The 144179-nt window shown below is 46.1% G+C and overlaps 1 long non-coding RNA gene and 1 pseudogene across 2 annotated transcripts; one reads left to right on the forward strand and one right to left on the reverse strand.

The window, feature by feature from the left end:
- Positions 1–535: 535 nt before the first annotated feature.
- Positions 536–106987, reverse strand: LOC101672239. 2 transcript variants are annotated; one of them, XR_006605293.1, is made up of 3 exons: positions 106828–106987; positions 105748–106033; positions 536–583 (listed from the first exon to the last, which is right to left on the reverse strand). It is a non-coding gene; the product is annotated as an uncharacterized LOC101672239 (long non-coding RNA). The 2 variants fall into 2 exon arrangements; XR_201151.2 differs by lacking the exon at positions 536–583 and adding an exon at positions 97971–98260.
- On the forward strand, positions 88260–88845 carry LOC101675823 (annotated as a pseudogene).
- Positions 106988–144179: the final 37192 nt, after the last annotated feature.

Here is a 144179-nt window from a genome sequence, read left to right on the forward strand (position 1 = left end):
GGTACAATCACCTTCTTGGTACAAACATGTCCAAGGTCACATAGCTAGTAAAGTAACTGAACCAGGAACTGAAACCAATTCTTTCTAACCCAGAGCCCCTGTTTTTGGCTGATTCACCACGGGTCACAGGTGAGGGTCGCTCTCTATAGCGGATCCTGGGAGAGTAAAGTTTACTGAACACAGAAACTGAGATAGAAACAAATCCCTTCACCGTGAAGGGCTTAAAAAATGAGAGAACTGAATCTGGTACATTATCTTCTGACCTTGCTTTCAGAATTGCTTGTAAGCCCTGGGAAATTCTCAGCTTCTGTCACTGGGTTTCCAGAATCTCTCTCGTTCCATTTCATTTCAAGGATTTCTTCTCCCCTTTCGGTTTTGCTATTGTAGAAGCAAAGTAAATGAAAATCTCAAGATAGTTTGCTTCTGGGACTATCCTTACCTTCCAAAAACAAGTCATTCTCTTTGGAAAAAAATAAAAGCATCCGGCAAAACCATGGTATTTTAAAGGAACAATGCAGAAGGGAAGAAAACATACCTTTTGCTTCGTGCTCAGCTCCAGGCCAACTCGGGAGTGACTTCTGGACTAGAGGGAAAATAAAAAAGAAATCTATGAAGAACACGGTATAACCAGAGGACTGATTCTGAAGTCATTTCTTCTAGCAGCCGGAAGTTTTAAGTTAAAATCTCTTCCTCATCTTTCCTTCACCGCCTGCACAGGGTAGACCCCGGTGCTGAATTCTACGTGCGGAGCAGAAGTCTGCGAAGGTCCCAGAGCGGAGACTGTACAGACGCACCCACACCTTGTCAGGGCCCTGCTCACACGTGCTGACTCAGCAGCTGTCTTAGAGGACACGGCAGAAATCACACTGCGGCGCAGGAGAAATGACCTCCCGTGAGAGTAAGACGGGGAAAACGGGGGGAAATGAATAAAAGAAAAGTCTGAAGGAAAGACGAGAAGGAGAAGGAAACAAACCCTCTGTGAAGTGGGAAAAGACGAAATAGAAGCAGAAGGAGGAAAAAGCGCATTTAGGGCAAGATTTCCCAGGGCATTTCTACAGGATTTAGTCTCTGCTCTTTCAGTACATCATTATTAGACTAAAACAAAGCTCTCAAAAACAGTAGTTTTTATAAAAGGCTTTTTGTTTTGCAGTTTGTTCATGATTAGCTGACCTTACTTGGAATTAGGAGAGGTAGGACAGGCATTACTCTACGCATGAACATCGTTTGGTATAGAATACCAATCTGAGTTTGCTCCCAATGAGAAAAAAGCAAAAGTCAAACCACGTTTAGCATTCAGAAAGTGAATATATTTGGCTCCAAGTGTACCATGAATCAAAGTTTAACTCTAAACCAATTACCACAATGTAGCTAGAAAGACGTCGAATTCGGTCGTCCTCAAACTATTGGACCTCAGGACCCTTTACACTGTTAAAAATGACTGGGGCTCCCAAAGAGCCTTGTTCAGTGGCCTATGTGCGCGGGTACCACTGCATTAGAGATTGGAAGTGAGAAACTTTTTAAAATACGTATTTATCAATTCATTTTAAAATAGCAAGGAGAGGGGCATCTGGGTGGCTCTGTCGGCTAAGCGTCTGCTGTCGGCTCAGGTCATGACCCCGGGGTCTTGGGATGGAGCCCCACATCGGGCTCCCTGCTCAGCAAGGAGCCTGCTTCCCCCTCTCCTGCTGCCTGCTGCTCCCCTGCCGATGCACTTACTCTCTCTCTCTGAACAATAAATAGAATCTTAAAATAAAATAGCAACGATAAACCCATTCCATGTTAATTAAAATATATTTGTGTATTTTATGTATATTCCTGAACACAGAATCAGAAAACGGCATGTTTTTCTATTTTTTGCAATCTCTAACGTTTAGTTTAAGTAGAAGATCTTCCTGTTTGCTTCTGCATTTAATCTACTTCCACATATTTTCTGTCGAAGTAAATAAAGGAAAATCAACGTCACTCAGATGAGGCTTGGAAAAGGAAAGAGCATTTGTAATAATCCTTTCAGATAATTGTGAATGTTTTTCTCCAACAATATGGCAAAACTTGACAATTAGAGCTTCTTAAAGTTTGGCTGCATGGAGAATCTGAAATCTTATAATAAACTGCTACATAAAAACGTGTTGGCTCGTCTCGCACTTTGAGGGGATCGTCCCCCACACCTGATTCTGCAGCATCATGCATTGGTCATTTGGAAAACGGTGGCTCCATGAATCACACGGGTTTCCCAAATACTGACGCATTTCATTACAGCTACAAAAAAAAATCACATCTGGTCATCACCAACCTCACTAGCAAAATCTTCAAATGCTGGTACGCTATCAAGCTCACAGTAAAAGATACAAGTTTTCCAAAATTCCAATTTTCACTTGAAAGCTTGAATTCTGTCATGGACAACAAACATTGTCAGTCGCTTTTCACGAAGTGACGGGCTCACTCCATTCCTCTTTGTGAACACGTCTGCCAGCTACGGGGTCTGAAGAAACGCAGTTCATGTATCACTGGTTCTTTGAAGTTAAAATGGTGTTTCATGGCGGGGGGGAGAGGGCTAGTTTGGCTCACAGTTCAATCCTATGAGTGCTTTTCTTCAAAACAGCCACCACCGAGTCCATGTGCACCAGAAGCACTTTTATGCATACGTTCCGTTTTGTCACCTATATTCCTAAAAAAAAGGGATGCTCAAAGGTTGAAATTGAGCAGGCCGAATCGTCTTTAGCACGTCCGCAAGGGCATTTTTAAGTGGGACTGGCATTTTCTCTCCTTCCGTGCAAGTCACACGGTGACTACCAGTGCTGCGGCCTTACTTCGTGCTGAGGAGCCACTGGCCTCAGCCACCGCTGCTACTGCATGATCAATGCAGATGTCGTCCAGTTAAAAAAAAAAAAAAAAAACACAAGAAAGGGCATCTCAGAATTACTTATGCAGAGACTTCTGGCTCCGTGTTTCTTTCGGAAACTACCATTCTTAGTCAGGAAAGCCGTTGACTCAGCAGTAGTTAGACTCTCCTGCAGTCGGGAGAAATGGAGCGTCTGCGAACAGAGCCAAGGAAACGCAAGTGTCGTTGTTCTCACCTTCTCCTGCCGCCCTAGAGGAGAGAGACAAAGGGACCACCGCGGAGGGAACCGGGTCGTAAGTCTGCAGTGCTCGTGCTGCACTTGCTATGGAAGGTTCTGAGACCCATCTAGACTGTTATGGGCTGAATTGCCTCCCCCAGACTCACATGTTGAAGTCCTAACTCTCAGTGTCTTGCAACGTGACTGTATCTGGAGACGGGCCTCTACAGTGGTACAGCGATGAGCCCCGACCCTGTATGACTGAGGTACTTATAGGAAGGAGAGATTAAGACACAGACAACACTTGTAAACGGAGCCAACCGTGTAAAGACAAGGAAGACCCCCACCTGCGGGCCGACGAGAGAGACCTCACCAGAAACCAGCCCTGCTAACAGCTTGCTCTCGAACTCGTAGCCTCCAGAACCGTGAGAAAATGCGTTCCTGTTCTTTAAGCCACCCCTTCCCCAGTGTGTTGGATGGCGTCCCGCACAAACTAACATTACAGTCGCTGACGAATCCACATCCAAGAACTCAAGAATCTAAAAAATGGAGGTCCAGCCAAACCAAATCCTGACTCAAAAGGAGACATTTACATCACATTCCTTGTCAACCACATACATCCTCAGGCAGAATGTCTGCATCGGTGGTTCTCAAATGCAGGCTTCATAACGACCATTCTGGGGACCGTTAACCATGCACTTTGCCAAACCCCAAACTCCAGAAATTCCAACTCAGAAAGTCTGGGTGGCCCCCAGGACTGTGCCTGTCCCAGGGAGCTCAAATGGGTACCCGGTACGTGAACCACATTTGAGGACTACTTGCCTGCCAAGGACGGCAGTAACTTGGGATGAGAAGTAAGAAAATTCAAGAATTGGCATGAACTCTCTCTCATTTTCTCTTTGAAGACTCCAAACACAGGAATCTCTTTTTCCTTTCCCTTTTAAATGCCTGGTGTTAACATTCTTGATTTGACGGAACCCGTGGGGGGGCAAGCATAATGGAAACAGGCTGAATGTGGGTAAATCGCTCCAACAGTCCCAAAGTAAGTCTGCAACAGTTCTTCAACCTCTCCAATTTAAGAACATGACCAAACAAATTCTGTGTTTGTTTATATTTTTAGAAATTTAGAAACTGGCTTTCGATATCGTACTGAAGACAATAAACATCCATGATGACAGCCTTTGTACTCAACTCAGTCATAAGCGTGAGTCTAAGCTAAAGGATGAGACTCCCACGTATAAAAGGGATTAAAAGTTGTGATGGTCAATCTCATGTGTCAGTTTGACAGGCCTAGGAGATGCCCAGAGAGCTGGTAAAGTATTATTTCTGGGTGTATCTGTGTGGGTGTTTGTAGAAGAAATCAGAATTTCATTCAGTTGACTGAGAAGAGACCCACCCTCATCACTGGCGGGGCATCTTCCGATCCTCTGGGCGCCCAAATAAAACAAAAAGGAGAAGGAAGCATAAGTTCTCTCTCCTGTGAGGTAGGGTATCCGTCTTCTCCTGTCCTCACAGACTGGAGCCAAGCTTCTCAGACGTTCCACCCGTGGTCCCCTAGCTCTTGGGCCATCAGACTCGAAATGAACTTTATCACCAGATATCCTGGTTCTCCTGCCTGCAGACAGCGGATCGTAGGAGGTTTTGGATTCCAAAACTGCACGAGCCAATTTCTTTAATAAATCAGTGTGTCTGTGTGTCTGTGTGTCTGTGTGTCTGTGTGTGTGTGTGTGTTTATATCCTATTGGTTCTGTTTCTCTGGAGAACCCTGACTAATTCAAAAGCCAGTCCAATTCCAGAGAAATAGCACTTCCATTTGACATTAAATGAGTTCTTCCATCTCCCCTAGTAAACATCTTATCTAGACAGAAGGTGGTTGGGCCCAGTAAAAGATCACCTCCATTACACATATTCTACTATACGTTTGGTCCTCCTTTTACAAACTTGTAACCTTCTAAAAGTCTCTTTCATTAGTTAGGTCTTAAGGACTTAGAACTTATTTTCCCCATAGAAATGATTTTATGGACTCCAACACAAAGGCCTATTTAATGTGGAATATAACTAAGATGCTAGACAATTTCAACACAAAATAATAGATCATCCCAATAGTAACAATTATACAAATAAGAAAAATAATAAAATCAATTAAGAAACCAATTTGCTTTTCCCACTAACAGTATCTTGAAAAATTTTAAATCAAAAGCAGATTTAATTTGAAGAGGATGGGGACTAAGGTAGAAACCCTGGAATTCTGAAGAAGCCTTGTTAGAAACGTTCCGATGCGGCATCACTGCTAGTACATCTGATGCTCTCATCCTCCCCACCCAAGCAGAGGTTTTCCCTTTTCTTGATTTAAGTGACTCTCCAGCATTCCTCTGACCTTCAGCAGCTACAAATAGGGCTCACTCAGGACTAGTAAGTGGTAAAGAGAAGTAGAAGAACAAAGCAGAGTTCGCTCAGGCCAGCCCTCACTGGGGACACTGCTTGTTGTGGCCTGTGCCCCAGCTTGAAAAACACAGAAATGGGGGGAGATCATCCAAAAGGGGGAAAAATCTGTTTTTTTCAAATACCTGAGTAAAAATTAGAAAAGAGAGAACAGAGCAAGAAAGAAAAATAAAGAAGAAACTAAAACAAAAATAATAACACTCGCAGCAACAAATCACATTTTTAAGCACCTACCATATGTCCCCACCATACTGTCCAGCTTACGTTTTACAAGACACTCATAACATGGCTAAGAAATAAGAATAATTACATTGTTCATCTCAATTTTATACATCAGAAGACTGAGGCATAGAAAGCAAAGTCGTGCTGCTGATAAGTGGTAGAATCGAGACCTGAACTTGTCTGATTCATGGTCTTAAACACGATCCCATTTATATGAGAAAATTGCCTGAGGAAGCATTAGCAGAGTTCAGAGCAATGAAGATCACAGGGTACGTAGGAACCGTGTAGCATGAGCCATTGCTTCGAGAGGAAGAAAGGATGCCATGGAAAGGGGGTGGTAGGTCAGAAATCTACCCAAGTCATACTTGAGCTGGCATTAGCAGCCGAGGACCCCAAGATCGTCCTTTGGAGCCAGCAGACGGCAAGAAGGGGCGAAGAGGCAAGGTGCTTGGGGTGAGGCAGGTTGGGGAACGGCTCTGCGCAATAGGCACTGCGCCTGAGAAACACATTCACAAATTAGGCGTGCCTAGCCTGGGGACCACCTGCACGGTATTTTATTATAAACTTTAACACATTTACATGAAAATAGTCTACCTGATAAGGCTAACCCTCCACCCCCGCAGACATCTCCACACTAAAAGGCGGCAACAGCAGGAAAAGACTTCATAAAAGAAATCTAAGATCTCCTTCTACAATCAAATTATACCGGCCTACCTGGAATTTTGACCTTAACTCCTGTAAGTCGGTGTTAATTAAAACCGTGTGTTCTAGAAAGTTACTGCAAAGTCGAAAACAGCGAGGGGTGGATGTGACTCTTCATGAAAATGGTGGTCTGGCATCTAAGTTTGCAGCCATGACTGAGGACGTTGCGTGCAGGACTTCAGTGGAAACCCCAAGGGAATTTAAGTGACGCTTCCTAGTAAATATGACCTATTTTCCCTGCCCACATTGGAAAGGGGGGCCCAGTATATGATTCTTCTGCTATTCCCAGCAGGATTAGGAAACGGTTCTGGGTGCTCTACCAACAGTAAGAATTCAGTTTAAAGGGAGCGCTCCTTTTTTTTTTAAATTTATTTATTTGACAGAGAGAGAGAGAGATCACAAGTAGGCAGAGAGGCAGGCAGAGAGAGAGGAGGAAGCAGGGTCCCCGCTGAGCAGAGAGCCTGATGCGGGACTCGATCCCAGGACCCTGAGACCATGACCTGAGCTGAAGGCAGAGGCTTTAACCCACGGAGCCACCCAGGTGCCCTAAAAGGAGCACTCTTAAATACCGACTCTGGTCTGAGCTCCCTTAGTTGGGGCTACAGGGTAACTTAACGGGGTGACTCTGTACCGGGGGGGGCTTAGCGGCCCGTACCTCACGGCAGCACCGCCCGCTCACAGCAGGCTGTACTCGGAAGCCTCACTCTGTCAGAGACTGCAACAAGGGACACCTCCAAGCTGACGGGACGTGAGGAGGGTCTACTTTACGTCCTTGTCTGAGGCTGATTTCCAGAACAACACAGGAAGAAGCGGCTGAAACGGACAGGTCGCAGGGGTCAGAACGTCCCCGCTCACGATCTGCCCAGCGATGCTGGCGCGGTGAGGACCGCACGGTGTTGAGAGAAGACAATCCCCGGACCGGGCTGTTTGTACTCCATCGTCTTCGGGAGAAATCGCAGAGATGGTTTAATTCAAAAGGCCTGAAACATGCTGAACTGCGACTCCTTCCTAGCGTAGGGCCACCACCTCCTAGACTGAAGGGGAGGGCGAGTGTCTGACTCTCCCGCGTAAATTTAAGGAGTCCTTCCTTTTTAGAGGAGAATCTGCATAAAACACCGGGACAAAATGCCCCTCTAGTCACCAAGGTGACTTCCATCCCTTAGGTCACGGGACAGCGGTGGGCTCGGCCGGCCCGTGGGGAGGTAACCGGAGGCTCCCACCGGGGACTGGCGCGCAGTCGGCATCGGCTGCCGGGGACATCTGCCCGTGCTGTTTGTTCTTCTTTCTGCTCATACTGCCGTACCCCCACGCCGTGTCCCCGGACGCCCCCGTATCAGTCAGGCTCAGGGAGGAAACAGGGAGCTGCCTGAAGAGGGCTTAATGGAGGGGTGCACGGAGGTGTAGACAGAGTTGAGGGAAACCCGTAAGGGACGGGGACTCACTGCAGACCAGCAGACGTGGGGAGCCACCCCAGGGCCCGGGGGAAGGTTCTGCACGATCTGTGGGGGCTGCAGACGTCAGAGACGGCCGCGCCGAAGCCAGCCCTGCCGGCCCGACTCACCCGGCCAGCAACGAGCCGCACGACTCGGCCCTGCGCCCCTCACCTGCTGTCACCGATCACGGCAAACCCCGGCGGGAACCAGGGCACAAGGGCGTGGGGGGTCTGTCGGGATCCGCCTCCTGGCGAGCAGCGCACGGAAGAGGTGGGAGCGGACGGGAGAAACCGCGGGGCCTCGCCGGCACCAGCGCTGCTGTCTTCCATCCGCAGACATCACCTCCCATCCCCCCTGTCACTAGTCAGTATTTTGCGGTGACACGACCTGCATCTCCGTTCTTCACAGTCACTGACTTTCGGTTTGTGTCCCTTGGAACTCATGGTCCCCTGATCTGACTCAGGAGGCATAACATGTCACTGTCGTTGTTCATTGTCCCCCGTGTGGCCAGCCGGAGCCCTTTACACGGATCCTGAGTCCTTCTGACCTGTGCGACCTTCCCCCTCCTCCCCGCTCCTCGCTCCAGGCTCAGCGTCCGGCCTCCCCAGCCCGCAATCACCCACCTCCCCGGGGTCCCGGCTTCCTCTCGGCCGGGCCGGCATGCGGACCCGGGCAGGCAGCGGTGCACACGTACACACCCCCCACGGCCCGCGCGCGCACGTTCACATCTGCGGCTCCATCTGTCTGTCTACGACGACTCACTGCGGACAAAGAGAGACGATCCAGTTCCAGCCCGTCTGACAGGATCGCTTTGGCTTTTCTCCTTTCCTTTCCGTAGCACGGTTCTCTCACGCCGCGAACACGGAAACCCTCGACACCACGCCTGGACTCGAACACCCTTCCCGAGCCCCGCGCCCCCCGGGGCGGGCCCCCCACCCTTCCCCGGCTGCGACGCCTCGTCCTTCGCGGCACCCTCCTCACCGCGTGCAGCCATTCTCCCCACTCGCCTGGTCTCCAGCGACCTGTGCTGAATGAACGTGCCTCACGCCGGCTGTGCCACGAGACACCGAGCAGCCCCTCTCCCTGGGCGCTCTGGTTGCCCTCCTGGGACTCCGATGCCCGGCAGAGACCACCCTCCTGCTGGAACGCGCTCCTGGCCCCCCATGGGCTTCGTCACGCCCATGGGGACTCCCTTCTCAACCCCACGGGGCTGGACCATCTGCTCTGGGCCACCACAGCTTCCCACCGCTGCCCCCAGCAAAGACCCCTAGCTTGCACAGTTCCACGTACTGGCTTTTTGGATGAAGGAGTTCAGGAAGAGAGAGAGGAAAAGAAGGGGGGCGGGGAGAAAGAGGAAGAAGGAGCGTTAAGTTGATAGACTATAAACCAAGGGCCTTAGCGGCTGTATGAATTGTCATGAAGACCAGCGTCATGAAGAATTGTCTAAGGGTGACACCAATACAGTGGAAAGCAGAGCTGGCTTGCCAAGAAACTGATTTCCAACATCCTTAGAACATCTGGGGCCAACCGTGCCTGAAGAGAGGTGTACGACTAGCTTTTCCTTTGCAAAGTGTTCAGGCTTACGTTCAAGTGAGGCTGAGTTGGAATTTCTGTCTCTGGCAATCGGGAAAGTTTCGTCCATAGAGTTACTCTAGTTGTTAATCTAGTTCTTACCTTGTGGCACTGTAATTCTAACAACTGACTGCGCATCTGCAATACGCCTCCGACCAAGTACCTCTCCTGTATCCCAACTCAAGTAGCTGGATTTTCACCTTAAACTTAACAGCACATGCCCCACACTGCGAGCGGGACCACGTTACTGCCCCTGGCTGCTTGCGTGTACTCCAGAAATACTTGCTGACGCTGGCCGGAGCTCGACCTTGCTCTTGACAGCCCCAGTACACACGGCACAGACACCACAAAGCAAGCCACCCGCTGCACACCCGAAGGGTTACATATTCTCCCAATAATCGTGGTGAAAACTTACACCGTGGTGTCTTCTGAGTGTTGTGGGCTCTGCTTATAGTATCTCATTTAATCCTCACAAGAAGCCAACAGTATAGGTACTAGAGCCATCACCTCCATATGAGAAAGAAAACCAAACCCCAAAGAGGTCACCTGATTTGCCAAAGACACCCACTGGTCAGTGTCTTGGCCAGGATTTGAACTCAGGCAACCTGTCTTCAAAAATGCCTTTCTTTTTTCTTTCAGATCATCTCTGATTTTTTTTTAAATTTTCAACTGCGGGAAAATACATGAAACATAAAATTGACCATATCACCCATTTTTAAGTGCACAGTTCAGTCATGTTAACTGCGGTCACGTTGTTACTCAACCAAATCTCCGGAACTCTTCATCTGGCAAATCTGAAACTCTGTATCCATTAAACAATCCCCCATTCCCCATTTCCCCCAGCGCCCGGCAACTATCACTCTATTCTGTCTCTGAATTCGACTTACCTAGGAACCTCATGGAAGTGCAGTCATGCAGTATTTGTCCTTCTGTGACTGCCTCATTTCCATTACGATAATCTCCTCAGGGTTCATCTACGCTGAGGCACATCCCTTCCTTTTTAAGGCTGAGCAATATTTGGGATGCCTCGGTGGCTCAGTCTTTAAGCGTCTGCCTTCTGCTCAGGTCATGATCCCAGGTCCCTGGGATCAAGCCCCGAGTGGGGCTCCCTGCTCGGCGGGAAGCTTGCTTCTCCCTTTCCCACTCCCCCTGCTTGTGTTCCCTCTCTCGCTGTCTCTCTCTCTCTCTTCTGTATAAATAAATAAATAATCTTTAAAAAAAAAAAAAGGCTGAGTAATATTCTGCTGTGTGTATACACTACGTTTTGCTTATCCATTCATCCATTGTTGGACACCTGGGTTGCTTTCCAAGCTGCCCCTCTTAATCATGACATGTAATCACCTCCCATATGCTCTGCTGTCTGCTTTCTGCATTTAGACCGTCTTCCAGGACTGCTCCGTGACCACCTGGGTGCTCTGGTCTGCGACCTGCCTCGTTCTTTTTTCCCACAGCCAGCCGGGGCCTGCACCCAGCCCCTTAGCGCCCGTCAGCCCCGGGGTGGGGGAGAAGGGCGCTGGCTGTGCATCGCAGTTTCCTCCTGCCTGCCCTGTTTGCCGTAGCTCCCTGCCCACGCCAACCCTCTCGTGAACCACGTCAGCCACAAAGAACAGGATTCCTAAGGAGCGGTACTCCCTGGCGTACAAATTACTCGGGAGATGAATCCTTCCTATCTCTTTTGAACATCCCTTTCAGGCATGCTGCTGGCGGACGCTGGGAAGCTCCGATTACTATTAATAACTCCACGGCACAGGGGGAAGAAGGAGCTGTGCTCAAAATAAAACAATGATGAACTCAGTGCACGAATGGGGACCAGACAAATGACGGTAATGTATTCTGGATTCGTGTGTCTCCAAAGCTAATTAACGTGTAGAAGCCTAATACCAAACATTCTTTGAAAACGCAAAGCCACAAGGAAAACACCAATAAAGACCAGATATTCTCACGTGATAAATTCCAATGCAAGGGTTGTGTCTTACAGGTCTCCACTGAGAGCTCTCTGAAAGCACACAGTAGGTACTGATTCGTTTTCAAGTTTCCAGTCTGAAATAGTCATAGGCTTCGTGTGGAGGATACAGGGGCGAAAGAGAAAAAGGCCAGCCTTCAGGAAGGAAGTCAGGCAAGCAAACAAGCTGTTATTGTAGTGCAATCCTCTATCTTGATCCCTGGAATCAAGCAGTTATAAAATTAACAAAACTCCAGAAGAAAGAACTCCTTTTTCAGTTTTTAACTCTCTATTAGCTACTTTGTAGCTGGAGAAAGTGACATGGTGCGAGAGAGACCATCATTTTATTTGTCACCACAAAAGAAGAGGAGGATTGCAAACACTTAAAGAACATTTAGAAATTCACCTTCTCTCCCCAACAACCCATTCCCCCTACGACATCCTTGAGAGAGCTGTGTTTTTCTCTCTGATTCCAGGCTCTCCTCCTCATCGGCACCTTTATCCCATGAACACAAAGAACAGCACAGCCCACAAGTGTCAGAAACGGTATCTGATGACCCTGTGGGGTCTTTTCATCTCTGCTCTCCAGGGTCCGGAGAGCCAAAGCATGAACAAGGGCACAGAGAAGTCTCCCAGCTTATCAGACCAAAGGGTCTACACATTCCCTCCAACATCCGTGCATCCCCACAGTCCATAAGGAGTTACTGGACCTACTATGTGCCAGATGCTGTTAGGGCCACCGCGCTGGACAGAAACCCTACAATTACTGTAGGCCTTTATGGGCTATGAAGTCACCATTAAGTCCTGCCTAACCCCCAAGCATTGTAAAGTATGCCCCCTCCAGAGTATGACAAATCCTGAACGTGTTTTCTTCATTCAGGACTATGGTTTGAGATTTATGCTTTTCCTTTGATATTTATCTTATCAGATGGTTTAGACTGATTTTTCTTCCAAATTGCTAACTAGTCATTTCAACAATATTTATAGAGGAAACAATCTGCCCTTTGTCACTGTTTTTATGTTATCTCTGGAATCGTACAGTTAAAAAAATTTTATGGGAAAGGGCCGTGGTTTGGTGAAATACGTCCCAATGTCTTTCTTTCAGGACAATCCAATTTCTTTTCTTGCTCTCCCTGGGAACAGGACAGGGAAATGCATTTTTAAGGCTTTTCCACCACTAGCTCCACGGAAAAATGACAGCAGGATGGGACTGTTTATAGGCATTTTTTACACACGCATTACATGAGACATACACACATACATAAAACCAACAAAAGAATACTGTATTTTTCAATCTGTGTATGAATACTAAATTATTTTAACTACGATAGATTTTTGTTCTTTAAAATCTGATGGAAATGGACTCTTAAATGGACTTCTACACAATCTCCTTTGCAAAATCTATTTATTCTTTCAGATAAACTCTTCTCTCTATCCCAATCAGACTTTAATTGCCAGTGTATTAAGTCTATAAATCACTGCAATTTGAGGAAATCTTTACAGGATCCAGTCTTCCCACCTGGGAGATATTTACTTTTAATGAACTCAGGCAATTAGGCTTCCAAAAGTCACTCTGCAATTCCAGAATCCATGACCGCAGCCAGCCTGCCCTGCCTCCACACGTAGCATCGTCACAAACAGACTCGGCGGATTCCAGTAGCAAAATCATAGAGTCTCAGTGAGTAAAGAAAATGTGATATATACATAGTAATATTATTCAGCCATTAACAACAAAAAAAAGGAAATCCTGCCATTTGTAACAACGTGGACTGACCTGGAGGGTCTTACGCTGAGTGGAATAAGCCAAACACAGAAAGACAAATACTGTGTGGTGTCACTGTTATAATGTGGAATCTGAACCAAAGGAAACCAACAAAAAATAAATAATACCCCAAGCCCACAGATACAGAGAACAGACTAATGGTTGCCAGAGTCAACGGCGGGGGGGGATGAGAGAAGGTGGTTAAGATGTACAAACTTCCAACTATACAATAAATAATTCATGGGATGTCACATACAGCATAATGACTAGAGTTAAGAATACTGTACTGCGTACTTGAAAGTTGCTAAGAGAATAGATTACGAAAGGTAGTAACACTGTATCGCATATTTGAAAGTTGCCAAAAGAGCAAACCTATAAAGGTTTCATCACAAGAAAAGAAATTGATATTATGTATGGTGATATATGTTAACCGGACATTGTAGTGATTATTTCACAATATATACAAATATCAAACCACTATATTGTACATCTGAAACAAATACAGTGTTGCTTGTCAATTATATCTCAATAAAAATAAATACAGCTCCTAGATATTGCTGGGTATTCAGAGAATAACTTAATATTGACCGATACTAGACAATCCTTCGCTGGAATCTATGTAGTAAAAGAAACATTTGAGTGAAATACTTAAAATATAAAATAAAAGCTACACCAGAAAAACTTACTGAGTTTCATAGAAAATATTTCCCCTAGTCCTCTCCATGATTGGCCAACATCTATTAAGGTGCTTCCCACAGGAGCTGAAGATACAGTTCCTACCCTCAAAACCCCTATACCTCAGTTGGGTGGGTGTGCAACATGCCCAGAATGATAAAACCATAGACAGGAGCATGTTTTATTGCCTAGCAAATATGCAGCACCTATAGGAAATGCTAACAGTACAGAGGGCTGAGACCGTGGGTCAGAAGAAGACACGAGTGTGAGTAAGACATTGGGAGCCTGAAGAATGGGGTCCTATTTAGATAGGTAAAGAGCCCAGTACAATATCAACACATAGTGGTCAGTAACTTCTAAATAAACAAAGAGGATTAGTGTGCCACGCAGGGACAAAGCCACCGATCAGGACAGAGCGGGAGCAGTCGATGCAGACCGTCTCTCTGGGCTATAGCAAGTCAACCAAATTCTCCATAAAGTTACAGAGAACAGACGGAAGTGGAGAGAGGATAACCTTACCTAAATTTTCTACTCGGGGCTAATGACTATCTGAACTTGTTGGTGCTGTTGCTCGATCCATAAGCATTTCCTGAGCACCTATACACTACAGGCATTGAGCACTCGGGATGTAAACATGGTAAGATGTCTCTGAACTCAAGGACCCCCGAGTGGAACGGTCACACACGCACATACATGCACTGAAGACTCTTCCATGGTAGGAGCGGCATGTTGGGAAAGAAAACTCTGGCAGGGTTAAAGCCATCTAGAGCGGTGTTAGGAGAGTTGGTAGGATTTTACTCTTGCTGGTTTTTTATTGCTGGCGTTCGCAGTAACGTAGGTTTCGCTCTATCGCCAGTTCTTTTCCCAGCTCCGGCATGAAACAGTGAGGCACCTTGGACAAGTCATTTCTCCTCTGGGACCCTCGGCTTCCTTGTTGCAAAATGGAGAAGCTAGACAACATGGTCTCTAAGCTCCAGACGGCAATAACTCTCAGGCCCTCCCACGGATCCTCAGAACAATGTTGCGTATGTTAAGAGTGAGAGAGGAATTCAGTCAAGACTCTTTACCTCGATTTCCATGGAAGGTAAACTAATTTAAATGAGTCACGCTATCAAATTTATCACAGATTTTCTATTTTTATCCAAGTCATAGGGAGGCTTAAAATTCCGAGAAAATCCTGTTTGTGTACTGCATGTGTTTGCATGGACTTTAAATTAAACTGCATTTATGAAAACCCTGTGAGCACTCTGGATTAAATACTATATTTCAGTCCTAAGAGTTACACCAGTTCACAGAGTACACCCAGAGGACCATTCACTCTCCAATTGCTTATGCAACTTCCCAGGCCTAGCTCAGCCCAGTTTTATTAAAATCTGTATTAGAGCAAATCAGTTATGATTAAATCCTCTTCCCACTTTCTCAAGGAGAAAAGAATGCAGCTCACTCCTGACAGCCTGTGCCAACTGTGAACGTGGATCACAGGGATAAATTAAATCCATAAATAATCCAGAACCTTCATTGACGCCAAGAGTTTCAATCTCTTTCAATAAACCTTTTCTGAGAGCTGCTGACAAAGTCTTCAAACTGACTTAACTGAGACTCCTTTGTGCAAGGTCAGCTCTGGAGAAGCTACTCTGTACCCTACAGCCCCCACGGCCTGTCCCACTCATAATGCCAAACTGTCTTCAGTGGCTCCCCACTGCCTATGAGGCAAAGTCCAGACTTCTCTGACTAATACCCAAAACCTTCCCTGTTTCTCCGTCCAACGGAGGCATCACTTGCCCCGCAAGCTCTGCCCTTCTTCAGACTCACGTGCACAAGCAGCCACAGACCCACGTCCTCACACTTTGCACTCTCTCTTCTTGGGGTTCCTAATCCATAAATGCCAAATCGCCGTCTTCATCTTACGTCCCCATCCTGCAGCTCCCGACAGTGCTAAGCACTCCTGCTCTCCTGAATCTCTTCCCTCGGCCTCTGTCTCTAATCTCCGCTTGTTCTTCCCTCACTTTGTCAATCATGCCTCCTGTCTGTGGCTTCCCAGTTCCTATTTCCGTGATAGCTGGTGCCTGTACCTGGTTGCGCACTGCCTGGTCTCCCTCTCCTTGGCTCCTCCTGAATGGATCTCTGTCCCTTATTGAAATAAAATTCTAAAAGGTGCATAAACAATGAATTTTGGAACACTGAAAAAAATAATTTTTTTTTTTAAAAAGGCCGCAGGAAAGTATAAAGATGCTGAAGACAAACTTTCTCAGTTTCATTATTTGCCTAGAGCTACATCTGTATGGAAGAAGATAAGAGCCAAGTATTCCCTCCCCTTTTCCCGAGGCCCATTACATAGCCCCTTCTGTGAACCCACAGAACCCCTAACTCAAGCTGCTAATCCTGGAGTCATGAATGAATTACATCATTGAAATAAGTAAGCTTTTATGGAGCTCCTGGAGAATCAACTATTATTTCCGACATTTCTGTGAGATAGTGATTTCTAAGATGATTCACTCGAGGATGTACTGATTACCCTCAATGTACAAGACACTGAGCAAGAAACTTGTTCTCTCTGTCTCTGTTCTCATGGAGTTTACCTACGGGAGGGGAAGAGAGAAATACATAAGTGAACACACAAATAAATTTTAAAAATTACAAATTTGTATTACCTGTTATAAATGAAACAAGCAAGAAACTGAGAAAGAGCACAATGAGAGAAACCTACGGGACGAGGCCCTCACAAAGCGGTGACATTTGCGCTAAGACCTACCGGATGGAAAGCAGAGAGCGTACAAGCACTGCGCGCGCAGAGACACAGCAGAGCCCTGAGTCCAAGAACACACAATGTGTTCAGCAAACTGGTCGGTGTCGGCTAAAACACTGAAACCCAGTGGTTGAAGAAGAAAGAAGTCCTACCATGCAAGACTTCGTGGCCCATTATAAGGACTTTGGATTTTGCTCCACGTACAATGGGCAGCGATGGATGAGTTATAACCAGCAGAAATGGTTTGACAGAAAATGGTTTGACAAGTATTTTTTTAAATCATCCCTGTCTCTGGGTGGGTAACGGATGACAGGAGACAAGCCGGAGAGAAGGGGACAGTTGGGAACTAATGCAGTAATTCAGTGAACGGAGCAATGTCTTGTACTAAGAAAAAGGCAGTATCTGTGGCTAAAGTGGATGGATTCAAGACATTCTGAAGTCAGTATGACTGACTTGTGTGCACGTGCCAACAGGGCTTGCTTGTGGAATGTGTGCAGGTGTGTCAGGAGCAGTTCACAGAGTTCCGGCAGGAACAGTTGGGTGAACAGGGCACCACTTGTGGAAATGGGGAAACTCAGGTGGAGGACAGGTTCAGAGAAGGAAATGCAGAGTCCGTCCGGGGCTTACACTTCTCAGAAGTCTATGCGGCATCTCAGAGGGGACGTCAAGCAGGCGGACTGTCTTCTGAACATAACGTTTGGTCAATCAATGACTACCTACTTCAATGCTATTTTTTAAACAATGAAAAATATTTCCACCTTTATCTTTCTTTCATTTTTCTTATCTTCTTTTGTGACACTTAGCGATGGGGGTTTGAACATGTAGGGGCCAATTCCATTTCTCATTCCATGGTCATATATTCTAATGCCCTAAATAGGTATGATGGAAGTAAAAATACTCAGCCGGGACCTGCTTTCTCCTCTCTCCGCCGGCCTCTCGGCCTACTTACGATCTGTCTGTCAAATAAATAAATAAAATTAAAAAAAAAAAGAAAGAAGGTCATGGATAGCCTCTGTATTACTTATAAATGAATAAAGCATAAGAAATACAAAGTTCCAAATACAACACAGAACTTGTCGATAGAGAACCCTATGCAGAAATTCCACACGTGTGGGTTATATATAAGTAGGGCACCATTCTTTTCCTACTCCACAGACTGTCAATACTGAATGTTGACTTGAAAGTATAAAAGCGTGTAATCGATCTATGACTATCTTAGCGGAGCCTTCCTATCCAAGGAGGGGATCCGTGTTGTAGGGCCACGGAGAGCTGACTTCCCATTCCTGCAGCAACAGGTTGTGGAATCGGCCACACAGAAACACCAAGATGAACAGGAGTGGTCCGCAACACCAGCCCACGTGTGCTTAAGAAGATATGTCTGTGGCCAGAATTTTTGGAAATCAAATCTGGCTTTCCTGTTGCCTCATATTTTGCCTTAAGATACGTGTATCTTCTTTTCTGACTCCTCTCCGACTGAAATGGCTCCTCGGTCTTCACATTGACAGTCTTTCTCCCTCGTCATTTTGAATGAATTAATGCCATATAACTGTGTGCTTAAATGCACAGGGAGTAACTCCATGTAAAAAAAAATTATACATGAATCTTTTCTTTAAATTACAGGACTCTTTTGAATATCCATATTGATCTTCTAATTATCTTGTTTAATTAGTTGGAGAATATAAAATGAGTACAAAATAATGAAACCTCTGTTTCCTTAAAATGACAGATGACATAAAATACTATGTTCCCACTACTACTAGAAGGTTTCCCCTTCTAACTCTCAAGATGACTGAAACACAGAGGAAGTGTAGACTCTCAAAGTATCTGGTAAAAATAACCTCATGTTCTTCACAAGAGGGTCTTTCCCTAAGTCAGAGTCATTCCCATATATTTCAGAAGAGCTCAGAGACATTTGAGGTAGAATAAATTCCTGATGGTGTGAAATATATCCCCTGCTCTGTTACTTACCCTTCTAAAACTTCAATTTGGGTTTCTTCTCCCATAAACCTCAGCATCAGAGACCTCCAGTCCCACCTCCCTGAAGATTTTTCGGACTGATAAGTGTCCACCACTTCCTACAAATTCTGCTTGTGGATCTATTCCAAAGGCCTAAAAGATGATTCTACTTTTCCTGGGTTAAAAATACTTTGACTTGGCTCTGGGGTCACAACCTTCCTTCATTCTTCCCCATGGAGACTTCATGTCTTTAAAGGACTCCCAGAGGAATTATAACCTCTGGATGGAAACTCCCAGTTATGTATTTAAGACCTCCCTTTCCCAGAAGCCCCTATCACACGACTGCAGACACGCTAGGAGTTTAGGGATCTCGACGACCATTCCAAACGACTGACATTCACTTTCAAGTCTGATAGAGGCTGCTCCACGATTACTTAGATGCTCAAATTGGGAATTTATTAAAATATCTTGCTGCATCAGAGAGACCTGTCTTCAAACCTGAGCACCACCATATTTCGGTTTATACGTCCTTGGCCATGCTACCTAAGCCTTCCAAGCCCAGCTTCTAAGTTCTCAGCCTTGATTTCTTCATCTGTAAAAGGAGAGTACTATTAATTGCCTCGTCCTAGGGTTGTTATAAGGGATAAATGAGAAAATGCCATAATCATTTCGCCCATTTCCTGGTATAGAGCAGGCAGACAAGAAGTGGTAGCTGTCAAGGGGGTGGTTGTGGTGGTGGTGGCGACTGACAGCCAGGACGTCCGCACCATATTTTTTCGGCCAACTCTTCTTTTTTTTTAATATTTTATTTATTTATTAGACAAGTAGGCAGAGAGACAGGCAGAGAAGGAGGGGGGAAGCAGGCTCCCCACCGAGCAGAGAGCCCGATGCAGGGCTCGATCCCAAGACCCCAAGATCATGACCTGAGCTGAAGGCAGAGGCTCAACCCACTGAGCCACCGAGGTGGCCCTCTTCGGCCGACTCTTAAACACACATGGTTCTCCAGCTAAATCTCAGCTAAGAGACTTTCCTCCAAGACCACATCACAATATAACAAGGCACTCTGATGTGGCTCAGACTGCTTCATGAGGGCTCCATCCTAAATGACAGAGATGCTGTCCGAAAGCCTCTGTCTCCTTTCTGTGATTCAGTGCCGCATTATGAAAATGTCTTACACACTCCTATGCCTTTCATTTGATCTCCCTTCCCTGTTGTAGGGGTGCTGACAACAGTGACTCCATCTTTCGTCCTGCATCTCGTTCATGTCCCTGCAATGCCCAGCCTCAGGGCTACGTGTCGCAGGATCCTTGGAGGTTAGTTGATGCCCTAACCAGAGGTCAGGAAGGCTTGCTCTGAGCGTCTCTCTAACACACACCTGGTGCCACTTCAGGTAACTGCCCTTTGCCCACACCATAATGCCCCTTGCTGTGTAGAAGCAACAGGTTCAGAACAGTCGTACAGCCCCTGGATCACCATCTGCTGGATCCCTCCTATCAGGAGCTACCCTGAATGAAATTCTGTATAAATGGCATGGAGAGGCTTGCTTTGATTTTTAGTCTCCAAGAGCCTTCTCAGCCTGGGGCTTCTGGGAAAGGGAGGTCTTAAAGGCTGAGAACTTAGAAGCTGGGCTTGGAAGGCTTAGGTAGCATGGCCAAGGACGTATAAACCGAAATATGGTGGTGCTCAGGTTTGAAGACAGGTCTCTCTGATGCAGCAAGATATTTTAATAAATTCCCAATTTGAGCATCTAAGTAATCGTGGAGCAGCCTCTATCAGACTTGAAAGTGAATGTCAGTCGTTTGGAATGGTCGTCGAGATCCCTAAACTCCTAGCGTGTCTGCAGTCGTGTGATAGGGGCTTCTGGGAAAGGGAGGTCTTAAATACATAACTGGGAGTTTCCATCCAGAGGTTATAATTCCAATCCCTCCTCCTAACAACTGCGGAGCCGGCCAGGAGACCGAAGCGAAACAAGCATGCATAAAGGGGCCATGTTAGGGGAAAGCCCACCATCCCTGGGAGAAATCTCACTGTCCATAGGATGAGGCCCATTGTCTGTAGACGAAATCCCCAGATGGCCACTACCTCTATGTGGGCAGACAGCCAGGTTTTCTTTTCTTTTTGTTTTCTTTTTTTTTTTTTTTTAAGATTTTATTCTTCATTTGAGAGAAAGAGAGAGGGAGAGAGAGCATGAGCGGGGGAGGGGTAGACAGAGAGGGACAAGCTGACTCTCTGTTGAGCAGAGAACATGACGTGGGGCTCAGGGCTTATCCCAGGACCCCAGGATCATGACCTGAGCTGAAGGCAGATGCTTACCCAACGGAGCCACCCAGGAACCCCGATGGCCAGATTTCTTGAGCATTTCAGACCACTGCGTGAGTAGGAGGACGCCCCCAAAATGCCTAAGAAATTATTAAATATCCTATCCAAAACTGCAGGGAAGCCAAAGTGCTGGAAAGATATAGCAACTTGGCTGTTACAACTGTAGGATGCCAAGGGATTGGAGCGGCTTCTTACAGTCAGCCCCCAGGGCATGCCCAGGACTTAAGTCGCTGTCCTCTTACCTGCGATGAATCAACCCTTTGCTACAGCAGCTGCTGTCATGGCTGACTTAAGAGAAAACCAAGAATCCATCAAAACGGAAATCAATTACAGTTATTTGCATAAGTTCAGGAAGAATCTCTCCTCCTTGTAACATGACACCATTAAAAACATTAGTTCTACTACCCAGGCTTTGACTGAAATGTTGCGCTTAGAGATGCGCGTGGACTCAGACACGACCAGACTTAAGCAGCTGAGATTTACTTCATGACCCAGCGAAGCCCCTTGGAAAAAGCTGTCCTGGTGTCTCACTTACAGGGTTCCCAGGAGCCGTACCAGGTGAGTGAAGATCCCTTCCTGGCAGGCTTGGGATCCCCAGGATACTTCAGGGACCTTGAGAAGAGAGGAAATAACCCAAATCTGCGGGTAGAGCGTCCCACAGCAGGTGTCAGGCTTCGCTCCTAACCTTGAAAGGCTGCTAAAGGCTCAATCTGAAATTCGCTCCGAAGTTCCAACAAAGCATATTCAAAGGAACCTACCCGGCCACTCACTATTCTTGCTGCACTTACATAAATAATTAGGCCACGTCTGTTGAAACCTGGACTTGTTCTACAAACAACATGATCTTAATTTGGCTCCTTTTCACAGAAATGAGGGAGCTCCAGAGAGGAAAGAAGCTGTTTCAGGGACACACCTTTATGGGGGTTAGATTCGAGATCCCATTAACTGTCCTTGGATGTTTATTGTTCACCTATAAGACCAGGCTGGATTCTTCTGGTTTCCCTGCGTATCTAATTTCTGCCTGATGGTTTTCACATCGTAGGCCTGACTCTGAATGCCATCCCGCAGGACCACCTCCTGAAATGAGACCCGTTAACCTGAACTGACCTACCTCGGCTCCCTGTGAAATGTGGAGCGAGCCGCTGTGTGTGACTGTACGTGAGAGTTCTGAAACACTGGCTGTAGGGCGCCTGGGTGGTTCAGTGGGCCAAGCGTCCAACTCTTGATTTCGACTCAGGTCATGATCTCAGGGTTGTGAGATCGCGCCCCACTCGTGGGGTGTTTGCTTGAGATTGTCTCTCTCCCTCTCCCCATGCACACGGTCTCTCTCAGATTAATAAATCTTCAAAAATAAAATAAAGGCTCTAGAAGGGCGGGGGCTCACGAGGTACTGGGGAACACCCACGGCCCCAGTCCTCAAGTCCTGACCGATGCCCCGTTTCAGCCAGAAGGAGCCAGAGCTGGCCCAGTCCTTCAAGAACCAGAAATAGTGACAGTCGGGGTAGAACAGGCTCCTGGGAACCAAACCACTGCCATGCTGGTGCTGAATGAAGATCTGCCGTAGTGATGGCCAAACGATGTTTGTCTAATCGCCCCTGGCCTCACCTGTGCGGCCGTCTCCGCTGCATCAGGAAACACCTCCCGTCACCACCCACCGCTCACCCCGACGTTCACAGTCACTCCGACGGCCGGGTCTGCTGAAAGGACCTCTCTACCGGGTCACCGAGGAGCCGCAGCTCTGAGTCTTTCGTCTTGTAGGTATGTTAACCTCACGTTGCTGTTCACGAGGACGCAAGTCCCCTCCTGCGATCGGCTCGGGTCACTGCGGAAGAACCGTGTGCACAGACCATGTGGCCGCGAGGAGGTCGGGGCGGGTGCGGGCGTGCGGACGACACTGACCCCATCTCCGGGGCTCCACCGCGTTCCTGCCCCTGCAATGACCCCCTCAGGGCCTTGGAGGCTGGTGCACGCACTAACTGGAACGCGGGGGTCTTGTTCTGAGCTCCCCCCTGGCCCACGGATGGCGCCACTTTAAGGTAACGACACTTTGACCCCACCACAACGCCCCTCACTCTAGAAAAGCTGCGGACTAGGGTCTAACTGTGCAGAGAAGCGTAGCCCTTGGGTCCTGGCCAGGCAGCCCCCGCCCCCCCCCCCGTCAGGGCCGCGAGCAAAACTGTGCAAACAGTACAAGCGGCCTGCTTCGTGTTTCCGTCTCAACGTGCTTCCTCGGTCTGGAGGACACTTTCCAAGGGCTCCTCCACCTCCTCCACCTCCCCAGCTGTCAATTCCATTTCCCAAATAATTGTCAACACAGACATGAAAATCCATACAGCCCCTCGGGGCACAGACCCACACAAGTGTTCTCCAGGATTCTGAAGTACTTGGTGGACAGAAGAACACAAAAGGCGAGGCGCCTGGGTGGCTCAGTCGTTAAGCCTCTGCCTTCAGCTCAGGTCATGATCCCAGGGTCCTGGGATCGAGCCTCCTGTCCGGCTCCCTGCTCAGTGGAAGCCTGCTTCTCCCTCTCTCACTCCCCCTGCTTGTGTTCTGTCTCGCTGTCTCTCTCTGTCAAATAAATAAATAAAATCTTAAAAAAAAAAAAAAAAAGAAGAAGAAGAAGAACACAAACAGGATTGGGACAGGAACATGTGACAGAGTCACAAAAGCAGCAGAAGTAGTCATGAGCGATTTTGTCTTAGGTGCAGGGTTCACTAGATAGACTAATTACTTCCAGTATGATAAAAAGGAAAACCAAGGTCTTAGACAATTATTTTGCAACATGTGCAATGCCTGACATATTTCAAAAACTCCTAAATTAGGGGCGCCTGGGTGGCTCAGTGCATTAAGCCACTGCCTTCGGCTCGGGTCATGATCTCAGGGTCCTGGGATCGAGTCTCTGCTCAGCAGGGAGCCTGCTTCCCTCTCTCTCTCTCTGCCTGCCTCTCCGTCTACTTGTGATTTCTCTCTGTCAAATAAATAAATAAAATCTTTAAAAAAAAAAAAAACTCCTAAATTAAATGAAAGTATAAGTAAGTATAAGTGAATTCTCGGGGAAAAATTGTTTTATTTTCTGCATAAGTATTCACTACTGGGACAGGTAGTTATGGCTTATTAAGTTGGTGTGCATTTGGAAGCTGTCTTCCTTTCACAGATTTTATAAGAATGACCTGTTTCCTTTTTTTAAATTTTTAATTTGCTTCAGACATAATTCTCTTGATACTACACATTTCACTGTGGGATGCGAAACTCTACCTGACAAGTGGCACTAAAATGTTGCAATAGCATTAGATAGACCTAGAGGAGTATCTTGGCCAAAAGTAGATCATTGTGTAGCCCTAATGTCTGGTATTGTACTCGTGGAAGGAGCCTTCTGATTACCACTCGTGACTTAGCAGGAATGTCTTCCTTTAATAAACTAATGCCTGCTTTCAGGGTTGATCCTCACAGCACCCAAGGCCCATTTTCACCCATCAGTTTGTGCTCTAAGGAGAAAAACTGGGCCCCAATACAAGAACCAAATCCTAACTGCTCAGGGAAATTCTTGACTGCTCTGTGCTTTTCTCAGAGCTCCTCAGATCACACTGTACAAGAGGCTGTGAGACTAGAAGAATCCCAGGTACCGTGGTTCCCAGACCCGCAGGGAAGTCAGACAATACCAAGAATACTGAACAAATCAGACAGAACACTTCAAAAATAGAGCGGCCTGAGATATAATGTCGGCCTCTGGAGGGGGGCTTGTGCTATTCTGGAGGAACAACTGCGTATTTATATCCCCACCGACCTCCCTTGAATCATTAATAGCACTAGAAATCCCAGAAGCAAACAAAGAAAAAAGTTAACGTGGCTGATAACCCCACCCGGTTCTGTGGGCTCTCCACATTTGGTATGGGATCTAGTCTCTGGGTTCAGTCTGGGCCTTATGGACTTCCGGCTGAGAAGCAGACTACAAACTCGGGTCATAAACCTTCTCTTAGTATTTCTGTCAAGGTGTTCAGATATGTGACCTCCAGAATCTGATGTGCTGCTGTGCATTCCATTCTAACAAACATTCTAACAAATGATCACTGAGCAAAAAGAATCAGAAAACTTGGTATTTACAGAGGTAAAAACCCAGAGACTTGATGTAAAATCGTGACACCTCAAACACGGGGAAGATCAGATGATCACACCCCCAGACCCCAGACATAATTGATCCATGCTTCAGTTCAGGCTGAAGATATCTATGGAAATAAGTGCATTCCGATTCAAGGGGAACACGAGGAGCCTCGGTTCTCTCCCTCCATACACAGCCTGGACACCAGAGCACTGCTTTGAAATTACCTACACACACACACAGCCATCTACACAAACATGACTACTATCCCAGCATTTTCACTAGCATTACTTTACTGTCCCAAGAGACACCTGCCTAGGCAGCAAATAACTAGATTGTTAATCGCAAAAAATTCCCAAAAGATCATCAACTCTTCAAGGAGCATCACCATTGTTGGGGTGCCTGCGTGGCTCCATCGGTTAAGCGTCCAACTCTTGATTTTGGCTCAGGTCGTGATCTCAGGGTCGGGAGAGCGAGCCCTGCACAGAGCCTGCTTAAGATCCTCTGTCACTCTCCTGCTGCCCCCCACCACCACATGCGCGTGCGTACTCTCTCTATATAAATAATTAAAAATAAAAAAGTATCAACATTCTTGGACCCCGTCAGGTTGCTGTTTTCACCCATCCTAAACTGTTATATCACTACCCTTACTCAATCCTAACCAAGTTCCTTCATTTCAAACAAAACTTCCAATTCCCGATGAAATCCAACCTTGCTTTTCCCCTCCAAGACACGGCCAAGGCTCTGTCAAGGCAGTGTTCTCCTTCGCCATGGTAACCAGTAAGTTCAGCTCTGTCTTGCCAATTGCTCGGGTTGGTGATACTTTACAGGCCAGCATCAAACCCTTAGAAAAAGACCCAAACTCAGAAGTCAGAAAACTTATTTGGATTCTTGTTTTACCATTCACAACTATGAAACTAATACTGAGTTTCCTTGTTTGTATTTTGATGATAAAGAAATAACTTCTTCATAAGAATGAAGATTTGACCATATAAGGGCACCTTAAGTATTAAAGCTGTGTACTAAGATTAGTTGTTAGTACTGTTAAGCAGGGTGTTCATTAAACCGGCTGTCCACCAGGCCAAGAGTAGCACACACCCCACGACCAGGTGTAGACTCCTGGCTAAGCTGGGGCTCCCTACTCCCTACAAAGAAGAGCTTGCTCTGGTCACAACATCATCGCAATACCAAACCATATGAATTCTTAAACATATGAATTCTTCATTATACTTTTTTCAATAATAAAAAAACTAAAATTAAAATCATTGTAACTGATAAAATCTAATACATTTCCAAAATATATCTTGTAGCAAGTGAATATAAAAATGGGAAACTGAATCTATTAGTTTCTATTTAAGGCACTGCACATCAGTGATTTTTAAAGAAAACTGTGAAATACTTAAGAAGTTAGAAATTTATTATACCATTGCTATGTATGATTCAAATAGACTTTGGAAAATACAACTGTACAATTAATCCTTATGAATCAGTTATCTGGAAATAACTACATTTCAAAATAAAAACATAACCATTAATTCATTTATCTGCCTGTCCACAAGGAGGACTATTTTCTCCAGACAATTCGGCTTTTTGACATATACACTAAAGGGCAATTTTCTTGTCTTTTTTGGAAACAGATACTTTCTTGACACCATTTCCAAATCTACCTGGCTTAACGATCGCTTTAAGACAAGAGCTCTTTCTTCTCAACTACAACAATTATTGGAGAATCACTTCCCACCATAAACGAACACAGGGACAGTGAAATAACAGAACACACAGCGAATGAGAATCCGAGATGAATCTGAGCTTCATGCAATCCGGGAAAAGAAAGACAAGATATTCTGTAATACCGGAAATGGAAGTTTAATGAAATTTTAAGTGAATAATAAAGCATGAACAGATGATGTTTGGGGCTGCTAAGACACTTCTATGGGATTTTTTTAAATCCCAGCTTCATTCTGAAGGCAAGCTGAGGGCACCGGGCGTGAGGCAACAGTTAGGAGCTCTGGCGCCGGAGTTAGACCCCAGTCCTTACTCCGCGCCCCAGAAGGCTCGACTTTAGGGACTGTATCAATGGGCCTTTTTGCCTTCTGGTTTTCCAGTGGGACTCCGCCAACGGAAGGCACCAGAAGGACATCCAAGAACAGGAGAGAGAGGCGGAGTATGGATTCCCCAGCGCCCCTTCTGCGGAGTCTTTGAGCCTGATAACACATCTCTCCCCAAATCTACAATCCGTTCAGTCAATCCGCTCCATACAGCCGTGGATCCAGGAGTGGTTCCACGGCCCCATCCCCTCAGTTCTAGGGGTGGAAATGGCTTCTGATGTGGCTACCTCCACACTGGTTTCTCTAAATCCTGCAATACTCTTGTAAAAAACCCTTTTAATAAACTCTCCTCCAGGTACCCAGTTTGAATGTGTTTCTTCCCAGGACCTTGACTGATACTCAGAAAAGCCATCAAACAGCTCTCTGCCTCAGTGTCTGCAGCTGTAGAGCCAGTCTAGTGACAGAATGTACCTCATAGGATGGTTCCCAGCGTCCTCGTCACAGGAAACACTCAGTCACTGTTAACTACAAGCAAGTTACATCTCTATCATTATTGAAATAGCATTAGTTCTTTTTTCAAGACAAAAAAAAAAAAAAATACACTTTACTTTACATAGTAACATTTTGGAGAATGCCCGTGGTCCTGAAAATGAGATTTTATTGTTATTCATCCCCCATAGTCTTGCTAACTTGGTAGTTCCTTAATGACCCTCTTCTATCTCCTGCTCTGACAATGAATAAGCTTCCAAATGTCGGCTCTCAGCAGAAATCAACACGAAATAAAACAAGGCTCAACATTAAATAATCGATCTCTTAAAGGGACCTCGGGGACAGGGAAGAGAGAAAACAGATTCAGCAATGCCTAAACATGCTTCCTAAGGGACACACGTCCACCCATTTGAAAGGTTTTATTGGCACTGGGAAAGTTTCATCCACGAAAAATAACGATCATTAGCCTTTCCATGACAACTGTGGTCCCCTACAATATCCATCACGCTCCTGGGGTTCATAGCTTTTTCACAGTTCTGATCCCTGGGCGCAAGACATTAGTGAGTACTGATGTGATTTTAATTGTTTCTCACATAAACTCCATGCCACTTGTCACCAAGTCCACATGCCCTAAAGATCATTATTGAACTTTGGGGAGTTCTGTATGTATGAAGCAATTCTGAACTTGCCCTGCAATTTTAACCAAGGTCATACCAGTGAAAGCCTTGGCTATTTGGTTTGATTAATAGGGTCAGTCAGAGGGAGACCTCAGATCAAAAAAGATTTTAAAAAGCAGCAAATCTGTACTAAAATATCTGGAAAAAAAAAAAAGCACAAGAGCATGAAGACACATCATAGAGTATGTATTTCATATGAATGACCACATAGTTTTTATCTGAATTAAAATTCTCTTTACTAACTAGAGAATCTTCATTGCACAAGTCAAAATTAGTATTACTTTTAAAGCCTGAAATAGCTTAAGCCTAGGAACATTATAGTGGGACTCTATTCCAATCATTCCCAATATTTCAAATAAGCTTAAGGGGCGCCTGGCTGGCTCACACCATACAGCATGCGACCCCTGATCTCAGGGTTGTGAGTGAGCCCCACATCGGACATGGAGCCTACTTTGAATGAATGAAGGAATGAATGAATGTGCTTAAAAATATCACTAGTGATCTCATTTTCTAGCTCTAGAGAACCCGAGAAAACACATTTGCTGCACATCCTGTAGAGTGCATGTGTAAACTCCCATGCAGAGTTTGGTCTTCAGCATCTAAGTGGGCATATAAATAAGTGTATGAATAAGTACATGCATGTGTTTATAAACCCATAATATACACATGTATACATAAATATGCAATGTGTTTCAGAAGTCCTAAAACGCACATTTTTAACACATTAACACCTCTGAAATTGGGATGCATATTATAATCTAATAACGTGGAATGCCTGAGTGGCTCAGTCAGTTAAGCGTCTACCATCATCCAGGGTCGTGATCTCAGTGTTCTGGGATCGAGCCCCACATCGGGCTCCTTGCTCAGCAGGGAGCCTGCTTCTCCCTCTGCCTGCTGCTCCCCCTGCTTCACTCTCTCTGTCTGACAAATAAATAAATAAAATTTAAAAAATAATAATAATCTGATAATGTGACATTATTATAACATAGTAATTATTATAGAGCCTTTTTTTTCTATTTTACCATCATATACCTCAGTGATAAATCTTATAAGCAACAGCATCTTAAATTGTGTGTATATGTCTGCGCGCGCGCACGTGTGTGTGTGTCTTACTCCTACTATCTTCCTTTGTTGTTGTTTTAGCCCTTTTATATATGCCTCTTGAGGTAATTTTAATCGTAAGAGTCACAGGTTTACAAATCTGGTAGATATGCCTTACTTACTAGGAGAAAACAAGCAAAGTCAATGATGAAACATGTTGTCAACCCTCACCACACAAAAATTAAACTCTGAATTGTTGAGTTGATTATAGTGAAACCAAACTTCAGGAACAAAGTTCCAAGAGGAAACACAGCCAATGAGCCACACCATCTCCGAAGCAGAAAATAATGACCCATGAAACTAACTGAAGGTTATCAGGCTCAAACTTCATGGACACATTATCCTCCTTATGGATGATCATAATGACTTTTGATGCATGAGTGCGTGGAACTAAATTTTATATAACATTAAGATACACAGGCGCTGCATAGTTTCAAATCCATGCTATTAAAACCACAAGTGCTAAAACTAATTTCTTCGTTTCTATGCATAACCACTGATACATTCCATTGGTCCCAATCAGTCCCATTAATCTTACTTTCCATGTCCTAGATGTTAGCTCTTAGAATTTGTCATTTTTCTGATTTTCCGTTCTCTTTTCTCTTAATTTAGGTCAAGTTTGGACTTCATTAAAGTTGAAGTTACAGTTTTCAAAATCACTGCTTATCACCATTTCCTTGAATTTCCTTTTAGAGAATCTTTCACCTGGTAAGAAAACGTCATTCAAAATATTCAAAAGAGATTTGCTGGGTGCCCACTGGGAGACCAAAGACAGAAAGAACCGAAGACCAAAGAAAGGTGAGAGTGACAGTCTTATCTTTGGTTCTCAAAATGTGGTCCATTTTCAAGGAGTATCAGCATCATCTGGATACTTCTTAGAAATGCAGAACCTCAGGTTCCACCCAGACCTACCATCTCAGTTCGGGTCCTTCAGAAAAAGAGATCCAGTAGGAAATAGACACAGATAGAGGTGATACGGATATAAATATAGAGACACACGAAGAAATTCATAAGGAATTACTGACACAGTTATGGACACTGACCAGCCCCAATAGCTATACCATGTATTGGCAAACGGAGGGCCAATGGTTTAGTCTGAATCCGAGGGTGGCAGGCCTAAGATCTAAGAAGAGCTGATGTTTCAGTTCAAGCTGAAGGCAAGAAGAAGCCAAGATTGAAGGCAGTTAGACGGGAAGAATTCTCTCTTGCTTAGGGAAGGGTCAGCCTTTTGTTCTATTTAGGCCTTCGACTGATTGGGTGAGGCCCACCTGCATTAGGGAGCGCATTCTGCTGCGGTCTACCCATTTAAATGTTAATCACACCCTCACAGACACACCAGAAATGGTGTCTGACCACACATCCAGGTACTCGATAGCCCATCGATCTGACACGTAAAACTAACTGACACACCTCCGTCTGGAATCTGCATGTTGACAGTCCCCGGGCACAGATGTTTGAGAAGCGTTAGTGTAGCCTACATGCACAAGCGCCTCACAGAAACACACACCAGTAAGTGCAACACAGCGTGGCTCCAGCTGCAATCCAATAGTCCAAGGTTCCGGGGCGGCTGGCGTGGGAAGCAGCGAACACACCAGGGAGGATGCACAAAAGAGGCCCCTGGACTAGGTGCTAAAGACGAGCAGGCGTTCCCACACGTGGCCTCTGCGCCCGGACTACCAGGCTTTGAAGCAACAACTCGGCCACTTACTAGTTGTGTGACCTGGGGTGAGTAATCTGACCCTGCCGTGCCCCGACTTCCCCATGTGTAAAATAGGGGAAATGGTCACACTCGTGTCACAGGGACACGGTGCTGATTAAATGAGCTAATACATGCGACGCTACAACAACGCCTGATGCGCAGAAGCACTACAGAGTGTGAACTACCATCATCCTCGTGTTTTCAGATCTCCTCCACGGGTTCGCCGGTGTTTGCAGCTCCTGATTTAATGTTACATCAGCCTCTGCCCCTTCAACCATGGTGTCATCCGTTCCTGGGAAAGTCTTCTCGATTCCCCTGATGGCTTGTTCCTGTTCCTGTTTCGTTCTGATTGTTGTTCTCCTGATGTCCGCATGAAAGAACCACACTCAAATGCAAACATCCTCAGGAGGCGCAGGCTAAGTTACAGCAATCAGTCCTCGAAAACTGCAAGAAATGACATGCATTGTGTGCTCGCTCCCCGCCAGAAAACACTGTGAGCTCTTAGCTGTGCTACCGTCGTCACCACTGCCCCCCTCGGCCCCGATCCGCAGTGTCAGTCACCTGCTGTCAACCACGGTCTGGAAGCAGGGGACCCTCCTTCTGACATATCATCAGAAGGTCAGTAGTAGCCGAAAGCTACGCCCCAACGCCTTGTCACTCACCTCCCTACCTCGCATCACAGAGCGATTTTATCGGCTCCCATCATCACGGAGAGAGCGGTGAGTACAGCGCACCAAGGTTTTGAAAGACAGAAGGGAAGAAAGAGCACATTCATATGACTTTCATTACAGTATATGGTTATAATTGTTCTATTTTATTTTTGGTTATTATTGTGAATCTCTTACTGGGCCAAATTTATATAGTAAACTTTATCATATGTCTATGTAGGAAAATACATATATAGGATCCAGTACTACCTTCCGTTTCGGGGATCTCGAGGGGGTCTTGGAACACACGGATAAAGGGGGGTTCCTGTCACTCACTGAATTCTCATAACCCTCTGAGGCAGGTCGCACCATTAACTCTATGTTTCAGATGCAGAGACAGAGACACAGAAAGGCTAAGCAGTCTGCCCAAGTTCACAAAAATAGTCAGCAGCAGAGGCAGTATCAATACCCGGTGTTCTGGTTCCACACTTAGCCACTCTGCCACACTGCCTCTCCATGGGTGAAAATTTACGGAGAAGAACTTAGGAAGGTGATTGATAAATCTGGAGTGTGTCAATTTTTTTAATCATACATTCGTGTCCTGTAGATACGACACGCACAGGAAATACAGACTGGCCTCTTCCCACTCCAAGTTCAGACTGACAAAGGGTTCCAAAGACACAATAAACAGAGAATAGTAGGGTCAGAGATCACCCACAGGAATCTACTTCCTATAACACGATGATGCTGGCTGACGTAACAAATAGACGTACAGATGTGCAAAACTTCAAGCACAATAAAAACGTATTTCTTGGTCTGGTGTGAATACAAGGTAGATGTCCCTCACTGACAAGTAGCCTCCTCACAGCGGTTCCTTCCTTTGGCTCCGCCGTGCCCGCGTGTAGCCATCTGCATCCAGCCAGCAGAGGAGGAAGGAAACGTGCAGGAAGCATCCCTGCTTCTGTGACACAATCACTTCCATTCATGTTCCTTTAGTGAGAAACAGTTACTCGGCCACACTCACATGCGAGAAGACTGGGAAGCGTACCCCAGCCGGCTCGCTACTTAGCAGAGGTAAGGATGTACAGTAGGAAGGGCATGAACTCCGGGGCACAGCTAGCCGCCTCTGACACCTTCTTGCCGTGGGGATTTTGCGGGCCGCCCATCGCGTGGCAGCATGTCTCCGGGAGACTGTCCCTGTGGAATCTAACGGGAGAACAAGAGAACCCCATTGCCACAGCTCACCCTGGTCACTGGCAGTTGGCCGGGCAGTGCCCCTTGAGAGGGCTCGATGCACAGAAACCGAGAAACCGAGAAGCCACGGTCTCCTGAACTGGACTGTAGAGCCAGGGTGGAGAGTCCTCCCTCAACTCCTCACATGAAAAAATCCACGCAAGGTCAATACTTGGTGTTTACTTAATATCTGCTGTTGAAATATCTGATTACCCGGATGAAAAACACCCCTGCAGCAGCACACAAATATTCTCAGTCCTTTTCAGATTAAGAAAAAGATCCGGGGGCACCTGGGCGGCTCAGTCAGTTAAGCATTTGACTCTTGATTTTGGCTCAGGTCATGATCTCAGAGTCATGGGATTGAGCCTCACATCAGGCTCTGAGCTCAGCACGGAGCCTGCTTCAGACTTTTTCTCCCTCACCCTCTGCTCCTGCCCCTCAACGCCAGCATCATGTGAGTGCAAGCGCTCGCTCTCTCGCTCTCTCTCACAAAATAAAAAGAAGGAGGAAAGGAAGGAAGGAAGGAAGGAAAAAGATCTGAAATAGTTAAACTTCCAAGTGATTAAAAAGCACTAAAATGAATAAATGGCATGAAATTTGGTTCCTTAAAACTGGTGCTTCTCTAAATTGAGTTCCATCTGCCTTTCAGAATTGCAAGAAAAAGGCTCTGATGTATTCAGTGGCCGTGGATTTCCATATAAATATTGTCTAAATCATAATTCCTATGGTAACTATGGCTAATTATATGGCCAGCACAGTGAAACCCCAAGTTGAAAAATCCTTGACCTAGAGAATCTATTTCAACGCAATAAAAAATAAAAATGTAATTTCAAACGTGTATTTTGCCCTTGTAGGAATGTTCATCGCTGCCCTACAACATATCCAGAGGACCTGAGAAACATAGCAAGTACGTTCCTTGCAGAGTAAGTTTTTGCAAAGTTAGATTTAAATGTCACATATGTCAAGCTTTGTGTCTTCTTCACCTTATTTATATTATTCAATGGTAAAATTAAAACTGTATTATACAGTTCAAGCTTTGGGTTGGTGGCAAGTAAATTAATTTCGATCAAGCCAGAGCCCTGCGGAATAAAGCATGTATCCCAGAAGGGAAACTGTGCCAGAAGAGAAAGCCTGGGCTGCCCGTCCCTTCTTGCCTTTGAAGCTAAATATTCATATCATGAATCCCAGGTTCCACACCGAGTGAGAAACGAAAAGCTAGAGACAGTGCGCGACCACTGTGAAGCCTCGATGCCAGCCCGGGGCTGTCCACAGCGACACGCCACACAGGAAAGACCCGCGCGCCTCCAAGAAGCCACCAAGGCCGAGCACGTTCTCTACCACGGCAGGTGGTCCCACCCCGCAGGCTTCAGTCAGGCTGCCCGGCTTCCTGCCCTTTCCCAGCCGGGGTCCCGAGCCTCTGCAGGTTCCGCGAGCGGCCCAGCACCTTCCAAACTATCCTTTTCTGCACCTTGTAGACCAAGAACTCTAATGGCAAGACCCCTCTTAACACCTGAGGACACGCGGGCTTGGCACAACTGAATGACCCGGCCGAGGTCACACAGCCAGTCGCTAACAGCAGAGAACGGAGTCCCGGCCCAGTGTTCTCCTGATTCCCTGAGTCACTTTAGAGGGACTCGCGGTCAGAGGTTTATTTCTGAACCTCAAAGGCACTCGAAGTGACCTGGCACGTTTCCCCAGAGGCGATGCTGTCGCTGCTCCCTTCGCCCCCATCGGCTGCTGCCCTCCGGGGAACCCGCACACTCTGTGCCGCACAAATATCACCCACACGTTAGGACCCCCTTCCTAATAGACATGATTCCTTAAAGCTCCTTCTGTGCTCTACACAATGTAGGGAGTTTGTCGGCCATTTTTTTAAGAGATTTTATTTATTTGTTTGTCTGTTTGTTTTCGAGAGAGAGAGGGTGGTGCCCATGGGAGCAGAAGAGTGGCGGAGGGAGAGGGAGGGGGCGCCTCCAGCAGACTCTGCTCCAGTCCGGAGCCTCCCCCGGGCTCCATCTCATGACCTGGAGACCCTGACCTAAGCCAAATACAAGAGGCAGATGCTTACGCACCGGAGCCAGCCTTGCTCCCCATTCAGCTGTTTTGACTTGGGCTGAATAGTCACAAAAGCTAGAGTAACCTGAAGGGCAGAGCTGCAAATTATTCGAACAATCTTTTCTTTACACGTGTTCAGCTGTGACTGAGAGCTGAAAGAAAGAATTTGTGGACTAAAAGCATCGCAAGGAAATTCCACCAAGGGACTTTTCCTGAGCAAGAGCTTTGCCAGCCCTAGTCTTTCCCTCACTACAGATGGGCCCAAAACTGTGGGAAAGCAGCCCTGTAGCCAGGGAACCACCAGAACTTCGGGTGATTCAGAGAGGCCCATGCAACAAAGTGGCATTTCCTCATGGGAAGAAAGAGGCCAGTCCCTTCTAAAGGTATAAGTCGTCTCCTCCTCGGAAGTCGTGCACCAAATAGAAATGAACGCTGCTCCGTCTTTTCTGTTTTGTAGGAAAGAATGGAGAGGCAGTCTAGAAAATAAAGCAACAGAGAATAAAAACACCAGTGTGCTGCTTCTTCTATCAGAAAGACTCTTTTCATCAAGCAAGCAAAGATTTTGCTTAATATAAAGAAATCCTATATCCAGGTGGATAAGACCTACTTTGAATCTCCGGTAGGTTTCCAGGAATATTATCTTCTCTAAAGTAAAGCGTATTAACAAAGCTTGATTTAACTCCTTAGAAAACTATCTCTCTGCAGGACAATTCACAAAAGTTATTAAAGCCAATTCTGTGAATTGCTATTGACCTGTATAATTCATATGCTATACTATGAAAGCGCGTCAGCCCTGACACCCAAGAGTACCCCCAAAGAGATGTTCTTGCCTGAATTTGTGCTCCTGGACTTGGAGACATTCCAGGAAAGTAGTACACACCTAGACAGAGATTTCTTTTTTTAAACAATAAAAATTTATCATCTCACAGTTTATGTCAGAAGTCTAGACACAGCCTAACTGGGTCTGCTCAGAGTCTCACCAGGTCTTAGGGTGTCCGCTGGGCTTGTGGCCCCATCAGGAGCCTGGGGTCCTCTTCCAAGCTCATTCAGGTGGTGAGAAAAGGCATCTCCTTGTCACTGTGGGACTGAAGTCCCTGCATTCTTGCTGGCTAGAGCCGGAGGTCGCGCTCAGGGGAGGAGCTGTCTCAGGCCCTGGCCTTGTAGGTGTCTCACAATATGGGGGCTTCCCTCAAACCCGGGAGGAGAATCTCCATTCCTTTGAATGTCCGAGTCCTCTGAATAGCACCCATTGATCAAGACAAGCTATCCAGGGTAACCTCCCTTCTGACTCACTTCAAACCAGCTGATCTGAGATTAAACCTGCAAAATTCTTTCATCACCCAGTCACAGGAGCGAATTCCATCGCATTCACAGACCCGTCCATGCTCAAAGGCGAGCAGATTGTCAAGAGTGTCTAAAAGGAATAAATAAAAGGGAGGGGCAGGAGTCTTGGGGGCCCTCTTAGGGTTCTGCCTGCTACACAGACCACGTCCTTTCAGAATGACTTTCTATTTTCCGCACTGGTTCAGAATGGAGGTGTGGAGTGGAAGGTGTGTCAGTGAGTACTATGTCTAAAGATCCTACGGGTCCATAGCTACAAGAACCCTGTGGCCACTATCTGCCATCATTACCCAGCAGCTAGATAGGAAAAACTCTTGCTGGTGCAGAAAGCAATTCTTCTTTTTCCCCAGACCGACCAGAGCTCTGAATTCCCTTAAAACTCAACTCAATCAATGTCTATAGAAAACCTTTGTTGAAAGTCAACTGTGCCCTCTTAGTCTCCTCCGCTATCTTTCATGCAATCCTCTCCGTCAGCCAGCATTGTGATTTTGGACAAAGAACTTCGCCTTTCTGGGTCTAAGTTTTCTCATTTGTAGAACTATAAGAAGGTCATTCTAGGTGACACTGAAGCTGTCTCCCAGGTCTATCCAATAAGTCTAGGTATTTGGATTTACCTAGACTTATAGCATCTAAACAGAAAGTAGAACCATGTGAGAAGTCACTGAATCGAAGGTTGGTTCCAAGGCATTGTTCTGGGACACCATCAAAGCTCAGAACTGACCCGGTCCAGAGGAACAGCACGGGACAGGACCTGACAACCTTCCCCCGGTGGTGGGAGTCACTGAACTCTCCACGTCAAGCATCCGCATTCCTCGCTCTCAGGACTGTCCAGTCATCCCTGTTCCGACACCTCGTCAATGATCTCCTCTCCCAACTCTTACACCTTTCCCAGTCACTGTGTGGATCGTACTTTGGGTTTTTTCCATTACGGAACTGGCCTTTAGTCCTGGCTCCCACATCCCGTGAGCCCGGCTGTGACGTAATCTTTCCACACAATGAAGCGATCGCCCTCAGAGCTGGTGTGCAGAGCAAGAGCAGGTAGGTAGTAGTGCATTATGCAGACTGAGGCACTGTCAGGATTGTCATCCATAGCAATAGTCTTTAAACACACAGAGTTCTGCTACTTCCCCTAGGTCCATCAGAGGACTTAACCTTGCATACATGCAGCACAAGGTCCACCAAGGTGCGCAAATACCTTTTGTCCATAATAAAGCCCGAAGAGACTCACAGATGCTCACCCCCATCCTCAGGAAACCTGGAGCGAGTCTTCCCATTCCGACTTCCTGGGGCTTGAGACGCTGGACGGGGCAGGACCAAAGCGTCCACTCGTCTCACTCCGTCTTCTGATAGTCAGTCCACAACACCAGTGCTGCACCGTCTCGTCAAACTCCCGCCCTGCAAGACTGAGGCGCTGGGAATACTCTACTTCTCCCTCCGCCCCGTGACTTCCACACTGCTGCACCGTCCTCACCCCTTCCCGACCGTCCTCACCCCTTCCCGACCGTCCTCACGCCTTCCCGACCTGGTCCGTCGCCTTCCAAGTCCTCCCCCGGGCTCTCGGCTCCTCCGCCGGAGACCAGCGGCCGCCATGTCCGTCCCGCCATGTCCGCCCCGCCCTCCGGTAGTCGACGGAAAGCGCTCGGGGAACAAAAGCTCCGGAAAGCGAACCGAGCGGATGACTCAGCCCGGCCCCGGCAAGGGCGGTGCAATTCCATCTCAGGCAAAGACCCTTGAGAATCACTACAACGGCCGGTCCCAGAGGATCAACAAGAAATCCGGCCGAGACCAAGTTCACCTACCAAGGAGAAGAGCGGAATTCCAGAGGAGGAGAAAGCCAAGCACGGAACTCATGGCTTTCTCCCTGTGATTTTTTATAGTCTTGCAGTTAATTTAATTTTTTTTCACTTTCATTTTTTTTTCTCTTCTTCTTCTGCTAAAATTTTTTTAACTTTTACCGTTTTCTTTTTTAACGTTTTTTAACTACTTTATATAATATGTATATTTTTTCTTTTTTATACTTTTCTTTATTTGTTTTTTTTTTTAATTCTTCTTTTTTTTTTTTTTCCTTTTTCTTTCTTTCTTTCTGAACCTCTTTTTATCCCCTTTCTCCCTCCTCACGATTTGGGATCTCTTCTGATTTGGCTAAAGCATATTTTCCTGGGATTGTTGCCACCATTTTAGTATTTTAATTGCTCCTTCATATACTCTTTTTTTTTTTTTTTAGATTTTATTTATTTACTTGAGAGAGAGACCGTGAGAGAGAGCATGAACGAGGAGAAGGTCAGAGAGAAGCAGACTCCCCATGGAGCTGGGAGTCCGATGCGGGACTTGATCCCGGGACTCCAGGATCATGACCTGAGCCGAAGGCAGTCGTCCAACCAACTGAGCCACCCAGGCGTCCCGCTCATTCATATACTCTTATCTGGACAAAATGACAAGGCAGAAAAATTCACCACAAAAAAAAAGAACAAGAGGCAGTACCGAAGGCTAGGGACCTAATCAATACAGACATTGGTAATATGTCAGATCTAGAGTTCAGAATGACAATTCTCAAGGTTCTAGCCGGGCTTGAAAAAGGCATGGAAGATATTAGAGAAACCCTCTCGGGAGATATAAAAGCCCTTTCTGGAGAAATAAAAGAACTAAAATCTAACCAAGGTGAAATCAAAAAAGCTATTAATGAGGTGCAATCAAAAATGGAGGCTATCGCTGCTAGGATAAATGAGGCAGAAGAAAGAATTAGTGATATAGAAGACCAGATGAAAGAGAATAAAGAAGCTGAGCAAAAAAGGGACAAACAGCTACTGGATCACAAGGGGAGAATTCAAGAGATAAGTGACACCATAAGACGAAACAACATTAGAATAATTGGGATTCCAGAAGAAGAAGAAAGAGAGAGGGGAGCAGAAGGTATACTGGAGAGAATTATTGGAGAGTATTTCCCCAATATGGCAAAGGGAACGAGCATCAAAATTCAGGAGGTTCAGAGAACGCCCCTCAAAATCAATAAGAATAGGCCCACACCCCGTCACCTAATAGTAAAATTTACAAGTCTCAGTGACAAAGAGAAAAATCCTGAAAGCAGCCCGGGAAAAGAAGTCTGTAACATACAATGGTAAAAATATTAGATTGGCAGCAGACTTACTGACAGAGACCTGGCAGGCCAGAAAGAGCTGGCATGATATTTTCAGAGCACTAAATGAGAAAAACATGCAGCCCAGAATACTATATCCAGCTAGGCTATCATTGAAAATAGAAGGAGAGATTAAAAGTTTCCAGGACAAACAACAACTGAAAGAATTTGCAAACACCAAACCAGCTCTACAGGAAATATTGAAAGGGGTCCTCTAAGCAAAGAGAGAGCCTACAAGTGGTAGATCAGAAAGGAACAGAGACCATATACAGTAACAGTCACCTTACAGGCAATACAAGGGCACTAAATTCGTATCTCTCAATAGTTACCCTGAATGTTAGTGGACTAAATGCCCCAATCAAAAGACACAGGGTATCAGAATGGATAAAAAAAACAAAACCCATCTATATGTTGCCTAAAGAAACTCATTTTAGACCCGAAGACACCTCCAGATTTAAAGTGAGGGGGTGGAAAAGAATTTACCATGCTAATGGACAGCAGAAGAAAGCAGGAGTGGCAATCCTTATATCAGATCAATTAGATTTTAAGCCAAAGACTATGATAAGAGATGAGGAAGGACACTATATCATACTCAAAGGGTCTGTCCAACAAGAAGATCTAACAATTTTAAATGTCTATGCCCCCAACGTGATAACAGCCAACTATATAAACCAATTAATAACAAAATCAAAGAAACACATCAATAATAATACAATAATAGTAGGGGACATTAACACTCCCCTCACTGAAATGGACAGATCATCCAAGCAAAAGATCAGCAAGGAAATAAAGGCCTTAAACGATACACTGGACCAGATGGACATCACAGATATATTCAGAACATTTCATCCCAAAACAACAGAATACACATTCTTCTCTAGTGCACATGGAACATTCTCCAGAATAGATCACATCCTCGGTCCTAAATCAGGACTCAACCGGTATCAAAAGATTGGTATCATTCCTTGCATATTTTCAGACCACAATGCTCTGAAGCTAGAACTCAACCACAAGAGGAAGTTTGGAAAGAACCCAAATACATGGAGACTAAACAGCATCCTTCTAAAGAATGAATGGGTCAACCGGGAAATTAAAGAGGAATTGAAAAAAATCATGGAAAAAAATGATAATGAAAATACAACGGTTCAAAATCTGTGGGACACAACAAAGGCAGTCCTGAGAGGAAAATATATAGCGGTACAAGCGTTCCTCAAGAAACAAGAAAGGTCTCAGGTACACAACCTAACCCTACACCTAAAGGAGCTGGAGAAAGAACAAGAAAGAAACCCTAAGCCCAGCAGGAGAAGAGAAATCATAAAGATCAGAGCAGAAATCAATGAAATAGAAACCAAAAAGACAATAGAGCAAATCAACGAAACTAGGAGCTGGTTCTTTGAAAGAATTTATGAGGCCAGCATCACCTTGATCCCAAAACCAGACAAGGATCCCATCAAAAAAGAGAATTACAGACCAATATCCTTGATGAACACAGATGTGAAAATTCTCACCAAAATACTAGCCAAAAGGATCCAACAGCACATTAAAAGGATTATTCACCACGACCAAGTGGGATTTATTCCAGGGCTGAGAGGCTGGCTCAACATCCACAAATCAATCAATGTGGTATAATACATTAATAAAAGAAAGAACAAGAACCATATGATCCCCACAATAATGCTGAAAAAGCATTTGACAAAGTACAGCATCCCTTCCTGATCAAAACTCTCCAAGTGTAAGGATAGAGGGAACATACCTCAATATCATCAAAGCCATCTATGAAAAACACACAGTGAGTATCATTCTCATTGGAAAAAAACTGAGAGCTTTTCAGCTGAGGTCAGGAACACAGCAGGGATGTCCATTATCTCCACTGCTATTCAACATAGTACTAGAAGTCCTAGCCTCAGCAATCAGACAACAAAAAGAAATTAAATGCATCCAAATCAACAAAGAAGTCAAACTATCACTCTTTGCAGATGATATGATCCTATATGTGGAAAACCCAAAAGACTCCACTCCAAAACTATTAGAACTTGTACAGGAATTCAGTAAAGTGTCAGGATATAAAATGAATGCACAGAAATCAGTTGCATTTCTCTACACCAACAACAAGACGGAAGAAAGAGAAATTAAGGAGTCCATCCCATTTACAATTGCACCCCAAACCATAAGATACCTAGGAATAAACCTAACCAAAGAGGCAAAGAATCTATACTCAGAAAACTATAAAGTACTTATGAAAGAAATGGAGGAAGACACAAAGAAATGGAAAAATGTTCCATGGTCCTGGATTGGAAGAACAAATATTGTGAAAATGTCTATGCTACCTAAAGCAACCTACACATTTAATGCAATCGCTATCAAAATCCCACCCATTTTTTCAAATAAATGGAACAAATAATCCTAAAATTTATATGGAACCAGAAAAGACCTTGAATAGCCAGAGGAATGTTGAAAAAGAAAGCCAAAGTTGGTGGTATCACAATCCAGACTTTAAGCTCTATTACAAAGCTGTTGTCATCAAGGCACTATGGTACTGGCACAAATATAGACACATAGACCAATGGAACAGAATAGAGAGCCCAGAAATAGACCCTCAACTCTATGGTCAACTTATTTTCTACAAAGCAGGAAAGAATGGAAAAAAAGACAGCCTCTTCAATAAATGGTGTTGGGAAAATTGGACAGCCATATACAGAAAAACAAAATTGGACCATTTCCTTATGCCACACATGAAAATAGACTCAAAATGGATGAAGGACCTCAATGTAAGAAAGGAATCCATCCAAATCCTTGAGGAGAACACAGGCAACAACCTCTTTGACTTCAGCCGCAGCAACATCTTCCTAGGAACATCACCAAAGGCAAGGGAAGCAAGGGCAAAAATGAACTATTGGGATTTCATCGAGATCAAAAGCTTTTGCACAGCAAAGGAAATAGTTAACAAAACCAAAAGAGAACTGACAGAATGGGAGAAGATATTTGCAAACGACATATCAGATAAAGGGCTAGTGTCCAAAATCTATAAAGAGCTTAGCAATCTCAGCACCCAAAGAACAAATAATCCAATCAAGAAATGGGCAGAGGACATGAACAGACATCTCTGCAAAGAAGACATCTAGATGGCCAACAGACACTTAAAAAAATGCTCCACATCACTCGGCATCAGGGAAATACAAATCAAAACCACAATGAGATATCACCTCACACCAGTCAGAATGGCTAAAATCAACAAGTCAGGAAATGACAGATGCTGGCGAGGATGCGGAGAAAGGGGAACCCTCCTACACTGTTGGTGGGAATACCAGCTGGTGCAGCCACTCTGGAAAACAGCACAGAGTTTCCTCAAAAAGTTGAAAATAGAGCTACCCTACGACCCAGCAATCACACTACTGGGTATTTACCCTAAAGATACAAACGTAGTGATCCAAAGGGGCATGCGCATCCGAATGTTTATAGCAGCAATGTCCACAATAGCCAAACTCTGGAAAGAACCTAGATGTCCATCAACAGATGAATGGATCAAGAAGATGTGGTATATATACACAATGGAATACTATGCAGCCATCAAAAGAAATGAAATCTTGCCATTTGCGACAACATGGATGGAACTAGAGCGTATCATGCTTAGCGAAATAAGTCAAGCAGAGAAAGACAACTATCATATGATCTCCCTGATATGAGGAAGTGGTGATGCAACATGGGGGCTTAAGTGGGTAGGAGAAGAATAAATGAAACAAGATGGGATTGGGAGGGAGACAAAGCATAAGTGACTCTTAATCTCACAAAACAAACTGAGGGTTGCTGGAGGGAGGGGGTTGGGAGAAGGAGGTGGGATTATGGACATTGGGGAGGGTATGTGCTTTGGTGAGTGCTGTGAAGTGTGTAAACCTGGCGATTCACAGACCTGTTCCCCTGGGGATAAAAATATATTATATATTTATAAAAAATTAAAAATTAAAAAAAAATTAAAAATCAACTTTAAAATTAAAAAAAAAGTTTTCCCCCTTTTACCACCTGCACCTGCTTATCCTCCACATATATTCTGGACATACGTGTGCAACACAAGTAATATAACTCATAATTCAACCTAACACCAGATTATTTCTGTTTCTATTTCAGCTATGCTTTTTTGATTACCTTTATGTTTTTAACAAGAAACATTCACACAGTACAAAGATCAAAAGAGAATAAATAAGTTTCATTCATCCTATCCCCAAGCCAAGGAGCTTCCCACTCAGATGTAGCCAGAATTAACAGATAACAATGCCGTTAGAGTGATATGTTTAAAATTCAGTTTTGCAAGAAACATAGACGGAGCCCCATGATGTGCACTGCATTCGTGATTAACTAATAACCATCAAAAGTACTGAGCACTTTCCACAGGCCAGGCAGTAGGCACAAGACTAACCATCTCATATGCCTCTCCCTCTTAGTCCTCATGCCAATGCCAAGAAGTTGGTTCTGTTAGTATCCTAACTTAGCAAATGAGGAAACTGAGAGTGATTAACTAATTTGCTCAAGATGTTTAATGACAGACGTTATTAGAAAAATGGACAAAAACCTGCACAGAGACTTCTATAAGAGGATATGCCAATGGCCAATACCTGAGTGAGAAGGTACTCTTCTTCCTTAGCCACCAGGAAAATGTCAATAAAACCACGACACACGACCCCTCTGCAACCACGAGAATGACTAAAGGAAGATGACAGAGGACGCTGTGGGCTGGCGAGGGTGTGGAGCAACGGGAACTGGTGGAAGTAGAAGCCATGACGATCGCTTTGGGAAACCGACGGTATCTGCTGAGACGATATTTGCCAGGTTCCTCAGATCCGTAACCTGGCAATTCCACCCCTGCTTACGTGCACGGCAGAAACGGTTCAGCATGTTCGCCAAAGGCATGTGCTAGAATGTTTGTAACGGGTATTAACCGTGTAAACCAAATCAGCAAACCATCCCAAGTCCCAGGATGGGTGGAGTATGGTGGACCCACACGATGGGATACGTTACAGCAGCGAGGACGGATGGTGCCCACGTGCATGGAATGACCTGGGTGAGTCTCGCAAGTGGAACGTTGAGAGAAAGAAGCCAGACACGTAGGAGTATGTGGTGCATGCACACACACACAATACTTTAATAAGAAGTTACTAAAAATTCCTGTGCTCATGAAGTTTACATTCTGCTGTAGCCAAGGACATCCTACGTACAGACGTGTCTGCTGACCAGAGAAATGAGCAAATGCATCATTCTTAACACGGGGTTTTAGGGCCCTGGGGCACTGCATGGGGAAGATCTTGTTCCTGTTAAGAAGCTAGATCCTGGCTACCTGCTGTCCTCAGACTCAGGCTTACACCACTCCCCCAGAACTTAACATTCCTTGTCCTTAAATATAAGTTAAGGCAAGTGTTCTTCACCCGGGAACTTCAGACCGTGAGGAACCCTTGTATAGAATGCAGAGGTCTGTAAGCTTAGATGGGGGAAATTACGCACTGATCCAGGTCAGTAAACTCTACTCAAATCTGGCATCTCCCTCAACAGAAATGCAGAGCACAAAGAACGGCAGTGTTGGAAGAACCTAAGACTTTACCCTCCATAAGAACACCACAGGTATCTCCATACTCATGTCACCTGTTAGAGCTGTCTTAAAATGTCATTTACGTTCATCATTATTAGAAAGTCGGGCAACTGTCACATCTGTCACTACATTGTTTTTAGTCTCGTGTGTTGATCAGCATATATATTATTGTATTACAACTGATCTTTAGTATCTTGGTAGCTTTATTTCGATATGACTGGTTTCCTTTGTCATCCTCTGCCTATTCTTTTGTGCTCAGGAACATTATTCCGAGAATGGATCTGTGAGCTTTCCACGCTGCCAAAGGGCTCAAAGAACAAAGGCGATGCTCATGTGCCATTTTCGGCTTCGCCCCACCGCAGCCGCCCGGCCTCCCTGTCCCGCGGTCCCGCCCTCTCCCCAGCTTCTCTGCCTTGCTCTGTGCCCCGCGAGTGTGTCCTCTGTGGCTCAACATCCACGCTTCCTTCTGCGTCTTCTGTCTTGAGGACAAAGGACTCTCTCCCACCCCCACCCTGCCTTGCCAGGCTTCTGGTGGAGGCTGCGTCTCCCTGTGGCCCCAGCTCCCGCGGGTCAGCCTGCCGGACGGCACCATCTCTCTCCAGGCCCCACTGGCTTCATTCCTGAGCCTGGCTCCTTCCTGCTGTCACTAGTCCCTCGGTATTTTGCCCGTGTTGGTTCCTCCGCTCACCCACCGTCCAGGAAATAGTGGCTGCGTTCAACTCTTCGCAGCTGAAAGTCTTTTGAGAAAACCTCCATTTCCTGCGAGCCCCGATCCACGCGCGGGCACGAGGCTCGGCTGGTTTGCAAACTGAACCAGCAAGGATCCGTTCTCTTTGGGGGACGGGGGAGGCATCCGAGTGCCCTGAAAAACTCCCTGCGCCAGCTAAGATGGGAGCCCGGGCGAGCGATGCTGCGAAAAGGTCCCACCTGAGCCGGACGTGTGAACAACCGGCGGGGGTGAGTCCGGGGTAAAGGGGCGGCGAGGTTCCTGCCGGCGGCGGCGGCGGCCTTCTCGGAGACCCCAGGGAGGAGCGCGCTGCCGGGGGCTCTTCTGCAACGGCCCGTGCTCCGTCGCCCGGACCGCGTCCAGGCCGCAGAAAGGAAGGAAGGAGGCCCTTCCGCGGGGGACGGAGGGCGACAGAGGCTCCGCGCAAGTGCGATCGCTGCTGGGCAGATGCACAGTGCACAGTCCCCGCGCCCGCCAGGGGGAAGCGCCCAGGCATCGGATTTCCCAAGGCCTCCCTGACAGGCAAAAGAGAAACGAGATCAAGTCCTGCTTGCAAAGAAGATCATTGCTCCTAAGAGGTTTCTCGGCACTTGCCCTCCCCTCTAATTCCCCAGGACCGCGCGGGCTGACAGCACTCGGATAGGGACGAATGAACGGCGGAGACGGGCAGCAGGAAGCGGAGAGAGAAGGGGGCGCACTCCAGGGGCGCACTCCAGGGGCGCACTCCAGGGGCGCACTCCAGGGGCGCACTCCCACGTAGCAGCGTGTGCTCAGACAGATAACGCCAGCCAGCCCAGGCGGCGCTCACACCCAAGGGCATGTTGCAGGTAGCAAGACGAATTGCCATTGTCGAGGATGTCTTTGTTTGTTCCCGACAGCCGCTGACTCTATCTCCCTCTCGTGATGAAGCCGCCCGGAGCAGGTTTCTAACGGGCTCTGCCCTCTGGAGATGACGGTGCTGTCAGGGAGAGAAACATGAGCCTGAGCGCCTGTGTCCGGAAGCCAACACACACTTGGCTTAGGGACGACGCACTAAACACTGGTTAGAAGCAAAATCTATGGGAAACAATAGCTACACGGTGTTTTCTTTTTTTTTTTTAAGATTTTATTTATTGGACAGACAGGGATCACAAGCAGGCAGAGCAGCAGGCAGAGAGAGAGAGAGAGGAGGAAGCAGGCTCCCCGCTGAGCAGACAGCCCGATGCGGGGCTCGATCCCAGGACCCTGAGATCATGACCTGAGCCGAAGGCAGCGGCTTCACCCACTGAGTCGCCCAGGCGCCCTACACGGTGTTTTCACCAGGTCGTTCCTGCAATCCAGCCCAGCGGATCTGAACTACCACTGCCCCCCGACTGTCTCATATCATGAATCGTGTCAGCAGTGGCCTTCCGTGGCGTTCCTCCCGACCCCCTTAGAGCAAACCTGGGACGCCAGAAGAGCGCCGCGTGGAAAAGTTTACATGAGAAATCTGCCACCAGTTTTTTTTCTTAAACCTAAATATAGAAATCGTTTTAATATCTTTCTAGAAATATCGGAAATACACAAACAATATCTTTTGGGTAATCCTTACGTCTATGTCTGCTAAAACTTTGCATCAAAGTTTTTTCAAGGTAATTTGGAGAAGGAAACCTCAAATTCTCCCTGCACCAGACTCTGCTCACGACCATTTCAGACACCTTAAAGTTGTTTGGGTCGTGGCTGCCAGGGCCTGGAGGAGGGAGAAACTGGGCTGCTGCTCAGCGGGCATGAAGTTTCAGTCACATGAGCTCTAGAGATGAGCCGCTCGGCCCCTGACCTGCCCTCCCCAAGACTGCGCCAGACACCCACAGATTAATGAAGACGGCAGATCTCACGTTGGGTGTCCTTACCACAATACAAAAAAAATAATAATAATAATTTATTTGGAGGTTCTGGTTGTGTCTGAGGCAACGTAGAACAAAAGTACCAGTCCAGACTTGGTAACAAGCAGATCTGGGCACACGGGCGCCAGCTTTGGCAGTGATCACCTTCTGGGAATGAACAGAGTCTGGCTGAGTCCCCAGAACACTGAACTAGACTTCCCCCAATTAATATTCCCATTCTTTCTCTCTCCCTGTCTCTCTCTTTCTCTCCCTCCCTCTCTCTCCCCAACACCCACCCCAATTCCTCCTCTTCACACAATAGCAAAGGTCAGAAAAGTTACAAAGAACCTTTTCTTTAAATGCAACAGAAATGTAGGTTCCTCCACTATCACCAACCCAAGGATCATCCGTCTCAGTACAGAAAGGCCTCCTTCCCCTGATACAAGACAGTCTCTGGTCGTCCCGCTCTGGCTCTGCCTTTCCTGTCCTGAGAGACCAGGTCTCTGGTCCGCTGTCTTGCTCATCGGCAGCATCAGTATGGTGACGGGATTAGCGAAACCGGCCCTGTCCCCGGGCTGTCCAGGTTGGGATCCTGGCTCTGTCTACCACTTACCATATGACCTTGGGTGAGTTATTTAATTTCTTTGTGCCTCAGGGCCCCGTGTGTAAATGGGAATAATAGTTGTTCTATGAAGACGGATTTATTATTTTTTTAAGATTTTATTGGAGAGAGAGAGAAAGAGCATGAGTGTAGGTGGACACAGCCGAGGGAGGAGAGAAGCAGCCTCCCCGCGGAGCAGGGGGCCCAACGCAGGGCTCAGGCTCCATCCCAGGACCCTGAGATCATGACCTGAGCCGAAGGGAGGCATTTCACCGACTCAGCCACCCAGGCGCCCTAAGAGGAATTTGAGAAGCACACGGAATAATGAATGCCAGCAAGCGCGGGCTCAGAGTCGGTGCTCGGAAGCGTCGGTTGAATAAACAAATAAAACATAGACCAAGCTCCCTGGTTCCCCACGCCCGGTTCTATCGCTTGCTGCCCAGACGTCTTATCCTGAAAAGTCTCTCCGGGCCTGGCCGGGCCCACCCCTGCCACCATCTGTCCTCTCTCGTGACGAGGGCCCTGGAGAACACGCTCTGCTGGACGCAGGCCCACGAAAGCGCGTTTCCTCACTTCACGACCAAGTCTCCTTGCCTTCATCTTCCTGCAAACCCCTTCCTCCCAGACTCACCCCGAGGAGTGAATCGGCCTCTTCCGGGCTCCCGCGGCCCCGTGCTGGTCCTCCACTCCCCGAGTCACTCATTCGACAGGAAACCGTCACGTAAGGCGCCAGGCCAGACCCTGGGAGCCGCATTCTAGAGAGACACGCAAGAGGCCGCGACAACTTTCTGGGGCATCAGTGGATATACGAATGACTCACGTACGTAGCTGGCCCTCCGCATTCTCTCTCCACGGGAACAGACGGGAAATGTCTCCTAAGGGGTTGTCTGACTTCAGCCTATGACAGGGAAGGGAGGGGGTAACCCATCCCTCTCAGGACACAAGGGACGCGAGGGCCCCTATAGGCTGCTGCATTTCTGCAGCCAGGGGGACCCTGCGGTCCGGGGCACGCAAGCCTCGGCTGCTGCGGGACCGTTTGGGGCTCTGCAGTATTCACTCAAGTGGGTCCCCAGAAATGCCGCGGCAACGGCGGCCCAAGCAGATGAAGCTGTGCCCCAGCAAAGGGGAGAGGGCAAGCAGGGAACTGAAACCAGGCCGCAAATCAAACAAAACTAAGTTACCATCTTGTAAGGAAACTTTACCCTATTGACTCGGGCTACAATCAACGGACCAAGTTGGCCAGTTTTCATTCATTGATTGAAACACACGTAAGCCCTGTGACACTCTGACCAGCTCTGGGCTTATCTTTCTCTTGATATGACCTGGTTCGAGTTACTCAGCATAAGCCCTGAGGGTGACTCAGTGCAGACAGCCTCCAGTTCTTTAAGGAACACAGAGTGTACAAGGCTGAATTTGTGGATCTGGGAAACTGCAAGAAAGGATATTTTACATGGAAGAGGAAAAAAAACTTCTCAAGCATTGAAGGTCATTGTAAAGCAGGAAAGCGAAAGCTGACCCTGAAAACCCCAAACGCAGGAACTTGGGTGGCCATGACACCAAGCCAGGACTCCGGGAAAGCAGGGCCTCAGCAGAGAGGGGCAAAAGCAGGTCCTGGGAGCATGACTGGGAAGAAAGCATTAGGCTTTAAGCCGGAAAACCTGGATTTTAGTCTCATTTGCCTTTTATTAGCTGAATGACTTTGAGAACCCCTTCTTCTCTCCAAGCCTCAGTTTCCACATCACAACAAATGGGAACACTATTAGTTTCTGTCCTAGCAGTTCCTGGGTTTCCCACCAGGATCAGGTCAGCAAGGAGTAGATGAACTCCCAGCAAAGGGCCTGATGTACAGAGAGGCCCAACAAATGTTCTGTTTCTATCTTTAAGTTAGAATGAAATAAATCTGTAACCCAGGAGATCTGCTTACATGTTTCTAACTTGGAATATATTGAAATATACTACCACAAGATTTTCCCATCCCTTTTTAAAATGACGATGATGACAGCTAACACTTTTTGAGCCTGTAAAGGGATAAGTCGGGATCTATACTAAATGCTTGGTATACACTCATTTATTCCTTACATGAGTCCTTTTCTTTCTTTTTTTTTTTTTTTAAGTAAGCTCTACACCCAAATGGGGCTTGAACTCATGACCCTGAGATCAAGAGTCCCATGCTCTACCAACTGACCCAACTAGGCGTCCCCTAACATTATTCCCCATATGGGTCTATCGCTACGGTAGGGAAACAGCCATCGGGAGATCAGGCCACAGCCCTAAGTATAGCAAAGAAGTGGCGGGACCATTTTTACTTATTACATATGTATTTATTTAAAAAGTAAAATGGAAAATGTGATCGAGAGGAGAAAGGTATGGAAGATACGCAAACTAACGAGGCTGTATATCCATCGTACTTCTCATCACATTTCCTACCGAAAAGAGAAGGATGCCCCCGCTCAGGGCCACCTACTCCATTCCTGCCGCCTACGGCTTCCCCTGCTGCTGGAGGACCCCGCCTTCCAGCTGCCAGCCTTGCCCATGCGTGAGGAGCCAGCCGGGGGCTCCAAAAAGTTGCTCAGCCTTTACCTTGTTGTTTTGTTTTGTTTTGTTTTTACTTTTTAAATCATGAAGAGATTTCTCAAAAACAGCATATTTTTATTAAGAGGGCGCCATGCCTGTGACTCACATTGACCAAGCTTTGTTACACGGTTGGCTCTGTGAACCTGTTCCTTGACTGTAAATAGCAGTGTTACAACAACGGCTGACACGCAGCATTCTTACGATGCGTCAGCATCACCAAGGTGTCTTATCTACATTGTTTTCCTCAAAACCGCACCAGAACTGTGAAAGAGAAGGAGTAGTATCCCCATTTTAGAGGTGAAGAAACAGGCTTTGAGGATTTAAGTAACTTGCTCAGGGAAACACAGCAGGACTAGAGTTTATGGGTATGGTATTGTCATGGGGAAGAACCCGTCTGCTCTGTCTGCCACCCAAGACCCTGTGAGGCTAAAATAAGACTATGTTTATGAACATTTTATTTAAATGGCAAAGCACCACATGGATTTTTATATGTACGTCCATTTCTTTGGGGAGTGAGGAGTAACAAGCGCAACATTTCCGTGCTACCGTTAATTAGGTCAGTCAGCCCAAGTCGAGGGCAGGGATTTGGACGCAGTCAAAGGCCCGGATTTTCAGATGACCATACTGGGTCTGTTTCTGCGCCATAACGGATCCAGCTCCCCATTTTCAGCAGTTTCCCCCTTTGCTCAATTTCTATGGGGGTCAGTAATAGATCTCCCAGAAAGATAAGGAAGCCTAGCTCCGTGGCTACCCAGGAAAAAAAGGCAAAGGTTCCTGGCAGAGCTCTTCAGAAGGGAAGAGGGGCAGCACGGGATCCCGAGATTGAACCCAGAACTAGCACCTCCACATATATTCATTCACATATGTGTATTCACGTTGCTTGCTTTTCCTTCCCACTTATTTTTTTTTAATTCTCTCTCTCCCAACTAGAATAGGAACTCAACAAGGACAGAGATCTCTTTGCCGATTTCCAGCAGTGTTGAGTGAAGGGATAAGTCATGAGAGGTAGCGGGGACAGATCAAGCAGTGGAGACCAGAGCGGCAGAAAGCCCCGAGTGTAGCCATCTTGGTGACATAAAAGAGCCAATATGGTGACAGCTGCAGCAACGCAGAGAGAGTGTGTGAAAGTGAAAGGCGTGGCGTCTGGACTCTGAGACGGGCGAGTCCTCGCTGAAGCCTGTGCCCAGGGTGCAGCCACGGAGGGAGGTTGTACTTCTCAGAATCCAGGAGCGTTCTCATGGCAGTGCCAGAGCACTGTGTAGGACAACTTACCGAGAAAAGAAGCGCACATGAAAAACAGATACGGTCCGCTCCAAGATGACTTCTCCTGAAACATGGGCTATAGAAGGCTTAGAAGTTCACGAGTATGAACTTGGACACAGTGCAAAGATAGCCCTTTGAGATCGGGCTTTTTCATCTGTGATTCTGTGAATCATCAGGGAACCATGGCAAACGGACATCAAGACCCAAGCAGCCGCAGAAAGAGTGACGCAAACCTCTCCTCCATGGCCCGCAGAGCCCGCAGCCACGACATTTCTCCAAGCTCTGCGAGGTTGGCAGGAGCCATCCGCATGAGAGGCTCCACCCGAAGGAAGCCCTCACTCGGTCTGCGCAGTCGGACCTTGCCACACACCAGACCAAGCACACCTTCCATTCTGCTCTTCACAAGTCCAACCACACAGACTTTCCTCCCTGTGCCTCTGAGTCAGAAACACTCCAAGAGGAGGAAATGGATCAGAAAACGAAGTGAGAACTTCATCAAGGTGAAGCACAGGGCTAAATCCTACAGGGTGTCCCGTATGAGACAGACACCAACAAAAAGCAAGTGGCGTATCACACTTGCAATTCAGTACAAAGCGCTGCTCTGTGAGCCTCCCGGCTCTGTCTAGAAAGAGAGCTTTATTAAACACATCTTTGTTGCTATCTGGGGCACTGCCACAAAGATACTACAAAATATAGTTTATTCCTGGGCTCATAAAAGCTCTGGGACAGGAACAATTTAAGCCATCTGTGCCTCTGGGGACAACCCATTTTGCATCAACAAATGTTATGTCATCTGTAACCATGCCAATTTCCATTTAAGAACTTCCAATTATTCATATTGCTAGGGGGTAAATTCTGTTTTTTCTTGCTGATGGTTTCATTACCTCTTCTCCAACCCCCTCCCCAGAAAAGACAGACGGTAGGCTTTTCTTGACAAGGAAAAAAAAGTCCTACACAAACTGCAAGGTCAACTTTCCGGTTTTGCAAAGCTGGCTGTTATTTTCCATGGTTCCAAATGGCCTCTTCAAAACCACATGAAATAAACCTATTTCTTTTTTTTGCTCACTCACTGTTTCCTTGCAGGGTGTAGGAAAGCATTTCCAGTCAGTCACGAATTGTTCTGAGTGGACGCAGTGTTCCTGATTATCCTATCACCAGAGCATCTCAGACTTGTACAGGGAGAAGGAAGAAAGAAACAGTGGGGAGCGAGCGGAGGGAAAAGAAAGTTAGGAAACAGGGCCTGGTCTGCTGATCCCATAGGTGACCACTGCAGTGGCGGCGTTTGTCCGGGACCGGAGCCCAAAGCTGACCAGAGCAGCAGCTCAGCCAGCACCAGCATCAGGCAGATTACAGAACCTGCTTCCCAGCTCCGGATGGGGATGCGCATAAATTAACATCTCATTCCCCTGCAGTGGCTGGAAGACCTGATTGATCTAACATTTGGCCTCCCTAGGAGGGATGTGCTAATTCTTTCTTCCAGCACTCTCCACTGCCTTAGGAGCTCAGCTTTTCGTCTCCAAACAAATATCTGGCCTTGAGAGCCGGGACCATCAAGCAGCAGACAGCCTGCTGGGCCGGCTCCTCTGCCTTCTGTCTGAGCACCACACACAGGGCAGGGCCAGGGGTCCCGGACTGGTGGACCCCACAGCCGCAGGAACCAAAGCCAGTCCACCTTCAAATTGTAAGCCTGCCTCATCCTTTAGGGGCTCTGGTAATATGTTTCCCTGTAAAATAGTACATGTCTGAGCAAACTGGGTTTGGTTGGCCGGCACGACCAAACCGAAACAAATTCCTTTGGCTCATTCCCCTGAAAGCAATTCTTAGCATTTGATTTGTTTCTTTTCCTAACACCATCCCTTAACCAGCAAGAGTTTCCAAGAGTTTTCTCTATCATCAGCCATCTGATTTGCTGGCTTGTCTGAGTGTGAGCCCACAAAGGTGGCCCTGGAGGAGGGAATAGGGCAGCCAAGAGGGCAGGGACAGGGAGGGCTTGTCTGGGAGCCCGTGGGGGGTGGGGGTCGCCTTTCCTCCGTTGCACGAGGACCTCCCTTAAACCAGTAGCCTGCGTAAAGACACCTTGCCGCGGCTGTGACATGGAGGCTACGTCTTCTGAAGGTCACAGTAGGGCGCTGTAGGTGGGGCATAGTGCAGAGTCCGTACACTTTAGCTGGCATTGAGAGAATTCTCTAGCTGTTAAATACCAGCTGGTTTCCTTTCTTTGACGAGAAGATGGAAGAGAGGAAGGCTTGAAGTGATTCTTGCTGTGTGTTTGGCTTATCAAAAAAGATGGATCGTTTCCTCAGAGATTGAAGGGCTTGGAAGCAAAGGTGGTGTTTGCACCGTTTCTTCTAATGAGGACTGAGATTCGAGAAGAGAGTGAGATGGGAGATACTGAGGAAAACGTGCTGGTGTAGGCGGAGGTTTCCAGTACCAGATCGACGTGCCACAGGGCGACTAGGCTGTTCAGCGGCTGTATGTTCAGCCCCCGTGATGCCTCAAGCACTGAAGGCATCTATTTCAGGAGGATTGTGCAGGATGGGGTTGCCTGTCATGGTGAACCAGGCAGGGGGGTTACCGGGCCTAGGAAAGAGTGAATTAGCTTAAGAAACTGGCCTGGGAACACTAGAGGGTTGAAGGAAGGGGAATAACAAGGTGTTAAAACACATGAGGAAGGTGTCCTGGTGGCTCAGCTCGTTAAGCAACTGCCTTCAGCTCAGGTCATGATCCTAAAGTCCCGAGATCAGTCCCACATCCGGCTCTCAGCTGCATGAGGAGTCTGCTTCTCCCTCTGACCTTCTCCCCTCTCGTGCTCTCTCTCTTTCAAATAAATAATTTATTTTTTTTTAAAGTGTGAGGAGTTGTCGTAAGAGATTAAGTGTGGGACCCATGGGCAGCCATGGTGAGGACGCAGGGTCCAGTCTACAGGGGATAAGGACCTTCCAGCCAGTGGAACTGAAGCCGTGCATGCTGACGACCGCTGTCACCACAGAAGGACTTGAACAAATGCTGGTCCCGGACGTCCCAGTGGCAATTCAGGCAGCACAACAGAGGGCGAATGAATTCCAAGTCCTTTATGACGCTTAAATATTCCATGAGAAAGAGTCTCAGGCTTTTCATGTCTGTTCTAGTGTCCCGACTCCCTCTCTGGCTTCTAGTAAGTGTTCGTGTGAATGAGGAGGACACTGCAGCAAGACCATAAAATCTGGTGGAGCTCCCTCGTGCTCTAACCCTTACAGAGGTTGATTCAGGCTTCCCATCTCACCTGAGTTCAACAAAACAGCCACCGAGGATTCGTTGCGCTCATAATGCTCTGTTTCTAGAGCTGATGGTGCATATCGAGGCCTGTACTACCTTCTTACCTGTCATCTGTCTGTCATCCACCTGTCATCAATCAGAAGGCTGCCACTGGATTTGTAAAGAAAGAAAAACAGCTCACATTAGAATGCCCAAACTCAGACCTTCTACTCGAGAGCCTGGAAGTTAAACTATACATGTGTAAGATTAATAAAGTATAACCTTAAGTTAAAGAATTTTTCCATTGGCTTTTAGATGACTGATCTCACAAAATTTCATCAATTACCACTCAAACCGGCATCAGACCCACCACATTTTTCATTGCCTCCCCGGCCGAGTGACTCTGCCTATTTCTTCCCTCAACTCCCCACGCCACACAGGGCAAACAACAGTCAGACCTCAAATATTATCAGATGTATCATCCTTCTCAAGCTGCCCTCTTTTTGTCTTTCTCTCCCCCTCACATGATCTACCCAACCCTCTTCCATGCGCGCACACGCACACACACACACTCGCACACTCATACTCCTCTAGAAAATTCATTGCCTGATTCTTGGCAGCTCTGAGCACTGGCAAATTGCAAAGCATCAGAAAATCCATATATATTCCAGTAGACTGTGAAAAAGAATTTCCCCTGGAATTTGATGAGCTGACCACCCAGACTCAGAATAACACTTACTCAAGGCATTTAAAACAGACTAGACAAAGCACCGGAGATTATGATGTAAAGATCAATTCTCCTCTCCCCTAGCAAACAAATGGACGAGGTGATTTAATGCGCCTTTCCCATTGTTAATTTCTATGATCTCGAGATTAATTTGAATGCAGACGGAATCCATTTGAATAATGGCTCAAAAAAAGAACTTGGTTGCGAATGTAATAGGGGCCGAGGTGTGAAAAATTATTGTCATGATTATGGTAACTGGAACTGAGCTTGTAAAAATATTTTCCCAGAATATTAAACAGCTCTATAGTGACTAGGGCCACACATACAACGTAGCAAGCTCCCTTTTATTCTGCTTTTATGTTTTTCTTTAAATTAAAAACACGGGGGTGCCTGGGTGGCGCAGTCAGTTAAGCCTCCGCCTCCTGATTTCAGCTCAGGTCATGATCTCAGGGTCGCGAGATCAAGCCTGCGCTGGGCTCCATGCTGGGCCTGGAGCCTGCTTGGGATTCTCTCTCCCTCTGCCCCTCCCCCCACCGTCCCCCGCCAGTGCGCACGCTCTCTCTCGCTCTCTCGAAAGAAGAAAAGTGTGTACCAAGATGTTAATGGGTTAGAACTGCCCCGTACGTCTCACTGATCTGCATCGACACCCAACAGATGTAAGGGACCACGCTGAATTAAGGGCATCACTTAGACGGGACGGGGACTGAAAGCGACAAAATACCCGACACTCTGATTCTGGAAGAGGCACGTGACAGAGCTGAGGTTGCAGTAGGGAGACATCCTCAATACCCGCATTTCGGGATTTGTGTTTGCTTCTGGCAGTAGCACGTGGACCTCAGAGGTTCACCTCGCCCCCGCTCTCCGGCGTGAATTTCCTAATGGCCTGCATCCAACGCTCTGTGAGCGCGTACTGCATGGTTCCGCATTGACACACACGTTACGCTCTGTTACCCGAGTGACGAGACAATAAATGACAAATATTTCCATCTCCAATGAAGAAAGATGCCAAAAAACACTGTGATATATCACAATGACTTTACATGTTGTTGGTTTGATAAAGGAGAAGTCAGAAAAGAATAAAAACAGCTAAGAATGGGTGCGTCTCCCACTTTCCAAAAACCAGTCAAAAGTTTGGTAAGGACACCCACACTTTGTTGGGCATCTACTCGTGCCGCAGAGTTGTGCGCCTTCTCTTAAATCCTTATAAACACTGCACGCGCAGGCGCTGTTATCCTCATTTTAGAGATGAAGAAACCAGGATTCGGAGACACTTATTACCTTACCAAATAAGTAAGTGACAAAATAAAAATATAACGCAGCCCCAAAGCCCATGTTGTTTCACCTGCATATCTCAGCATCCACCACAGATATCTAAGTGGGGCTGGCCCCTATTAAAAAAGGCTGATTGGGCCAGTCCTTAGAATTAGTTATTTTTTACTTGGACACAAGTTTCTTCCTAAATTATTCTGCCATCCCAAGCTTAACCTGACAGCCCTAACAGAAAGTGTATCGTATTTTTTTAAGTGGGTTTCACACCCTGCACGGAGCCCAGTATGATCTCATGACTCTGAGATCAAGACCTCAATTGACATCAAGAGTCAGACACCCTGCCGTATCATAATCTTCATTCTGAGAAACAGAGGACTAATGCTGGTTTCATTTAAACCTTCCAGACACTGCGTATGTTGAACCTAAACTCCCTTGGGTGGACTCAGAGACACAGGAATCTCGGCACTAAAGGTATCCTGAGGGGAACACGGGGTGTGGAAGACACATCCTGGCACTTGCCAAGTCCCAGCCTAGGGAGGTTGTCAGAATTCAGGACAGTGTTTCCTTCTGGTTTTCGCAGTTCTCAGCCCAAACTCTTCCTCCCATAGAGGCTCAACGCGGAGCGCTTCCCACGGAGAGAATTCTGGTGGAGCGCTTCCCACGGAGAGAATTCTGACCACTCACTCACAGACTTCATCTCTCCCTGCTGTTACCTCCTCACTCGGTGACCACACAAGACCACCGTGCTAGGACAGTCAGCACCTGGTCTCACAGAGATCTGCTTTGAGACACCGTCCCCAGAAATACGTTTCTTCTAAAGCAGGTGCTGCGTGTACCAGGACATAGCAATCGATAAACAAATATTTACTGAGTACCTAAGGCAAGTAGGACCCTGGGAAGAATACAAAGAAGCAGTAGGTCCCTAGTCTTCCCTCAAGAGCTTTATTTCTCGTGGGGGATTTTAAAAGATAAGTTATGAGAGTAGGTGGCAGGTGATGGCCTGATCCTAGGCTTCTGTAGCTAGGCCTGGAGGCAGCCCAGGAATAAACCTCCTCTTAGGTAGAAGGGACTATAGAAGCTGCCTCTGAAGTCAGATCGGGTCCATAAAGCATCGCTTAGTCCCTGGCACACTCCAGGAGCCCAATAAGGTTGTTCTTCCGTCTCCCCTTTCTCGCCATTGTTCCGGGGAGCAACAGGATGCTCTCCTGGCAGTGAACTCGGCGTTGACCTTGTTCCCCAGTCCTGATAACTGGGCTTTTCTTTCTTCTTGAACCCGGTCTCCACTTCCTCGTCGAGTGCTAGGATTCTGTCCTTTCTCCGTCTTGGTGACCTGCCCGCAGCCCGGGCCCTTCACAGCAAGTGCTTTGTGCCTTCTTGTCACTCTTCCAAGGACTGGCGTCCAGGTCAGTCAGCAGCCAACAGTCTGCTCCAACAGCGTCTGTGGCCTGGCTGGTGGCTGTTCCAGACAGTGCCTGATCTGTGACTTGTTATCGCCCCATGAGTCACCCAATTAGAGCACGAATTTCATTCATTTACGTGTCCTGGTTGCCTAGAACACCGTGTTGAAAAGAAGTCCACGGCCACATCCAGTTCCAGAGAAAAGGATGTCACAATCCGTTAGCGACGGCTATCCTGGCATGGAAGGGGAGGCCTGGCGGGGAAGAGGGCCGCATCCTTCTTATCCATGTTTCATGGGCCATTGCCTTTGAACTGACCTCCTCACCGGGTACCGTTTTAACTTTCACCTACTTCCCAGCACTGACAGGTGGACCTGTCCTTCCGAACCAACCACCGAGACCCAGAACGGACCCAGATCTGAATCCAAGTGTCCTCCCTGACTTCCCTTACCTACTGTCGGAGAAATCCCAGACTTAGCACACCGTGCAGGCCCCCACAGTTCACGCTGGGGAAGTCAGGGAGAGAGCAAAGACAAGACAGTGCAGACAGGAGGAAGCTACTCAACGATGCCACAGCCAGAAAGTGTAGAATTATTCCAGGCATAAGCGGCCCACCATGAAAGGCAACAATCCATCCATTCAAATCTGTCTTTCGAATGCTGCACATCAAATTTTGAGCCCTCTTCTCGAGGGCACAGGTATCAACAAAATCATCACCTCATATCTAATACCTCCTAAGGAACTGATTTTTATCATTGAATTACTTGAGATCCCCATTAGGATCTACCCTGAACAATGTAAACATTCAGATGTGTTTGCAATCCTAATTTTCAAGTGGCCTTTCATAAACTCATTTATCCATGGCCCCTGGCTAATTAAGAACTCTAGTTTCTATAAATATTTTATTTTGCAGGTTGGTTAGGAAGGGTAATTGTCTGTTCTCTTTATTTTCCTTTTTCATTTTAATGGGACAAGCCATCAATTTGTCTGAATTAACACACAAAATCACGAGGAATAAAACAACAGACTCAGTATTAGGCAGAGTTTCCTGTTACTGTGCATTTCATTTGGTCTTCAAGTCATAAGCAATATTTACTGAATTTCAAAGAAATGAAAAACAAGGAACTACACAGAGGCTTCTGGGGGTTTATTTTCTGCATTTTTCTAGCATTTTTTTTTCCAGTTCATTTTTTAGGGAAGAAAAGTTCACATGCCAGAAAAACTTCCCTTTAGGAAGTTCTATGGTTTCAGCCGTCACCGTGACTGCCAGTCGTTTCTGTCGAACCCGAGGGCCTCCCTTCAAGCCTGTTACAACAGCACATTCTGCCCTTGTCTGTGATCTTCCACCACCGCGGAAAGAAAGCCGTGGTTTGGTCTCGGTCATCGTGGAGACACTGGAGAGGGAGGGAGTCATGGCGTCCTGGGATCACGAAGAGCGTTCAGAATACTTAAGTAGCCCCGGACAAGGGCCGCGTCCCGCACAACTCCCGTCTGGGGCCAGCAGGCTACCCTCTGCTGCCCGCTAAGCCTCACAGGAAGTCAGGCCAGCGGCCCCGCATGGACACTCACTCCGGCGCTCGTCAACCTCCGACCCGTCAACATGAAGCTTCTGACCAACACCAGAGGTTTTCACAATTCGCTTCATGTTGAAAATGGTTTTCATGGGTGAAATCAGTGGCTTTTAATTGGCATAACAGATACTAAAAATGGGTTACTACTGGTGAAATTAAATGTATTCAAAATAGGAAGACGGAGACGCTCTCCTACACGCGTGCGAGCCAGTCTAATGCCACCATCAGCACCGTGACTGTGACCTAATCTGTGCACACCCCGTGCCAGCCGGCGGGCAGACGTCATCAGTCCCTGCTGACAGAGCCCTCCCCTGCTGTCACCATCTGTCCGCAGGGTCTCCCCATCCTCCGTCTTTCTACTTGAACACCTGGGGTGGGACAGTTTCCACTTCTCTTCCAGATATTCCCCCGGTGGGCACTATTTTAGCGCCAGCTGATGGCCTCTCCTCGCCACTAGCCTCAGTAACTCACAGAGATGAACTTCACAGACACAGATCTATCGAGCAATGCAGCGTCTCACTTGAAAATCTTACGCTCAACAACCTCGTAGTCCCAACACGACTCCGCACCAAGTTCCTGCCCTGGAGGTGGAACCGCCGCACGGGCTGTGGGTAACACGGGCTGTGGGGAAGGGCACGGGCTCTGCAGCCAGACCGTCCTGAGCAGCGCCCGGCTCTCCCGGTCACCAGCCGGGCAACACGGGGGAGTTAGTTAGCTCACCTCTGGGAGCTCCAGGGCTCTCCGCTGTGAAATGAGACTCGCACCACAGCTAAACCACAGTCGTCGTCGTGAGAGTTCAGTACGACTGAAATACTGCCCCGTGGTAGGCTGAGTTCACTCCTACTGGCTCCTGAGAGCCGACAGCGGCATTTCTTCCCGATTCCCCTTTCAGCAACATCACGGCCACGGCTTGCAACTGGCCGCAGAAAGAATATTTACATCATAGAAAATTGGCAGGTGCCAAAAATGAAAATTGTTTGGATGTTTGGTTTGCTTTGGTTTGGTTTTGGGTTTTGGTTTGTTTGTTTGTTTGTTTGTTTTTGAGAGTGACTGCTTAACGTTTCCCAGTATCCCACTGCATTTAGCACAACGGGTAGCCTATGGCTAGCTTTCAGAAACTATGAGCTCTTATCAGGAGGACAGGTGATGAGGGTACCTTCTGGGAGTGAAGGATTATCCCCCAATTTTTGTTGACCACAAATAACTCTTTGCAATTACACGAAGAAAATTGAGACAAACTACTTTTGGTGACCTCTTCAAGCTAAACATAAACCTAATTTCTCCATCCCTGGCTAGTTTAACAGTCTCCATGTTCTCGGCCAGCATCACCTTGCCCGTTTCAATCTATGACAGGGCACTAAGGTGGCCTCTAGGAAAGTAGATCATAGATGACCTGTGAGCACGTTTTCAGTGGTCTTGCCGAAGTCCAGGACATGTGGGTTACATATTTCTACTGAATTCTGTAAATGAGTCCCTGCTTGGCTATCAGTTCAAGGACAAAATTCTTAACTACTCCAGGAACAACACAAATATCTCAAAGACACAATCTAAAGAAATGACCGACGGACCCCTTCACTATCCCCACCAAGAAAGAAAGCGATGGAATAGAACTGTGTCGCTGTTCCCAGTTGGTTTGCAAAGGAGATGGAGGCAAAGTGAGAGAAATCAATCCAACGTGGTTTTGTCCTTCTCCGCATTTATTGATAGAATTTAAAATCAGGTTACATCTCCTAGAGTACTCACTGTATAGTATCCTTCAGCCGTGTGGAAATGAAAAGAATGAATTTTTATTGCCTTTTTTTTTTTTCATTTATTTTGTTTTTTAGTATTAGGGGAAATGAGTAAATCTGAAAGGCCAATAAGAATTACCAATGTACCAGAATCTGGCAATAAGACGGCCTGCTATGAGAAACCCTAAATATTCAAGAAATATTACGAATAATGTTCTAAAATCTCTTTTTGCCACCCTTCTTGGAACTAAGGATTTTGCAGCGTAACTCAGTCCCGTACCACATAATAGGCCAATAAATCCCAGTTGGAGCCTCCAAGCCTCAGCCGAATATTTAGTCATTCACACACCACAGACCCAGGGCTTTCCCCATCATTCTGGGTGAGATGCTCGTTGCTCTTATTAGGTATCCAGATAAGGGAGAAAAAAGAGAACTTGTCATTATAAACGCACCAGCACACCAGCCCTGAGCTTTAACGATTGCAAGCTTCTCTTGAAACCAAAAGCAAGTTGTTGTGCACATGGGGCGGCAGACCTGATGACTGGTCCTAGTGCACGTCTATAGGTAGATGCGTCTGACTGGTCGTCCTCGTGTTTAGATTAGAGGTTTGGGTAGGGACACACACCACTTCCACAGAAGAAAGTAAGACAAGGTTTATGGCATTATCCGCCAAGAAGAAAATGAAGGCAAACATCCTGCTCTAGAGACAAAGATGGTCAAGAAACCAGGGGTCCTCAGAATCAGGTACGCATGGACACAACCGCCCGCCCCCCAAGAAAAAAAACTGAATACACACTTTCTTTCTTTCTCCTCCGTCAACAACAGAGAAGCTCTTGTTGGCCATGGAGCCGTAAGCGTTCTTGGCAGGGCAGGCTGACGCACACTCCCTCCTGCCGGCCTCCTGGACCAAAGGAGAGGAGGAAAGGGAAGAGCTGTCTTAGGAGAAATGACCCCTCTGGCGGCAACAACGGAGAACAGGTGCCTGTCTGAGGACAGCAGGTCAGCAAACTGCTCAACTATGCACACACCGGACCTTCTCTCTACCCCAGGGCGCCCACCCAAAGGAAAGCAAAGCCTTTCCCAAATCCATGTTTGCAGGAAAGCTAGAAAAATGAACTCTAAAGCCTGCCCAGCTTTAACGTCTGTCCGTGTAAAATCAGACTAGGAGGGCAGATGCCTACATTAAAAATGTAAGTGGCGCCTGCCTGGCTCAGTCGACGGTGCTTGCAGCTCTTAATCTCAGGGCTGTGAGTTCAAGCTCCACGTCGGGTGTAGAGACTTAAAGTCTTTTTTTAAAAATGTAAGTTAAGGACAAACCTTAAGAGACTCTTAATGTCACAAAACAAACTGAGGGTTGCTGGGGGGAGGGGGGTTGGGAGAAGGGGGCTGGGGTGATGGACACTGGGGAGGGCAATATGCTGTGGTAAGTGCTGTGAAGTGTGCAAACCTGGCGATTCACAGACCTGTACCCCTGGGGCTAATAATATATTATATGTTAATAAAAATAATTAATAAAAATGTAAGTTAGGGGACGCCTGCATGGCCCAGCAGGTGAAGCCCCTGCCTTCGGTTGAGGTCATGATCCTGGGGTCCTGGGATCTAGACCCGCATCGGGCTCCGTGCTCAGCAGGGAGTCTGCTTCTCCCTCGGACCCTCCCCCTCCTCATGCTCGCTCTTTCTCATTCTCTCTCTCTCCAAAATAAACACAATCTAAAGAGAAATACTGTCATTTAAAAAAAGAAATGTAAGGGGCACCTGGGTGGTTCAGTGGGTTAAGCTGCTGCCTTCGGCTCGGGTCGTGATCTCAGGGTCCTGGGATCGGGCCCCGCATCGGGCTCTCTGCTCAGCGGGGAGCCTGCTTCCTCCTCTCTCTCTGCCTGCCTCTCTGCCTACTTGTGATCTCTGTCTGTCAAATAAATAAATAAAATCTTTAAATAAATAAATAAATAAATAAAAAGAAATGTAAGTTCATTTTCTCTTACTGTCCCGCCACCTTTTCAGGGAGTTCGGGGTCCAGCTGGGCTCGTCTCCTCCCGCCTCTCCCAGGACCTCTGTGAACTCACCCGTTTCATCTGGAAGGCAGAGGGGATTCATTTCGTCCCAGTTCAAACCTACTCATCACTACGGCTACGAGGTGCGGCTCCCAGGCTCTCTCGGCTTGCGAGTGCAGAGATGCGTGTCTGAGCCCTCTCTCCGCTGCTCAGTCCCTCCTTCCCTTGGATGAATTACCCTCTCTGAGAGTTTCTGCCTCTGGAAATGAGAATGCCTTCGTCCCCAGGCTGCTTGTGGCTCAAACAGGATAATGAACATAAAATGACTGGCACATGACACGTTACAAACCTGAGTAGGACTAAAGACGGGACTTAGTAAAATCACATAATGTAGGTGAATGTGGAGGACAACCTCGAGAAGCCAGAGCCCAGAGGCCGGACTTAGTCTATGAGGATGAGGATGAGGCAGAAGAAAAGAAGAACCACGGCTGTTGTGAATCCGGGAGGCAGAGCTGCGTCAGTGCACACATAGGGAATCAAACTGCATAAAGCATCTAGAAAAACTGTTTATGCAGTTAAAGGGAACACTCGCTCCCAATGACAGGAGCTCATCCGGGGTTAACACCCACGACCTCTCGGCGGGAGGGACCCGTCTGACAGATGCACTGGGAGGAATGAGCGGGACGTGTTCAGTTCAACTCTTCTTTCTCGTGGGGTTGTTTGGGCTGTTTCCCCAAGGCAGCCCCAAGTCACCCCCTAAAATCCCCCATCTCAGGTCCCCTCCCCCACTCACAGAGAGTCAGCCTTGGTCCAGCAGAGCCGATAACTGAGGGGGAGAGTATGATGAAATACCTCCTCCAGCTGAGCACTCACGAATAACAGACAGTATTTTGAACGCTCATGTTTCACTCTGCTGTCTGACTTCTCACCTTCTCTTAGCCCTCAGGCAAGGTGGCGGACAGTATCCCAGAGGCCCCTCAGGATCCCAGCAAGCCTCACCGCTACTTACGGATCCTGAAAACCAACAAAGCAGAGGGGAACGCAAAAGCGACCCAGCTATGTCAAAGTAATATTAACTAGAAGAGGCAGAAAATAGCATCATGACTAATTGTCATATGTATAATAACTACTAAAAATACCATTAATGTCAGTCATCTTACTTTCTTTGAAATTTATTTGATTATAACACCAAATGTGCTTCCATATCATTAGGCTTCTTTGTTCGTCTAGCACTGACACGTTACAAAAGGGAGAGAAAATGACAACCACAGGAGCGGATACAGTTTGAGCGACTTGGTTCAACTCCAGTCCTGGCCGAGGCTAGACTCTTGCCCCAAGGGGTTTCCTGTACTGACCCACAGGAAGTCGATTCAGGGCTTTAGTAAGTTCTGCACCTTAAGTAAGAGCTGCACCTTTTACCCTCAGGACGTAGTTATTTAGAGAGAAAGCAGTTAAAATGTGAAGTTCATCATCAGTGGAAGCTCTCAGAATGACCCAGAGGACCTACTTCTTGCAGAGAAAATAGGACTTTAATTGACAGGTTCAATCCCAGGTTCCTCTCTAGGGCCTCCCAATAGAGGTCGCGAACTGGGATGCAACTGCATGGCTTCAAACCATTTTCGATTCAGTTCAGACCAGGCCCCCATGCGACGCACTTCAGGCTACCAGCTCCTTCTACGGTCCACTCCCAACCACTTTGTCCCACCTCCCAACCCCCTGTGTTTATGACTTTAACTCAAGAAGTTTAAATCATGTCAATCTCCGTTCCTCATTACACACCTTTCAACCAGATTACTTGAGTCCTTTCCAAAACTGCTCCCTCCGAGATAAGTGAGTGGTTTCTTTCTACTTAAGTACAAATACGAAGACTTAACTTTCTTGACACAATAATAAACATATGAGAATCTGATGGGGATTAACCCATGAAACTAGCCAAGGGTCCTGGCAGTTCAGAGGCTCTACTGGGTGGTAAGATTCAAAACTTTAGGGGAAGATTAGAGTTACGTGTTTTGTTCACTTCTGAATCCCCAGGGCTTAGAAGGGCAGCTGGCATGAGTATGTTTGAAAAATCCTTGTAAATAAATAAACGAGGTATTTAGCACTTTAAAAGCAGATCTCCGCAACAACCCCTTTAGGAAATGCCCGTGGATTAATGCGATGGTGCGCAAGAACCATGACTAAGGAGAGCCGCTCGTGAAGGCATGAGGCACTGGGACCCCCGCTCGGCCGGACCTCGCTCCCCAGGAGCCCTTCTTCCTTCATGCTCCATACACTGAGCTGTTTCACATGCGCTGTGTTTGGCTCCTCAGAAGCCTCCTCTCCTCACCGTGCACTGGCGTACGCCATCTCTCATGGCCCCTAGGGTCCGTTCAGGGATGACGGCAGAGGCTGAGATCCCATCCAAGCCAATGAGATGGAGAACTGCTTCTCGAAGGCCTCTAAGGGACGACCACGGAGAGTTGTACTGTCTCCTCCGGCAGGACGTGAGCAAGGAGGCAAGGAGCCCCTAGAAGCTGCTGGCAGCTCTTAGGACCACACTTGGAGGCCAATCTTGGGCTAAAACAGTCCTAACAAAAACAGCGAAGAGAGAGTTTGAGACAAAATGATGGTATCAGTGAACCACTGGCTCCAGCCTGACCTGAAGCCTGACCTAACTGTGACTTCTCAGTGACATGACCTAATAAACACCTCAGCGATTTAGCCCGCTTGAGACTAGTTTTCTGTTCCTCGCACACGGCTGAAGCCAAATTCACTGAATTGATCAAGTCAGCTCTTAATAAGTTGCCGTGTCCTCACTGAGCTGAAAAGATCTGAACACATCACGGTGAGGGGACCCAGGAGGAGACGTTCAATGGAGCAGAAGACATGAGAGGATGCAAAACCCGTGCCCTCAGTCTGGCTGTGCTGGCCTCCGGGGATCCCTTCAGACATTTCCTTGAACTCCAAACATCCTAATGATGTCCAGTGTCTACGGCAGGAACAAACCTGTCCCTGCTCCCTAGAAGCCGGCAAATAACTATAGAATGTGCAAAGGTAACGAGTTGCACATACTTAAAAATTAAATAATCATGACAAGGTATTGAGATGGTGGATCTCCCCCTTAAGTTGCCTTTAAGCCACATTTTTTTAAACAATCACAGCTTTGACTTTTTTTTTTTTTAAGATTTTATTTACTTATTTAGACATAGCAAGAGAGGGAACACAAGCAGGGGGAGTGAGAAAGGGAGAAGCAGGCTTCCCGCTGAGCAGGGAGCCTGGAGGCTTAATCCCAGGACCCTGGGATCATGACCTGAGCTGAAGACAGATGCCTAACCACTGAGCCACCCAGGTGCCCCTATAGCATTGACTTAAAATACATTCACAGTAGAGGCACCTGTGTGGCTCAGTCAGTTAAGTGTCCCACTCTAGATCCGTGCTCAGGACATGATCTCAGGGTTGTGAGAACGAGCCCCACATCCGGCTTCTCGCTCAGCACTGAGTCTGCCTGAGATCCTCTCTCTCCCTCTCCCGCTGCTCCTCCCCCTTGTCCGTCTGTCTGTCTCTCTAAGATAAACAAATAAATCTTTAAAAAACAGTAAAATAAAGTTCACTATTACCTGGAAATATATTAACAATACATGCCACAGCATGGTTTGAAATCTAACAAAACAACAACTGTGAAACCTTTGTGCCACCCAAAGCACCGTGCGTGCATGTGATGTGCTGTAAATAGTCATAACCAGCATTTATTGGACATCTACTGTATGCAATATGCTGGCACGTATTGAGCACTCTGCATGCAATACCTCAGTCTCCAAAATAAATTACTGTTCTTGTTTTATAGATGGGGGTGCCCAGGCATATAGAACATAATTGACTTGCCCCAAATCATACAGTGAGAAAGCAAGGGGTTCAGACTTAAATCAGGCAATTCCACTTCAGATCCTGGGTCTCTCACAAGCGTGGTAGTATGTGGAAAGCCTTCATACGGTTGTCAGAACAATGGTCCCCCAGAGATGTCCATGGCCCACTGTCCTGAATCTGGGACTACCATCAGGTTACACAGCAAAGGGGAATTAAAGTTGCTGATGGAATTAAGATTGCTAATCAGGTGCCCCGGAGACGGGAAGACTACCCTCGATTATTCAGTAGGGCCCAATACAATCACAGCAGTGACCAAAACAGAAGTCAGAGCGATCCAACATGACCACTGCTGGCTGTGAAGGAAGGCGCCAGGTGCCAAGGCATAAGGGCAGCTTCTAGACCCAGAAGAGGCAGGAGATCACGTTCTCTCTTACCGAGTCCAGAAAAGAACACAAGCCTGCTGGCTCCTTGATTTTAGCCCAGTGAGATACATTTTTGAACTTCTGATCTCCAGAATTGAAATATAATAAATCTGTTTTGGCTAAAGCCACTAAGTTCATGGCAATTTGTTACAGCAGCAACAGGAAACTAATACACAGAGTATGTGTATAGTCTTGCATCATTCCAGTAGAAAGATGACTAACAGGAACTGTCCCCAAGATACCACTTTATGAAGTGATATCAGTGGGGCACCTGGGTGGCCCAGTGGGTTAAAGCCTCTGTCTTCGGCTCAGGTCATGATCTCAGGGTCCTGGGATCGAGCCCCGCATCGGGCTCTCTGCTCAGTAGGGAGCCTGCTTCCCCTCTCTCTCTGCCTGCTGCTCTGCCTGCTTGTGATCTCTGTCTGTTAAATAAATACATAAAATCTTAAAAAAAAAAAAAAAGTGATATCAAAATCTAACCATGTAGGAAAAGAAGCATTGCCCTGGAGACACATAGATAAGCGAGTAAATTACCCGGGGCAAGTTACCCAAACTCAGAGGAGTTTCCTCCTCCGTAGATCAGGATCATGCCTTCTCGTGGGATGAGAAGAAGGACTAGGAGAGAGTTATTAGAAAGAAGCTGATACGACGCTAAGCTCTCACTGCAGTTTCCTGCCCATTTCTTCCCTTAAGCCCCCAAGGGAACACAGAGAAAAAAACAAGCTCATCCTGGGAAAGAGCTGTATTTTATGACTATTAAGGATATCAAATGATTTAAACATCACTATAAGTTGGTAAATGGAAAGCATTTGTCATTTTGAAAAAAGAAAGCTACATAACCAAAATTTTAAAGCAAGAAATTTCTCATGCTCATCTCATTCTGGACTTTGGGTCTCTCTCTCTCTCTCTCTGCAGGGATCAAGTTCCAGGAAAAAGTCGTACAAATAAAAAGAAGGATGCAAACAGATTGATTAATGTTCATTTTTCCGAGCAAATAACGAGCACTGCCTTCGCTACAGAGGCTACTTCTCAGGAGGGATATATATTTTTAAAACCGCTTTCTCTGGGGCTTCGATCCCGATCTGCATATCAAGGCTTTCCCCTTTCCCCGTGACCCATTTGTCTGAGGAGGCGTTCGTTCAATTAGGCTCCGGAGCAAATCGATTCAGCATTGACCAGAAGAGGCTCCTCACTTGAAAGACGTATTGCCCAGACGTGAGGTGCCACCGCCCCGGTCAGCACCCAGGTGAGGGTCCGTGTGACTCAGGAATGCGAAATGAGGAAGGGCCTCCCTGGGCGTTTGGAGCAGGAAAGCCCACCCTCGCTCTCACGGAATAATAGCACGGGAGTGAGAAGCTCCATAAAACGCATCTTCGTCTGGGCAGGAGGCGGATGCCCACTGCCCGGGGCGGGAGCAAGCAACGGCCCGGGGGACGAGGAAGACGCGGGGAAAGGAATAAGGCCACGGTTTCTTTGCCTGGAGAAGCGAAACTGGGGCGTGAGGTTTCAGTGACCTTATCCTCAAGGTCATTGCTCCTTAGTGAAATACCTCTGCTCTTTGCGAGGGCCCCGGCCCCATGGGCCCCTTCCTGCGGCCCTGCCTCTCCTCCCTCCGCGGCTGCAGCCGTAAGGCCGGGCCCGGCCGGTTTCTCCAGAGTCTCTCCACACCCCTGACACTGCGTCCCTCTTTGTAAACAGAAACAGATTCTCAGTTACTTTAGACAAGAAGTCGAGACCCCTTACACCTAGTGCATAAAGAGCCCTGCACACCGCACGAGACGGAAATAAATGCTCATCGATGACAAGGAGGCTTTATTTAACATGAAACCGGCCTCGAACGGAAGGGCAGGAAAAGCACACGCTTATGGTGTCCACGGCTGGCTTGTTCTCTTCGCTATCTCTCGACCGATGGCTTTGATTGGTGGAAATGTTTTATAGCCTGAAGAGCCGAATTCAAGCCTTTCAAAGAGCCTTCCCGAGGCCTCCCTGATTATCCCGAGCACCTCTCATCGACAAGCCTGTCCTTTAGATCCAGCTTGGAAAATCATAAAATGGGCTCCATTAAAATAATTAGGGCGCCCCCAAACACACCTTTGTTTTAAGATTTGGCCTCCACATACTTACAGGACTCCTATTTTATTTACATTTTCACACCGTGGGAGCAGGGCAGCCGTTTTCGTTGTGTGGCACGCATACTACGAAGACGTGGTTTCCAAACGTCACGGTGAAAGCTGAAATCCGTGACCATGTACTGGCAGAAAGGAAGCCCACCATTCTGAGCACTTGCAGAAAAGAATAAAGAGGTTTAAGCCAGATCTGCATAATCCCAGGTAGAGGCAGCTGCCTGGAGGGAGAGAGGGGAAAGCATCCTCTCTGATATGCAAAGCAAGGAAAAGAATGGCTACGTTACAGCTCAGGCGCCTGAACACAGGTGCCCGGAATGTGCTTGCAGAAGTGCGAAAGCTGGGGGCACCTGGGTGGCTCAGTGGGTTAAGCCTTTGCCTTCAGTTCAGGTCATGGTCTCAGGGTCCTGGGATCGAGCCCCGCATCGGGCTCTCTGCTCAGCGGGGAGCCTGCTTCCTCCTCTCTCTCTCTGTCTGCCTCTCTGCCTACTTGTGATCTCTGTCTGTCAAATAAATAAAATCTTTAAAAACAAAACAAAAAAAGAATTGCGCAAGCTGTACCGCACTGCCCCAAGGCGCCAGTGACTATTTCTGTTTTGAAAAGTTCCTCAGACATATATGTGCACAGTTCTGCAGATAAAATACAGCGCAGTTCCCTTGATTTTCACCTGGAATCGAATGTCAGATAAAAATGAAGAACGCTGCCTTCAACCCTATCCAAAAAGAGCTTCCTCAGAGAACACTTCTTTTACTTACTATTTCTTTCCAAATAAAATTCTAACATTACTCATATGCTTAGATGAAAAATATATGTATATTTCGAGGGGCGCCTGGGTGATTCAGCAGGTTAAGCCTCTGCCTTCGGCTCAGGTCATGATCTCAGGTTCCTGGGATCGGGCTCTCTGCTCAGCAGGGAGCCTGCTTCCCCCTCTCTCTGCCTGCCTCTCTGCCTACTAGTGATCTCTCTGTCAAATAAATAAATAAAATCTTTTTTTTTTTTAAGATTTTATTTATTTATTTGTCAGAGCACACACACAAGCAGGCAGAGGCCAAAGGAGAAGCAGGCTTCCCGCTGAGCACGGAGCCTGATGTGGAACTCAATCCCAGGATGCTGAAAACCAAACCCTCAATGCAGTATGTGTACAGCACAGGTTGAATATTTAAAAACTTGGGCTAACCACCTGAACACGTAATGGTGGAAATGGTGTACACTCTGAGGGTAGCTAAGAAAGCCTAGTGACTCTTGCCAGTGGCAACTCTGCAGTGGTAAAATCAGCTTGTGGAGGAAGGTGACAACATGTAGCTTCTTACTCATTTATCGAAATAAAAATGGACGATTCACATATGAAACTACATGATCCTGACTTTCACAATACGGTCTTGGTAAAGAGAGCAGAGCTCGCCAAACGTTCCCTCTGCTCCCTGACATAAAGAAAAAGCAGCGGCCCTGGTTTGGGGCCACCGCTGGAAGGACAGTGTCTCAAACCCCAGCACTCACGCACCAGCGACTGCTCTGTTCAGCCACTGAGACGCGGGGTCCGGCGTTCCTCTAACAGGACTCGACCTAGCCTGGCCTGACCACCCAGCAGTCAAATCGAACCTTCCTTCTGCCTTGCCAGAAAACTGATCATTCAACGAGGGAACAGTGCTGCTGTTTTAGCATCTATGAGGAGAAGCAAGGCTATTGTGGGTACTGAGGACTTCAGTACACATTGTGTCCGTGGAAACCAATCGGTGTTCCACAGGGGAAAAAAGGGTTCCTTAGTAAAATAAGTTTGGGAAAGAGAGATACCCCTTCCCGCAAGATTTAACATGGAAAGCCACATAGTAAAAGCTCTAAAAAGTCCTACACCAAAGAAATAGGTACAGCTTTGTACCATGCAGCATTTTGCAAGTGAACGAAATTTCCATCAAAAAGAGCCTGAGAAATGTTGAAACACTCCCCCCAGAAAGAACTTCCTTGTTTATTGATAAAAATCTGCATCCAGCTAATACTGAAATTTATTTGCATTCCCTAAACAAAAAGCACCTGGTGAGTACAGAAGCCTGTAGCCAAGAACTTAATAACTGTATCCCAGACATGGACTGATCAGAACCGACTGTAAACCCTAAAGACACCCCCACACCCCCACCCGACCCCCGCAACCCGTCTTCCAGACTTTGATTCTTTAACCGCTGTATTGTAGGGCGGTCCAGGGTGCTGGGGGCACCCAGAGGAGGATGTGCTCAGAGCAGTTGATGTTTTTGTCGGATACTAATTAAATATCAACTCTGCCTATGGGTAGGTCATAGTTAATTTACGTATTTACTTTATTTACATTATGATTTAAACATTTTTTCATCTTCAGTTGCCTAAAAGGCTTAAGTCTCATTTAATATTTTATTTCTGAAGAGCTTTTATTTTAAGTGGGTGGTCCACAAATTTAACAAGTGCTGAAGTCCAAAAAACATTCATTAGGCATCTACCATGGGACAAGCATTGGGGTAGGTGCTTCCATAAAATTAAAGAAGAAAACATGTTTTCTGTAGCCTGGGGCTTGTTAAGACATTTAATTAACACACACTTACAGACTGAAATATTAACAATACAATAGTCTAGCCAGATATTTAGCAAAGGTAGTTTGAGAAAAAAAAATTTAAGTCTCTTTCATGGTATTGAAGCTAAAGACATAGGATGAAAACCCACCTTCCCTTGTATGGAAAATGTTTGGGCATTGTTAAAAGAGTATCTGATCACAAATCTTATTTGACAGGTAAAAGAGGTTTACCAAAAGGATATTTTGAAAGGTTATCTGAGTCATCAAAACGTACCTGTGCCAGAAGATTCTTTGGAAACTCTTCTCCTAACCACCTGGCATGAAGTCATTGAACTCTGATTTCAATAAGAAGCATTTTTTCGAATTTGGGAAGGTTCTGGAATATTATAACATGAGTCTGGAATGAAGCGAAGTGGGAGTCAATTCAGCTAACCTGCTGCATCTCCCTGACAGCCAAAAATTCATATCCATCTACTAACGAGGTATTTAAAACCCTGTGTTGGATCCAAACATCCAAGAAAACATACTATTCATTCGACACTTCAGGACGCATAAACAGAGTCCTTTGGGTAGCTGAGCTGATCAATAATAACCTAAAACATTTCTCAAAATCTCAGCCGCAACCAAATTTAATTTATGTAAATGACGCATATGACCAAGGTTGACCCAAGAGTCATTCCTGGCATCAATGTTGGCTCCCATCATCCTTCGAGGAGGGCAGAGATTCAGGGCATTAGTCCAGAGAAACAGGAGGCCTACATCTCTACTCCTGATTCTTCTTTCTTCTCCTTCAGTCCTGACCAGGTTTCATTTTTCACTCAGATACCCCGGACGAACAGGGGAAATAGCCAATCTTAATGGCTTAGTTCCGTGGAATAGTTTGGGGTCATGAATTAATTTTGCGTTGGTTGGGAGCTTTAGTCCACTAGGATTGGTCCAAAGGACAAGGCCAGATCCTGCCATGATTCAAGATGATGGAAAAGTTCCTCATCATTGCACGTGGTGGGATGAGCGAGTCAGATCTGCTGTTCTGCTGTGTTCTGCAATTTTTTTTTTTTTCTGTTTAAATTACAACTCAGAGTTCAGGGAGTACTTTCAGATTACACAGAATTAAATCTAAAATTCTAACTTGGGGGCACATTCCTGACATAATTAGCAGTTAGAATCAATACGGACCCCTATTGTTAAGTGATTACTGAGATAACCCTAAGCTCTAATGCAATATGGCGGGCGGTGTAGTTTCCGCTTCGTAATTTATTCTCCATTGTGAATTATGTTCCTTAAATTGGATTTATTTAATACAGTGCTGCTTCATACCCTTTAAAAAGTGTCAAGCAAACATAGTGCACCTATTTACATACTAAATCAATAGTTTCATCACCATTTATGAATTCTGAGTTTGTCGGGAGGGACTGGGAATGGTAACATGAATTGAGTTTCTTGCTGACTGAGAGGAAACCAGGAGATAATCAGCTAATATCCTGAAAACCTTCCTCAAATGCACGCATTTACTTCCAGTAAACATGACGCACTGAACACCTTCTCACACTCCACCTTTAGGAAAGTCAAAAAAAATTTTTTTTAAGAAAAGACAGAAACAAAATATTGGAGAATGGAAACCAGACAGACGCGTGGTACTGACTTAGCAGATCTGAGGAGTATTTAACCCTAACCTGGTAGTGAAAGAAACCAAGGAACCAACCAATTACTTCCTCAGAATGTTGAAAAGATTCGGTGATTAGAGGTTCTAAGTACCTCCAAAGGAGTGGGAAATTGGGCAGGGTTAAAACAAAAGACTGGCCAGGGGTCTGCCTGGGACCGCGCGAGTTCTCTGCGTCACCTCCCCACCCTGAGGACAGTCTCCATCCGGGAGGCTGAGAACTAGGGGTCACCAGGGACACCGAGAATAAGGGATCTGACACAAAAACAAGTGAGGTACAGAAAAAACACATATTGAAAGATGAGATTCTCAGCTTCTCATTCACCTTCGCTTCCAGAACTCACACAGCTAGATTTCTACTTCTCTCTCTCCCGGCAAGAGTTTGGGAAATTTCTCTCTGGACAAACGCCACCCCCAGAGAAAGGAGCCACGGTGCCCGGGTGGGGGGGGGGTTGCAGGACGGGGAGGGGCAATGAAATGGCCCGTCTCCCTACACTAAAGCCCTTCACATCACCAATCATGCAGAGGACTTCCCATCAGCATTTTAGTGCCTCACTCTTCAAAGTGAAAAACAGAAAACATTTAAAAAAAAAAAAAATCTCAAAATTTATAGAAAAAATACACAGCAAAGGGGTTTTTTGGTTTTTTGTTTTTTAAAGATTTTACTTATTTGTTTGACAAAGAGAGATGCAGAGAGAGAGAGAGAGAGAGAGGGAACACAAGCAGGGGGAGCGAGAGAGGGAGAAGCAGGCTCCCGACTGAGCAAGGAGCCCAATGTGGGGCTCGAACCCAGGATCATGACCTGAGCCAAAGGCAGATGCTTAACGACTGAGCCACCCAGGCGCCCAGAGAAAAGGTCTTTAAAAAAACCCGTCACTCAAACCATAAAAGACTCGATCTCAAAAAACAGACTGAGGGGTGCTGGGGGGAGGGGGAACGGAGAGCGTGGTGGGTGATGGACACTGGGGAGCGTGTGTGCTTGGGTGAGTGCTGTGAAGTGTGTAAACCTGGCGATTCACAGACCTGTACCCCGGGGATAAAAATACATTATATGTTTATTAAAAAAATAATAATAAAAAATATTTTTTTTTAAAAAAGGGAAAATGGAAAAAAAAAAACGTCAGTAATGCTCTCTGACTGATAAAAGAAGACACTGAACTGAAATACGAGAAAGAGAGTATATGAGGGACGGGCTGTCCGAGGAAACTGCGCTGCAGGGAAGACTGTTCACGACGACGGCGACAGGGGTTCAGGACGATCCCAGGAAGGGGAGAAGCTGAGCTCAAGCCGGAGTGCGAAGGACAGCCCCGGACTCGTGGCCGACGGGCTGCACCGAGGGAGTCGGCGGGCGGACAGCCGAGGCGGCACCACGAGGACGCGTGGACATGTGGAAGGCACGAGGCTGAGGAGCCGCACCAGCCCCGAGCGCCGGCCCGGCGGGCTTTCACGACCCCGGCCTGGCGGGGCTCCTGCCGGCGACAAGAGCCTCGGAAAGACTTCAGCAGAGTCTGACCGAAGTTGGGTCATCGTCCAGAAGTCAAAACTTAGTTCTTGGGAATTAAAAATGACAGAAAATGTAAAAATTTCAGTATGAGAATCGGGAGATAATAAGTAAAGTAAAAAATACAACAGAAAAGGGAAAAGATGAGAAACTTAACCAGACTCAAGCGCTCGGGCTCCTTGCCCAGCCTCCTATACCGGCTCAGTGATGCGCTGACACGTTCCCGGAGACACAGAAGAACAGGGTCTCTGTGGCGCTCTGGTCCCTGGGGGCGGACCTGCCGTTCCTGGAGAGTCAGCTACATTCTAGACAGTCGGGCCCGGGCTTGGAATGGGTCCAATAGCGCACCACAGCTCCCCAGCTCCCACTCTCCGCGTGCAACCTGCTCCCGTGCCGACCTCATAATTAAAATATCAAAAAGTCATGATGTCACCCACTAAAGCTCCAAAGGAATGAATTAAATTTTCAAACATTCAGACATGGCAATTACAGCCTTTCCATACTTCAAGGGTTTGCAGGGTAAATGACCCCAGTTTAAGTATTGATTTACTATTTGAAACCTCCCTCCCCTCATTTCCCTTAACCCCTTGTATCAGTTCTCTATTATTGTGATAAAATACCACTAATTAAGTGGCTTAAAACAATATAAATGTATTAACTTCATTGCTGTAGGTCAGAAACCCAGCATGGGTCTCCCTGAAGCTACAATCCAGGTGTTAGAAGGCGGTGCCCCTTCCCAGAAGCTTTAGGGGAGGATCCATTTCCTTGCCTTTTCCAGCTTCTAGAGGAAAAGTCTTCGGTCCTTGGCTCCAAGTTCCTTCCGATCTTCAAAGCCAAAAAGTCTAGTCCTTCTCTGGTCACATTGCCCTGATTTCTGCGTCCCTCTCCTACTGTGAAGGACCCTTGTGACCAGCTAGATATTCCAGGATAATCCCAGCGTCTCTAGGTCCTGTGATTAGCAACTTTATTTCATCAACAATGCTATTCCTCTTTGCTAAGTAACCGAACACATTCACAGGTGCCAGGGATTAGGACATTGACATTTCTGGTGGGCCATTGTTCAGAATAATTTCAAAACTCTCCCTTAAAAAGAAAAAAAGTCCTAGAAAACATTAACAGTGATGGTTATTTCAAACACTGTTGTTGATTTATTAACAACAAACGGTATTAGGACAACAACTAACTTGTACACATGCTAGTAATCCATGTCCATAATCTCAAGAAAAGTATAAAGAATAACCATGAAAAGGAGCTACGTGCGGCAGTCAGAAATACCGATCAGTTCACTTAAAAGAATTAAGCCAGTTTTTAGAAAGAATACAAAAGAACAAATAAAAACTACAAATGCTCCACGGACAGTATGAACAAACAGTATTTCTCAACTACTGAATCTCTAAGCACTTTGTCACGTGGACTCAGGAAGCTCGCACACCGGCAAAATGGTTAAATCTGCACAGCCGGGACTCACTCAAACTTGGTTTCTACTTCCTGAACTGACATCAGACTTGGGTTAAGCCTGAATCTCTAGTGAGCATTAGACTCACCAGAGATGCTTGTTCAAAACACAGACTCCCAGAGGCTGGGACTCGGTCAGTCTAGTACGGGTCCAAGGGACCTGTATTTTTAAAGCCCATAACAGGATGTTAAAGTGACAGTATCTCTGCATCAGTGCCAGCAAGGGTGTCATGTCAAGTAGGATCCAGCAGGAAACAGACAGGCGCTGAGGCTGCGTAACAAAGGGAGTATTTACCCAGCGTGAGGCCAGAGTGCAGGGAAATGCCAAGGGGAAATGCGGAGCCTCAGGTGTCGTGGCAGTACGGCCCCAGTCAGTATCGTCAGTCCCCAAGGACAAAGGAAGGAAGAACCAGAAGGAAGAGTCCGGCAGAAAGAACTGCTTGACAGAAGCGATGGCCTTTGTTGAGGGATGCAGCAGCCCCAAAATTCCAGCGCAGACGGAGCCACGGAATTACTAACCCGACCTCATGCTCCTCCCTTCTTCCTGGCTTCTTCCCAAGCTCCTCATTGACCAGACTCGAGGGAGCCCCTCGTGTAGCCGTACGCATCACTCTCCAGGGCCACGCAAGAGGATGAATGGAAATGGAGAGCAGGTCTAGAGGGACAAAATGAAGATATCCTGCACAGGCACCAATGTGATAGATAAGACACCCACACCCCTCCCCTTCCATGTGCAGAATTTACACAAGAAACGTTTCAAACGAGTTCCATGACACTGAATGCTTCGTCTGAACAAGGAAACGAGAAGCAGTCCTAAAGCAAGGATTGGTACGGATCTCTGAATGAAACCAGGATAACGGGAGAAAGAACTCAAGCTGTAATCTGCATCCCACAGGCCATGCTCAGTCGATGAACTGGTTAGGGGATACAGTGAATCTGAAGCAGACTGCCTGGGAAAAGGTTTTGTAAAACGCTGCTCTGGACCGTTTAAATCTGCCCGGGTATGACGAAAGGGACAAAGGAAAAAGATGTTCTGTCATGGTGTTCTTAGCCTTGACGCTAAGAGTTGAATAGAACGGTTAAAAACAAAAGTTCTAGGTGCAGACTGCCTGTAATAAAACCACATCTCGGGGCACCTGGGTGGCTCAGTCGTTTAGCAGCGGCCTTGGGCTCGGGTCATGATCCCAGGGTCCTGGGATAGAGCCCCACATTGGGGTCCCTGCTCAGCAAGAAGCTTGCTTCCCCCTCTCCCCTTGCTTGTGTTCCCTCTCTCGGTGTATCTCTCCCTCTGTCAAATAAATAAGTAAATTCTTAAAAAAAAAAAAAAAAAAGAAAAAAGAAAGCCACATCTCTGCCGCTTATTACCTGGGTGATTTGGGGCAAGTTATTTAGCTTCTTTAAGCACCAAGGTCACCTCCCATAAAATGAGTGTAATAGCAGTACAAACCTCCCAGTGTTGGGAAGACTGGACAAAATAATCGTTTCCTTAGCAGAGTGCTTGACACACAGTAATACATAGTAGTGATTTTTATAAAAATAGCTAGCAGCTAAATTAGCTAAGTAGTAGCTAGTTTGGCATTCAAAATACATTTAAAGAGTTATTACTACGTGCTATACTTAAGAGGTAGTATGCAAATAACCAAATGCTAGTATAACACCCAGTCCATGTAAACTCATCCTCTTTTGTGTACATAAATCACCTGTATTACCCTCAAATACTCAAAACCTGAATAAATACAGAATTTTGACATACGAGGCTTACTTACTGGTTCTCCTATAAGGAAACGTGATAGGTTAGTTAGTTAATAATCATTTAATAAGAGTTCAGTTTGGATTGGAAGCTCTATTATGTCCGATGAGAAGTATCATCATTCAATGAAACACACGCGTGCTGGGGGATGTGGTCCAACGGCGCCATTAGGGGGAATAAACAGCATTTAACAGGAGAAGACTTCCTGCGGGATTTGAGTTTCGAGCAAGAGAAGAATGGAAAGGTTAATTCTTTCTAACGCAGCTGATGCTGAGAGGCTTTTCAGCCGGCAGACAATAGCCTGGCAAGCGTGGGGAACTGGGGATTAAACTGCCCTAAACTGTACCGCACTCGGCGCGACGCGGGAGGAGCAGGTGGGCTGTACTGGGGACAAAGAGGTGAGGTCAGACGAGGAGAAATCCTCTTCTTGATGCAAATCATCCAGCTATACTGAAATGTGCTTGCACGCAAAACGTATGGGATCAACACCTTCTACCGTTTCCAAATGAGGCCTTTCTGAATTGCTCTGAAAATTAAGTGAAAGTGGTTACTGTGAGGCAAATATTAAGTCATTAGCGATTACTGCTGTTAAAATCCCAGCCTTCTCTACAGCAGAACATAGAATCCAAGGAGGAGGTTTGGGGATTAATTAGACTTGCCAGGACTTTAAAAATTCTCAGATTCCTATTTTCTTCTCCTGTGAATCAGGTAAAATTGCTAATACACTCACCTTTCACGGTCTGACAATACGCTCACAGTAATGATTCTGCAGAAAATGCCCTTGGAGTGTGATAGATTTGGGGGGATAATTAATTCTGCTTCCTTCCTCTCTCACTCACCCCAGACCACCACCAGCACTACTTCTAATCAATTTTAAACTTGAACAAAAATCCATAAGGTTGCAAATGACCAGATGACATGTTTATTTCTACAGTGATTAATTTCCTCAAAAAAAAAAAAAAAAAGGCAAAGTTCCAAAAGAAATTGGATTGGTTTAATTGACACTCTCCATGCGTGAAGCCAATGAAAACCCTAAAAAAAAAAAAAAAATCTTTCACCTCCTCCAACTCTAACATAAATGATTTTTAAGACAAAGAAAAATAAGAAATCAGGGAAAGAAGGGAAAGCAACCTCAGCTCACCAAGAAAGCTTTTTTAAAAAGTGTTCAACATAGCAAAAGTGAAATGCGTTTATAATTCTGATGATATTGAATAAAACCAATACCTGAATTCAAATTAATGACGCTATATCAGAAATTTTTGAGCAATTCTCATGTTTATAGAGTAGAAGAACAGAAATGACACATGGCATATCTGAAATGCATAAAAAATAATATATATACACTGTCATCACACTTGCAAATTAAATAATAAGGAAGTAATGTATCCTAAGCCACAGACACATCCAGAAAAATTAAATGCCTGCATTAAAAGAATCCCACCAGCAAGCCACCTCCAGCTAAGCTAGTTTTTTTTTTTTTATCACAATCTAGTTTCCATTTCATTAACCTTTGGGTCAAGGCTTCCAGAAAACTGTTGGCTATATCTCAAATGAAGAGATAAATGTGAAAAATAGACTGATCGGGGAGGAATTCTGGGAATATGATGGCAGCCACGATGTCGTCTTTAAATCTCCCCAAATGCCCTCCGTCAAGAAAGACAGAGCAACTAGGACACCAAAACCAAAACCCACGAGCGGTATTTACATCGGATGATGACAATTAAATGATACGGTTGCCCCAGGAACCTTGAAATCTGCGTAGATGGGGGTAAACCACCAGCAGCCACAAGACCCGTTTGTTGTGCCAGGTAGGCGGAAAGAGAAAAAGGCCAAGGGGCAGCTGATGAATCAGAGAAGCGGCAGCCCTGAAGTCCTCAGCAGGTGTTTACTGGAGAGCACAGGGGATCAGTATGAGGACAGCGGCTGGACTCGGAACTCGGGACATTCCCACTTGTGTGCGAGAGGTTCTCAGCAAGGTCTGAAGGAGCTGAGGGGCCGGGTTCCCACAAACGCTGCGATCCACCGGCCAAAGCCCTCCCAGAGTGACACCCACAAAGGATAAACTGTTGGGAAAAGACGCCAGCTTGAGTGTGACAGGGATGACGGAGACAAAGAAAGAAAGAATCCGGATAAAAAGTGGGGAAGAGAAACACACATAAATAAGAGTCAACTCAGTCAAGGTCACCTGGTCAATCCAGTACAGCTAGTCAGAGGCACCTTGGGGCTCCGTCAGTCAGGCTGGTCATGATCCCAGAGTCCTGGGATCGACTGGGCTCCTCGCTCAGCAGGGAGCCTGCTTGTCCCTCTCCCTCGGCCTCTACCTCTGCTTGTGCTTGCCCTCTCTTTCTCTCTCTCACTCTGTGTATCTCAAATAAATAAATAAAATCTTTTTTAAAAAAATAAGCCTAGTTGTCCAAATCTAACACTTTTTCAAACTTTGCCCAGATGTCTATTCTCATGTAGGCAAAGGCTGAGAATACTAAATAAAATGAAACTTAAGAAATGAAAGAGTCATGTTACGTTTGAATATAGTTTTTTCAGCTCAAAGAGTTGACCAGAAAAACAAAACAAAACATTTTTGTGCCAGAGGGTAAATGCCACAAACTGTCTTCACGTGACCGCCACCACGTGACTGCCACCCTGCCGTCAGAGGATAACGTGTGACGCCACCCCGTGACCACCACCCCGCCGTCAGAGGAGGACGTGTAACGGCACCAGTCATTTACCGAGGGTTCGGTGTTTGCCAGGCTTTGTTCCATGTTCTCTATACGAATGACCTCACTTAATCCTAACAATCATCATTATCCCCATTCTATTTTTTTCTTTCATTATTCCCATTTTAAAGATGAAGAAACTGAAACTAAGAGAAGATACAGTTAGTAAGTGACAGAGCAGAATTCAGACCCAGATGTGCTTGACTCAAAGCCTATTTGTGTACCATTTGTGTATTATTTACAATAAAAACTCATACAGTAAAATAAGATGATGTTGAAAATTAAAACCTGGTATCATGCTAACAAACAACACATTCTCAAATGAGAATGTATTTGTTTTTCACTGTATCTCTTGATAGTTTCCATCTAAAAGATGCAGAAAAGCAAAAAGAATTCCTTGAGGTAAGTATGTAGACCGGTGCCTTCCAACAGCCAACCGCAGAGGCTTCATTCCCGTCTCCGTAGCTCTTCTGGGACAGAAGAAGGGCTCTCTCTGACCGCAGGGTTACCACACTCCCACTGGATCTACCCAAATCCTACCTAACCTGCTCATGGCAGCTCATTCCCTTTTTCCGTGTGCTTTATCAGTCTGGATGGAGATTACTTCTCCTTTTACTTAATTCCTGCAGCTGTACTTAAACGGCGTGCAGCACATGGTTTAGCGTAACTTCTCCAAGAGCACTTGAAGTAACAGAGACCAGATTTACCTTCCTCTCTGAAACCCCGAAAAACAAACATCAGCTGACCAACAAAATACATGAAACAATAGTTGCCAACACACTGGACAGCAGGCAACAAAGAACGACGCTCCTTGGGAGGCAAGAAATACGACCACATCTGCGCCGGTCTAGTGCCTTGAGAGAAGGCTCAGGCCGCAGCCTGGGGAGATCCGTGGGGACCCAGCTGACTCCCTGAGATGAAAAGACAGAGCTGAGGGTCTAGGAGACCAGGGCGACTGGAACTTGTACAACAGAGTACCGAAAAGGAAAACGTTCCACAGAAACAGGACTCCAGAGATCTACAGAGGGTATCTGTAAAAATAATCCATCAGGGAACTGATGTGAACACGAATGTGAGACAATGAGCCGAAGCCAGGGAAAGAACAGCCTAAGAGGACCAGAGCCCACCCAGGGCGGGAGGAGCTCCTGCTCCCACACCACAGACGAGGAAGCATCGTGACGCGGTCACGGAGCAGGACGCTTGGAAGTATCGTCTCAGAAGTGAGGAATAATCAGCCCCAGATGAAATACACTTCTAGGTGACCCTAACCAATTTTTTTAAATAATAAAGTACAAAAATAGTTATGAAATACAAAATGTCCAGCACTCAAAAAGGCAATGCCTGGCATCCAATCAAAGACTACCACGCAAGAAAGCAGGAAAATGCAAATCTTAATGGGGAAAAAATCAACCAATTAAAAGTAATCCAGAACTGACACAAACGTTAGAAGGACATTACAGTCGTTATAACCATACTTCATATTTTCCAAAAACTTAATAAAGTCAGGGAAGACAGGAAAAAGACCCAAACCAAACTTTTAGAAATGAAAACTGCAATGTCTAAAAGAAAAAATACACTAGAAGAGATTATGGGCATATCAGGTCTACAGAAGGAAATATTATTAAATTGAAGACATACTAATAGGAACTTTCCAAAATGAAACATAAAGAGAAAAAAGAATTTTAAAAACAAATGGCAAAGCCTTTGCAGAGCAGTGGAACTGTAGAACAATTTGAAGAGGTCTACTGTGTGTGCACCGGCGCCCGGCAGAGAGGAGGCAGGGAATAAAACAACATTTGGATAAATATTTGATGAAAATATTAACCCACAGGACCAAAAAGCCCATTAACCTCAAGCACAAGAAACATAAGAAAATGACACCAATATATACCATACTCAAATTATTCTAAGCAGTGATAAAAAAAAAAAATGTTAAAGCAGCCAGGGGAAAGACAGACACATTACGTACACAAGAACAACGCTAAGGACGACAGTAGGTTCCCGCGGACAACAAGGTGCAGGAGGAGACAATGAAGTAACATCTTTAAAGAAACAGATGAAAAATATGTCAATATGATTGCTTACACAGAAAATAAAACAGAATCTACAGAAAAGCAACTAGAACTAAGAAGTGAGGTTTGCAATGTTGTAGGATCAAAGATCAACATACAAAAACCAACTATATTTTTATATATTCCCAATGAACACAGAAATTAAAATTCAAGGAGTGTCTGGTGGCTCATCTTGCTGAGCATCTGACTCGATTTCAGCTCAGGCCTGATCCCAGGGTCAGAAGGTCAAGCCCCATGTTGGGCTCCACACTGGGCATGGAGCCTACTTTTAAAAGGGGGGGGTGCCTGGGTGGCTCAGTGGGTTAAGCCTCTGCCTTTGGCTCAGGTCATGATCTCAGGGTCCTGGGATCGAGCCCCATGTCAGGCTCTCTGCTCAGCAGGGAGCCTGTTTCTCCCTCTCTCTGTCTACTTGTGATTTCTCCGTATGTCAAATAATAAATAAAATCTTTAAAAAAAGCGGAAGAAGAAATTAAAATTCAAAAAACAATGCAATTTACATTAACATTAAAAGTATTAAATACTCAGGGATAAATCTGACCAAAGATATATAAAGCCTAAACACTAAAAGTGATAAAACATTGCTGAGAAAAAATTTAAAAGACCTAAATGAATTGGAAAAATATATTGTGCTTATTGATCAGAAGATAACAAAATTACTGTGTCCCGTCATGTTTTTTTGTAGAAATTGATAAATTGATTCTAAAATTCATATGGAAATGTAAGAAACCTAGACGAGCCAAAACAGCTTTGAAAAAGAGTACCAAAGCTATAGGATCTGATTTCAAGACTTGTTATAAAGCTACTATAATCAAGATAGTATGGTATTAATGCAAAGATAGACAAATAAATCAATGAAACAGAGAGCCTCAAAATAGATTCACATTATATAAACCTTTTTTTTTTTTTGCTTTTGCTGCTTCTTTTTTTAAAGAGTTCATTTTTTAGAGAAGATATAGGTTCAAAATGGAGTAGAAATTATAGAGTATTTTCATAGACAACTGATTTTTAATAAAGATAAAAGAGCAATTTGGGCGGGCGCATAAGTGGCACAGCCAATTAAGGGCCCTTTTCTTGGTTTTGGCTCAGGTCATGATCACCGTTGTGAGATCAGGCCCAATGTTAGGCTCTGCACTCGGGGGAGTCTGCCTGAGAGTCTCTCTCCCTCTCTGTCACCCCCACTCATGCTCTCTCTCTCTCTCTCAAAAAAAGGGAATAAACAAGTCTTTAAAAAAAAATTTTAAAAGCAGTTGGTGGAGGAAGAATCATCTTTCAACAAATGGTGGGAATAACTGCATATCTGTATGCAAAAATAGTTTGATCTACACCTCATACTATGTGCAAAAACTAATTCAAAATGGATCAATGACCTAATTATAAAATGAAAAATGGAAATTTCTACAAGAAAATACAGGAGAAAAGTGTTTGTGACCTTGGACTAAATATTTCTTAGATACACCAAATACATGATCAATAAAAGGGAAAATGGTAAATTGAATTTCATTAAAAAAAAGTTCTTCTTGTGAAAAAAATACTGCTAAGAGAATGAAAAGATAAGCCACAGAGTGGAAGAAAATACTGGCATATCATTTATCTGATAAAATAATTGTATCCAAAATAAATAAAGAACTCCCAAACCTCAATAATAATAAAAGTAATCAAAATGGGCAAATGATTTCAACAGACATTTCACCAAAGACAACATATCCATGACAGGATGTTCAATATGACTAGTCATTAGGAAAATAAAAATTAAAGCCACATGAGAATTTAGAATGGCTAAATTACAAGGGCTAACCATACCATGCGCTAGTGAGAATACAGAGGAACCGAAACATTCATACACTGCTAATGGAAATGCAAAACCAGCCAACCACTTTAAAAAATAGTTTGGTGATTTCTTATACTGTAAGTATACACCTACCAATGACCCAGCCACTCCACTTCTAAGCATTATGCAAGAGAAATGAAAGTACACATCTACTTGTCCATGAATATTCATAGCAACTTTAAGATCCAAAAACTAAAACAATCTAAATGTCCATCAACAGGTGAATGAATAAACCCATTCTGACATACCTATATAAAAAAACACTCTCAAAAAAATACAGAGTGAACTACTGATACACACAAAACATGGACTGATCACAAAACAATGACAGACAAGCAAGACAAAAAAGAGTAAAACTCTCAACACAGAAGGAATACCCAGAAACACACATCTCTGGGTGTTTTCCCCAAAGAAAGGTGTATTTTGCATACCCTACACCTGCTGCCTATGGGTCTGGCTTCCAATCAACCTAACTCTGGTGCTGATGGAGATCCTCCCCTTTAGGACAATAACAAGTCTTGGCACATGTTTAACTACTGAGAGCCACTAAGAATAAAGCAGGCTGCCTGGACCATCACCAAGGTTTAAGAGACAACCAAGAGCTACAGAGTTGATAACAAGGTTCCATCTCCTACATGAGGCCATTCCTTCAAGTCGGAGAGTTGGCTGTTCTATCTAATGCATAGAAACCAACTCAGAGATCAAAGAACATTAAAAAAAAAAAAAAAAAAAAGAGGACTACGGTCCATAAAAAAGAATAAGATAAAACTTCGAAAAATGAGTGCAAACTATGGTTTCCACTGATGTAAAGCTCCAGAAAATGCAAACTAACCCTTAAAGAGAGAAGACAAATGAGTGGTTGCTGGAGACAGGTGGGAAGACGATAAAAGAATACAGGAAAGAATTTGGGAGTGATGGGTATGTGCATTATCCTGATTATGATCATGTCGTATGTATATGCGTATGTCAAGACCTATCAAGTTATATGCTTACAGCAACTGTACACATGAATAGCAAATTACTCTATGTCGATTATAACATGATAAAGGTTTATAAAAATGAGTATTCATTTTTAAACAATCTATAGTACAAGATAAAAAGGACAAGCCAGGAGAATGTCATGAATTAATTTTTTCCTAATACAGTTAGGAGTAAATACTATGCACTTATAAGTGATACAATGAATACAGAGGTATAGCTTAAAGGGTGCGTTTTTTGGTTTTGGGGGTATTTTGGGGGGATTGCTCTTTTCCCCCAAATGTTGATACATTTGGAACACAAAGGTCTACATTTCTTTTAATTTCCCTATATTCTAAAAATAATATTAATTTTTTCAAAGGAAGTACCAAAACATATTTTAAATGTTTCCTAAAGACAGTCAAACCAAGATAAAAATTATGTGAAAAATAAAATTAGCAATCTAACTTACAAGAACAAAGTAACATCTTAAACTGGGAAGGGAAATAAAGCCTTACCAAATAAAATTCTTCTAGGAATTATTTTTAAGGGTGGCTCATACTTTATCTTGGATTTTTTTACCTAGTTGTCTCAAGATTTATTCCACCAAATCTTGCTGACTTCCCCCAAATTTTTTTTTAAAGACCATTCAAGGACACTGAATTTAAATAGTTAAATTAACATTATCTCATTATGCTAAGATAATGAGGTAGTTGCTCATTTGGGAAGTACTCCAAAATCAGTCAGATTTTTAAGAAGGCCCTCAAAAGACTCAAAGCCAAGGGATAATTCAGAATGATTTGTTGTTTTGTTTTGTTTTATTTTGTTTTTCCAAACAGGATGCATAGCCCTCACCAGTAGGGTTGTTACAAGTTGGTGAAATCTCATCAGCATACCCAACAAGGAAAAAGATACTTACATACTTCCCTGCATCCAAAGGGTTTATGAAGACTCACAATGCAGAGACTGCTTTTTCAGACTGAACCCCAGAGTTTTATGCATTTAACTCTACTGGGGTTCTCTAAGATTTGAAGCCTGGGTTCCCAGGCAAAGTGGAAAAAACACATGGATACTTGTCCTGATCAGTCACTACAAGCTGTAGTAAATGAGTTCAATGCTCTATAATTTTTCACTGAAAATGGAGGGATGAGTCTAGAAATTTCTCACATCACCGTCATTTTGCGACTATGTCTAAAACAAGATGGTACTTTCAGTACCATGGACAGTCACAACAACCGGGAACAAGACACTGACTCAAGCACAAAAGCCAATTATGTTGTCTTAAAAACTGTTGTAGCAAAAGTCCACAGAGAGTTTAATATTTCAAGTTAATGTGGCATTTTTTAATAATAAATTTTCCATTTTCATTTTTTTAACTACCTTTCAAAATTATGAACATGGTAGAATATAACAGAAACAATTTGTCTTGTGAAGAAAACCTCTGTATTTTTTTACCTAAAGGTTCCAATTAATTGTGATTGAAGATTTATTTTTAAAAAATCAAAAAAATCTAGTCTTCTTCCTCTCAGCGGCCTGGGGTGACCTCTGAAAATGGTTCACTATTCGCTTGACCCAGAAAAACCTACGAAACCATGCAAGTCAAGAGGTTCAAATCTCCGTGTTCGCTTTAAGAACACACGTGAAACTGCCCAGGCCATCAAGGGTATGCATATCCGAAAAGCCACCAAGTGTCTGAAAGATGTCACTTTGCAGAAGCAGTGTGTGCCATTCCGTCGCTACAATGCTGGAGTTGGTAGATGTGCCCAGGCTTCAAACAGTGGGGCTAGACACAAGGTCAGTGGCCCAAGAAGAGTGCTGAATTTTTACTGCACATGCTTAAAAATGCAGAGAGTAATGCTGAACTTAAGGGTTTAGATGTCGATTCTCTGGTCATTGAGCACATTCAAGTAAACAAAACCCCCAAGATGCGGCATAGGACTTACAGGGCTCATGGTCGGATTAACCCATACATGAGTTCTCCTTGCCACATTGAGATGATCCTTACTGAGAAAGAGCAGATTGTTCCTAAACCAGAAGAGGAGGTTGCACAGAAGAAAAATATATCCCAGAAGAAACTGAAGAAACAAAAACTTATGGCCTGGGAGTAAATTTGCACAGAATAAATGCAAATAAAAATTTTTTAAAAAATCAAAAAAATCTAAATGGGCCAACAGAACAATTACCAAAAAAGTAAATAAAACCACATTACGTTTTACGCCCTGTTCTCTTCAATTGAATGATACTGGTAACTTAAAAAGAAGAGTTTCAACTACTTAAATTAAAAATGCCACATAACAATATTTTTTTTTCAGCGTAACAGTACTCGTTGTTTTTGCGCCACACCCAGTGCTCCTTGCAATCCGTGCCCTCTCTAATACCCACCACTGGGGGTTACCCCAACCTCCCACCCCCCACCCCTTCAAAACCCTCAGGTTTTTTTTTTCAGAGCCCATAGTCTCTTATGGTTCGTCTTCCCCTCCAATTTCCCCCAACTCCCTTCTCCTCTCCATCTCCCCATGTCCTCCATGCTATTTGTTATGCTCCACAAATAAGTGAAACCATATGGTAATTGACTCTCTCTGCTTGACTGATTTCACTCAGCATAATCTCCTCCAGTCCCATCCATGTTGCTACAAAAGTTGGGTATTCGTCCTTTCTGATGGAGGTTTAAGCAATTTAAACAATGTTAAAGTTTCTATCATAACAGATCTTATAATTTATAACCAATGTTATCCTAAGGTATTTCAGGGTCCAGGGCCTTCTCCAAAGAAGGACAAATCATATTAGGTGATGATAACAGAACTTCCTATCTGTCCTCAATATCTGAAAGCAGATGAAGTCAGGTTAATATGAAAGTCAAATCTGCAAGCCTTCAAGGCCAAAGAGAAAGGAGGAAGAAGTCCACCAAAACGGTATTTTACATCCTTTAGTATGCACACATGTGGAGTATAGAATGTTTTTCAAGTTTCCCTGATTGTGGGGGAAGAGGAAGTTCTTGGACAAGGTATGGCATGGCTTTATGCATTTGTTCATTAGTGTGTTAGTTCTACCACACTGCTACTCAGGAAACATTGCTAGTTCTAGAGACACAACAGTGAAGGAATCAACATAGTTCTTCTCATGGTCTCGTGTTCATCTTCCCGTTAGGACAGGAACTCCACCTCCGCTGCTCTGTGGAATGAAGAGAATCTAGACATAGCAAGAAAGCTCGCTGGACCTCCTCTGAGGAACAGGTGTCTACCACACAACACAGAAGGGAAAGAGAGAAAAAGAGAAATGAGAGGGTCAGCTGTGTGTTTTCACAGTGGCCTTCCTTGTTGGGAGGAAGAAGGAGAAAGAGACGGACACGTGCACACTAAGAATCCTCCCCTCGAAGGTATGGCCCAGTGTGGGTCCAGTGACCTGTCAGATCTGTAGTCCTCCACGTTGGGGTCAAGTGAGGAAGAAAATTAATTTGATAGAATAAGTGATAAGGGAGCATTGAGCAGTCTCTCTGGAGGACCATGGTGTAACTTCTCATAACTTTCTTTTTGGAGGAAATATCAGTGCCGAAATGGAATATTCATGTCTGGATGAGCATAGAGTTGACCATTAGATAATGGTCAACAAATCCGTCTCTCTGAAAGCTCCACCTTTCAAAAGATAATTGAGCCAATCTTGACATTACAAAAACAAGGACCTATTTATGTTTTAAGGGGAATGGCACCTACCTGCATTACACAGAGGCATATCAATAGTTCAAAATTCTAAAATATGCATGTAATACAGTAATATGCAGCATTATCGAGGAAAGCAGAATTACAGCAAAGACCATCTTACTGTATTTCAAAACTGTAAGGAAAACTGATACATTCGACTGGTGTTAGCTACTGTTATCATGGGTCAGTATCAAAACACAAAAACTAAAGCCAATAAACTGCTTAGATTTATTAATTTTCAAGGTTTTCTGTATGAGAAAATTGATGATGTTTCATAGTAAAATAGATTTAAATCAACTTGCTATTGATTTGTTTACATAAATAGTTTCACTTTTTTATTTATTAAAGAGACAATACTGAATTGACAATCTAATTTTTCTATATTCAAACCTAAATAGGAAAAAACTTTTTTCCTCACATATACAATGTATATAGGAAAGTAATATTCCCAACATATAAACCATCTAACCTTGTAACTATGAACTGGATAAAAAAAGCAGATTGGACCAAACTCCCTTCTTACTCCTAAAATCCTACCAGAACACCTTTGTGATTTCATTTATTTATTTGTCAAATATCTACTAAATATCATTTTCCCTGCCTGCCATGAAAGAAATGTAAGTTTTTACCCTGGACTTCAGGGACTTACACTTTAATTGAAGGGGTTATCTTGTAGGCCCTCCTAACAGTTGGCTTAGACAGAAAATTTTACCGTTTATTTTCCAGTTTGGATATAATCTCTATCTCATATCCCCTGCATTAGGTTGTTGCTATCCTAAGGGCAGAGATACTGACACCTTCCACGTAACAACTATTCCAATTATCTGGGTACTTACACAGTATATATAATAGAAAATAAAATATTTCTCTAGTATAAAACAGTGAGACCAGTTTCTCCAAAACTCCTTTTTTAAAGATTTTATTTATTTGACAGAGAGAGAGAGATCACAAGCAGGCAGAGAGGCAGGCAGAGAGAGAGGGGAAGTTGGCTCCCTGCTGAGCGGAGAGCCCGATGCAGGACTCGATCCCAGGACCCTGAGATCATGACCTGAGCCAAAGGCAGAGGCTTAACCCACTGAGCCACTCAGGCCCCCCTCCCCAAAACTCCTGTAATAATAAACTATTAAAAGGGTTTACTATTTTTTCTGAGTATCTTTATAATTCATCACTCAGCAATACTACAGACAATATTTTCTGAAATTAAAAATACTATATGGCAAAAAATTCCCTTATGAATAAACAAATTCTAAAACAATGTTAACATCTTTATAACATTGTTCTGTTTGGCTGAGCTGCTGTGACAGATGGGTCATTGTAAACTGAAATTCCTTCCTTGCACTTATTTCCTATTTAAAAACAAATCAAACCCGCAATTCTCCACTGGAGTACATTTCTGGTTCGTTGCAAGCTGACCAATTAAAGTCAAAGCCATGTATTTTGCATAATGAAAACGAAATTTAACTCTTTTCCACAATTTGGAGCACTAAAACAATCACTAGCCTTAGAGTTGCAAGACGTGGCACGAGACCCAGCTTTGCCACATACTAATTATTTGACCTTGGGCAACTCATCTAACTTCCAGGCAATTCAGATTCCTCACGTGCAAGTTAAGAAGCTAAGATGCAATTCACCCAGCTTCTACTCATCTCTAACTCTTTTAAGACACTGGCATTCATTGAACTTCTAATACTGTTCTCATTCAACCCAAATGACATCCATTCAACCACAAAACACAACCAACACAAGCCACACCATTATATGCCATTCTTGTGAATTTACCCACTTTTACCTGAATATGTGATGAGGCACAGAGAATTTTTATGAATTGGCAGAATTTTTTTTCAAACCAGTAATTCAGAGAGTCACTCTATCTTTCAAGAAGAAGTTGCTACTGCTCTCTATCATTTGAAGTTCTAATAGCAAACAGATGACATATTCAAATTGGGTAATTTAAGAAAAATTCAGTAAAATTTTGGCTATTTACAAAGATACAGAAAGGCTATAAGAAAAACCACGAGGCATAGTACAATATTTAGGGCCAGTAACATGTCCCATTAGGCACCCGGCCCACACGCATAAACAAACAAGAGAAAGGAGAGCTGCAAGGGGTGGGCTCCATGGACAGGACCACCTTACAGGAAGGTGATCGTAAGTAGAGGGACACAGCCAACTCAGGTTGACCTTGCATCTCAAGGTGCATATAGGGAGTTGAGGTAATTAACGCCCTGCCCTCACAATCTCCACTCCCTCCATCTATGACCAATGATCCCCATTGGCCAAGTCCAGTTAAAAGCTGAAGCCAAGAGAACCCCGTGGATATATTTCATACAGATTGGCTTCCGAGAACAGAGAGGAGAAGGATCAAGAACTAGAGGTGCAAAGGGAACCACCGACCACAAACCTCTTCCCCCTAGGTAGGCTACATTCTCAAAGAGTTGACTGCCTCCTAACTTGAGAGGAGACTTCTTCAATGATGTCATGAGTACAGACGACTTGTCTACTGAGCTCGTGGAATATGCTGGATCCCTTCCCAATTCTGACTATGTATTTAATGTCCAAATCATCTTTATTCTAATGTTTAAAACCCATTAGGACTCTCTAATGTAGTCATCTGGGATAATTTTAGATCTCAACAGGTTTTCACAAAGAATGTAAGCAAACGAATTGCTTAAATTGGAAGAAATGTCAATGTTAGTAAAGATTGATTTTCTATACTCCCTCTCTCTAATTAGTTGCTCTGGACGTCAATGAGTTACGTGGAAAGGGCCACAGTGATTTCTCTGATTAAGTAGCTCCAGGAAACGAGAAAGGCTGGAGCACGGCGTTGTTAACTCTTGGATGGACTATGCATGTAAGGCCGCGCTGAGCTGCACACGGAACTGAAACGCTCCAGGGGAAAGACTAAGAGGAGATGACGGGAGGAGGAGCTGCCAAAGCAGGACTCATCAGAACCTCTGCTCTACAAAGACAAGGAGCATATCCACCAACGCGGAAAGAAAACTATTGCTAATTGGATACTTGCGATCACGTGCTGTGCCTAGTGCTTTTACATCATATCTCATATAATCTGCATAACAGCCCAGTGAGGTATTTTTCCTTAGAGCATTTTACATATGCAGAAAATAACTTGCCTAAGGCACTACAAAACAAAATTTTTAAAAAATACGATAATGGGCAGGTTTTGATGTGACCCCAGATATAATGCCACCTTTTTACCATTTTTAATCGTGCTATGTCTCAAAAAGTTGTAAGACACAAATAACTTATTCTGCCTATTTATAGCATCAATCTGGAAAAGGAGAATTTCTTCTGAAGTTGACTTCTTCTTTTGACAAATATTTTTAGGGGTTGTCACAGCACTTGGAAGCATGCTGGGAAGAGTTAGTCTGTGAAATCTTTTCCCTAAAATAGGCATACTGGTTTTCCTCTGTTTTTACACTTAGAAACCAATCCCTCCTCAAGTAAGCTGGGGCAGAGACCATGTCTTGTTTCTTTTCGAATCCGTACAATACCACGCATACATCTAGGACACATAACTGATTAAATAAATACTCGCTCAATGAGTAATCAGCAGAGCACAGTATGTTATAGGCAAGAGACTTCAGAAAGAAAAGTACACATTGATTTATTTACCCAAGAAAGATAGAAATTAAACCAATCTTTTCTCATCACTAGGGCTGGGGCATCTAATTTGCTTTCCATGTGGGCCAGAGAAAAAGTATAGAATAGGAGCTTTCTGTAGCGGAGCTTTCTCCACAGCCACCACATGTCCACTCAAAATCGACCACCTCCACATAATTAATACAGCAGGAAAGACGCTAAAGTGTTACAAAGTGGAAAAATAAGAAAGGTAACATCTAATCTTAATTATGTGCCGAGCATAGTGCCTAACTCTTCACACGTATTTTCTCATTTAACCCTTATAACAATTACTGTCTTCGCTTTATAAATGAAGACGTTGAGCTTAGCAAAGTTAAGTAATTTGCCTATGGTTACGCGAATAATAAATGACGAGTGACAGAATAAAGATCCAGCTACACTCCAGAAGGTAATCATCAAAAGGCAGCCATTACCAAAAGACAAGAGACAGGTGCTGCCACTATGGGAAACAGTATGGAGGTTCCTCAAAATTTAAACTACACCTACCAAGTGACCCAGCAATTCCAGTTGGGTATTTATCCAAAGAAAACAAAAACACTAACTCAAAACAAATTTTCACTTCCATTATCACTGCAGCATTATTTACAATAGCCAAAGTATGGAAACAGCTTGAGTGTCCACTGACAGACAAATAGACAAAGACAATGTGATGTATATTCAGCCATAAAAAAAGGATGAAATTGTGCTATTTGTCCAACATAAATGGATCTTGGAGCACTGTATTACGTGAAATAGGTCAGAGACAGAGAAAGAAAAATATCATATCATCCCACTTTTGTGTGGAAACAAAAAAACAGCAGAAGAAACAGAAGAAGCAGCTCATAGATTCATAGATACAGAGAACAGATGGGTGATGGCCAGACGCCGGGATAGGCAAATGGACAAAGACGGTCAAAAAATACAAACTTCCAGTTATAAAATAGATAAATCCTGGGACGCACTGTACACGGCGTGCTGACCAGAGTGAGTCTGAAAGTTACTAAGAGTAAATCCTACAACTTCTCATCACAAGGAAAAAAATATATTCAGTCACTTTGCATGGTGACAGATGTTAACTACACTTACTGTGGTCATCATTTCACAATATGTACTAATATCAAATTGCTTTGTTGTACACCTGAAACTAATATAACGTTATGTATCTTGGTTTTTTTTAAAGTCAGTCTTTAATATCACGAAAGATACAGGGAGTGGGAAGCATCAACTTTTGCGCTGGAGCTCTCTCTCCAACGCAAGAGTTACTACCGCTCCCTTCCACTGGTGAGGGCATTACAACTCACACTTCAGGTTGCCCCAGGAAGAGTGGGGGCGCCTGGGAACAGAAGGGCTAGCGCTGAAGACCTAGCTCCATTGTTCTCTGGGGTTATCGTGTGCTTACCTCTCTGGACCTCAGCTTCTAAGTCTGTCCAGTGGGGATAATAATTCTCTGAGAACCATAAGAGGATTCAGTCGCGGTGCTTTACAATCTAGAAAGCACTGTGCCACAAAATGTGTTGATTATTCTCTTCTACTGAGAACACGCAGCCACCGGCAGGACAGGAGACCCTTAGCCTAAAATCCTGGGCAAACATCCTGACATGCTGTGCCTTGGGAACGGTTTGTTGAGAAAGAAAAATAGAATTATTCTTTGTAGTTCACGGCTTGGCTCCATGATCTAAGGAACGATATAAGGAATGAAATACTCATCCAGTGATATAAGGAACTTGAAGGAAGAGGTGGGGGCAGTCAGAAATAGCAGGCGGGATTTTTGTCCCACAACAAAGAAGAGCTTGAAATGACTTTGGAAAGAGAAAACCAAAGGTGCTCCCACTCGTTACCACATTCATCACCAAGGCCGGAAATGGGAAGAAAAACTGTACTAACAGGGAATTAGCTTTTCATTCTCTTTTTTTAAAGATTTTATTTATTTATTTGCCAGAGACAGAGGGAGAGAGAGAGAGCGAGCACAGGCAGACAGAATGGCAGGCAGAGGCAGAGGGAGAAGCAGGCTCCCTGCCGAGCAAGGAGCCCGATGTGGGACTCGATCCCAGGACCCTGGGATCATGACCTGAGCCGAAGGCAGCTGCTTAACCAACTGAGCCACCCAAGCGTTCCCTTCGTTCATTTTCTTTTTTTAACGCAAACTTTGTTCCCAATGTGAGGCTTGAACTCATGACCCTGAGATCAAGAATCCCATGTTCTACCAACTGACCCAGCCAGGAGGCCCTAATTTTTCATTTAACTAATAATATTTTATGGTACTTAGGCATACCTTGCATTGTTCCAAACTGTATTTGAGGTAAGATACTTTCCAGTTTTTAGTACCACTTTGTGATTTTTGCATAGAATTTCATAGTAATGATTTTAGTTGGTGGTGGTCTTTTTAAAGATTGCATTTATTTATTTGAGAGAGAGAGCACAAGCGGTGGGGAGGAGGCAGAGCGAGAGGGGAAAAGAGACTGCCCACTGAGCAGGGAGCCCAACAGAGGGATGGATCCCAGGACCCTGAAATCAGGACCTGAGCCAAGGGCAGACACTTAACTGACTGAGCCACCCAGGTACCCCTCAATTGGTGGTATTTTTATAGTGCCATCTTCTTAATCCTATGAAGGAGGAAGTTACATATAGAAAAGTTGGTAAATTATTTTTATTAGGTGCAAAGTTGGTTAGACAATTTTAGACCCAAGCTGTTTTCTAAAGATAGTATTTCTTAATTCCCTGTTCCCTAGTTTTTCCATCCATGAATAGAGTAAAATAATCCCCTACTGGTTTTCCATTTCTAATAAAATTATGTGTGTAAGGTGTTTTGGTAAATTCAAAAGAACTCTATTATTGTCCATTACCTGTCAATTCTGCTAGTAACTGAGAGTATATTTCTTCATCTCTCTAGCCCACAGCAATTCCAAATCAAAAAGGCAGCCGTAAAGAAGCCCACTTATCTAGGAAGTATTCGCACATAAGGCAAGTCCACACAATGTGCAGAGAGGGGGCTGAATTCACTAGGAACCCCCGGGGGGTTCGCCCAGCTGCTTGGACATCCAAACCTGGCACCGAGCAAATGAACTCCTAAAAATCACAGGAGGCGTCAGGGTCCTCACCCAGCCATCTGACTCACTCACAGCATCTGGGCATGAGAAAATTTTATTTCCCAAATCCCACTTCCCTGCCCCCTTCTTCCCTAGCCACACATACAAACAATCTGGACGGTCCATAAGGTAGAGGATAATTTTAGGGGGTTCCCCAGGGCCTGGCTGGATGCCTTCCAATCATTTCTTTCTGGCCTGTGAAATCAGATGCACTATTTCTTTATACATGAGAAAAAATGAAATCGGTTTCTATTTGCAGAGTGAGATGGAGAAAATGAAACCGCACAGAGCTATGTCACAGGTTCTTAGCAAGGACCTTCCTAAGCTGGAAGAGAGGAAGGAGGCAAAAGAGAAATGCAAAAGAAAAGAGGGTTGGTTTGTGAGCCCCTGAAAAGTGTCCCACACACTCAGTCTCATGTACGTACGTGGCATATTTAAGGCTTTGGAGCCTAGTTGGTAAATAAAGCCAGGGAGATTCTGGATGCATTGTAACCCCTGGCCGTGTGGTTTAATCATCATGGCCATTCCAGAAGCAAGCTGCTGTGTGTCTTCCCGTCTGTGTGTGGCTCTGTATGTGTCTCTGAGCTCTCCCACACCAGCCTGCTTTCTCCTAACAGACATACAATACACTGTAACACACATGGAATTTGGCTAACATGGAATTTGTTGGACAAAAAAAAAAAAAAAGCCCTGGGGCATTAGATTTCACAAAAGCTGGACACTGATTCAAGAACGGAATAGGAAAGAACACTGATTAAGGAGGAGTATATGGACCAACATTCTGCACCTAAATGTGGTTACAAATGAAACCTTACAACATACCCAAATTTTGCTGGCCACCTCCATCCTGAGAACATCAGATTCTCTTCCAAGGATCCCACTTCTTCAGTACTGGTAGGCGTCCTCCGGAGGGATTACATCATGTGAGCTCGGGAACCAGCCCAGGCAGCAAAGAAAGGACTTGCTGGCTCCCGGTTACCAGTAAACCGGAACGGCTCCGCCAGGGGACCACCGTCCTCACTCTGCCCCAGCCATCAGCACCCCTCGTGAACTGAAAGGGTTCCCTTCTCTGAGTTCTGCTCTCGGAAACAGTGTGTGATGATTCTGCTGCGGGGCCAAGTTCTGTCTTCTGAACAGGGAGACAGAGGGAAAGAGCAGGGAGTTCAAGCAACAGCCACTATATGTTTCTACAATCTACAATCCTAGACTCTCACTCTATGTTTCTACAATCTACAATCCTAGACTCTCACTCTATGTTTCTACAATCTACAATCCTAGACTCTCGAACCGTCTTCAGAGCCCAGCAACCCCTCCTTGCAATTCCTCCTGCCACTGCTATCTGCTCCCGCCCTCCCCTATGTCGATAGAATTTCACTCATAAACTCATTTACATTTTATCCTGAGCAAGTGCTTTACTCTTTAAGGAAATCTCTAGATATAAGTCGATTCCAGGACTGCCTGCCCAGGGGTTAAAGCTCTAGCTGTAAATCACGACTACTTCCTATTTCCTTCTGTGCATTTCAAGTGGAAGCATTTCCATCCTGGCCATCCACACGGTCCTTGACCATCGGTTCCCCAGCAGACCCTGCGCGCCTGGGATGCCGAGGACCCACCTTACGTCTCTGCACACCCCTCACAGCATCAGTCATCGCATCATCACAACTCACATCTGTGTAGGGCGGACAATGTATAAAGGACTTCCACATTTATTACCATTCTGGAGCTTCACATCATCTCTATGAGTAAAGCAAACTGAATATTACTACTTTCACTTTAGAGCTATAAAGATGGACACTCAGAGAGGTAAGGATATTTCCCTCAAGAGCATTCAGCCGGTGCGGAGATGAGCCAGGCTCAGAATCCAAATCCTAAGACTCCTGGTGCAGGTTCTTTGCAATGCATAATGCGGCCGCTTCAGCCCCGTGTGCCTCTCTGCAGGCTCCTCGCTTGACTTTCAGCCAAGTTCAAATAATCTCCATGAAAGTAAATCTCCATGCTTTCAGGCCATCCAACAGAGTTTCCAGAGAAACGGGGCATCATTACTCCCTCTTTCCCGCTGGAAATATGATAAGAAAGCCCACTGGGTAAGTGTTCTTGGGAGTAAATTAATTTTAGAATAAGCTAACCTGACTCCCAGCCAGAATTCTCCACCAACACACGCAGCACAGAAGTCTGATGACTAAAATCTTGACTTAAAGCATGGATTTGCCTCACTTGACTTATTTGGAGGACACATGTTTGCAAACCAACTGAAAAATAAAAAATACTCTGTGTTTAATTATATTTCAATCTACGGTTGAACTTCATTTAAATGGAATCTATAACTGGCACATTTGTCAAGTATTCCTTCTGCCAGAGTTGTACGTAAAAAATATAATATCAACATTTGTACAGCTGCAGCCCAAGTTAGCAGCAGTAAACATCCCACAGATTAGGGGGCAAGTCACAAAAGGACAGTGGCGGTGACACTTCCATAAGACACAATTAAATCTATTCAGAAATAAATTAATTCTCAGATTTTGCTAAAACAGCATATGGCATGTTTTCAAAACTAATGATCACGGATTGCGTACCTATGTTGTCCTCGGCACTGTAGAGAATTCAGAAATGGAAAAGGTATGTCCTAAGACGGTCGAAGGAGAGAGGTGCCACAGCGTGTCAGGATCAAGGTGAAGTACAGGACTATCGTCATCGCCATTACCCTGATTGTTTTACGTGTCGATGACCCACAGGCAAACACTACGCTGAGTGTCTTACTGGAGTCGTCTTGTTTAATCTTCATAAAACTCCATGAGATAGTTGCGACTGTCGTTCCACTTTCACGGAAAATGAAAGCGAGATACAAAGAAGTATGTTCTTAGAGGTCACACAGCTAAGAGGTGGAGGAGCCAGGTCCGGAACACAAAGATCCGGATCTCCAGCCCGTGTGCTCTCGGCCACCTCCCGCAACTGGAGAAGCCTTCGCGAGGGGCCGGACCTTCACGGTGGCCCTGAAGACTGCGTAGGGTTTAACCGGGAAGAGCGGAAAGAATGAAGAGAGGCCATCGTGTTACAGGACGAGCAGGCCCCGGAGAAAGAATTTGTGTTTGACCCGAGAGGATCCCTGAGGACAGTTAACGGCAGGAAGCAGTCAGCCTGGCAGAGCAGGACAGCTGAGAGAGAACCTCAGAAATAACCCAGGCAGAGTTTAAAGACTTGAGCCCATGGAAACAGAAAGTCGTGTGGACGGACGCTTGCCCGGACAGTGACAATGACAAAGTGTTGTAGCACACGAGCAGCATATTCGGGAACGGGGACAAGAGGAAGGCTTGACAGAGGCAAAGCTGCCACCACCTGTTGTGAAACCCCCACAGACCCTTCTGCTCCCTGGGCGTGGTTCGTACTCAACCAATGCCGGTCAGCTCGGGGACAACCCACAGGAGTACAAAGAAAGCGCCTGCCCGAGCCCCGGACAGATGTTCACGAAGAGAGAAGGAAAAGGGAAGAAAGCAAAAACGGCACCAAAGTGCTCCCCTAGGTAAGAAGACGTGTGGTGCTTTTGGCTGCCAATGGGCTTGGAAAGGAGAAGGAGGTTCCCGTGGGTCCTGGGAGGTGACAAGTCCTCCATTTGGGTTAGACAGGGTCACACGACACTTGCTATATTACAGGCATTTGGAGAAACGGGCCTAGGATACATTTAAGATTCTCCAAGGGTAGAAAGTGTAGTCCTTGCTCATCACGAGATTCAGATAAGTAAAAGTTGTCATTTTAGTTACGGGCTACTTCTGTAGGCAACTCCAAGTAGGAAGAACTTTTTAAGTACAAATGTCACTACTGGACCTACTGTCACTACTGGACCTATTTTATCAAACACTTGTGAAGTAAAGAAATTCATAATGCGCAAGAAGACTACCACAGACTGGAAAGAACTAAGTGGAAGGAAATCAGTCAAGGAGGGAAGCTCTTCTCCTGCCCCTTGAGACATGCAGCCAGCACTGGCCACTTGACCGACAGGAAACACCAGCCTTTACTATCAAAATACAAAAAGGAAAAAAATCATGTAACGGTTTCTCAGCAAGAAGCCATTAGACAGATGTAATCATAAAGAGACCAAATATTCCTATAAGTGAAACGCATGCAGAGTTTAAAAGCAGCTAACACAAAAGGTGAGGAGAGTTGCCTGTGCGTAGACAATGGCTCAGATGTGAGCGAGCGATCCAGCTGGCCCTCGAACAAGCTGAATCGTGAATTTACAAGACAAACTCGGTACCCGTTAGCTTAAAATTCAAATGACCCCCATCGAAAGCCCAGCTGTGCAACAGGAGCTATTACTCTCAAAGCAAACTTCTCCCTTCTGATCGCGCACCGACGTCCAATCACAGAAGCTCAGCCTTATGCACCCAAATTATTTGCTTTCAACACAGCCTGACCACTGGGCTCGTTCTTTAGATGGCCGAGGCCCGTCAGAATGACCAAGAGGATGAAAGCACGAAAGATTCATTTAAACAAAGGGGCTCATTGTAATCGACAAAATCAAGATCTGTACCAGGCAAATTAGAAGGAAAAAAAAAAAAAAACCTGCTTGAAAGTGTAAGTTCTTCCAAGAGAGAAGGGCTGGGGTCAATTGAAATATAAAGCTGGAAAGACCCACAGATGCAGCCTAAGGAGTCATTCAGCCCATGGAGCACATCTGTTGTCCGTAGATGCAAAGAGAAATAAATAGAAATCAACTACAATGTCCTGAATAAGAAGCATATCGTAACACGGGCTCAGGGAACATGGCAAACCTTGTACCCAATTCAGAGGCAGAATATTTACAAAAGGTCATTTGATAAGTTAGTTGTTTGAAACGCTGAAAATATCTTCTCCCCCAAAAATAATATTATTCATGGTGATTGGCTTCCCACGGTAGACCACAAAAATCTCCTGATACAGGGTAATAATGTGTAAGTATAGTCCTGGGATAATGAGGTACTACAAATTGTTCTGTAAAAATAGAATCTCACCATCCTGCAGAGCAGTGCTTTTCAAATTATGAGTCAGAACGCGGGAAATCAATTCAGTGGGTCTTTCCTTGTTTAATTCTTAACAAAATGGAAGAAATGGAACGGAAAGAATAGAATTGCAAAGATCAAAGTACGTCCCTGTCATAAGTAAATGTATTTCTCCTGAAACTCAATCTCAGTGCTACAGGTATAACTGGCCACGTGCGCTCAGGACTGCAGCGAGTGTGCAATCCCTGTCCTACTGTGGGTCACGGTTGAAACCGTTTGCGTGTCTTTTAGCAAGGCTTTCACGGGGTGCCTAACACAAAGACAGGGTTGAATAGCATTTGTTAAATGAATGAATGAGTGTGTGAGCTGGTGAACACGGGAGGGATGAAGAAACGGGACGCCGGCGGTGCCCTGACACACGCACACCCGACCCTTGCAGAGGAAATCTCGCTCACTCCGGCATCTCCACACGAGTGAGGCAGTAGGGACACACGGTCCCAACAGCTGCTTCTCTTGGCCTGGGACAGCATCTCTGTCACAAGAGGGACCATTGTGTGGGAAAGATGGGGACAGGGTTGCTACAGCGGAGTAGGATTGGACTCTAGAGGCTGGGTTCTGAGGTGAAGGGGGCAGGCGAGAGGATTGCCAGATTTGGCCCATAAAAATACAGGATGCTGGTTAAATTGGAACTTCAGAAAAACAACAAGGAGCCTAAGAGCAAGGAAAACCATCAGCCTTCAGAGTTGGAAGATCAATCTGACCCATCGGTTACTCAAGGAGGCAAAATGCTGTGCACAACACTGTGCTAGATGCAGGGCTCTTGAGCCTGAAGAGGTCAGACAACAGGCAAGGCACTCAGCGATGACCACGCACCTTCCAGCATGAACCCATTTTACCTTCCCCGCCCTGCGCATGGCACTGCTGTCACCTCCACTGAAGACAGAAAACCAAGCACAGAGAAGCTACTCCAGAAAGCTGCCACAGGTCTCCTGTAGAAACACGCCAGTGGGCCTGCGGTGGAGGGCTGGCTGGGTCCGAGGGGCTGGGTCTGGAGGGGGTCTGACCGAGCCTTGCAGGAGGGAAACTCAATAGATGACTTAGGGGAAGAACACTCCGGGCAGAGCCAACAGCTTGGTGGTGAGTCGACATGATCAGGAAACGGGCGCAGGCAAGAGCTGCTGGAGTGCTAGCAGTACGGCAAGAGGAAGGAAAGACTGGAGAGGAACTGCAGGGCGTGAGCACAATCAGTGTGACCGTCCACACTGTCAGTGACCGTCCACACTGTCAGTGACCGTCCAAGGTGTCAGTGACCGTCCACAGTGTCAGTGACCGTCCGCACTGTCAGTGACCGTCCACACTGTCAGTGACCGTCCACAGTGTCAGTGACCGTCCACAGTGTCAGTGACCGTCCACACTGTCAGTGACCGTCCACGCTATCAGTGACCGTCCACGCTGTCAGTGACCGTCCACAGTGTCAGTGACCGTCCACACTGTGAGTGACCGTCCACACTGTCAAGGGGAGCAGCGTCTCCTTTTGCATCTGCAAGCCAGGGCAAACCACCAAGGAACTGGGGACATATAAACACTGTGCTGAGTTGGGCTATTAAGGCAAATTGCTTTGGCAATGGTCCCAAAGACAGGGTAGATGAGGCAGCAGTCAGAGGCCAGGACAAGATCAAGTAAGTCAGAGCAGCGCTGTGGAATCAGAGTCCAGGATTTACCTCCCAGACAGTAGGGAGGAACCTTGGACAATTCAGGCAATAACCCTGAGCCCTGGCTTCCTCACTTCCAAAACAGGGCGGACAGTACAACTTAACCTCATACCTAACACCAAGTACCAAGTAACCACAGCTGAAGAAGGTAGGTGACCCCTGAGAGCCTCACTCTAGCGTACATCACTAGAGTGACCTTAACCGATTACTTGAACTTGAACTCTGTAAACCCCAATTTTCTTGCAATTTTCTTGTCTGTGAAGCACGGATGTTCACACCTGTATTGGGCCTACTGGGAAGAGAGCTGAGATCGTGTGTGTTCTGCCCTCAGAACGATGCCCACCAGAATGTACAATAAATGGCAGTTATTACTGTGTTATGTATGAACTAAGATAAAGCTGTCGTCACAGCCAGGCAGCAACAGTGGTGGAGACAGAAACCGGAAAGCGGAAACAAGCAGAACATACAGGAAGTGTGACGTGACGATTCTAGAAGAGACCACATTCATAAGCAGCAGCATGGAACCGAATACCCCTTTTATTAATATTTTATTTATTTATCGGAGAGAGAGGAGCAGGCTCCTTACTGAGCAAGGAGTCCGATGCGGACTCAATCCCAGGACCCTGGGATCACGACCCGAGCCACCCAGGCGCCCCTGAACGCCCCTTTTCCAGAGAGCCAGATGCGCTCTGCCCAGCGGATGTGGCTCCTGCACGTCCCCTCCAGGTTAGATCATGGAGGATGGCAGCGCTAGCGACGCAGGTTTGCAGACTGAGGGAAGGGGCCTGGAAGGAGAAAACGCAGTCGCCTCTGATTATATAATTGTCCTGCCTCTTTCTGCTCTGAAGCCAGACCCATTGCCGACTTCAGGAAGGCACAATGAAAAGCGCTGCTGAGGCTGAGGTGAGGGGTTTGGGGGGGCAGGTTCCCAACAGGTCAGAGCTGACAGGAGCAGGAATGCACATCAGGGCCAGACTCCACCGGGCTAAGCACACGGGACACGTGTGCTAGCACCTGCCAGGTCTGAAACCACCGTCCTGTGCTTAAGTGTCCTGCCTCTCTAGACAGCAGAACCCACAGAAAGCCGCTCTTCCCGCAGCAGCTCTGCCTTTGGCGAGGCACAAACATCATTCTAAAAATCTAGCGCAGGGCTCAGGGCACTGCTGTGACGGAGGTAAACTCGCCATCCTTTCATTTTTCTTGCAACTCTAAAACTGCTTCTCAAGGACTTGGTTTGTAAACTTAAATACTAAGAAAACGTAAAGGGAAGATGAGCACACCGGTCATGACGATGTGCTGGGTGTCAAACGCGCGCCGTCCGCCCTTCTCCTCTGAAGGGGACACGCAAGGCACGCACAGGACCGGTTTTCCAACCCGTGACTCTCTGCCCCTGTGTTCCCCACAACCTGTCACCCATCTCCCGTGTGGAACAACTGCAAACACATGAGACGTCCAGTCAGAACTCAGCCCTCTTTCAGGCAGAATCTCCCCTGCGCACACCGCACTGGCCTGAGTCGGAGAAACCACGCGCACGGCCACCCCCTAACGAAAATGAAACCAAAGGCCATTCATTAGGAAAAGCTCCATCTCTTGATCTCCCTGAACTAAAGGTTGTCTCCGAAGTTAGAATTAGAGCATTTGGTGGAGATGCAGAGCTGCCTAAATTTTCTCACGCCCTAGCACTTTCGCTTTTGGGAAATGAATATTTAGAAAGGTTTAAGAATATCTTTCTTACACGTTTCTCTCCCTCCCAAATATAGAGAGCGCAACAAAAGCTTCTTCCTTTATGAGTAAGAATGTGTGGCCTGGGAAGAAAGCAATCCCAAACAGACTCCTGACTCAGTTACACACCCGTTCGGACAGATTTTCCCCGATAGGTAGGGAAGAGATGATGTCTTAACTCTTCTAGCAACACTGATTAAAGGGGGTACCTGCTGGGGGTTCAGCAACGCCGAATCAGTCGTCTTTAGAGAGGAGAGACAGAGGCTTCAGAGGCTCCTGCCCCCACTTGGGTAGAAAATGACACAAAGCAAGACACTCGGAGTCACGAGGGAGAGGCTGAAGGGATTTCCTTTCCCAGGAGCTCTTCAAAGACAAAACAGCCACTCGTTTTCTTAATTGTCGTGGTGTATCTCTGGTGTATTTCTTAAGCTGCCCTCTGACCAGCAATGGTGGAGAGCCACTTGCTCTAAGAAATCAAGGTCGGGCGTCTGTTGGCTAGAGGACAAAACAGGAATATTCAGCCAAAAGTCAGTACATACAACAACATCGCTTGGTGTGGGTTGGTCATTTAAAAACAAAGATCCAGGGGGTGCCTGGCCGGCTTGGTTGGTGGAGCAAAAAACTCTTGATCTTCTGGGTGTGGTTTCGAACCTCACGCTAGGTATAGAAATTACTTAAAAACAGAATCTTTTAAAAATACATAAATAAAAATAAAAACCCAAATACAATAAAGAAAAAGAAAGAAAGTTTCAAAGGAGCATCTCACCTCCCTGGAATGACCCCCAAGTGCGACCTAACACTCCCACCACGGAGAAGGAAAGGAAATGAGCAGAGATGCTAAGGGGCCAAGCAACACAGCTGATTTTTGCTGCGGGCCTGGAAAGCTTTAGGTCTTCAGGCTTTTCACTTTTTTTTAGATTTCAGGCCATGGAGCACCCAGGCTGTCGGTCTGGTTTCCGCTCTTCCTCCCTTACTACCGCGACCCTCCTGCTTGACACCGATCGGTCACAGGGCAGGGGCAATGCCGAGCCCTAAACTGGAAGCCGGTGACCAGAGGCCCCGGAAGGCAGGAGCGCCCAGAGGGGCCAAGGGCAGAAGAGACTCCACAGCAGGCAGGGGAGCGTCGTTGCAGCGTGACCTGCGTTGCGGAGGGGGGACCCCAAGTGCTGCCATCCCGGCCCCTCGGGAAACTGCGGCCGCAGTGGACCGCGTGGCCCCGGATCAGCGGTGGGAACGGTTGTCCGGCCTGAGCACTGAGTAAGGCTGTAGGAAGGGTCGCCACCACTGACCTTTGGTTAAGGCCTCGGTGTCGGGCAGTCCTTCATGTAGACAGAGACAAAGGATCCACTGTTCCCAGTGTAGACCTGAGGGGAAGGGGGCTGTGGTGCCCCCTGTGAGCCCATCGCGGCCCAGCGGCCGGCACAGGTTTCCCTTAAACGGCCGCTGCCCCCAGCGCCTCAATGGGACAGGCCCGCGCGCCGCGAAGGGCTCCCGCATCCCCCCTCCCCCCCCCCCCCCCGTTAGCCCCAACCCAGGCAATTCAGGTGAGTGGTGTGGCCGGCGGTCTGTGCGGGACGTGCGGAGTCCGGTGCCGGCGTCGGTCCCCGAAGCCCGCACCGACTGCCCACATCGGCCCGAGGTGCCGGCGATGCTGCTCCTGCGTCCCCGGACACGGACCGCACCCGGACCGCACCCGGAACCGCGGCAGACACCGCACCTGGACCACATCACGGACCCGCACCCCGGACCCGCACCCGGACCGCACACGGACCCGTGGCGGACACCGCGCACGCCCGTCCCCTCCCGCGGCCCCGGCCCGCGCACGCCGCCCGCACCCACCTCCGGCGCGGGAGAGGCGCCCTTGGCCGGCAGCGCGCAGCCCAGGAGCTCGGCCAGGAACTTTGCCATAGACGAGCGCGGGGCTCCCTCCGCAGCGCCCGAGGCGGCCCCGCCCAGTGCGGGAGCAGGAGCGGGAGCAGGAGCCGGAGCAGGAGCGGGGGCGGTGGCCCGGGCCGGGGGCTGGGAGGGGCGGCCGGGGGTGCCGGGGCCGGGACGAGCGCACCTGCCGCCGAACTGGCCTCCCGCGCCGCGCCCGCCGCCCCCGCGGGTGGAGCGAGGGGCAGGTCCCCGCCGGGTGTCGCCGCGGTAAGGGAAGGGCCCGCCGAGGGGGTGGCGGGAGGGCCGACGGCGCCGGGGGCGGGGGGCAGCGGGCAGCGGCGCGGACACCCCCCCCCCCCGGGGCACCGGTGACAGCGCCCGGCTGGACCGCGGGAGGCGACGGCAGGGAGGGTCTGCGCGGGCAGGCGGGCCAGCACGACCCGGTTCCCCAGTTTCCTGCTCCTCGGCGGGACCCGAGGTGGAAAGCGCGGCTGCCCCCGCCGCTCACTGACCCGGGAGAGTTGCGGGTGCAAGGGGCGAGCTGCGGGGGTAGGGGTGGGGGGGCTCCCGGCCAGCCGCAGCCGCCCTCCTCAGGGAAAAGCAAAGAGAGGCGCACCCTCTCCTCACACTGACCCTGTTGCTAGATGCGGCCGCACACGTGTGGCCCCGGACAGTGGAGGTGACTTTGCAGGAACAGAGCTGGACCAGAGCTGCTCCGTGACCAGGCCCAGCTCCCCTCTGGCCTGGGCTGGGGTGACGGTTTACGGTGGAAAAGGGTGGTCAGGCCCTGCGACCGACACAGACAGGTGTGGCCCTGTTTTTCTTTCCAAACCGATAAGGCTTGTCTTCTAACGACAGAGATGACTTTTAGGGCGCAGGCCTCCGTTGCATCCCTGTAGCTGTTTATCTCAAACTTCAGCCTACAGGGCAGTGACCCCGAGAGCTGGTACAAGATCAGAAGTCCTGGGCCCCAGCTCTCAGGGTTTCCCATCGGAAGGTTTGGGGCCACCTCAGGATCTCCTTCGGTATTCTGCGTCCCAAGAGATTATGATGTAGGTGGTGCCCAGGATGGATTTGGAGAAACGGTGCCCCACCTTGTCAAATCCTGAAGTCAGGGCATGCCAGAACGGGAAAGCATTAGTATGGCCATAGACAGAGACCCTAAAGAAAGTTTGTCAAATCACCTCATTTTGTATGCAAGGAAGCAGAGCTAGAAAAGTGCATTACTCCACGAATGACCTTGTGCGAGAGACACTCCAGGCATCACAGACGCACCCCGCACGTCTTGCCTGACTGAATGAACAGGAGACGGGCAGGACGGGTCTAGAGCTCCTGTTTCAGGTTCCAGAATTCTAACTGGTGCAGCAAAGTCACTGTGAATTCAGGAAATAAAATGGGAAGGAAAAGTGTTAAACTAAATTAGTTGGAATACATATCAGCTCAGTGCTTCTCCAAGTTTTTCAGTCAAATATTTTTCACAGTAAAGAGATTATCAAAAACAAATTGTCTGTGTAATCTCTGGTTTCGTCTTTTTTTCATTTTAGCCTATGAAATATTTGCATTCATGATGGTATAAAAAGACCTTTCCTCTGAGTAAAACTACAGCTTCAAGTATTCCATCTTCATCCAGAAGCCCCTGGCACAGGACTCGCTAAACCCCCATTAGCAAAATCAAGAAATGTGGCAGGAAGCCTGGGTAGTTGGGTGGGTTGGGCCTCTGCCTGCAGCTCAGGTCATGTTCTCGGGGTCCTGGGATCGAGCCCCGCATCGCATCGGGCTCTCTGCTCAGCGGGGAGCCTGCTTCCCTCTCTCTTTCCTTGCCTCTCTGCCTCCTTGTGATCTCTGTGTCAAATAAATAAATAAAATCTTTTTTAAAAAATGTGGCACTTAATCCCACTTTTTTTTTAGATTTTATATTTGAGAGAGAGACAGAGACAGTGAGACAGAGTATGAGAGGAGGGGAGAGGGAGAAGCAGGCTCCTGCTGAGCAGGGAGCCCAGAGGTGAAGCAGGTTCCATCCCAGGACTCTGGGCCATGACCTAAGCCAAAATCAAACGCTTAAACAACTGAGCCCCGAAGGTGCCCCTAAATCCCACTTCTGATATTTAATAGCTGTGAGACTTCGGAAAAGTGACATGGCTTCTCTGTTCCTCAGTTTGGGCATCTGCAAATGGGCATACACTCCAGGTGGCTACTGCATGCGGCTTGCGTTTGCTCTCTACTGCTGGCCCAACTCACGTCTTCAGACATCCCCCGTTTACTCCGTCGCGGTTCTGTGGGTGGGCTCAGCGGGGTTGCGTGGCGGGCTCACAAGGCTGAAACCCACATGCAGCCTGCTGGGCTCTTCCCTGGAGGCCCCGAGAAGAATCCGCTTCCAAACCAGCTCCTGGCAGCTGTAGGTCTGAGGTCGCTTCCTTGCTAACTGCCAGCCCAGGCCCCATCCTCCGCTCCCAGAGGCTGCCCCGGCTTCTTTCCACGGGACGACATCTTTAAAGCAGCAGCAGTCGAGCTGAGCCCTTCTCGTGCTGCCTATCTCTGACTTCTTTTGCCAATAGCTAGAGAAAACTAGCTTTAAAGTGGCTCATGTGATTATATGATTATCATATCCAGGCCACCTAGATAATCTCCCTATGCTCGGGTCAACTGTTCGGTCATGTAATCACACCTTCAAAGTCGCCTTTGTCGCATGAAGTAACATAATCACAGAAGTAACGGCAGGGCGAAGGCCGAGAGAGCTTTCTAGAATGCAGCTTACCACAGACTACTCTGAAGAAGTGAACGTATGCACCTTAAATGCTTAGAACGTGACACAACGCCGTTCCCTTCTTACAGTAAAAACTCGATAGAGGTTAGCCGCCATTTTTCTCTGCACATGGCACCACATTTCATTGTCATTATGACTCTGTGTTATTTTAAGGGAATACACTGAGAATCGAAAAGATTGTCCTCGCTGGTGCGGAAGGATGTGGGGAAAAAGGAACCTTTGTGAGCTGTTCGTGGGAATGCAAACTGGTGCAGCCTCTGTGGAAAACAGTATGCAGTTTCCTTAAAAAATTAAAAATAGAAATAACAAATGATCCATTATTGGGTATTCACTCAAAGAAAAAATACCAATTCAAAAAAAGATATGCACCCCTGTGTTTACTGCAGGTCTGTTTACAATAGCCAAGATATGGAAGCAGCCCAAGTGTCGGTTGATAACCAAATGGATAAAGAAAATGTCACACACACACACACACACACACACACACTGTAGAATATTACTCAGCCGTAAAAAGAAGATAAGATCTTACCATTTGGGACAAAATGGATGGACCTAGAGGATATTACAGTAAGTAAAATAAGTCAGAGAAAGAAAAATACCATATTACTTCATTTATATGTGGAATCTAAAAAAAAAAAAAAAAAAACCACAAATGAATGAACTAACAAAAGCACAAATAAAGCAAGAACAAAGGGACAGTTGCCAGAGGACGCCGGAGGGAGGGAGCCGCGGTGCGGGCTTCCAGTCGCGGCATGAGTGAGCTGTGGGAGGAGACGGCCCCGCACGGGGTGCCGTCAGCCGTAGGAAACAGTGTTCCGTGGTGACAGGCGGCAGCGACACGGCAGTGAGCACTGCGGACGGTCAAGTGTCTGTGTTGTACGCCGGAAGCTAACACAGCCCCGCGCGCCAGCTGTGCTCCAGTTAAAAAGGAAGACGGTCGGACCCCACACGACTGACCCCACACGACGGTCCGACCCCACACGACTGACCCCACACGACGGTCCGACCCCACACGACTGACCCCACACGACGGTCCGACCCCACACGACTGACCCCACACGACGGTCCGACCCCACACGACTGACCCCACACGACGGTCCGACCCCACACGACTGACCCCACACGACGGTCCGACCCCACACGACTGACCCCACACGACCGTCCGACCCCACACGACTGACCCCACACGACGGTCCGACCCCACACGACTGACCCCACACGACGGTCCGACCCCACACGACTGACCCCACACGACGGTCCGACCCCACACGACTGACCCCACACGACGGTCCGACCCCACACGACTGACCCCACACGACGGTCCGACCCCACACGACTGACCCCACACGACCGTCCGACCCCACACGACTGACCCCACACGACCGTCCGACCCCACACGACTGACCCCACACGACGGTCCGACCCCACAGGACTGACCCCACACGACCGTCCGACCCCACACGACTGACCCCACACGACGGTCCGACCCCACACGACTGACCCCACACGACGGTCCGACCCCACACGACTGACCCCACACGACCGTCCAACCCCACACGACTGACCCCACACGACGGTCCGACCCCACACGACTGACCCCACACGACGGTCCGACCCCACACGACTGACAGCCGCCCGTCAAGTCCGTGCTTTTGCCATGACGCGATCCTGCATCACCGGAGGCGGGCAGAGGACAGGTTCGTGTGGGGATGTGTCCTTGAGGAAGACTGTGGCAGTAATGAGCGGCAGAAGGAGGAGTACAGGGTCACTGGCCAAAGGTCTGGGTGTCAGGGAAGCTCTACTAAGTTAAGACAGTCTTTAACTGTCTTTTTGGAGAGCAGAGGCGTTCACTTGAGATGATGTTCATCTTAAAGGCTTATCACTTTGCTTGTCTAGACTCATTCCTTTGATGACCTCTTCCTCCCTGTGGCGCCGCCCTTCTGCCGTGTCACAACTGGCCGGTCAAGGAGAAAAAATCTTTTCCGAAGGGCAGTCCCGCTGACCCAGCCTCTCCACAGGGCCTCCCCAGGCCGGAGTCAGCGCCGCGCCTACTTTCTGCTGACTGCCTAGCTAGCAGCACGATGACAGACACCCAGAATCAAAAAAAAAAGCAAACAAGTAAATCACCATCGTCTCTGGTCCTCCCCCATTTAGGTCCTACATAGTTCACTAAAAGGGCTATTCATACACTGACTCAGTATTTCTATTTCTTAGAATTTATCCTAAAAAATAAACCGAGAATCGCTCAAAGAGTACTGCATTTAAATTGTCTCATGTCCATCGGGGCAAGTGTCGTTTTTACTGGCACAGTCGCCATCGTGGTTAAAAGAGCAGGACTAAGGGGCACCTGGGTGGCTCAGTCGGTTAAGCATCTGCCTTCAGCTCGGGCTCCCTGCTGAGCAGCGGAGCCTGCTTCTCCCTGTCCCTCTCCTTCTGTCCCTGCTCCTGTGATCTCTGTCTCTCAAATAAATAAATAAAACCTTACACACACACAAAAAAAAGGCAGGGTGGGAGTTGGCCTGCCTACGGTTGAACCCCGGCTCTGCCAAGTACTGGATGAGTGATTAAGGAAGCTCGGTTCTGCAAGCCTCCGTTCCCTTATCAGGAAAGTAGGAATGAGAACACCTCACCTCCTAAGAATTTAGTTACTACTATGATACTATTATACTGACATCAGGATGGTGCCGATACTAACATATATTCATATAATTAATGGTTCTAAGTAGCATCACCGTAAGCACATTTACCGCAAGCATTTTTGCTACATAACCCAGAGGCCATAAGGTGATATCTCCATACGAGATAAAAATCATGAAAACGGGGTGCCTGGGTGGCTCAGTGGGTTAAGCCGCTGCCTTCGGCTCAGGTCATGATCTCAGGGTCCTGGGATCGAGCCCCGCATCGGGCTCTCTGCTCAGCGGGGAGCCTGCTTCCTCCTCTCTCTCTCTCTCTGCCTGCCTCTATGCCTACTTGTGATCTCTGTCTGTCAAATAAATAAATAAAATCTTAAAAAAAAAATCATGAAAACGAAAGACAGGTATTCATTAGAGAAGAAATAAAGAAACAGGAAAAAGAATAACAAAATCAAAAAGATTTGTTGCAAAATACAAAATGTTTGAATACATTCAAAATGTATAGTGCAGATTCATGGCAATATGTGCAAATAGTGGGTTTTACTTGGTAGACTGGACCTAACAAAGCACTTTCTTTAAAGCATTTCATTCAGAGTATTACACTTTTTTTTTTTTTTTTTTGCTTGTTACTTCATCTTCTCGTTCAGCATCACATTCTCTATTTGCTAAAATATCTCCCTTCATCATGAGAGGTATCAGTTTCCAAACACCAGGACGCGCTCGCAACGGGGCTTCGTACCACAGTGTTTGTTGGTTCTTGACAGATTGTCACATGTCTGCGGACAGACGTTCCCAGATCCCAAACCCCGCACCACTGTGTAGACCATTATGAAGGCTGTGTAGATAATATAAAAGTAACAGTATTGTGTCAGTGGAGAAATCAAATCAAACTGTCAACCAGTTATTTTTTTATCTTTTATAGCAAAACTGCCTCATGGCCAATGAGATATGGCATAGATGCTCCTCTCTGCTGACAGCAAAGATGTCCATGGCAGAGGCTCACAGCAAAAACTCCAGATGCAATAATTAATACACTAATGCTATTACTAACTAGTCAATAGTTCATAATAGTAATAATGTTAACTATTAGAAGGGTTATGATTAACAGTACATCCTCGACTGTTGGCCCATGGCCTGACTGAATGAATGGACAGATGGACAAACACTGACTGAATGAATGGACAGATGGACAAACACTGACTGAATGAATGGACAGATGGACAAATAAATGAACAAAGATACTTGCTGTTGCATTATAAAGCCAAAATTTGTAAGTCTTCTAACATCTAGCAACGGAAGATTTGTTTGGATATATTATAGTTCATAAATGCAGTCAGCATAAAATCTATTTTGAAAGAATATTCACTGGCCTACGAAAACGTTGGTGGGGACAGCACACAGCACGTGCAGTGTGCACTGACTCTGTAAAATGTTTCCATGGATGCATCAGAAGGAAAGGGGAGGAGATATACCAAAGGCCAATAACAGTTCCCTCAGGGTGACAGAATAATAAATTATTTTATTTTCTTTCTTCTATATACATTCCTGAATTTTCTATTCTTTGCAGTGAACCTGAGCACAACATTCATTCTAATAATTTTTATTAAAATCTTATGATGAAGAACTTGGACATTTAAAAAAGTTATCGAGTTCATCTTAATGGATTTAAGACCTTATTATCTCTTTAGTAAAACATTTGCAATAGACCAATTAACACAGCTAAATACACCGCACTGATACTCTCCTTAAGGGATCTGTTTGTAAAGAGGCTTCACTAAATGTCACCCAAATTCAATTTTAAAGACACTCACCTTTATCATAAAGCTAACAGTCGGGTTGTCCTGACGCTGAGGGTGGCAAAGTCATAAGCAGCGCATGTGAGCTGTTCTTACCGCTTACCTACGCTCTTCCCACTCAGCTGAGACACTAACGTAGCAGTTGAGGGCACTCGGGCAGCTCAGTCGGTCAAGCAGCAGGCTCTGGGTTTCGGCTCAGGTCATGACTCACAGACTCACATGACTCACGGACAGAGGCCTGCATCAGGCTCTGCACTCGGTGCAGAGTCCACTTGCGAGTTCTCCCTCCCTCTCTCTCTGCCCCTCCCCCCACATGTGCTATAAATCAATCAATCAATCAATCAAATCTTTTTTTTTTTTAAAAAAAGAAAGGAACTAATGCAGAAGTTGAAACATAAAGCTCTGGAAAGCATCATTTACCCAGAGTCAGTGAGAATGTACGCCTGCCGAGAATAAAGACGACTGCCTCCGCTGATGGATGAACAGATAAAGAAAATGTGATACACGCACACACAGAGACACAGAAGAATATTATTCGGCCATGAAAAAGAATGAAATTTTGTGATTTGTGACAACATGGATGGACCCTGAGGGCATTATGATAAGTGAAATAAGACAGAGAAAGACAAATACTGTATGACCCAGTTACATGTAGAATCTTAGAAAAACTGAAACTAAAACAAGCTCACAAGTACATACAACACATCGGTAGTTACCAGAGGCCATGGGGGTACAGTTGGCAAAGGTGAAGAGGGAGAGGCGCCTATAGCTCAGTCAGCTGAGCCACCGACTCTTGATTTCAGCTCAGGTCATGATCTCAGGGTTGCGAGATCGAGCCCCGTGTTGGACTCTGTGCCCAGCTCATGGAATCTGCTTGGGATTCTCTCCCCCTCCCTCTGCCCCTCCACACCCCCTCTCTCAAATAAATAAATAAAATCTTTCTAAAGAATGGTGAAGGGGGTCAAAATGCACAAACCTCTGTCTATAAAGGAAGTAAGTCATGAAGAGGTAACGTACAGCATGGCGACTCCTGTTGATAATACCGTATTCAGTACCTGAAAGTTGCTACAAGAGTGAGTCTTAGAAGTTCTCATCAGGAGGGAAAAAATATTCTGTACCTCGCCTGGTGACAGATGTTAACTGGACTTATTGTGGGGATCCTTTTGCAACAGACAAATACCAAGTCACTACATTGTACACCTGAAACTGATACAATGTTGCGTGTCAGCCATACCTCGCTAAAAAAAATAATAATCAATGACAGAATCCTGTTTCCTTTGTGGTTCTCAGGGAGAACCGGTATTGCAGTGACTATAAATACTGTACTTTGCTACGGTCAAAAAATAGAGCCGACTGATTAATCAACCATTCCAACTAATTATCATCTATGCAACACATGAATTACAACTTTTCAAAAAATTAGGCTGTCATAAATTGCAATTAACAGCACAACTCTACCGAAGGTTTCATAATGCTCTGATGAGGCAGAAGGCACTTCATCACGGCGTCAGGCTCGCCGGCATAAAAATCATTTATCCCAGTAGGACGGATGAGGGGAGATGCAGGCTAATAGGAACTTTCAGTCGGTAGAAATGCAAGCAAGCCAGGCTCCGCCGTGTTTACAAGCCTGAATGAATGTCTATCAAGCTCTTTAAGCACCTCCTGAGAAAGGCGCTCTGTTTGTCTGAGATGTTATAATTATTATTCCACAGGAATACAATGGGTAACATTCTATTTTACAACAAAGAAAATTAGATTACAAGTTTTCCTACAACCCCCCTCCTCCCACTAAGATCAGACACTGCACAGTCGCGATGGTGCCAATTACGCCACCTTTTCCTGCACCGTGTGCTCCTCGGGCTCTCGGTGATCTGAATGGATTTCATGCCAGATACAACTCCTGGCAGCAATCAAAACAATCAGAAGGAAAACAGTCCCATCTTCTGTGTTCAAGTACTGCTATTGATTCAAACTCCGTATTTGCCTCGCTTCTTTCTTGGCACAAGAGAGTCTGTGGCTTCTGTCCGGGCCCCCGTTTTGCCTCACCAAGAAGAAGGGGAGGGAAAGCCTGGTACATACTAGGCCTTTCCCATCACTGGCTGCTATAAGCCCACTCCCATCAAAGAGAGCGGTTTTCAGAATTTAGTCCAATCTACTCCATCCCCCTCCCCTCGTCCCATTTAAGGGAACTGGAGGCACCTGGAGGTTAATGCCCCGGTTTCCAGAGCTAGCCTACTGGCAGAGCAGGGCCCAGACTCTCCAACTCTGGACAGCCCCCATGGTCCACTGAGTCATTTCCTCGGGGCCCAGCATGGTGACACTCTGCACGTTCTCTAATCATTGATGAGATTTTGCCTGAAAAGTAACACTGTTCTTTGGCTCAGGTGTAAAACAAAAGAAGACAACAAAGAGAGAGATTGTGCCATGGAGGTTAGGGACAAGAGCCCAGCGTCACACCCTTGACGTACCACACCCACATCACAGGCAAGCTTCGTCTCCTGATGCAGGAATTTGGGGTTCATGTCCTGTCACAGTTAGTTGCTCAGGTTTATTTATTTGAAAAGCCATAACAGGACTCCCTGGAAGGGTCTTTGCCAGGTATTTGAAGCTGATGGCCGGAGGCTCTCTAATGGGCAAAGAAATACTTTGCCTCTCCAGCCGCGCCCTGGCTGCCCGGGGTAGGAGGGAGACCTATCCTAACATGGGGAAGAGTCAAGGTTTAGGTCAATGTAATTGGCTGATGCTCAACACAAAAGGAAGTTGGTCTGTTTAAGGGGTTAAATCATTCAGAGCGATATCAATCAGCCTCCAACTCAGCCCTGCAGGGAACTTGTTTTATGACTCTCGAGAGAGGTGCAGCCTGGAGAAATTGAATCAATAAATGGTACAGTTGCAGGATTATAGGTGTGATAAGAAGCTAAGAGAATAAGCTATGCCTCCCCCAGTTTGGGGCTTAATATAAGAGTTACCGTGCTTGTGGGAAAGGGTCAGGTTCACCATGGTGCCGGTGATAGCGGGAGTGCCACGGTCCACGACAAGGACCATGAGAGGACTGTCACTACATAACAATGACAAAACCCACAGCGGCAACAAGGCTACACCAGACCCCTAGGAACCAACTCCGCTCAAGGGTAGAGAACCAAAGTTCACCTCAGAAAAGAATGGGGGAGTGAAAGGGGAACCTCCTACACTGTCGGTGGGAACGCAGGCTGGTGCAGTCACTCTGGAAAACAGCATGGAGGTTCCTCAAAAAGTTGAAAAAAGAACTGCCCTACTTCCCAGCAATCGCACCACTGGGTATTTACCCTAAAGATCGTGTGTTTGATCCAAAGGGGCATGTGCACCCAAATGTTTCTAGCAGCAATGTCCACAATAGCCAAACTATGGGAAGAACCTAGATGTCCATCAACAGATGAATGGATCAAGAAGATGTGGTCTATATACACAATGGAATACTACTATGCAGCCATCAAAACACCTGAAACGTTGCCATTTGCGACAACGTGGATGGAACTAAAGGGTATTAGGCTGAGCGAAATAAACCAGAGAAAGACAATTATCATATGATCTCTCTGATATGAGGAATTTGAGAGACAAGGCAGAGGACCATAGAGATAAAAATGAAACAAGATGAAACCAGAAAGGGAGACAAACTGTAAGAGACTCTTAATCTCAGGAAACAAAGTGAGGGTTGCCAGGGGGGTGGGCAGGGATGGGGTGGCCGGCTGATGGACACTGGAAAGGGTATATGCTGCGGTGAGTACTGTGAACTGTGTAAGACTGATGACTCACAGACCTGTACCCCTGAAACAAATAATATATTAAATGTTAATTTAAAAAAAAGAAGAGAGAAAAGTGGGCACCCATATGGAGCCCTGATTGTCGAGTGCATCACTGGGCACCAGCGAGTGGGACTGTGGCTTACACGAGGCAGAGGAACACTAGGGCTAGGCAGGAAGCAATCATGGCCACAAAGGCCACAAACAATGGAGCAGGGGAAGGCAGCCAGTGCTAAAACGTAGAGCTGCTGCGGGGACAGAGCTAACCATACAAGAGCCGGGATCCCCCACAGGAATCTGCTAGAAGGCTGAAGATCCAAGAGCTTCCCCCGAAAGGGCTTGAGGCAAACGCCATTTTGTCATTTCATTGATTCACACCCTCCTTGGACTGGTCCACATCCCAGCTGGTGTGGCCCGCCTCTTGAAAGTCCCGTTGAAAGACAGCCGGGACAGGGGAATGGACAGGCTGTCAGCCCACGGACAGAAGCACAGCACACCATCCCACTAAAGGCTGCTTCCAACCTAACTAGCCGTAGACGCCCGGATCTGCTCTGCATTAGACACTCAGCCACATTAAAGAGTTCCGGGCAAGGTCACCCCTCGGGCTCCGTCAGCACTAGGACCAATACAAGTTCAAAAATGATACAATGTAAAAAAAAAAAAAAAAAAAAAAAAAAAAAAAGACACAAGGTCAGACCGAATCTTCAACAGCCGCATACTTCAACAAAAGCTTTTAGGAAGAAAACCCACTTCTATTTTCTTTGTTTCTTCCCGCATCAGCTCTGACCTCTCCGTTCTCCATGGGCAGAGGTGCCACAGACGTCTTCCCGCGGCCAAGGAGCACAAGCCAGAATGCGGACTCGACGTGTCCGTTTCTCTCTACCCTGCGTTTCTGTGCTGATGACAGCAACAACGGCCCACGTGACGACGTGAGAGGCACTGTGCTGGGCACTTGGCAGGTATTACCACACATTCTCACATCTGATCGCTTGATCAAGTCCTCCAGGGAATACAATCCTAATCCCCGCTTTATAAATGGGAAAATATGGCACAGAGATGTTTATTTCCTTCCCAAGGTCACAGAGCTAGAAAGACGTGGAGCTTGACCAGGCAGTCCTCCGGAGCCCACCACTCTGCCCTGCATCCGTCGTCATCAGACCAGAGGAGCAGCAAGGGACTGGACCCTTCCAGCACCCCCTGTAGGGAAAACTGAATGTGAAATGAGTTGGGGTTTTTTTAAAGATTTTATTTATTTATTTGATAGACAGAGATCACAAGTAAGCAGAGAGGCAGGGGAAGCAGGCTCCCCACTGTGCAGGGAGCCCAATGTGGGGCTGGATCCCAGGACCCTGAGCTCATGACCTGAGCCGAAGGCAGAGGCTTAACCCACTGAGCCAACCATGTGCCCCATGAAATGAGTTTTAAAAGGAAGCAATTTCCAAATACACACTTGTCTCATCTGAAAACATGAACATTTTTCTGACTAAATAAAAAGTGAGCAGAACCGAAGAATTCTGACCCCCATGCCCTCAAGCTTGCACAAGAGAACGTTCCAAGCCCACTCTCTGAGTCACCCCCCCAACACTTGCTTGCCGAGTAATGCTAGGAGAGTCCCAATGGGCTCACACCTAAACTACATTTAAATTAAAGAGCTTTCCAAATCTCCTGCTAAATTTCCCCAACTTAAGTGAGATTTTAAGTTAAGAACTCAGTCTGATTAGCTTAACTTATTTTCATCCTTTTCAGAGTTTAAGATTCCCAAATGCAGGGGCACCTGAGTGGTTCGTCTTTGACCGAGGTCATGATCCCAGGGTCCTGGGATGCAGCACCGAGTTCCCCACTCAGTAGGGAGGCTTCTCCCTCTCCCTCTGCTGCTCCCCCTGCTTGTGCTTGTGCACACTCTCTCTCTCAAATAAATAAAATCTTTAAAAATATATATATATTCCCATTTGCCAATTACCTTAAATGACACAAGGGTTGCAGGTCAAAGACACCCAACAGCCAAATAAGTGGTCCTACACCAGATAACTTGAGTCCTACAAAGAATGGCAGATATGAGGACAGGCCCAGCACCAGTCACAAGAGCTCCGTTGAGGGAGGAAAAAGGTTCGAGTTTCATCCCTTTGGAAATAAGCCTCAGACTTAGCCAGGGAAGAATCTGCAGATGTCCAGGGTCTAATCACCCACCACCAATCACAAGAGTTCGTAGATTCTCATTAATCTCAAGGATACACGTCTGTAGAGGGTACATGGCGATTAGGAAGGAGAAACCATTTATTAAAACATGCCGGAGGCATCAGCAAACAAAAGAAAACGTAATCGTAGAGAGGGTGCCCCTAGTAACCTACCCCAAAAGATAAGGAAAACAAATGATCCAAACTAAAAGACTCTGAAGAGGGGGCGAAGAAGGGGGGGAAAAACAGGTTTTGTGTCTGACTCTGGAAGCACGGATTATGCGCACACTGAGAGCTGGCGGGCAGATGGGTGAAGCTCATAAACGAATATTAAATCTACTCAAACCCTCGTGCCCTCCTGATGCAACACAGCTCCTGCCTGGAGGGCAAGACAATCAGCCCAGAAATGCCTACAAGTCGTCGGATCCTGCCGCTGGCAGGGAAACCCTCACCGCCTCCCCATGCACAGGGAGCTGGGACCGTTCACCCCACATCTCACAACAGGTCAGGCAGGGGGTCAGAAGGCCCTGTCTGTCTGCCTGTCTGCCTGTCTGCCCGTGTCTGTGTGTGCGTGTGTGTGTGTGTGTCTGTGTCTCTCTGTCTCTCTCTCCGTCTCTGTCTCTCTCTCCATCTCTCCCTCTTTGTCTCTGTCTCTCTCTGTGTTACTCTCTCACTCTCTCCATCTCTCTCTGTCTCTCTCTCCATCTCTGTCTCTCTCACATGCACACACAGTGGATGTCCTTATATTCAGACTGGTTTCTGCCACCAGAGGCAGATATGAAATGAAATGGCACAAGAAAAGCACCTAGCATAGAGCCTGTTTATGGGGCTTGATATGTTTCTGCCATCTCTTCGCAGGAATAAGAACAGATCATTAGATTTCAAAGAGCAGGAGAAATGAAGTCAACAAGCTTTGACCTCGCCCTATAGTCCTTTACTCTTTATGCCCTCAGACGGGCATTCAGTGAGTGGTGAAGGTCACTCACGTTCCACTGATTCCGCCTGGAAATAGCAAGCGTGGGATGAGAAAATCATGCCAAGAGAATAGGATACACGGTATTCCTCTTTTAACCAGAACATCTAAAGCTCAGTGGTTCTGGGCGTCTGGGTGGCTCAGCCAGTTAAGCACCAACTCTTGATTTGGGTTCAGGTCGTGAGCTCAGGGTCATCAGATCAAGCCCCATGTCAGGCTCCATGCAGGGTGTGGAGCCTGCTTAGGATTCTCTCTCTCCCTCTCCCTCTGCCCCTCCCGGTCCCTCCCACCCTCTCTATAAATAAGTAAGTAAAGCTCGGTGGCTTACGAGTACTGGAAGGACAAGTGCTTTAGAGCCGGGCCACTCAAAGCGTGGCTCACGAACCAATTCCATTGACATCATCTAGGAGTGAGTTAGAAATGCGTTCCAGGCCCCACCCAGCCCGACTGAATCAAAGCCTGTGCCTTAACCAGCTCCCCAGAGGGGACGTGTTTGCTCAGGAAAGCTCAGCTCCACAGCGGCAATAACCCTGACAGAGAAGTGTGTGCACCTCCGGGCTCACACGGAATGATCTAGAGGGTGAACCAAGGAATGCTACCACTTCTGTTTTTGAGTGTTTATCTCTATGTTCATTTACTTTATTTTTATTTTTATTTATGATTTTCTCAAAAAAGAAATTCAGCCTCTCTACTACAGGACATCCAGCTTGACAGTGGTGTGCCTACAAACTTACCAATAAACATACTTGTATGGAAAGTACGAACTCAACTTTTCTTTTTTTATTTTTAAACTGATAGGGCTTGCCACTTAAAAACTGGGCTGAAGGTTCCAACTAAGCTGTGGTATACTTGGGCCGTCGCCTTGTCCAAGAAGCTTCTGCTATCACATGCTGACTAGATGTCCACTGTCTCCTCCCAGTGACCAGCAGCTTCCAGCAGGGCCCTTCTCCCAGAGCCCTCCCTGCCGTCTGTCCAGCCGTGCCTCACGCAGCACACACCTGAGCGAGCTGGCCAGAGGACAGGGACACAAGTATGACCCTGATCCTTCCGTCTGTGATGCCCCCACCAACCCTAACTTACACCCACACCATGTGGTCCTGATGTGTTCAAGTCCTTTGCAAGACCCACAAAGAAACAAATGATCCCCCTCCCGTAAAATACTGAACTCATTTTACTTGTACGGGAAAGGTGGAAAAGAGGGAAAGTGCAGGAGGGCCAGGGCCGGCGCACACAGCCTGGAGGGCCGGGGAAGTGACATTTGATTGGGGACCTAAAGAATGCGCACAGCTCAGGGGCGTCCGGGCAGGAGGAGCGAGTGCCAAGGACCCACGTGAGGAAGGAATTTGGAACAGATCCGATCCTGCTGTGGAGGGACGCTGGCGAGCAGGACAGAGGGAGGCACGGAAGACAGCAAGCAGATGCTGGGACCGCGGGAAGGACTGGGGACTTGATCACGTTAGACTACCGAGCCAAGGCTGATGTCCCAGTTTGAGCTCATCCAAAAGCAGATCTGAGGCAAGAAGAGGGTATAAAAAGTTTGTTTGGGAAGAAATCCAAGAGGCTTGGCTAGGGTTGAAGACAAGGTAGCAAGGTGAGTCAAGAAGAGGGTCACCAGTGAGCGCGGGAGACAACCAGGGTCAATCCGAGAGGGACCTTCTGGGCGACTGCATGAGACATGCCTTGGAATGTCCCCACAGAGAGGCAGGGAAGTTGGACCCACAGCCGCCGATCCCCACCCCCGCTGTTTGCAAGACAATTCGGGAGTGTTGCCTCTCACCTGCACGAAGACGAGGGCCCTCGGCCAGAGAACGTCCTCACTCGGGGCAGACAGATGTCCCGCACGCAGACAGAGTGAACAAGCTGCCCACCTCGCCCACGAGTGTCTTGGTGTCTGCGCCGAAAGCCCTGCATCCTTGGAACCCCTACGTCCCGGCAAACTGAGACGACCAGTCACGCTCACAGAAACACTGTCTGCAGGGGACGTCCGGAGTCGGGCAAAGGAGTATTGGTAGGGCACTGACACCCGTGAAATGGCATCCAAAGATCCCACAAGGGCACCCTATCTGGGTCCTGCAATGACAATGGCATTTTCTTACCAGAAAGACAGAGGCCCTGACACGTGTTTGCAAAGCCGGACGGCACAAGTTTCCAGAACATAGTACAGGATACTGCCTATAATTACACACCTGTATTAGTTTCCTGGGGCTGCTGGAGTAAGTCAACACACATCTCTGCCTTCAAACAATACAGCTCTAGTATCTTATATCTCTGTGGTGGAAGCCTAAAATGGTTGACAGGGCTGTCTTCCTTCTGGAGACTCTAGGAGACCAGGCATCTCCTTGCCTTTTCCAGCTTCTGGAGTCTGCATTCAAACCTGCTGTCCTGGAGCACTCGGACGTCTGCTTCCATCACGAAATCTGCCTCCCTGACTTTCACCTTCCTGCCTCCCTCTCATAAAGACCCTTGTGATTACACTGGGCCAATCTGAATAACCCAGGATAACCGATCTTAAAATCCTTCACTGAATCATATCTGCAGAGCCCCCTTTATGCCATGTAAATTGACCTATTTGCAGGTTGTGGGACAGCTCTGGGGTAGGGCGGGAGCATTCTGTCTATGACTATGTTTACTAGCAAGTGGAACACAGCTGCGTTTTTATAGAGGCTCGAGTTCTGTATGCAGAGACTAGGGTGAGTCCACTGGCAAGTGTCTAGTAGAAAGAGACAGGCTCTGACCTTACACCAGTTAGAATAGCCAAGATCAACAAGACAGTGAACAAGACAGTGCAGAGGATGTGGAGAAAGGGGAACCCTCTTCCACTGTTGGTGGGAATGCACGTTGGTGCAGCCACTTTGGAGAACAGTGTGGAGATTCCTCAAGAAATTAAAAATAGAGCTTCCCTATGACCCTGCCATTGCATTACTGGGTATTTACCCCAAAGATACAGATGTAGTGAAAAGAAGGGCCATCTGTACCCCAATGTTGATAGCAGCAATGGCCACGGTCGCCAAACTGTGGAAAGAACCAAGATGCCCTTCAACGGACGAATGGATAAGGAAGATGTGGTCCATATACACGATGGAGTATGATGCCTCCATCAGAAAGGACGAATACCCAACTTTTGTAGCAACATGGACGGGACTGGAAGAGATGATGCTGAGTGAAGTAAGTCAAGCAGAGAGAGTCAATCATCATATGGTTTCACTTACTTGTGGAGCATAAGGAATAACACGGAGGACATGGGGAGATGGAGAGAAGTGAGTTGTGGGAAATTGGAGGGGGAGACGAGCCATGAGAGACTGTGGACTCTGATGAACTAACTGAGGGTTTTGGAGGGGTGGGGGCAGGGGGTTGGGTGAGCCTGGTGGTGGGTATTAGGGGGCACAGATTGCATGGAGCACTGGGTGTGGTGCATAAACAATGAATCTTGGAACACTGAAATAATAAAATTAAATTAAAAAAAAAAAAAGAAACCCAAAGTGTATGGAGGGAGAATCTGGGGAAAAAAAAAAAAGAAAATGACAGGCTCTGCCCTCATGGAGATTTCCTTCTGGCCGAAGCAGACAATAAGCAGTTACCCGGCAGGTAACGGAGACAGAGGTGAGAGAGGCTGTAGTAGGGCCCGGAGGGGAGGAGCTCACGCAGCTGCACCAGGTCGAGGGAAGTGGGTAAGGATGTCATGGTGAAGCCGAGACCTCAGCGAAGGCCCAGAAAGCGTCAGGGTCAGAGGGCGGCCCGAACGCTAGACCCATGAGGCAGAAAGAAGCTTGACGACGGAACATTCCTCGGTTTCACAGGAACGATCCTTCCCAACTCCCACCAATCCCTGCTGAGGCATAAGGCTGCTCAGGGTACATTAACTATAAAACTTGACTGTGAATTCCATTTTTTGCCTTTTCTCTTGAGGTTGGGTGGGAGGTGTGGTGGGACAAGAAGGGGAATGATGGTAGAGCCGAGAAGATGATCTGCTGTTAAACTCAAGAGCAGAAAATACCATTTGTTCCAATTCAAACGTGTATTAAGTACGTCACCTGTGAGCAGCGAAGGCCCAAAAGAAACTCGATACTCTCCTCTTCCTACTTTTTGCTCCCTTAACAACTGGCCTCCTTATTTTAAGAAATCACACGGGCATTTCTTCCCTTCTCTTTTCCTTTCAACGTCACAATCGCAACACCCCACCCTTCACCCATGCCCTCCACCACCCTCCCGAAGCCGCCCCTTTCTCAGAAAGCCAAGGCTTTGACAGGCATGTGAGCCTGTCCCAGGGAAAGCAAGACACAGGCCTGTCCCCAGACCAGAGATGAGGCCACTGGTCCCACCCCTACTGAGGTCAAGGGCCAAGACCATGGGCTGCTTGATTAAAGCCCCATCAAAAGGAATAAACAGAAGTCTTGGTCCCTCTCAAGAGAAAGGGAAAAGCCATCTGGAAAATCCCCCTGCCTCGTCCCGACAGCTACAAATTGCCAATTACTAATGGCTCCCAGTGTAACAGCCCGACGACAACAGGGACTTGATTTGTTAGGAAATGCTGGTGAGGACCAGCTCCCCAGACAAAAGGGCTTGCACACAAGCACAAAGAATCTGCCCACACCCTCCCCTGAAGTTCAAAGGTTCAGATTCTCGGGGCTTTCGAGGATAATCTGGAGGAGACTCATTAGTGGTAAAAGGGCAAGGCTTCAAGCTGTGGCCCGTGACAAATCATAGAACAGACACCTCTCGGCAACCTTGACTCACACATCTCACCAATGTTTCAGGACATTAAATTTGCAATCAAGATGATACAATTAATATAAACACTATTCAGAGATATGTAGGAAATGGATATCGGATTTTTTTTTGGAGGGGGGGGTCATTCCCTGGGGTTTTTCAGGAAAGTATTTTTAAAATCGCTCACCCACACGCCTGTGAATCTGAAGGTTATATTACAAATCATGACGATGACAACAATGCACACTTTGGCCACATCGCTGTCATGGATGTTTAACTTAAACCTCCAGCTTTCAGAAGTAAATTTACGTAATTCCATTAGTGTTAGAACGGTCATTTTAAAGTCCTATTATTCCCCATGTGAAGTATCCTGGCCCAAGCCCTACGGCAAAGACAGGGGGCCTGGAAATTTATAATTATGTTCGGCCTCAACATGAAAGTATAACCAAGAGACCAGGAAATTTTCAGTAATAGCCTGGATGAGCTGAATACCTTCCAAACCTTTATAAATCATAGCTTTGTTGGAAACCCTTACAAGTGAATGATGCAAGCAATTTCAGTGCGGGCTGGTGCGATGCCCGCCGAAAGGAGATGTGAACCACCATCTCCGGGGAGATGTTCAGCATGGTCCAGGAGGGTTTAACCGTAAGTCACTCATCAGTGTTAATGGAGGTCGGCTCTCAACTTCCAGACGACACCTGGGAATGTTACTGCCTGTAGAAAAGGTAGGTCAAGGCAGGACAGGATGCGATCTGGAAAAATTGAAGGTAAATAAAGTGTTGTCGGGACGCCTGGGTGGCTCAGTTGGTTAAGCAGCTGCCTTCGGCTCAGGTCATGATCCCAGCATCCTGGGATCGAGTCCCACATCGGGCTCCTTGCTTGGTAGGGAGCCTGCTTCTCCCTCTGCCTTTGCCTGCCATTCTGTCTGCCTGTGCTCACTCTCTCTCCCTCTCTCTCTAATAAATAAATAAAATCTTTAAAAAAAAAAAAAATAAAGTGTTGTCATCTATTAGGGTCGGAGGGCACTAAAAGCCCAATCTCTATTTTTACGAACCTGTCAACACGGAATATTTTATATAGAAACTCATCTGCTACTCATCACCGAAAACTCCCTCATACTGGGGCTGTCCTGCCCCCTCTTTGTAACCAAGCTGCCCAGACAGATGAGGAAGGCAGCCATTCTGTCTTAGACTTCTGGTCGTAATAGATGCTCAGTAAATCATTCTTGATGAGAACATAAAAGGAGAAGGAGAAAGAACAGGATATAAAATATTCTCAGTCGTCGTCTTGAACAGGAAGAATAATCACAAGTAATCAACGGGCCCAAATGAAGCAATACCTTGAAACGGTTTTCCTCTTGTGATTTCAGGTAAGAACCCCCAACACCCTTAATTAAGCCCAAGTCTAAGTTTAGAAAGTTCCATCTTGTCATTCACACATTTGGCTCTTCCTCAGCCTAAATGGAGAACTTCTCGGCCTTCTTGTCACTCAACTGGGGTGAGTGTAATTCATTTAACCTTAATGGTATTTACTCCACACTTGCTCAGCTAACAGCAAGACTTGACAACTGGGTTTTTATTTAAGTGTTCTCTTGACTAGCATCCTAGTGAGATCAGATGGAGCAGAAGAAATCACGTCTGCGGGCACCATTACTAATGGGGGTGAAGTTAATGGGCGTGCGGGCGACCACACTCATTCCTCGCTTGCGGGGCCATTCAGCGTCAGTAACAGAATTCTAAATCCCCGTAGTGCTTCGTGAGACTCCCTGTATGACAGAAGTTCATAACTTCCTCTCAGAGGTGATGACAGTTCTTGAAAAAGGCTGATTTTCTTAAATTACGTAGTCATGGATATTGGGCTACCTGCAGACTTTTCCACCTATGGGCATCTTTCTCCTGTTCCAAAACGAGCTACTTGTGCCACCCACCACGGTAAAGGTCTTAGGCACAGAACAGGGGCAAAGCAACCTTGAAAGGTGGAAATTACTTTCCACGTTTCACAAGTGAGGAGGCGCAGAGAGGTTCAATAATTTGTCAAAGGTCACACAGCTCTCCAGTGAGGGAGCTAGGAACTAAAATGAGCTCTTAGATTCCCAAGCCCCTGCCCTTCTCTGATCCACACCTTAGAGCCTGAATCTTCATCCTGTTCTCATGAAGCGCAGCCTGAATGCTTTCTCTCAGTTCACTGGGAACAATTTACCAAGTGTCTCCTATTCCGGGAGTGGGGAGTGGGGCCGGAAATTACACTGACGGGTGGAAATCTGATTTCCCTCAAAACTCCGCCACGTCCATGATTCGACACTTTGCAGAGACATTATTTATGACCATCGTCGCTATTACACTAAACAAGGCAGTGCTAGAGTTTCCAGAATTGGACTTAATTTCAAGAGAGGAGGCCGAGCTCTCCGCTGAATCAAACCAGCTCGAGAGCACCTGGCGGGTTAGTGTTCTAAAGCAACAAAATAATTCCTAAAACAAGAGCCAAGCATGCCTCCATCCCAAGTTGTTTAAAAGGAAGTTGAGACCTGCCCTTGACAGGAGAGTCCTCTGTATGGCAGAAATCTCCAAAGAAAGCAGTTCCCATTTGACTAGCATTGTTTCTCCCCAAACTGCTAAAGCTGAGACTCAGAAATACAGAAAAGGCGTCAACGAAGAAACAAAGACGTCATGCTCTCGCCACCCGGACACAATCCCTGTCAGTAGTTTCTATCATCCCTCCTCCCGGTCTTCTGTGTTATCATGTAGCTGATTTCCGATCACAAATACAGCTCTTGATGTCTGAGGCCACTGGGGAAGCATACGGGCACTCGGTTTTAATCTTAGCATATAAAAATAATAAACATTGATCAGAATTTCTTCTGAAAGGTTGACTTTCAGAATACACATCAGCTTAAATCCATTGATTTAAAGGAGTTGACCCAAAGGAGCCTCAATTTACTCAGATATGACTGTTCTATAATTCTTTCAGGTTTCCTGAACTACATAACTTCATAAATTTCCCTAATGACAAGAAAACTCCAGTGAGGGTTACACAATTCTGCAAAGTCAGGAGTAAGCAAAGAGGAAATTAAAAATTGTGAGAAAAGGACATTAAACAGACTTTATTCACTCATTTTAATTAGTATAGCTGAATTTTAATTATCACAATTCTTCAGCAGACACTAGTAAATGTGCTGAAACCATCTTGGAAAATTAACAGAGCTTTAATACTACAAGGCCTTGTTTAATTTTATTCTATTCTGCATTTGCAAAATAAAGAGTGACTTAAGCAAGAAGGTAGGGCATTTGGAACCGGCAAGTGAAACAGAAAGTTTGCATCATTTAAGCAATCTGTTCGACTACAATCTCGATGAAGGCAAGGCCGCCTCGACGTCATTGTCACGGACATGGCGTCTAGCACAGCGAGTAAGTGAATGTAAAAATGAAGGAAAGATTATATCTCGTCTCCTCAAAAGGGTGACAAAATTCCCAAAGGCAGAGAATGTAACTTTTATTTCTTCTTCATAGACAAAACATCAATAGAGGGTTGAGTAATTAGGAATCAATCAGTAGATACTCCTTAGCAAACACATTTTCTGGAGGAATAGCTTCCCCCAATGAAACAGAACAGTCTAGACTCCGAACCCACAACACGACCCAGCTCAGTCACTGTGGCCCAGGAGGTGCAGAGCTCTGTCTCTCCCCCTCTCATGAGGTCAACACCAGGGAGGGGTCACGTTCTGGACTCTCCATCCATCCAAGTGTTTCCACTTGCCCTTCTTAGGTCCATCTAAGGAGGTTTCTCTCTGTTATGGGCATTATGTTACCTAAAGATACAAAAGGCTGGGGGATAATGAGTTGGAAGGCGTCCCGATTCCTCTCATGTCTGCTCTCACTGCCACCATCAGACCAGATCCCGGATCATGCTACCAGCGCAACACCTCAGTTTTATCATGACTTGATTTGATGTCCAATTAATTCGACCTTGGCTGAATTTGCCGCTGGTGGGCACATGAGGTTCGGATCCCATCCTCACTCTGTCGCTAACATGTCCTGAGCTACCTCTTCCAGCTGTGATTGGCCCGTTTCTACCTGCTTACCCAAAACCACCTACACCTCCCTTGACCCCTCTCACTCAGAGCCACAAACCACAGACATTAGGTTCTCTACAGAAGTGAATTTATATTTCTGAAAATGAAAGACTTTGAATTATTCTGAAAACAAGACACACACACACACACACACACACATACTTTAACAAAATTGATACTATACAGAAAACTACAAAACAGGCCACAAAGCTCCCATATAATCAGACACCCAAGAAGTAATGGCAAGTACCCTCTTCTTGTGCCTTCTCATGTGTTCCTTCCTGATTCAGCACGTGGGTCTTGGCCAAACTTGGTTTCATCTGCGTTATCCACCAGTTTGGACTGAGAGTCACAAGAAGAAGAGACCTTCATGTTATGAGCCCATGATGCAGTCAAAAAATAGCTTTTGGCACTAATTGTGGAGCAAATCGGTTGCTAGGAACAAAGGTCTGAGGGATCTGTCCCAGTCCCGCACCGGCTCGCTTCCCCGGTTGAATACTTTGATGTCAATAACGTCTTCATTTAGAATGCCCATCAGGGCACAGAAGAATGTAAAGAGAGACCTAAGCAAGAATTGTGGTGCAATGGTCCAAATCGAGTTTTGCTCTTGCTCCAGTCAATTTTGTCAACCCACTGGGCTTCCTTCCTAACAATGCAAATTTGATTCTTTCATAACCTACTTAAACTACAGGTCTTGGTTTCTTTGAGTCAAGTGCTGTATGGACTTTAAACCTTATGTAACCCTGGGTATGTCTGAAGCCAGATTATTCTTCACGATAAAACAATAACAACAACCCGACTTCAGAGAACCTCTTCTATCCCAGTGTTTGCATTTCGCAAGTGAAGGTGAATTTTGTATGTCTGTATGGGTGCACGTAAGCCTTACAAAAATTCTGACACGACCAATAGTTTTACTTCACCTCTGCACGTTCATCTCTACTTGGACCTAGAGCTTCGTTACGTTGATAATTAACCCTAAGCACAAAAAGGGAGACAGAAACATTATTAATAGGCACAGGTGCTCAACCTTCTAGCCAGGGACCGAAGAGCGTCATTCAGTCCTCTGTGTGTGGACCTAGATGTCCAGCGATGTGCGTTGGGGTGTATCATGTACATGTATATGTATATGTACTGTACGTAACACTCCGGAAGAATCAGAGCTGTCCCCATCTAAAGTCAACGTGTATGAGGAGGTCTGGAGGGTCATCAAGTCACCACCCCCTTCAGCGAATCACTGCAGGATGTAAAATAAAAGCACAAAGCTGCACCATTTTGCCTTTTTCTTTCAGGAACTAAATTTGCATTATCCTCCTGCCATATGTTCAGGTAGCTTTGAACGGTGCCTCATGCAGCTGTGTCACTGAATTCCCCAACCTTAATGAATAAACTAATTACAGTCTGAAATGAACTCTCGCAGACTCGCTATCTCCCGCCGTAGATCAAGAAGAGAACTTTATTCCCACAACTATCTGCTAATTTGCATCCGCCATAAAAAGTGCGCCAGAGCACCCTTCCCGGCTCCAGGTGGGCAGCCAGAGCCACAACAACAGGACAATATGCGGTCGGTTTTCATTCTTCACAGGGCGAGTTTGCAGCAGTAAATTCACCACTGCCGTGATTCTCGCGTGTGACTGCCATGAGGACGCTCTCGATTAACTCGAGTTAGATGGCAGCGTTGCCGTAATCGTGGTTTTGCTGCATTAAATTTCACAGTTGAGCACTATTATTCACTCGGGTCTAGGAGCTGTTTGTTTACAAACAATTTCCAAAGAAAGGTCAAAATAAACGTTTGATCATCTGAAGAACTTTAGAATAGTAAGAGTCATCAAACACAATTATGGCTGAATCGATGGTGAAAATTATCAAGAGAACGAGCTAAGGAGAAAGGACATCATGTAAATCGGTCTTCATTCTCCGAGCTCAACTCCATCCTGCTCCTTGGATACGGATCCTGCTGTCTCTGTTCATTATACACTGGGTCGGATTCCAATGACATGGTTCTCAGGTGATTATAACCTTATGGTGGCTTTGTTGTCAAAGTAAGTCTTTCTCACCAGCAGCAGGTCACAAAATTTCAAGAGACTGATGACAGAGCACCCCAGGCTCTTCAGCTTCTTTCTCCTTCAACAGGCTTCCAAGTTGTCCCATTAGAGTTTTAGAATTCGAGCAAAAGCTGGGATAACCTGTCACAAAACTGAACGTCAGGAGGCCTGGGTTCCAGCCCCGGTTTTGTGCCGTCCAGCTGTGGGACTCGGACTCGAACAGCTTCTACTTCCTTTTCCACCATGTGAGGTTAGCAAAGTGTAACAAAGCTCCCCTAGAACACGTGTAGGAGTGGACATGCCTGGAGGCCTACATGCATTTAAGATGCCGGTGGGATCGTTGCTACCTGACCCCCTCAACCCAGGTCAGATCTCTATTGCCTCTTCTATTCACAACACATTCAGATACTCTCCTCTGGAACATTCCAAAATTATCATTACCAAAATGTGATGTTTAGAATATATTTCAGATTTCCTTTTCAGAGCTAAAACATCTTCCCCTGTAGTATGTCTCACATCTCACAAAAGCACAAGATCGTAAGGTTAACTTACACCTCTATGAGATCATAAAGTCTTCGCAACAAGTAAGATTAAAGGTAAACCATCCTGATCCAAAAATGGTTCTCCCATTTTTCCTTAGAGGAATTAAAGTTGGAAAGTAGGACCAGAGACAGAATATCCTAAAAAAGGTATAATATTGAAAAGTAGGATTATTATTGCAATAAATTCCACTAGTTTAGGAGGGCACAGTTTGATATTTTTTCACATGTATTTGTTTCCTGCATTATATAATCCACCTGTAATTCTAACATCACATGATGAAACGAGTAGGTGTTTAGTTTCATACAATACCTTCATTTTATTGATGACATAAATCCGGATCATTTCCTTCCATACTTATGCTTATGCTACTTTTTTCTTTCCCAGGTTTGTCATTCCCTGAAACATCCTGAACTGCCTTTCATTTGTCTTTCACTTTTTCCTCCAACTTCATTTCACCTGTAGCAAAATAACATTTACAAGCTAATGTAGTCTGACAAAGACTCGGACGGCACTGGATTAAGCATTTCATTAATCTGCCTCCTACCATGCTAGGCTACAGACCCTAAGAACATTCAAGAACTTACACACAGGTATAGAGCTGTTCCCCTCTCCAGTATAGCATCTAAATCCAGCAGAGGTCCTCTGATGATTTATGACAACCTACTCTCTTCTCCCAAAAGAAAAAAATCGACATTCAACATGAATGACCCAAGGAAGCACCATCTCTATCAGGGAGCGTGAAGTCTCCTTCTCTAGGTTCATAAGTTACTACAAGGCCCTACCTCCTGTTCTGAAAAGAAGGTCCGTACTTGTCTCAGTCAGGTTGTAGCAGGGAATAGACGGGGTACTCATGCTGGGCCATTAGGAGGCTGTTCATAAGGATGTGGGCAGGCTTAAGGTTTAGGGAAACCAATAAGGGACAGAACCATACACTGGAGCTAGTAACATGTGGGGAGGAATTGAGGGGGGGAATACCACTCAGAGCCTGAAAAGGCAACGATAAGGCATGGGTGTATTGGAAGCCCAGGAAAAAAGCTCTGAGAAGGTCTATGACTGACGCTGGAGCTATGCCCTTCAAAAGAAGGAAGCAGCCAACATGACCCAGCAGGGAGGAAGCAGGACTCCCTTCTTCTCCCTCCCTCAAATGTCCTATCAGCTCCCTCTGCCCTCACCAAACCCAACCAAGCAGCCAGGAGGCAAGGGTATCTCCTTAAGACGGTACTTGCAGGCCGGCTTTCTTGGCCCAGAGAAAAACAAAGAGAGGGTCTGGAGGAGCAAAGAGGCAGAGACCCAGTAAAGTGGGTTAGCTAACTGAATTCCATCAAGAGTGGGGGGGGGGGACACAAGTCGTCTCTAATGTCACTGAGAAATAGCCAAAATCCCTCTACTCTGAAGTATTCTGCATTGGTATTAGACCATAATATTTCCTGTAAATTTATTTCTTGTTTTATGCACAATAATTCAGAATTTCAGAATCTGGAGCATCCCATAAATAAAATAGACCCTTACAGAATATTAGCTTGAAGGCAACTCAGAGCATTTAAGTCCTGTAGCAAATGACATATCCAAACCACCACAGAGAAGAGATGGTCAATATGGTGTTTAAAAATGGCCCATTACATTTGAGTTTTTTTAGAAAGGAAATAAAACGTGGTTCAGTTGTCCAATCCAATGACATCATCTCTACCGTCATACCATTTGACATCACCGAGGAACCCACTGTACCCCCACAGTATCTTGTGCCTTGGTCTCACAAAGTTGCCAATGCTTGCTTCTCCTTCTCACTGACAGCCCTTCTTATTCTTTTTTTCTGGCTTCTCCCAGCCTGCCCCCAAACTAAATGTCAGTGTTCCCCAGGACTTGATAGTTGCCTCCCTCCCCTGCGTCTGCATACTCTCCTGAGCAAACTCGCCCACCCCAAGAACACACCCGCATGTCCACCCCACAGCTGTCCTTTCCGAATGCATGATCCACAGCCTTTCCTCTGCAGTCCATCTGTCCCACTGCTACCAGAATTGTGTTTTTGAAACACATCTCTGATCATGTCACTTTTCCATTTTAAAACCTTCAGTGGCTCCCAGCTATCCAGAATAAGATTTCTTCTGAACATAGCACTGAAGTCCTTGCGGGCAAACCCTGCTCTTCAATTATCCCCCACAGTTGGGCAGAGCACATGGACCTTACATGAGAAGAATTATTCCAGGGGTACGTGGGTGGCTCAGTCAGTGAAGCAACCAACCCTTGATCTCAGCTCAGGTCTTGCTTTCAGGGTCGTGAGTTTGAGTCCTATGCTTGGCGTGGAGCCTGCGTAAGAAGAAAACTACTTCACCGTTCACCTGCACATAACTTTGCCTTTTCTCATGTTATTTCCTTCCTATGGATAGTTTCTTTCCCTGATGAACTCTTGTTCAGCCTTCAAGGGCCAATTCAAATGTTCCTTACTCTGGGATGCTTTCCCTAAACTTCCTAGGACAGTAAATAGCTCATAGTCCAACAAAGCTACTATTATACAGTAATAGCACTAAGTCCTTACATACCTACCTCATTTACTGGGCTGTGAGCTCTTCTGGGCCAAAACCACACCTCATTAATCTTTGATACAGTGTTGAACATAGAGTAAATGAAAAGTACATTTTTGCTAACTTATATCTTCTCACTGTTATATAACATCTTACCCAGAAAGAACATTCTTGAACAATGAAAGCTTGAGTAGATATAGAAAATAATTGGCCTAAGATGTGCAAAGTCAACATTCATCAGGTAAGCCTGGGTTTAGACAGAATTAGCACAAAGGTTAAGAACACGTCTCTGAAGCTAGACAATTCAGTTTTAGGTTTGCCAGATATAACACAGAGCATTTATTTAAATTAGAATTACAGATAAACAATGAATAATTTTTTAGTGAAATTATATCCCAGTTGTTGCAAAAAGAAGGCAAGCATGGCATGGGTATCGTGTGTGTGTGTGTGTGTGTGTGTCCCTGTGAATCTGACAATGCGACCTTGGTTCAAACCTTGGTTCTATGGCTTCCTGGTTATGTGACTTCAGACAAGTTAATTAACCTCTCTGTCCTTTTGCTTCTCCTTTTTAGATTGGGATAATAAAAATCCACCTCATAAGGTTGTTGTACAGGTTAAATGAGTTCATACATACATAAAGCACTTAGATTACTGACTGTCATAAAAGTTCTTAGTATTAACTATTTGCTACATAATAGCCATTATTTTTTTTAAGCTTTTATTTTTGAGTAATTTCTACATCCAGCATGGGGCTTGAACTCACAAACCTAAGATCAAGAGTTGCGTGCTTACAGACTGAGTCAGCCAGCTCCCTCCGGCCGTTATTACTATTAGAACCTTTATCCTTTTCTTAATGCTCATCTCATTAAGACAGGTGTTGTGCCCATCTTAATGCTCATCAACAATACTGAACATTTTTGTCTTCTTCTTCAATATGAAGAAAAAAGAACATTCATATGTACAGGACCATACCACTACTGATTCATTTTACCATCAAAATGGCCCAAATCGAAAAAAGAAAAAGAAAGTAACTATGTGAGGTGATGGGTGTTAATTAGCTTCATTGCAATAATCATTTCACAAGGTACATGTATATTAAATCATATTTCATACCATTAAAAAATCACATTGTACAACCTAAATTTATACAATTTTTATTTGTTAGTCGTACTTCAACAAAGGTGAAAAAGTAAAGTTGGTTATAAATAAATGTAACTTAAATTAACTCAAAAATGGCTTAAATCCAACTTCAGTAAGGAATGCCCTAAAGATATCCATTTAAACAGAGATATGTTAGCTGAGGACAATAACTACTAATAACACAAGTCAAGCAGCGCTGCCTTAAAAATCTTACATGGGGCGCCTGGGTGGCTTAGTCATTAAGCATCTGCCTTTGGCTCAGGTCATGATCCCGGGGGTCCTGGGATCGAGCCACACATCAGGCTCCTGGCTCAGCAGAAAGTCTGCTTCTCCCTCTCCCGCTCCCTCTGCTTGTGTTCTGTCTCTCGCTGTCTCTCTCTGCCAAATAAATGAATAAAATATTTTTTTTTAAAAATCGAAAATTTATTTTAAAAAATCTTACATGTTTATAGACACAATTCATCTTTTCAAGTCTCTGAAATGAGTCAAAAACTAACCAGTGAGAAATTCAACCCTACACAGTATAGTAAACTATTTTAGTGACAAAAACGAATGCTAGAAAGATTATGTTCTAATGTCAGGGAATGAAAATCTCGTTTTCAGCCATGAAAAAGAAGAATTTTGAAACCCTTTTACCCACGTGTCAATGTATCAGCTCCCACAGCAACACCCTAGGCTCTTATGCTAGGATTCGGACCACCCTGATGGCGACGACTACAGATCATACCGCGGCATCACCGGCCAAGGGCGATACCGTGCAGATCGCTAGAGCATGCGTCCCTATTGTTCTGCCATTGCTTGTCCAGTCAGAGTCCACATCCCCTTCCCAGAAAGCACAACGGAAAGAAGAGAAATACACCTCGTAAAAAATGGCTCCAGAAGCTCCCATGCTTACGCTCCAGTGGGAAATACTGTCTCGTGCGTTACTACTAAAGCACGCACACAGACAGAGAGGGAGGAGCATGTCTCAAAGCAATAAAAGGCCTGCAGAGAAGGAGAGTGAGACATGCCTGCTGAGCGATCATTAACAACCGGGGGGGGGGGGGGGGGGGGGGGGGGGGGGGGGGGGGGGGGGGCGGGAATCAACAAAGGACCAGTCCTGGGAAATACATGTTAATATCGGTCCCACCTGCAAATTCCTACAGTGAGCCCCTGACCCAATCCAGAAAACCATTTAAATGGATTTGGTGAGATATTTAGAGTTCCTGAAAGTTCCTGAAATGCTCTGAATCCAAATTGGTCAGTTATCCCAATTAAGCCGTGGAAATGATACCTACAAAGGGGCAGGGGAAGCAGTTTTCACTGGACCATTCGAGAACAGGGCTTTTCTGGGGAATCCGTAACGCAGTTATCCATGCAGCTTGTGACTCGGGTTGTAAGTGCATTGCTTGTATTTAGTGGCCAGTCAGGATTTTTTCCCTCATTACCCAAACATGACAAGACTCTCAGATGCCTCAGAAAACCCCAAACACCAAGCACTCTCCTGGTACCTTCTGTGAGTTCGGCAAAGCACGTATCTCGAGCTGTTCACCAAAATACGCCCATTTGAGTGACAATTTACACACATGTCACATCATTTCCTCTCCCTTGTTTTCGTGGAAAAGGTCAAGGCCGTCAAGCCGTCATGCTTAGTCAGAGTCGGGACAGTCATCACTTCACAACCGTGCAGCGGCGCTCACTCAGCAAATGAGGCTAATCATTCAGCAAGTACAAGAAAAAGAGATTCTGAGATCATAATTTTCTCACCAATGGAGAATCACTGCACATAAAAATAGAAATTAATAGGAAAAATTTCAGAATACTTACCAAGAAAGTAAGAGCACTAAATAAAACGATCTCTCATCTGGGAAATGACTTTGCATTTCAAGCACCACAGAAAGCTCTCAGATGCACACAAAAGACAAGGGAGCAGGACGGCCGGCCGCTGACCTGTGAGCAATGGGACTGCTGGTTCCTGCTCAAAACAAGATTCGTGGCGCCTCGTGCCCCGAGGGGCCCTGCCGATGCCACTCACCCGCAGTCACTATCACTTTTTCCGCTGGGAAGTGCGAAATGGTTCTGCTTTCATTTATTTGGCTACAAATACAGCCTCTTCCTAAACATGTTAGCCCAAGCATTGTAAAGACTGGTGAGGCTGACGAAAGGGAGCGCACTGGAGCGCACCTGACTTTTAAAACCTTATAAAAATCCTGCCTAGCGTTTTCTGAATGAGATCTCCCACCAGAAAGGGTTCTTTAATGATGGAGGAAGAAAAGACTCTTTCCCAGCTTTTATGTGTTGGCGAGAGCCTAAACAGAATTCATTTTTCTATGGAAGAACTATATACTAGATCGTAGGGAAAGTCTAGCTCAACCCAAAATTGTTTTCTAAGGAAGATGAATTCTTTTAAAGAAAAGACTGGGTTGGGGGGAGACTCTTGCTCAGCCAAGCACCCTGGTTGGTGCTGGACATGCCAAGGCTGTCCTGGGGAGTGAGGCTGGGAGTGGGGACTCCAGAGCACTGATGTTTTCTGAATCAGAGAGGGAGGAGAAACGGGTTCCTCAGAGCAAGTGTGCAGAAGTGCCTGAGACAAAGCAGAGAGCGAAGCCAGCAAGACAGACACAGGCTGGGTTTGCAATAGACGTGGCTTGACCAGGAGCACACACCCTCATGATGTGTGGCCAAAAACCCCTCTAAGGACAGGAATGTCTAACACACGGTTGTCAAGTTGTATTCTCTGGTGCGTCATGGGGTGATGTGACTCTGGCCTTTGGTTCCACAATCCTCTAATAAAGCTATCTGGCTTAGAAAATGACTCTTTGTGGCTGGAGGGATCAAGAAGAAAGGGCCTGCCGTACCGGACTGAGACAAAGGACCATTCCAAGAAGCAGAACGGGAAAAAGGGATTCCCTCAGCAATAATCCTTGGAGCCAAGACCCCTGGGATTTGCAGGAGTCGTGGGAATGGTGTTGGCAACCGTCCAGGGCATGGCCCCATGGTTTGAGCTCTCTTCTCCAAATGGCCAGGGGCAGAGTAACCAGCTGACGTCCGGGTACCGATGCTTCAATATTCCTGCCCCTCCACCTTCTACCCCTGTTCTGTGTTTACCTCTGGCAGGAGTTCCATCATCGAGAGTCCATTCCACACCTTAGAAATGAATTAATCTAAATCCTCTGATCCGTAATCTACCCGCCAGCTGTTAGCGCTGCACTTTCACACTGATCGTCATCCAGACCCTGGTATCGCACACAGGCCAGCCCCCGTGCGGCCCCACACCAAATCCCAAAGGTACACCTAGGGGGACCCGGGAGTACATTTTTCCCATAGAAGTAATGTTATAAACCAAACGTTCTCAAACTTTAGTGCACGAAGGAACCGCAGAGGCAGCTGGTTAAACACAGATCCCTGAGCTCTACCCCCAGAGATCCTGAGTCTGGGACGGAATCCAATCGGCAGCATTTTGATTAAACACCAGGTGATTCTGGGGCAACCACACTTTGGAAAATACCATTATCCATAATAATAAGATTTTCTTGAGAGCCCCCACGAAAGCTAACCTAACCCATAATATAACTGAATTGGGGGGAGGATCATGTTCAGCTCTGAATGCCCCTCCCCTGAGTCTCAGAACCTTAGGCTGAGAGCCCAACAGCTCCGAGCATCGGGGCTAAGTGCGACAAGACAGCAGCAACTGCCACATGGAAGGGTTGCCCATAATTCACACTCCCCCCCGCTGAACCTGTCACCCCATACAGAATTCTAATTAAGATCCTAGTGGCTTAAAAGAATTAAGGTAGTGCCTTAACTTATTTCATTTACAGCCAAGTAATAAAATTGAGATGATCTAGCTCCATTAATTTCTGTGTGATGACAATATTTCCAGAAGAACACAGCTTATATGGGGTGCTTTTATTTGAAATTACAGAATTTCAAGTAAATTCAGTTATGGAAGCCAAGTCCCAAAACAAAAACTGAATTGAATATTGTTTTCTTTGGGAGTAGGAAAATATACCAAACCGCTTATGATACAGAGGTCCTCGGCAGCACAGTGTCCACAGTGATAAAGAAAAATCATAGAACGGGCAAGAATCATTCTAAGTGGCCAAAAGATGCTGAGCTCTTTCACATGAAGGTCTGCCAGATTCTCAGTCCGGCAAAGATCGCTAAAAGACGGTAGACACAAACGGGCCTTTTTTAACGTTAAAAAAAATCCATGAAGCTTATAGCAGAGTCACTTCTAGACCTTGAATGACACAACATGACAATTTTATTGGCTGACCTTTCAAGAGAGCGAAGATCTAATTAGACACTCTGGTGTGCAGGTTCTGAATTATGATGAGCGAGCAGGGGTCTCTAATCCCCCCACTGTTGCAGCTAAACATGTGGGAATAATGTTGCTAATTAAAATACAGCATTCTGACCTGAAAGCAGATCTCCCTGCTCTGGTCCATCCCGATAGAGCTGGCTGCTTCTGCTACCTCACCTCCACATGCTGCTGACTATTTCCCACCATAGAGATGCCCCTTATTATAATTTTTAATGTATTTCTATAACAGATGCAACGTGTTTACCGGGGTACCTGGAGACTGAATGTCTTTAGGTGGGTAATCATTCGAATGAGGAAAGTCAAGAAATCACTCTAATCCCCAGCTCACCTCCTGCACAAAATAAATTCCACGTGGATTACAGATATAAAGCTAAAAAATAAACCCACAAAATACTAAGAGAACACATGAGCATGTTTGCCACAGAGTTTATAATCGTAAAAACCCAGCAAACATTTTTCTAAACCTGAGTATCCAACAGGAAAGGAATACACAAACATGAATTATGGATTATTCGTGAAGTGGGAAAGTAGATACCTACTAAAGCAGCCCTTTCAAAGGAGGAGGTGAGAGTCTACATTCTGCCATAGGAAGATTGGTAAGTGGAGAAGGAAATTAAACTGAAAAATGTGTTTCAAAAAATAAATGTGTGAATGCACGTGTAAAAGAAATTCAGGGCGGTGGGGGTCGGGGGGCGGGAATACAGAAATCCTGGGGAAACGCACAGACTGTTAGCATTTGTTCTACCTAAGGGCAAGAGCACAGGCCGCCTTCTCTTTAAACACATCATGTCTTTCAGTATAGCCTGAATGTTTGCTACAAGAGGAAAGCGCAATGGAGTCACATCATTAAAAACATTGAAAGTAATCAATCTCATCCTGCCCAGAGTGAAAAAGGAGAGAGAGAAGATCATATCGATGGCAAAGTGGTGGTTAAAATCGTAAAGCAAGGTGGTTAAGAGTGAGAACCCTAAAGCTGGACCGCCTGAGTTCTAATCCCAGCGCTGCCTCCAACTGTGCCGGTCACTGGCCTCCCTGTGGCTCCACTTCACTGGTTAAAAAAATGGTACAGTAAAGCCATATTTTCCCCTTAGTCCACTTCAGTGTTTAAGCTCTCACAGCATGAGCATCCAACTGGATTCCATAGGATTTAATATTTAAAGACCTATATTTCTGATACCACATGACCCCTACCAAGTCAACTACTTTTCATGATCAAAGAAATAATGGTTTGTTTCGATGCCAGTGGGAAAACCGACTGTGACCAATTTATCAAAAGAGAACACATCAGTCTTCATCATGGCATGTAAATATGGCCACATATACCTAGTCTCGGAGCAACTTAAGGGAATTTCCAGAGTGACTTTGGATATGTTCAAATATTTTTACACACTGGCTTTAGGAATGAACCACAGCACAAAACACAATTACTTTTTAAAATCAAAGACGCAATAAACTCTTTCAAGTTTGTAATATTATAAATACAATAATTATAAAAACCATCAGGCCTAAACTGACCTCTTCTTAACATTTCTCTTGTACATTTTTATGTTTCAAGGGATTTTGACTTCTTTTCCCTCTTGACTCATTTTGTACTTCAGCTTGGCTTAGAAAGGAAGGGTGCTTGGGGAGAAAAAACCCGCAGCTGTAGTCTCTGAAACAGCCCACACTGGGGCTGGCTGCCCTGTGGCCTAGAAACCAGCACCCCCAGGATGGACAACGGGGCCGCACTACCTTCCGGCCAGTGGCATCCCAGGCGCCGGTACTGGCTGGCATCAGCGACAGAGGCAATGGCTTCAACAGTGTCTTCAGTGAATGCCGACCACGTGAGAGCCACTCTCAGGGCAAGCAACCAAGGAACATTGCCACAGTGGGCCAGAACAGTTGCCACCAGATGGGACAGGTGCCATCTTGTAGCATCAGAGTCAATACAGCAAGATGAATGAAAGACACCTAGGACTGGGAGTGGAATTTGAAATTGCCTGAGGATTCCTCAGAAGTATCAGAACGAGGCTGGCATTCCCGTGGGAATTTTGGATACATTAAAGGGAAAATTATTAAATTTGGCAGCAAACATGGATCTAGGACTCAAAAGAGTCCACAATATGCTCTACATGGAAATAGTGGTGAAAGGAATCCTGAAACTCTTCCAGCGACTGCTCCAGCCAGTGGAAAAAATACCCAGTTTGTAGCAGACTTACATGCCACAGCCGTATTTGTGACTCTCTGGAGTCTTACATCTCTAGGGACAATCCTAGATATGTTAAGGGTCCTCTGTAGCTCAGAGAACCTTGGCATCCAGATCTTTGATCATCCAACTTCAAGGAATTGTAAAACTCTATGAAAAAGATCCTGGAAGAAGCTCCCTTGGGGACACTGGGGAGAACCTGGAGAAGTAGGGGCCCTGATGGAGGAAGGCACAAGCACCTCCACGCTGCCGGTCAGCAGAAGCAGACTGAATATGAGCATCAGGGGACTTGCTCCTTGGTCTTCACCCTCAACCACAATCATCCTCCAGATCCGCGAAAGATGCATTTTTTAAATTTATCTATGTGGAAAAGCCCTTGTAAGGGTATAAGCAAACTTTCATTCTGAGTTGTATTGAATTACTGAAGCAAGAGAGAACACAGAAATTCTGAAATAGCATCTCATTGGGGCAAGGGAGTGTCCATTTTTTTGTGGCTTACAGGTGGGGCTCCAAGTTGGCTGATTTCTGAAGCGGAGGGTCAACAGGAGCTAGGAAGGATTCTGAGGAAGAGGCAAGGCTTTCTGAGATTGTCTGTGGAACTGGTGAGACGGCTGTTCCATTCCTCCCTCCCAATAATAACAATAACAGCAACATAAAGTCTGTGCACTGTAGGCGAGAACTAGAGCAGCCACTGCTGTTGCTTTTGCCACACTTCAGTTTTCGTCCTAGATTTTAAGTACACAGACGACAGGTCTTGGCCTCCTTCTTTGGACATTGCCTGGAAAGTTACCGTATGCATTCACAGACTTATCAGGGCTTTCAAGTTTGGTTTACAATGAAGGTAGATAGGATCAGGCCTGCCAAACCATCTTTATTCACCTGAAGACATCGTCCATCTCTGCAGGGATCTTTCAAAGGAGAAAGCAAGAAGTTCTAGACTAAGCCAGTTCCTCAGGGCCCATCTGGCTTTAGGGATCTGTAGTACAACGTGCATAAAATGGAGAACCTCACCTGCAAGTGTATTAGGGAAGGCAACATTGGGCGGCTCTGGACCTACCATGACTCCAGAAGGCAGAGGAAAAGCAGCAGAGAAGCATGTGGCCATCAACACTGATGTTGACGGCCAAGACCCA

The sequence above is a fragment of the Mustela putorius genome, unplaced genomic scaffold (assembly GCF_011764305.1).
Source record: "Mustela putorius furo isolate JIRA1106 unplaced genomic scaffold, ASM1176430v1.1 tig00000040_pilon_pilon_pilon, whole genome shotgun sequence".
In the NCBI taxonomy this organism is placed as follows: Eukaryota; Metazoa; Chordata; class Mammalia; order Carnivora; family Mustelidae; genus Mustela; species Mustela putorius.